The 108545-nt window shown below is 48.0% G+C and overlaps 4 protein-coding genes across 6 annotated transcripts; 1 reads left to right on the forward strand and 3 right to left on the reverse strand.

Annotated features, from left to right (window-relative positions):
* Nucleotides 1-3663: 3663 nt before the first annotated feature.
* On the reverse strand, nt 3664-11018 carry LOC140901167 (acidic mammalian chitinase). The gene is made up of 11 exons (XM_073319507.1): nt 10994-11018; nt 10738-10767; nt 9551-9755; nt 8640-8696; nt 7556-7721; nt 7077-7201; nt 6626-6749; nt 6344-6526; nt 5366-5482; nt 4901-5036; nt 3664-4079 (listed from the first exon to the last, which is right to left on the reverse strand). Exons 1-11 carry the CDS (start codon nt 11016-11018, stop codon nt 3811-3813), a joined length of 1437 nt encoding a protein of 478 aa, XP_073175608.1. The 3' UTR covers nt 3664-3810.
* Nucleotides 11019-15575: 4557 nt separating this feature from the next.
* On the reverse strand, nt 15576-28041 carry TAF8 (TATA-box binding protein associated factor 8). Of its 2 annotated transcripts, XM_073319730.2 has the most exons (8): nt 27984-28041; nt 26555-26711; nt 25515-25613; nt 25147-25209; nt 20386-20510; nt 19891-20038; nt 19412-19554; nt 15576-18949 (listed from the first exon to the last, which is right to left on the reverse strand). In XM_073319730.2, the coding sequence occupies exons 1-8, from the start codon at nt 28014-28016 to the stop codon at nt 18806-18808; spliced, it is 912 nt and encodes a 303-aa protein (XP_073175831.1). In that variant the 5' UTR covers nt 28017-28041; the 3' UTR covers nt 15576-18805. The 2 variants fall into 2 exon arrangements, with proteins under 2 accessions (XP_073175831.1, XP_078705917.1); XM_078849791.1 differs by lacking the exon at nt 25515-25613.
* A 1134-nt stretch (nt 28042-29175) lies between these two features.
* On the forward strand, nt 29176-89632 carry CCND3 (cyclin D3). Of its 2 annotated transcripts, none has more exons than XM_073320144.2 (5): nt 29176-29443; nt 72820-73035; nt 82613-82772; nt 83782-83924; nt 89150-89632. In XM_073320144.2, exons 2-5 carry the CDS (start codon nt 72865-72867, stop codon nt 89318-89320), a joined length of 645 nt encoding a protein of 214 aa, XP_073176245.1. In that variant the 5' UTR covers nt 29176-29443; nt 72820-72864; the 3' UTR covers nt 89321-89632. The 2 variants fall into 2 exon arrangements, with proteins under 2 accessions (XP_073176245.1, XP_073176244.1); XM_073320143.2 differs by lacking the exon at nt 29176-29443 and adding an exon at nt 70229-70611.
* A 3120-nt stretch (nt 89633-92752) lies between these two features.
* On the reverse strand, nt 92753-106822 carry BYSL (bystin like). The gene is made up of 7 exons (XM_073320142.2): nt 106482-106822; nt 104704-104869; nt 103950-104088; nt 102434-102567; nt 101293-101453; nt 100405-100507; nt 92753-99512 (listed from the first exon to the last, which is right to left on the reverse strand). The coding sequence occupies exons 1-7, from the start codon at nt 106759-106761 to the stop codon at nt 99164-99166; spliced, it is 1332 nt and encodes a 443-aa protein (XP_073176243.1). The 5' UTR covers nt 106762-106822; the 3' UTR covers nt 92753-99163.
* Nucleotides 106823-108545: the final 1723 nt, after the last annotated feature.

A 108545-nucleotide genomic window follows, 5' to 3' on the forward strand; every position in this document is an offset into this window, starting at 1 on the left:
GAGTTCCTCAAGGATCAGTTTTGGGACCAATCTTATTTAATCTTTTTATTACTGACCTGGGCACAAAAAGTGGGAGTGTGCTAATAAAGTTTGCAGATGATACAAAGCTGGGAGGTATTGCTAATTTAGAGAAGGACAGGGATACCCTACAGGAGGAACTGGATGACCTTGTAAACTGGAGTAATAGGAATAGGATGAAATTTAATAGTGAGAAGTGTAAGGTCATGCATTGAGGGATTAATAACAAAAATTTTAGTTATAAGCTAGGGACGCATCAACTAGAAGTAACGGAGGAGGAAAAGGACCTTGGAGTATTGGTTGATCATAGGATGACTATGAGCTGCCAATGTGATATGGCTGTGAAAAAAGCTAATGTCGTCTTGGGATGCATCAGGAGAGGTATTTCCAGTAGGGATAAGGAGGTTTTAGTACCGTTATATAAGGCACTGGTGAGACCTCACCTGGAATACTGTGTGCAGTTCTGGTCTCCCATGTTTAAGAAGGATGAATTCAAACTGGAACAGGTACAGAGAAGGGCTACTAGGATGATCCGAGGAATGGAAAACTTGTCTTATGAAAGGAGACTCAGGGAGCTTGGCTTGTTTAGCCTAACTAAAAGAAGGTTGAGGGGAGATATGATTGCTCTCTATAAATATATCAGAGGGATAAATACCAGAGAGGGAGAGGAATTATTTAAACTCAGTACCAATGTGGACACAAGAACAAATGGATATAAACTGGCCACTAGGAAATTTAGATTAGAAATTAGACGAAGGTTTCTAACCATCAGAGGAGTGAAGTTTTGGAATAGCCTTCCGAGGGAAGTAGTGGGGGCAAAAGATCTATCTTGCTTTAAGATTAAACTCGATAAGTTTATGGAGGAGATGGTATGATGGGATAACATGGTTTTGGTAATTAAATATTCATGGTAAATAGGCCCAATGGCCTGTGATGGGTTTTTAGATGGGGTAAGATCCAAGTTACCCGGGAAAGAATTTTTTGTAGTATCTGGCTGATGAATCTTGCCCATATGCTCAGGGTTTAGCTGATCGCCATATTTGGGGTCGGGAAGGAATTTTCCTCCAGGGCAGATTGGAAGGCCCTGGAGGTTTTTCGCCTTCCTCTGTAGCATGGGGCACGGGTCGCTTGCTGGAGGATTCTCTGCTCCTTGAGGTCTTCAAACTACAATTTGAGGACTTCAATAGCACAGATATAGGTGTGAGGTCTTTTTTAGGAGTGGTGGGTGAAATTCTGTGGCCTGCATTGTGCAGGAGGTCAGACTAGATGATCATAATGGTCCCTTCTGACCTAAATATCTATGGATCTATGAATCTATGAATCTTCCCTTTCTTCCACTGCTCCTAGCATAACCCACCGGGTATCGCACTAAATCATTCCGCTTCCTCCTTCAAGGTTTACACCTTTCATACGTTTGTAGGCTAGTATGCTCCTCCTTTTACTCACTGTGGAGCCAAACTGCAGTATAGGTTGTTTAGCTCGCTTCATCTTTTCTCATCTACCAATACCTCCAGCTCCCTGATCTTGTCCGAGATCCCTCTAACGTTGCCACTCTGTTCCATGTCATGTTCTAAGTGCACACCTTTGTCCAGTATGATTGTATCTCACCCTTCTCAACTTTTTCTTCCTCAGCTTCACCAAGACTAAAATTCATGGATGAGTAGAAGAATATGGCAAGATGTTAGAGACAAAGAAGGCTCCTGGTCAAGTTCTGACCCATTGGACCTAACTGAGCCTCGTTTATACTCATGAAACCTGAATGACATCTTGAGCCAGATCCTGAGCTGGTGTAAACTGACATAGCTCCACTGAAGTCAATGGAGCTGGGCCCATTTACACCCACATGGGATCTGGCCCAAATCTCTATTGAACAGGTTTATATAGTAGGTCATGATAAATCCCCCAGATTTTTTTTCCCTTTGCCACTCTCAGGAGAGAATATGGGAAGCAAACAATGCTTCCTCTGAGATATCTCGTCTGCAGCCTACACTGTGACTGTCCAGAGAGGCGAAAAATACCAAACGCCTACTCCCTGCTGCAACGATGGACCCGCAAGTGGAAATAACCACCCAGACAATGAACCCGCCATTCCTAAAACTCATGTGAAGTGACTGCCTGGTTCCTGTGTTCAGTTCCAGCCTCCAAGGGAAGACAGCAATGGGAGGTCTTAAAAGAAAATACGGAGATCACTTCTAAGTCAGTGGGCCAGATCCTAAGCTGTTGTAAAAGGTAAATGGTTCTGTTGATTTGAAGTGGTGTTACACCCATTTATACCAGCTGAGGATTTGGACCAATAGGATGATGTCTGATTTTTTCAGCCCCAGTTCCACCCTCAGTTACATGCATGACACAGTAGCCCCCTCAACCTGTGAGTTCCCTCGGTTTCATTAAAAACTTTGAACAGCAAGAGCAATGGGCTAGATGAGACGTTACTCCTTAGGAGGCTGGTATTTTTCAGGCAGCCAGCCAGCTGGCAGAAGCCAATGCAATCAAACCTGCAGCAGCAGGGTAATCTCCTGGCGATTACGTTCCATGAACTGGTCCGAAAAGCAGAGGTAGCAGGTGCAAAGATGTCTTCCTGTTAGGGTCCTTTCTGTGAATTAAAAATACCCTAAACTAGAGTCTATGGCATGAGGACACAGCATAAGAACTGAATAGAATAGAGCTTATCACCTTCTTTCTGAGGAGGCCTGTCAAGAACCCCTCTAGACCAGGGGCCTGAGTCTCTGCTCCTTTACACCAGTTTTACCACTGTGTCGCTCCTATTATCTTTATTATTTATATTTGGCCCAGTGAAGTTACTCTAGGATTTACACCAGCGTCAGTGAGAGGAGAAGTAGGGCCAAGCTGTGCTTTTTATGTCTGTTAGGTAGCTAGGGTCATTATGAAAGGTAAATGTACGCTTCAAGGTACCCACTTGAATTCAATGAGATTTGCTACTATGATTTGTCTTCCCAATATATGTTCCATTGTGACTTACGGCCGCAGGAACCTTCATGATCTTGAAGTCTTCTGATGCTTAAAGGTGCAACCCTGAGATAATTTAACATACATTAGGGGCTATAGCTTGTAGTAGACTGTGCCAGTGGGTGCAAGGCTGTGCTATACAACAACCGCAGCTATTCATTTCCCACATTTCTCCAAGCAGGCTCGACCACTGCGTGAAGATGTCTTGTGGAACCTCCCCTGCTGGTGAAGGTTCCACAAGACATCTTCACGCAGTGGTCGAGTAAATCCCAAAATAAGGACTTGGTCGGCCCAGGGGATAGGGAACTGTACTGGGTATCAGGAGATCTAGGTTGTGTTTTCAGCTTGGGCACTAATTTGCTACGTCACCTTGGGAAAATCACTTCCACTCTCTGTGCACGAGATTCTCCATCTGTAAAATGGGTATAAGGTTATTTACCTTCCTTTGAGATTGAGGGAAGAAAAGTGAGATAACTATTAATTATTATTATTAAAAATTACATGAGCTGAGATGGAGAAGGACACAAATCTGAACCACAGAAAGATGTCTTAGGAAATATCTGACTAAGCCACGCTCAGCCTGTGTTGAATATCTTGCCTATGTAGTTTTGCAATGCATTAACAGAGAAGACACTATATAAAAGAGATTATTATTTATTACTGTTAAAAGCAGGGTCACCAATCACACAGCAGACAGACCACACACATATTAGTGCCTTATTGCCACCACTTGGCTTTTTTTAATAGGGCAAGAGGGATTCTGCCGGGAATGATTCGAGTTACAGTATGTTACTCATCAGTGTTTGTTCTGAGCTGGGACTGGGGTTAATATTTTGGATAATTACAGCACTTGCAGCTCTCATCAAAGATGAGGCCATCTGCACAGGTAAAGTGGTGAGTCCTGCCTCCAGCACATACGTAGAATTTTGTATTATCTTTGGGGTCGGCATAGGTACCATCTTGTCTACCAGCACAAAATGAACCATCTCCCCCCTCAGTTGGGGGAATAACTGGAGAGGTAGTTGTACTGTCATCTGGAGAAGGCGTGGGGTCTGGTGGAGGGATGTCTGTCGGGCAGTTGGGCACAATCGGATCTAAAATGAATAATTAACAAGTCATTAAGATACATGGATTCAGCCAGATTTCATCTACACATGTATTCCTGTATGCCTGTCTATGTTTCTGGACGCTATGCTTCATAATTTGTAATGGCTGTTATCTTGTTTATCACCCAGGGCTCCTGGACTACGAGCACGATCCTGTATAACTTGAGCTAAAGGACTGGCCCCACCCCCACAGGTAAGAGCTGTAGCAGATTCACATCCTCTGCAGATCAGGCACAGAATGGGCATGGTTCACACACTGACAAGCATGTTTCAGAGACATGGTCTAGACGTCTAATCCTGCCTCTGGATTAACATGGCCTTGACGAAGTCACGTAACAATTCAGAGCCTCAATTTCCCCATCTGTAAAACAGGGCAAGTAATATTTATCTGCCTTATATATGTTGTGAGGATTAACTATCTTACAAAGCTCTTCCAAAATGTAAAGTGCTATATAATGGCTCAGTGTTAAGACACCACACATAGCAAAATGCTGAACTTTGCCTCATCAGTAGTTTTCTAAAGCTCATATTTACCACATGACAAGCACTTGCATGTTTATAGGCGTGCAAATGGAAACAGGAGCTCCAGCTACAAATATGTGTTTTTGGGGTGACACTCACCTCTGTGCAGAGGGCTAGCACAAAACCAAAAATTCAGGCAGTGCTTATGTTCTACTTAATACCTATATTGAGAACTAGTCCATGTTCTGGCCCTCTGCAGAGGAGGGAATTTCACCTTAGCAGTGTGACAAACATATACTGAACCTCCTAATTATATAGGCCTGAAATACTCATTAGCACCTTCTTACCTTTTGTTTCGAGGAGTCTCTTCAGCTCACTTATTAGAGGATACTTTCCTTCATTGCAGAAAGAGCCCTGGAAATCATCCAGGTCAATAGCCCACACCATGGCACCTCCAAAATGTTTCTCCTTCAAGTATTTGACCTATCAAAAAAATTCGTACAACTATCAATAAAATTTCCACAGCTGCTTAAGAATTCCTTTAAGAATTTCAACACACACACACAGTGAAACCAGTAATTGGCTAGACAGCCATAGATCACAGAACTTCTAGGCAGTAAAGCCCCAGCTCAAAAAAAATGCTTTGGGAAACATTCCCATCACATTCACAGTGCCTTAGTGCAATACGAACGAGGCTGAAAATATCTCCCTTTATCGAGAGACTCTGAAATGCACAGAATTTAAGCCAAGTGCTTCCTAATAGTAGGAGCAGAGCATAAGTAAAGCTCACTTTAAAATGTTAAAGGTCTTACTTTGTGTTTATAACTGCACATGTTGTCATATCCAACCCATTCATTCCCCTTAACGGCATAGGGGACTTTCTGGTCCTGAATCCATCGTACCTGAGCAGTCTTTAGGAATGTGCAGATCTGCCAAAACAGCAGGGAGTTAACACACAGTGGGCCTCGTTCAGGAGCCAAAAGGTGAAGTCAATGGGCTAGATCTTGTCCCCCCTTTTAGTCTGCAATCCAGCAGCCTAAGTGGTCAGCTAGGAGTTACTCTGGTGGTGTAGAATTGGTGTACCCTGCCTTACCACCTCCTTGCAGCCCCTAGGCCACACAGCTGACAGGAGAGAAGGTGATCACATCACAGCTATACTCCAATCCCCCAGAATAGCCCCTTAGGCTTTGCAGCAGCAAAGAGTAGCTTAGAGCAGCCTTACTTTAATTGGCATCAGGGACTGCATTGGCCTGGGGAATAGGGGAGAAGAAGTGGACACAAAGGGGGGTGGTACAGCCACGTTTGCCCCACCTCCCGTTTGGGACCAGAGCTGAATGGAACTCTTCCAGACCTGAAGATCTAGCCTGCTAGTGTCCCTGCAGTACAACACTAGTGTAAGTGGGAAGAGAATCTGTCCACTGTACAGGAAGAGAGAGAAGCTTAGACAAGAGATAGAAACTCAGCAACCAGCCTAAGCAAAAAAGAAATATGTCACCTATAAATCATAAAAGTACATGCCATAAAACACTAATTATGGGCCAGATTCTCAGCAGCTACAAACTGGCATAGCTCCATTGAAATCAATGGGTCTGATTCTCATTTACACTCAGGACCCTCTACCTCTCTAGTGGTGTAAAGGGGCCCTTAAAGTGAGCATACGGCCCCTTTGCACTGCCAGAGTGAAGTAAAGGCATCTTAGTTTCGCCTGAGAACCAGGACTAATGGAACTAGCTCAGTTTACATCAGCTCAGGATCTGGGCCACAAAATGTAATTTTCTCAAGCTTCTCACCTCATAATAAGCCCAGAAACCAGCTTCCCGGGTGTAAGGCCCAGAAGACCCAGCCCCAGAGGCTGGGGCACCAACAAATGTGTCACTGCTGCTAAGCCTAAAGGTACGCCCGTAGGTGGGGAATCCCATCAGGAGCTTCTCGGCTGGGACACCGTTATCGTTCCAGTATTCCATGGCATATTTCTGCAGAGATCCAAATGGAAAATCTTTTTACCACCAGTGCCCGTTATCTCAGCTCCCTCTTGGAGAAATAAAAAGGGAATTTGCTGTCTGTTCCCTTACACAGTTGAAGTACTTGAAGTCACCATAGTCGGCAGAGCCTTCATAGAGCGGGCTGTTGTGCCCTGTGAAGGAATCCCAGCCTCCATGGAAGTCATAGGACATCACGCTGATGAAATCGAGAAGCCTGGTTTAAATTAAATGAAACAAACAAACAAACAAAGAAAACACAGTTAGGAATATGATTTCCTGATGGACAAATGAGTCAGCAGACAATACATCATCCCACGTTGACCTAAAGGATGCACAAGACTTTGGGCCTGAATATCCATTGCCTAGAACCTTATGCTGTCACTTACGCCTGCCCAAAGGGAGTGTAAATGCTACCATGGGGATTTAGTAGCGTTTTGCACCCACCGATTTTGCATGGGTACTAATGATGAGGCAAGGGGCAAGGCAGCAGAGAACCAGGCCAATCGCATGTCAAGCACAATGCGGGAACCAGTCCACTCACTTCCCTATCTCAGCAATTTCATATCCAGCGTCAATAGTTCCTTTGCCAGCAGATACCGCTGCGGTAACCAACAGCCTTGGGAGTCCAGTGCTTGCAGCCTCAGCTTTAAAGGCTTCCAGCATTTCCTGAAAATGGAAATGAGAGCGTTGGCAGTGATTCTTGTAAAAATGTCATTCATGTCTAGCAGGAATATCTATCTAGAAACAGCCCCACAACCTGCCCTTTGCTATATATACACTCCTAAAGATCTTCACAAGATTCCTTCCATGTCTCATTGTCCCCAAAGCCCTTGCAAGATGGAACAGTATCTTAAACAAGGTCTGATACCATAGTCCACAATAGTTGGACTCAAGTTACTAAAGGTGAACTAAAATAATGCAGTGCCAATGTAAACACTGCTGATACACAGCTTGGTGGTTCAGATCTGACTCACTCCAGCTGATATACAGAATAACTGAGAGAGCGCACTGGTTACTCACCTGAATCAAGATGGTGAAGCGATGTTTGTCCTCGGGGGGGCTACCTCTAGAACCTGGGTATTCAAAATCCAGGTCGATCCCATCAAACCCAAACTTACGGAGGTATGCGATCACCGAGTCAATGAACGTTTTACGATTAACTGGTGAGGCAACCATTTCAGTGAATCTGGAAGAGGATAATTCTTAGACAACTTGGCCCCCTTTTTTTTCTCCACCAACACATGCAAAGCAGACTTGTTCAGTTCCTCTTTTATAAATGTAATTGTCTTAATACATAACAATCTAATTAAAACCCACTTCCATTAATCACCTCCCTTGCTGTCATTAGCAACGTGTACCCAATAATCCACAATTAATAAGTTCTGTTATCACCAAACTCCAGAGTCTGAAGACCTGCGTATTTATCTCAGTCTGCCCTCATCTTTATCCTCCTCCTTCTCCACCATGAAACTATCCTCACCAAAATTCATCCCAACCTGTTCTCTACCATTGTCGTGTGTCCACTAGTACCACCATCCCATTCTCTGCATGATCTGTTTACTCAGAGTACCCTTAATCACTTTCCTAGCCATTATCTTCACTATCAGCTTGATCCACCATTCAATGAAGTCAATGGAAAGACTCCCACTGGATCAGGACCCATCTTCATTATCTCATCATCGTTACACTACCATTTTCTGTTTAATGCTCCCATTTTCCGCTTGGGATTTCCAACCACTGCAATATCCAACCTAACTTTTCCCAGCCATCCCCTGCTTACCCATTCTCCACAATCACCTGCCATTCGTATCATGAATGTCTAATCACCATTAACTATCTATATTTTCATAATTCATCACCATTCTTCTCCTTATTTCTTCAACCATTGTCACCAGCAACCACAGTATCATCAATACCCAGTTCTTCAGCTACCCAGTCACTACCAGTTTACATCTGGTCATTCACATCATCATCGTGAGCCTAATCCTATCCCCCGTGAAGTCAATAGCAAAGCTCTCACTGACTCCAAAGGAGCAGCAGGAGGCTGTATGTTGCCAAGGTCTCAGCATCATCTTTGTCATTAAGTCAAGGGAAAAGTTCTCACTTCTGAGTGCCAAAGTTCCACCCTCCAATAGCCAGGCTGGTTACAAGTTTGTCGTTTCTGTGACATGAGAAAAGAAAAAGGAAGGTCAGTAAGCAGCAGTCACTTGGTTGCGTTTGAGACTTGGCTCAGTTGTGAACTTTTTGTTGTTGTTATTATTTTTAATTTGAGAAAACCTATTCAGTTCTTTTTGGTGATCATAATTCAGTATTGGTAACAGTGTTGCCTAGAGGCCCCAAGCCAGATTAGAACCCCATTGTGCTAGGTGCTGTACAAACACATAGCAACAGACCGACCCTGCCCTGAAGAGCCAACAGTCTAAACAGATAAGACACACAACGGGTGGGACAAAAAGAAATGTTAGCATCCCCATTTTACAGATGGGAAGAGCGAGGCACAGAGAGACCAACTCTGTCAGAGCTGGGATCTGAACCGAGAGCTCCTAAATTTCTGTGCAATGCCCAGCCACAGGGTTCCTCACCTCCTCTTTGGTTTAAAAACTGTGTTTTTGTAAAAAATAATAATAATAATAATTTACACTTGAACTGGACTCCTGTGTCAGACCACATTCCAGCCATGAGTAACCTAATGCATCCAAAATATACTAATCTGAAAACAGGGTTGAATACAATCGACCCTTAGGACTTGATCATGGAACCTTGACTCACACTGGTGCACACTTACACAGTTCCACCAAAATCAGCGGGACTACTTGTGTGAGTAAAGTCCCATGAAGGTTGTGGAACAGAGCCCTTAATGAAAGCATTGCTGCTAGATATCTATTAAACTATTCCTGTTCTCTAATAAAGAAATTCTTCATTGCTAATAGAAAAATCTCAGTTTTACCTGGCAACAAGTAGTATTTTTTAAAAGCAAAATTTGCTTTAAATCTTGTAAAATTGGAAAGTGCTGACCTTTTCTTTAGTGCTTGAAATTCTGGGAAGAGTCTATCTTCATCATTCCATTCATATGGGGCAATCTTATTTTGATTCATAGTTGCAAAGGCATAGACCAAGTGGGTGCATAGATTTGGGTCCACATTGTTTGGGAAGTACTTGGCAGGTTCTGGCCTGTACTGAGACCAATTAGTGAAGTAACACACAAGTTTGTAGGCAGAGCCTGGCAGGAGAAAAGCAAATTCCAGATATTAAGATGGAAACGTCGGTTTGTTTCTTGATGGAGACATCCGGTGTTATTGAGTGTGGAATCAGACGTGCGATTCTCCTTTCACCAATGTTGGTGCAGGAGTAAATCCACTGATGTCAATGGAACAACACTGAGGTAACAAGAGGAAATTCTAGCCTTTTCTTGCTCATCTTCTGATCATACAAATAGATGCACCGGTCCTGAGTGTGAATGGGGATTTCATTTAACAGTCACTTTCTACTCACAAATTCTGCCTACGCAATGCTACCCTGGTATGTATATTTTCTGCATCTACATCTAGGAGTCAGTCACATGTCCCATTCAAGCAACTTCCCAATGACATGTTCCCACATGTTCCCAATGACAAATACAGCAATAAACAGTGTTTTTGAGATATCACCAAGGTCGGGGCGTTCCCTTTCAACCAACCACAACGCAGAGATAAACATTTGGCCCAGAGCAGAACAATTATGTTATCGACAGGATAATCTTGCTTAGTTAGAAACCAAGGCCCAGGGTGAGTAGACTCAGCTATCAGTCAGCATTAGAGAAAACAAAGACTACTGGTTTTATTGCCCCTTGCTCCAGTTTAACACCGAGTTGCATGAAAGACACGTGCCCATTCTTGAAGTCAGAGAATGGTTGTTAGAAGGAGCAAAAATGGATGGAGCCAACAAAGGGAAACATTAAAGAATAACGAAGAGGGATCAGTGAGTCAGATCCTCAGCACGAAAGCTTATGCTCAAATAAATTGGTTAGTCTCTAAGATGCCACAAGTCCTCCTTTTCTTTTTGCGAATACAGACTAACACGGCTGTTACTCTGAAACCATAACTACACTGAAATTGAGCTACACCGATTGACACCAGCTGAAAGTCTGGCTAACTGTTCTTTCTAACTGTATTGCAGTTTCATCAGGACCCTGTGCACAAAAAGAAAGAATAAGATGCTCTTACCCAGCTGCAACTGCACCAGAATGGCCAAAGCTGCAAAAAGGAAGAATGCATTAAAAATAAACTTGACTAGAGCCTTTCAATGCTTAAATCAGTCCCAGAGCAAGTAAAACTATTCCATGTACATTGTTACCCAGACACCTGCTAGGACCAGTTCTAGAACACACTGTCCCTGGGCAAAAGGCTGTTGCCTCTGAGACCAGCCATCCAGGGAAGTTATATCCTGATGTAGTCAGCAAAGGCAGAGAGAGTTACTCACCGACCCACAGCAACACCTTTCCCATCTCTCCTTCCAAGGGAATGTCCCACCGAGGGAACTCAGAAGTGCTTTATGTGGCAGAGGCAAGTCCTTATCAGCGTGGAACCTGAACACCTGCATAAAAGACAGCAGAACCACAAACAAAATAAAACAAACAGATAGAAAAGCTCATTTATTCAAGGACATCAACACCTCCAGTGCCAAGGCTGGGGGTGGGAAGTTGGAACCAGATCCCCTTCCATTTATCTAAGGGAGTGGAGAGCACCAATTCCCTCTGGGCGAAATGCCGCCCGAGACAGAGGGCCAGCAGAATGCCAGGCACCGCTTATTCCCTCAAAATGGTTTTGAAGGAACCAAACTAAAATGTTAACAAAAAGTATTACTGCCTAGATCTTGTGCTGCAGGTGGGGACTCACACACACCACCCCAGGAGGGTTCGCCAACAGTGTCTCCATCCTTTGCACCTCCCCAATTCTGGGCTCCAGGCTGCCAACAGCTTCAGGTGGCCCTAGGCCAATATGGCAGCCGAGGCTCATCAGAGTGCAGGGAAGGCCTGGCCATACCCATTTCCCTCAGCCGGGCCCTCTGTGCCAGACACGGAGACCAGAGGATGCATAGGGATTGCTACACTGGCCTTCATACATTGGCAAATACCCCTACACTGGGATGATCCTGCCATGGCTAGCTACAGCAGCTTTTTGGCTCAAAGAAGCCCCAACACAGGGGAGAATCTGGACCTCTATAAGTCTAAACCTACGGCCACTGAAGTTAGTGGGAATGCTCCTGTTAAAGTCGATGAAAGTGCATTAGGTCACTGGATCTGGCCTAAGGTGCTTATCCCCCCCCCCGACCTCATGTAACTTGTTTATCCACTGCCCTCCTCAGAAACTTTAATCCCCTTGTCACCCAGGCTATATTGGCAACACATGAAAAGATAAGGACCGAGAGGGATAGACACAAGGGGGTGGGTACAAGGTTTGCCAAGAGAGGGGCCCTGATAAGACCCAAGCATGCCAGGTGCAAAAAACTCCAGTACAATTAACCTTCAGAGAGTGACAAATGGCCTGGAGATAGACTAATCGCTAAAGTAAGTCAAGGCTGTTGAGCAGCTATCCATCGCTACTTGCATAACTGGTTGGGAGAGCTAGATTATGCATATCTCTAATATACTCCCCCTTTTCCTGCACCTTAGCCTACTTCTGTGCTGAACCACCGGCCAGAGCTCAAGTCTTTTCAGGACCTTAAACAAAAAGAATTAAACTGCCATGACAGAGAGCGTGCTCCCCAGTACTAGATGTTCTGTCCAGTTCCTCCACCAGCCAAAGGCAAGCTTTATGAAAGGTGAGCATCTCTTCTATTTCTTGCCAACGTCTCCTCTTCTTCTCAGAGCATTCCAACCCAATAGATCTCACTTCATACAAGAGTTATGCACAGGAAATGTTTCTCTGTTGACGGTCAGGACGAATACCCTTGCTTCTGATTCTGATTGGAAGGGATTCATACCAACCATCTTGTAAAACCGTGTCATGCATGTCAGAATCAAATACTGTGTCTTTCTCTCCGCCAGCCTCAAGAATCCCTTGGGCCACCTTCTCAGTACACAGAGCGTCACTCTCTGGTATTTTGGTACATTTCAGAAAACTAAGCCTTAAGATCTGATGCACTCATTACACTTCCCTAGGCCTTTTCTAGAACCCTAAAGTCCTCAAATAGTCTCCAGCACTTGACTTGGGACCAGTTCCTAAGGCTACCCACACTGCTCCGTGATATAAATGATAACCAATTCATGCTAACGCTGCACTCATAGAAGTCTAAATGAAACCAATTGAAATGATGAAGTCACAATGAAATGTTTTTACCCTTATTGAAGCAAAACGAGAAAGTCGAAAGGATTCATCTCAAGGTCCTGGGGAATTACAGACCTGTCAGCCTAACTTTGATCCCTGGGAAGATACTGGAACCAATTATTAAACCATCAGTTTGTAAGTACCCAGAGGCTAATAGGGTTATAAGGAATAGTCAGCATGGGACTTCAGTAGGACTATTCTCCCCGTAGGAAAATCGTGATACTTACTTCCTTAATTCAGCTATTTCATATGCAGCATCAATAGTCTCTGACAGTCCACACAGCTGCTGTGATCAACGGCCTCCGGCATCCAGTGCTTGCAGCCTGAGCCGTAAAGGCTTCCAGCGTTTCCTAAGGGGGGGAATAAGGACCGCGGTCACTCTTGTGGGAAGGTCATTCGCTTTTTTGTGCTAGCTTGTATGAGCCACACATGCAGGCACCCGGTGCCTAGCATTCTCTCAGTAGTCTGCACAGACAGCTAGCCCAGGCCTTCACTTAGTCACAGAGCCGGGTTTGACAGACGCTGAGTCTCCACAGCTCTTAATGAGGTCAGTGGAGCGAATACATGCTGAAGGTTAAGCATGTGCTCAAATTCCTTTCTGGATGGGGGCACAGGATGGAGGTGTGGGATAGCACGTCGGTGGCTCACCTGAATCAAGATGGCGAAGCAATGCTTGTCCTCTGGCGGGCTGCCCCTGGGACCCAGGTATTCGAAGTCCAGGTCACTCCCATCGAACTCAGACTTATGGAGGTAGGCGATCCCCGAGTTGATGCTTTTATGGTTACCTGGTGGGGTAACCACGTCGGTGAACCTGGGAAGAAAAGGTGTCCTAACTGGACAATAGCACTATCACTCCTAATTCTTACGTGAGTGACACCCCCAGTTCTGATCCCACTGAGAACGGGATTTGGAGTCAGGGAGCCCATCACCAGGAACAGGACACCAGCTAGGTCTCTGCAGTATCTGCAGATTAATGCAGTGACCATAAACTCTGGGACAAAGGAAAGACAAGGGAGAATCAAATGGTTACATAAAAAGTTTAATCAGGTCTGATGGTGGTGGTACTTTATATCCCAACTGACAAGGCTCCAAGGACAAAATGCAATGAATCTTGCTAGAAAGAGTGACCGGTTATGGGGTGATTACACTCAAGGCTCTGCCTCTTCATCCCTTGTGACTCTTCATGACTACACAGATGCTGTGGGATAAAGCTGCCTGTTCCCCATTGCCTTCCTGGTATAGCCATCCAAAGGAGACAGTGTGGCCTCGCAGATAGGTCACTGCGGACTGGGACTGAGGAAATCTGGGGTTTTGTTCCTGGCTCTGCCACAAGCCTGCTGGGTGACTTTGTGCAAGTCACTTCCTCTCACTGTGCCTCAGTTTTCCCAGATGTAAAATGGGGATAATGACACTGATTTCCTTTGTAACGTGCTGTGAAATCTACACCTGGAAAGTGCTGTATAAGAGCTAGGTATTATTCAGATACAACGGGTCCCCAGTCCTGCAGTTCAAGAACTACTTCTTCTGGCAGGGATGGATGTAGTGATTCCAGATCAGGATGTGGGATGTGCTCATTTGTATCCTGATACCCAGAATGACCTCCCAGCTCACAACAATGGTAGTGGTTGGCCTTGGGAACAAACCAAACGTTGCATGCATATTTATGGATGAGGCAAATACTTCGTGTGCTTGGCAAATTAGAAAAGAGGAAGGGCTTTCCCATTCTCATACTCCCCCCATCCCTCCCTCAGGAGAGAGGAGAAATGAAACCCATCAGATTTCATGAAACTGAGCAGATTTCAGTCCAGACTAACAACAGCCCACTGCCTTGCGTTACATAAAGTAGGATTAATTTAGGGCCCGATGCTGCACCCAGTTCACGTGCATAGTGCCTCACGTTATGAACAGGACAGGGAGCACAGGGGACAGAAATTCTGCATTAATGACACATTGCTGTTTGGCCTTGGTTACTCTGCCTCATAGCGTAAGGGGGGGCCTAAGAGGGGAGTGTATAGCTAAGCACCATATTAACACTCTTGGTGATTGGGATCAGTCTTAACCTTCGGTCTGTGCAGACATGCCCATTTTCTCCTCAACCCTCATTTACCCTGTGCTGTTGTAGTGAAAGGAGCAATTGCACGCAGAGTCTATGGCTAGCTAACCATATACCTTTCTTCTCAGTGCAGAGGACTATGCCTAGCACTGAATCTCAGTTGCATTCACGTGCAGTCTTCCGCTCACACAGGAGCACAAGATCCTTTCAGGCTCTTCTGTGAGACACCCAAGGAGCTGCAGGGGCCAGGGCTTTTTTTTTTTTTTTTTTTTTGCAACTCCAATGAAAGCAACGGAGCTAGATCAGGGTAAAACTGGAATAATGCACTGGGGTACCAGACCCCAGATGCAGTCCATGCTAGTGCAGTGACAGCAGGGATAGTCTTCAGTACCAGGCATTGCTCTCCAGCTCAGAAATGTGGCAAAATTCCAGGGCTGGCCTCGATGGTGGAGTTCTTACTCCAGAACACGGAGGAAAAGGCTGAACACAAACAACCAAGGGAAGCTGTTAATCCTGGATAGACATTCAATCAATCCCTAAGTGCATCCAAGGTTCACACGTCAACAGTGACTCGCTGTTATTAGAGACAGAACTTCTTTTATTATGAACTTAAAAATAATTATTTTCACTCTACTTTTGTCCAACTCAGGTTTTTATCATCAAAAAAGCCTAATCCAAAATGTCCAAACAAAAATATAAATTTATAAATATACAATGTATGTACATACATTCTTCTATACAACAAATGCACTGGCAGGCTTGACAATGGCATGCGCAGGGCTCTTTCGCCAGGGATAACGTTTCAGAGCTTCTGGCTGGATTCTGAGCCTCCCACGATGGAACAATTCAACCTCAGGGAAAAAGGAATTTTACATGTTGGTCCTGGTGGCATTTAGGCCCCAATCCTGCTTCTGCTGAAGTCAATGGCAAATCTCCCACGGACTTGGATGGTACAGAATGAAACGCACACATGGCAGGCTCCGGCCTTTGCATTTAGAATCTCCCTTTAGCAACCAGTTTTTACCCTCATCCTATTAGACATGGGAGTGATGTGACATCACCATTAACTACAAACAGCCACTGCTTTGGCCAAGGTTGTCTTCTGAAGATAGGAGGATTCTAGCAGAAAAACAAGGCACGTCCAAGCATGGACACTTCTTTACTCCAACATCTCACCCACAGCACACAGAGCCCTTGCTTTCTGAAAGCAGGGTCTCAGCACAATAATTGGCTTGAGTGAAGAGGTTGTTGTGATTACTTCCCCCTAGCACCTCCCCATGCCACACTTTTCCTTCAGCTGGGAGGACAAGGAGACTTCTTCCAGTGGGTAAAGTATTGAAGCATAAGAGAGCAGCACCCTACCCTCTCCGCTGGGCAATGCTGCCAGCCTGCCAGGGGCATTGCTTCCTGATCACAGTCTCATGAGGCAGCATGGTGAATTGTTCCAGGAATCATCAAACCAGCTAGTACCGAGGGAAGAGACCGGAAGACAAAGGGATATATTTCTAGATAGCTGGAGAGTGATAGGTGAGAGGGCAACTATATAAACCACCGGGTACATGGACAGAGAAAGGGAGGTAGAGCACCAAGAGACTGATATTTCCCATAGATTTCTGGTTCCCTGCCCAAATGCACAGTAGGCTGGATGTTAGTGGAGTGACAGAAAGGGCTGAGCACGACCAATTTCATTGCAGAGATAGAGAGCTTAAAGAGCTGGCTTACTGAGGTGGAAAGGGAAGGAGATTTTGATACTTTTCATCTCAGGATCTTTTCCACATATGCCTTCTAAAAAAAAGGCCTGATCAATTTTGCTTTCAGTTTCAATAGCTCTAAAGTGTTTCGTTTCTATTTTTCCAAAATTTAATTTAAAAAATGCTTTAAAATCATCAACCTGCTGCCTACTTTTCTTCCTCGGGCAGCCCAATTTTGGGAGGGGTAGTGGTTTAGCTAAACCTGTATACATGTGCTTCAGAGCAAAACCTTCCCGCTTCCAACAATAATAGTGTTTAACAAGGCAGTCTGAAGCGGTCAAGCCATTTGCAATTGACACTCTGACCTCTGCAACCACTATGGGTGCAATGTTTTCGTCTGCCATGTAATCTCTGCCATTGCTGAATATTTTCACAGAGGCATCTTTTCATTTAGCACTAGCAGTCAGAGAAAGCTATTTGGTATTAGGGGCAAACCCTCGCTGGGTCCATGGATTTACAGCATGGAGTTTCTCTACTCAGGTTTTACTCATCCTTACTCAAGGAAAACTGTTGAAGCCAACCAGTGTTTTGTCTGAATAAAGGCTGAGTGAAAGTTAAGTAAGGGCCTCAGGATCCAGGCTTGAGTGAACACTTATACCATCCCTAGGTCACTGATCATGCTAGAAAGAGCAGTGTTTTTTGGCTGTTAAAGAAAAGGAGTCTTTCCAGTGAATAAAAGCCCTGTATTTCCGCAGGACAAAATGGACCATAAGGACAGACCGTCAATTGATTCTCATTTCGTATTCCAAATTTTCTAGCACAGTGGGTTTCAAACAGCTGGCAGACTCTCAGGGGACCTGTATTGCACTGAAACCAAACAGAATCGAAAGGGAGCCTGAAGCAGCTGTTAGATCTTGCCATTCAGACAGCTGGAAAACATTCTCTAACTGGAAAGGTATAAACAGCATGCTTACTGCTTTTAAGTGCAGCTGTAGTCAGAAAAGCATGGTATTCTGGACCTCTGTATTTATTCCCCTCCTCTTAAGTGACACACCAGATGCACTCAGTTTACCAGATTTAAAAACAAAAAACAAATCAACTTTTAACTGCCAACATTATAAACAAAGTTTGAGAACTGAAAACGCACCAGGGACTCTTCTGCCTCTTACTGGACACTCTCCTCACAAATAACGCCTCTGCACAGTGAATTTAGCGGATTCTGTGCAAAGCAGAGAGAAATCCAGCCCTATGGTTAACAGGCATAAAATCTTGGACTTTTGCCAGAAAAATGCACGAATAAGACAAAGACACACAAGAAGCTGATCTATTGATTAAGAGGGAACCATTCTGACAGATCTGTTGAGTAAGAAGGGGACCACAGTTAATTTTCTCACTATAAATGCACTTTAAAAAATAGTGTGAACATTTTCTGCAACTCCACATTTAAACACTAGAATAAGTGGCATACTTGGGCAGTCTCCCTCGTGACCCTGATACACATGCATAACCCTGCCCATTGCTCCTGAACAAGGGGATTTAGGCCAAACCAAAACACCAACAACTCTGAATATTCAGCAACTTTGGATCTGGGTCTAGATTTCATGGCAGGACCTCTAGCTCTGGACAACCTCAAACTCTAGGGAAGTTTAAGATATGGAGCTTTGTGCAGCAGCCCAAGCCAATCCCTGGTTCAAATAGAGATCACAGTCAACAAGGGACCATGGTGTGAATCCTGGGCACACCAATGCAGACAGGCAGAGTGGAATGGACAAGTCTTTCTTTGAGTCTAGATGAGGACTCCACCAGCCTGTGGAAGCACATCAATTCTTGCATTCTACACAGTCCACTGGGAAACGTTAAGCAGTGAAAACCCTTCTGCGTGCCTCCTCCTTACAGGACGAATCCATCCCATGAAGAGGGGGAATGTCACAGCTGCAGCTAGGTGTTCTCTGGAGTAGATGGGCTGATTCCAGTGTGAGGACTGGTGGCTTCCATGCCCCTTCCCTACTGACTGTGCCAAGCCAGTGGGAGATGGGGGGGGAGGAGGAAGATGGGGGAGGAGAAGTGTAGTTTGGTATGTACAGGAGGTCATTCTTCTGCTTCAGCCACTCGACCAGCAGCATCTCCCCTCATTGTCCTGTGCCACTCATAGCAGCAAAGGAAACCTCCGTGGGACAGCCAGCGGGCCTCCTCTTCCTCCATGCAGTCAGCTTGCTGCAGCTCACTTCTTCCTGCGGATCTTGGGTTTTTTCACTGGCCGGAGGTAGGGATTGTCTATTAGGCTCTCCTCTCCGTTGCGGCTGCCGGACAGGGATGCATTTTGCTGTAGCACTGAAGCATTCTCTTTCTCAGCTCCCGAATCATCCTGCCAAGTAAAAATAATAAATATTTGAAGTTAGGAACAGCTGAGCTGAGGGAGTCTGCAGACCAAAGAGATACACAACAACCAAGAGCAATAGGGATAACGAACAATGAGCAGCACTCAGGGAGATGATCCTTGTTTCCTACTGGGAGTAGATGCCTATGGGAACAGTACAGGATTCTAGGGAAATCCTCTTTCCTCTGAGGTTGCAGTGAAAGTTCCCTCATATAGTCAGGATCCAACATTAACAGCCACAAGGCTCTATTCTGTGAGCTGAAGCATGACAAAGATCTATGATATTTTGCATGTCATTTATACTGGTGCAAAGGGGACATAAAATGGTACCCAAATCAACGCTTGACACTCTGCCCAGGCATGTCAATGATGATTCAAAGGGCAAGACAGGATAATCAGACCCAAGGAGGATCACAATGGAGAGTTCCAAGTTTCTGATCCTGGGCATACCGTGCTCATGTGGAGGGGGAGGTTTTCCGTGTCCGTCTGATCATCTTGCTCGGATGAATCCGTTTCCTCCATCTGCTGCATCTCCAGCTCAGAGGGGAGAAGAGCAGTCAGGTACGGTATTGTGAAAGGTCTGGCAGCAATCACTAGGGACGGGGAAAGGAGGGCACGGTTAGCAACTTAGGAGACTTGCTTCTCAATTAAATGTGTGTTATTTCTAAGCCAACAACTATCAGGAAGCACTGAAGCAAACGTACTATTAAAAAAGCCCCAAAAGTGTTTAACCTCTCCTGAGACTCAGTCCCCTATCTGTAAAATGGGGCTAACAGTATTTCCTTACTCCACAGGGTTGTTGTGAGGATAAATACATGAAAGAGTCTGTAGTACTCCGATATTACATGGGGGCCATGCAAAAACCCAAGATAGATAAAAAAATCATTTATATTTAGTGTCTGGCATTGGGCATCTTAGATAGCTCTTACATGGGAACGTGCTGACATCATCCTTGAAGAGACTCTGCGTCTCTCCCGTCTTTGCCATGAAGCGAGTCAGAGCTCTTTCCACATCACGCCTCTGCGATGCTGCCTTTTCCCGTAGTATCTGGTAATCTGAAACTGGCTCCCGGTACGTCTGTTGGGCAGGAAGGGAGAGAACAAGGAGATGTGCAGACTTAGGACTTGCAGGTACTAGCTCTTTAATAGAGTTACCGGATGCAAGACAGCCAGCTCAAGTTAAAGACACTATTGGTGAGTGGATGACACAACAAAACATAGAGCTCTCAACTAACAACGCCTTGCAGCGAGCTGCAGAGCTCAGAAATACAGAAACCTGTGGCCCAGTAAATGAGATGATTCACAGTAAATGAGAAAGTATCCTAGATAAATGGGTACCAGGCTTACATTAACAGTGCTTATGTTGCTGCTGCTGCAGAGCCAAAGAGACGATGAATGACATTTTGTAAAGTCTTTTCCACTCACCGGAGTTTTGATGTAGGTGTGAGGATCCGGGAACTCAGGAAAATGGCCGGGGATGTGGGATGGATGGGGTTTGTTCTGTCCCGCCGTCAGGGCTTTGGGAGTCACTGGCTGATTTGTCACAGGCGCTGCAGTTAGAATCATAGAATCATAGAATATCAGGGTTGGAAGGGACCCCAGAAGGTCATCTAGTCCAACCCCCTGCTCAAAGAAGGACCAATTCCCAGTTAAATCATCCCAGCCAGGGCTTTGTCAAGCCTGACCTTAAAAACCTCTAAGGAAGGAGATTCTACCACCTCCCTAGGTAACGCATTCCAGTGTTTCACCACCCTCTTAGTGAAAAAGTTTTTCCTAATATCCAATCTAAACCTCCCCCACTGCAACTTGAGACCATTACTCCTCATTCTGTCATCTGCTACCATTGAGAACAGTCTAGAGCCATCCTCTTTGGAACCCCCTTTCAGGTAGTTGAAAGCAGCTATCAAATCCCCCCTCATTCTTCTCTTCTGCAGGCTAAACAATCCCAGCTCCCTCAGCCTCTCCTCATAAGTCATGTGTTCCAGTCCCCTAATCATTTTTGTTGCCCTTCGCTGGACTCTCTCCAATTTATCCACATCCTTCTTGAAGTGTGGGGCCCAAAACTGGACACAGTACTCCAGATGAGGCCTCACCAATGTCGAATAGAGGGGAACGATCACGTCCCTCGATCTGCTCGCTATGCCCCTACTTATACATCCCAAAATGCCATTGGCCTTCTTGGCAACAAGGGCACACTGCTGACTCATATCCAGCTTCTCGTCCACTGTCACCCCTAGGTCCTTTTCTGCAGAACTGCTGCCTAGCCATTCGGTCCCTAGTCTGTAGCTGTGCATTGGGTTCTTCCGTCCTAAGTGCAGGACCCTGCACTTATCCTTATTGAACCTCATCAGATTCCTTTTGGCCCAATCTTCCAATTGGTCTAGGTCCTTCTGTATCCTATCCCTCCCCTCCAGCGTATCTACCACTCCTCCCAGTTTAGTATCATCCGCAAATTTGCTGAGAGTGCAATCCACACCATCCTCCAGATCATTTATGAAGATATTGAATAAAACCGGCCCCAGGACCGACCCTTGGGGCACTCCACTTGATACCGGCTGCCAACTAGACATGGAGCCATTGATCACTACCCGTTGAGCCCGACAATTTAGCCAGCTTTCTACCCACCTTATAGTGCATTCATCCAGCCCATACTTCCTTAACTTGCTGACAAGAATACTATGGGAGACCGTGTCAAAAGCTTTGCTAAAGTCAAGAAACAATACATCCACTGCTTTCCCTTCATCCACAGAACCAGTAATCTCATCATAAAAGGCGATTAGATTAGTCAGGCATGACCTTCCCTTGGTGAATCCATGCTGGCTGTTCCTGATCACTTTCCTCTCATGCAAGTGCTTCAGGATTGATTCTTTGAGGACCTGCTCCATGATTTTTCCAGGGACTGAGGTGAGGCTGACTGGCCTGTAGTTCCCAGGATCTTCCTTCTTCCCTTTTTTAAAGATTGGCACTACATTAGCCTTTTTCCAGTCATCCGGGACTTCCCCGGTTCGCCACGAGTTTTCAAAGATAATGGCCAGTGGCTCTGCAATCACAGCCGCCAATTCCTTCAGCACTCTCGGATGCAACTCGTCCGGCCCCATGGACTTGTGCACGTCCAGCTTTTCTAAATAGTCCCTAACCGCCTCTATCTCCACAGAGGGCTGGCCATCTCTTCCGCATTTTGTGATGCCCAGCGCAGCAGTCTGGGAGCTGACCTTGTTAGTGAAAACAGAGGCAAAAAAAGCATTGAGTACATTAGCTTTTTCCACATCCTCTGTCACTAGGTTGCCTCCCTCATTCAGTAAGGGGCCCACACATTCCTTGGCTTTCTTCTTGTTGCCAACATACCTGAAGAAACCCTTCTTGTTACTCTTGACATCTCTGGCTAGCTGCAGCTCCAGGTGCGATTTGGCCCTCCTGATAACATTCCTACATGCCCGAGCAATATTTTTATACTCTTCCCTGGTCATATGTCCAACCTTCCACTTCTTGTAAGCTTCTTTTTTATGTTTAAGATCCGCTAGGATTTCACCATTAAGCCAAGTTGGTCGCCTGCCATATTTACTATTCTTTCGACTCATCGGGATGGTTTGTCCCTGTAACCTCAACAGGGATTCCTTGAAATACAGCCAGCTCTCCTGGACTCCTTTCCCCTTCAAGTTAGTCCCCCAGGGGATCCTGGCCATCCGTTCCCTGAGGGAGTCGAAGTCTGCTTTCCTGAAGTCCAGGGTCCGTATCCTGCTGCTTACCTTTGTTCCCTGCGTCAGGATCCTGAACTCAACCAACTCATGGTCACTGCCTCCCAGATTCCCATCCACTTTTGCTTCCCCCACTAATTCTACCCGGTTTGTGAGCAGCAGGTCAAGAAAAGCGCCCCCCCTAGTTGGCTCCTCTAGCACTTGCGCCAGGAAATTGTCCCCTACGCTTTCCAAAAACTTCCTGGATTGTCTATGCACCGCTGTATTGCTCCCCCAGCAGATATCAGGAAAATTAAAGTCACCCATGAGAATCAGGGCATGCGATCTAGTAGCTTCCGTGAGCTGCCGGAAGAAAGCCTCATCCACCTCATCCCCCTGGTCCGGTGGTCTATAGCAGACTCCCACCACTACATCACTCTTGTTGCACACACTTCTAAACTTAATCCAGAGACACTCAGGTTTTACTGCAGTTTCGTACCGGAGCTCTGAGCAGTCATACTGCTCCCTTACATACAGTGCTACTCCCCCACCTTTTCTGCCCTGCCTGTCCTTCCTGAACAGTTTATAACCATCCATGACAGTACTCCAGTCATATGAGTTATCCCACCAAGTCTCTGTTATTCCGATCACGTCATAGTTCCTTGACATCACCAGGACCTCCAGTTCTCCCTGCTTGTTTCCAAGGCTTTGTGCATTTGTATATAAGCACTTGAGATAACCTGTTGATCGCCCCTCATTGCCAGTATGAGGCAGGAGCCCTCCCCTCACAGACATTCCTGCCTGTTAAATAATAAAAACTTAGTCCTCATTTTTCAGCCCAATCCCCAGCATAAGAGGAGTGTAAGCAGAAATGGAGCTGATCTCTCTATCTATAGACCATCTATAGTATAACCAGGGACAGACCATTTCCCCTAGGCAACCGTTTCAGACTCCATTCTAGAGCACTCCAAGGAACAATGATTAGTTGAAATTGACAATGAACTGCACTCAGCCCACCACGTATGTGGACAGCAAACCCCATATAGAGAAGTTCAACGGGCAATGAGGTAACACTGGAACAGTACCAACTATTTTGACAAATGGGGCCCTATTCCTTCATTTATCATTTGTCAGTTACAGAAAATCTGAATACAAACTGCTCTTCCAGTAGGTAGTCATCTCCATCGTGCCTCAAAAGAACAGAAACTCTTTGGGTGCTGTGACGAAGCGGGAATGTTCTTAATGTTTTCTCTGAATACTGTGTGGGTGCCTCAGTTTCCCCTATGCAGTTCTTCAGTATCTAGGTGGTGGGATAAGGGGATGTGATTGTTGCAGAGCCCTAAAGGGGCTGCACAGAGACTGGCCGACACCCCGTCTCCTGGCAACTGATGGCCTGGGCCCCTCTCCTCTGCAAAGGTGCCAGCTGAAGGTGTTGGAGAACAGAGAGGTCAGCTGACCTCCTGGCCCGGGAAAGAGACAAAGGCTGGAGGAGGAGTTGGTGGGGTGGAGGAGGCTGGGGGAGACTGCTGGAGAGAGTTTCAGTTTTGGAGCTGGTGGGGGAAATGGAAGGAGGGCCAGATGGGCCTCTGGCCTTCCTGCCCCCCCATGGGGAAATGGAGTGGGGGCCAGATGGGGCTCCGGCCTCCCTGTCCCCCAAAGATGGACCTGACTGAGGGGTCCTGGTCTCTGTACCTACAAGCTCTGTTTTAGACAATGTTCCTGTCGTCTAATAAATCTTCTGTTTTACTGACTGGCTATAACGTCTGACTGTGGAATTGGGGTGCAAGACCCTCTGGCTTCCCCAGGAGCCCTGCCTGTGCGGACTCACTGTGGGGAGCACACGGTGTGGAAGGGGATGCTGAACGCTCCAAGGTCAGACCCAGAAAGGTGGAAGCTTTGTAAGCTTTTTGCCCCGGAGACAGTATGCTCACACAGAGGAGGCTCCCTCAGAGTCCTGACTGGCTTTGTAGGGAGTAGTTCCAGAGCATCGCCCACTGAAGTCGTGACAGGTGCATGCAGAGGGGCTGGTGGAGTGCGGAATACAAGTGCATTCACCCATTTGGTGGGCGTACCCCCAAGCTAAGATTTTACAGTCCACAAAATTTTAGAAATGGCCAAAAACATTTACAGGCACAGAATTACTTGTGGATTCACAGGTTAGTCAATTTCTCTTCCGTTTGTCATCAATTTCACCTTCTGGTTGTTGTGCACTAGCCAGACTCTGCAATGTTTAGGATACAAAACTTCAAGAGGGATTTTTATTTGTTAAAAATGTTACTTTAAACAAAATAAAGTCCCACGGAAACAGTCTGTTGGTCTCAGGATCCATAAAATCTGGGGTTTTTTTTACTATACGTAGGTTTTCAACCAAACATCACCTGACAAAATCCCTTTAACAACCATTTCAATCTATCTATATTACTTTGAATTATTTATCTACTATTGTTTTGCATGGCACCAATTTACTTGCTTAGTCCAAATTAATTCCCTTGCTAGATGATAACCCACGTACGTGCAGTGATGACCATCCGCTGGGAGCGCTTGGCATATGCAGGGAGAGTTTCTACATTGAACCCTGAAACACAAGAGATGGGGAAACAGAAATCACACGAGTATCAACAAAACAAGGACTAACGAACGGGGGTGCTTGCTCATATAGAAAACACTGCTTCTTGGCTCAATTCTGATCTCACTGAAGTCTATAGGAATTTTGCTATTTACTTCAATGGGAATAGGACAGAACTCCAAATGATCTCAATCTATATTTATACCTATCTGAGCATGAAAATACCAGCAGGAGCAAGCGTAGCAAAACAACCCTCCACCCGACCCTTCATGATGCAACCATTGGAGCTTGCTGTGAACCAGTCTGATCCTCACCCATTTCGACTAAGGTAACAACAATATCCGAAAGGGTCGGCTGAGTTCTTGCTGTATGCTCACAGTAGGACTTGGCGCTCCTTCCGATTTCTGACACATCTGGAAAGAAATGTCCAGCAGAACACGGACATTTGAAACAGACCATGGCTTACAGATTTATATCAGACTAATCCTGATTTCAGACACTTATACCTGATGAGAGCTTCAATGAGCCCTTTCATTGAGGTTAGAAAGGAAAGAAAAGGTCTTCTGGAATACAAAGTCTTATGCTGGATTTGTAATTCTTTTGTAAAAAAATGGCTTTGCATCATTTAATGGAGACATTAAGATCAAATAATCAGACAGCGTCTACCAAGTTTGCAGCACATTCATTTGCAAGCATGCAAAACCCCAGGTTTGTGAACTCAGAAAAACATGTGTGCTAAGCAGTGAGTGCACAAATCAGAAAGTTAGGTGCATAGTTGTCTATCTTAGGTACGTCTATGGTCCCCTTTACTAGAGCATCAGCACCTCACAAACTTTACTGTATTTATCTTCAAACCAACCCTGTGAAGCAGGGCAGAGCTATTTACCCCCATTTTACAGATGGGGAACAGAGGCAAAGAGACACTAAGTAACTTGCTCAAGGTTTCAAAGGGAGTCCGGGGCAGGGCAGGAAACTGAACTCAAGTCTCTTAAGTACTAGGCTAGTGCCTTAACCACTGGATCATCCTTTCATTCTCTAGTTACCTCATTTACACAAATGAATAAGTGCTTGCAAAATATATACATTTAAGATTGGAAGTCTGTTTGAAAATGTTGCCCTAAACTTTAGAAAGAGACCAATGTAAAGCTTCAGTAATTAAGAAGCAATTAACTACTGGTGATCTGTCAGGTCTGTTTACATTATAGCAATGTTGCTGTATCATGGGTGCTCATTTCTATTTCCAGTAGGAATACCTGATTTTAAGACCACTGTATTTTATTTCAGAAACTATGCTGGCCTCTCAAATCTCTGCTTTATTGGTTGAAATAGCTGCACCTGTGACACAGATACTTACAGCTCTGTAACATCTCCGTCAGGGTTTCCACCGCTGCCTTTTCGGCACTCTCAAACCCAGCCTCTGTCAGCAAGGAGCTGACCACAACCTGCAGAGTCCTTCTCCGAGCCAAGTAATAATTATCTGCGGGTGTTGTTGAGTGTTTGCCTCCTGATCTCTATAGAAACAGATCCCCCCCACACACACACAAAAACAGGAGATGTCAACAATGACTTCACCGAAGTGAAAAACACCACCACTTGATCACAGAGGAGTAGGGTACAGAAGGATATCATGCAAGAGTCTAATACCAGTTCCCCAAACCTCAACTCTGCCAATATCACCTCAGCCCTGACTTCAACACCCCCTCCTATTCCAGTCTGGCAAAAGAACTGATTGGAAACAAGCATTAGGAATCACACTGATTCTGTTGCATTGTCAGGCTAAGTCACCAGATGGGACAGGACTAGAATTAGACTCACAGCACTGGACCAATTTGGAGTGCTCGGGGGCAGAACTGTGAGCATGTTGCAAGTGGAACTTTAACAAAGCAGTGCCGTGTAGTGTTTACAGCAGGATACTAGGAGCCAGGCCTCCAGCTCTGCCTTGATTTAATAAACCACGAGTCTCTCCTTCAGTCTGCTTGTCTTCTCAGACTGTAGGCTCCTGGAGTTAGGGCCAGTGTCTTGTACATTAGGGTAGCACTTGGCTGCTACTGAAATCCAAATACATAACAGAAATAAATTAGAAGTAAGGAGCAACAGCACCTCCTATCTGATTCACTGGCAGTTGTGGGTGCGTAGCCCATTCATATCTCTGCACCTCAGTCACCCACTTGTAAAACAGCCCTGCCACCATACTGCCAGAACACTTCCTGTTTCTCTACACCTCCCTGCGGGAGGATCTCAAAGACAAGCGAGCCCCCCTTTTCCACAGGAGCATGTTACTCGCCCCCTCGTGCCCAGGGGCAAACAGCGGCCCAGGGAGGGGAAAGCAGGTCCGCAGCAAACCAGATGAGCTGGGCCCAGTCCTCCCGCCCCGGCACCCCACGTGCCCCCTCCTCTGCTCCCCGTGCCAGGCTCTGCCCGACCAACGGGACCCCACCCCTGGGCTAAGCCCTGCCAGGGCACTAGACGCTCTGGGGCTCGCCTCGCAGCCCCCCATGCACTGTCCCTTTAAGACCCGCCCACGCCAATCTTCATGTGATTGGCAGCGACCGCGGTCAAGCAGGCTACAGGCACTTCGGCCAATCGAAGGCCAGCTCCAAACCCCGCCTACTCCAGCAGGTCAGCCAATCAGAGCCTCCCTCTCTTCGGCCCAGCAGGCCCCGAAGCCGCCCACCCGAGCCGCAGCCGCTTCGACGCGCGTCGGATAAGCCGGTCCCCCGGCCACCTTGACCCGTGCGCTGGCCATTCCCCAAGAAACTTAACCCCCCGGTATCCGCCGTTACCGTGCCCGAGCCGCTGGACACCGTGTCCGCCATCTTGAATCCATGGGCGACGACGCGCCTGCGTGGCCGCGCGGGGCATTATGGGAGTTGTAGTCCTGACGAGAGGCTGGGGCTGCAGGGGGAAGCCAGTGGCATAGGGGCTGCGATGGGGAAGCTCGTGCTGAGTCTGGGCTGCAGAGGAGCCCTAGGGCTGGGGACCTGAGCGGGAGCTGTCTACCTGAGTCTGGATAGAGCCTGAAACAGCTCTAAGGAGTGTGAATTGCACAGACCCGTTGATTTAAAGGGTATCACTGTTCACTATTTCACTGCGGATCAAGGGACGACAGAGTCTGGCTTAGGGGTGGAATTTGCGAGGGCACCGTTCATTTATTTTTCCAGTTCACAGCCTGGGCCAGTCTCAGGAAGACAGGACTTTGTGTGGGACTGGTCCAGGGCGCTACTGAAAATCCTGGAAACCCTCTGCAGTAGCCCTTCTCTCCGTTGCTTCTCCCAAAATACTGTTCCCCAAATTGGTGTGACCCCAGGATCTACCCCCAAATGTGTTAAAGATCCACTCAATCTGTACCCTAGTCAGATGGTACAACGGCGCCAGAAAGCAGTGCAGTGCAAGAGATGCGGTACCTGTCTAGAAACTATCTATTCTCTCTAATTGCAGTACAAATGAAAGGACCCCCATAAGAAAGGAGCTCTCTGCCTTTCTGACATAAGGGATCAAGGAATAGTTGGGTTGTCCTTAAGGGAATCTGCTATTTATGTCGGACTGGAAAGAGCTGAAGTTGCTGTTAGCCCTGTTGATGCCATTTCAGTTATTTTATTTCAGTTTGGCTAATAGTTTCATTTCTTTACCACTTTTGCAACCACAATAAAACATCTGACATTTACGCAGAACCTTTCATCTCAAAGGATGCTGCTGAGTTTCAGTGTCCAACGGATGGAAAGTTTGAATCTACAAAAAAGGTCTTTTATTAAGCTCATATGAAGGGCCTAAATCACTTGGCCGGGTTGTTTGAAATATTAATCGGATTGTTTCTCAGTAAGCAGTGCTTTCTGAGCACAGCTTCAATTTCCCTTCTAGGGTGTTCAGATCTTGTGATCAAAACTTTGGTGAATGTCAGAAGTCGGTTGTGTGCTTCAGAAACTACAGAACAGGAAACCCCCCTTCTACAGCTCCCACCTCTTGCTTCCTGTTTAACTACATGTGTGGGGGAGAGAAGCATGTTAGGAACCAATAACTTTGTTGCAAAAAAGAAATGTAAACAACAGCTGCCACGCTGGAAATTAAAGGTCCTGATCTCGGTCAATTCAGATTGCAATGCAGCTTCCACGCAGCGCTTGTTTTTCAGAAGCGATGGTAGCGAAAACAGTAACCCATGGAAAAAGAAAGGGGTGGAGGAGAGGACAGACTGGATTGCTGAAAGGAAACATGTCCGGTGAAGCAAATTTCTTGATCGTCAAGAAAGGTAGGAGGCAATTTAGTTGCATTTTTACTGTAAAGTGTAGATTGAAAAGGAGAAAGAGAGAGATCTCATGTCATAAACAACAAAGGACCAGGAAAAAATTGGTGCCAAAGAGGTTGGCCGAACATAAGAACCTCGGAGACACTTCAAAGTGGTTGCTTGGCAGGGAGTGATTGTTTATTGGAGGTAGATCTCGGTGCAGGGTTGATTATGGATATATATCCCCTTGTTGTGCAGATGGTGTCAGAACCCAACAAACCAGTGACGCCGTAACTTCTGTAGCCCACGGCAGGTGTATGTGGCCTTGCCAGAAGTGCTGGAGTGGAGGCGTAGAAACTTTTCTGCCCATTGGTGAGCTGAGATGTCTGTGTCTTCTTGCAAAAGACACAGGGCATGATTTTCACAAGTGCTGAGCTCCTGCATCATGTAATTGGAGTTGCAGTGGCCCAGCACTTCTGCAAAGCAGGACCATCGTGAATAAACCAAGATTACAGGTGGACATGGGAGAAGCTATTTGTGAGAGGACTTAGCGCTGGTACCTTATGATGGAATCTGCTGGTTAACTGTTGACATGGGTCTGAACCAGTTTGGGGAGGGAGCGCTCTAGGTAGTCTGGATTGAAAACCTCAACTCACTGCAACCGCCTGGAGCTAAAGCACAGGGTCAGGCTTAGCCAGTAATGTTTATAAGAGTAATAGCTGACTATCAAACCAAGAGGTAGCATGTCATACCTAGTATCTGAATATCTGAATTCATACCCTACCTCCACCTTGGCTTATGAGGTACCTAGCATGGCATGTCTGAATCCATAGCTGTAGCTTGGCATACCTGATATCCATCCATAACATGGAACAGCTGGTACCTACCTGTAACATGGCACACCTGAATCCATAGCAAGAAAGTGACGCATCTCTGGGGTGCCAGGATGTTAATTCACTGTGTGTCATATATCTGTCAAGCATCATGTGAAACCCAGGTTAGGCATGGAAGTGAAATGCTAATATGGCGAGATGGGAGTGGTGATGGCTGAGAGAGCATATGAACATCAAGCACCACACCAGAGCATTGAGCAGTGGTGCATTTGCTCCGTGTAAATACATCAACTGTCTCTAAGTCCAAGAGAAATATCCCACAAAAAATAGCTCAGCTTCTCCTTATCCTTGGAGGATTAGGGCCAGAAACTCAGCCATTTCATGCAACAGGGAGCCCTTGTGAGGGATAAGTAGGTGGTGGTACAGTACAGAGTGAGGGAGTGTTATCTAGTGCTTAGAGCTTAGGACCTAGTCTCGGCTCTGTCACTAATTCACTCAGTGACCTTAGGCAAGACATTGTTGTGCCTGAGATTCCCCATTTATGCAACAGGAAGGATGTTAATATTATCTACCCACCTGTGTTATTTACACTGAGAACCTTGTGTGAAAGGTGTGATATAAATGCAAAGCATTATTAATTATTCTTGTTGTTATTGCTATTTGTTTTATTATCTCAGGCCTTAGAATTCCCTCTACTTGATTGGAACTTTTGCTGTCCTCAAGACTGGTAGCCTGCCTTCCCATAGTTTGAAATATCTAGTATTTCACAGTGCTATGATAAAGGGGAATTTTAGGAAAATGTAGGGCATCATCAGACCCTGTGACAAACAGGAAGACTACTCTGAGTCTTGTAAAACAAGCAGAGGGAAGGCTCTGTTTGGGTAGCTCATCACTGAAATCTGTTGTGAACACCTTTGTCCTCCCTTCTTAAGGCCTGGTTTTATTGTTTGTTTGAAGACATTTAGTCTCTTTGACACACAAAAGGGAAACCACTTCACCCCAGTTTGGTGTGGACCCCCCAACAAACTCTGTGTAACAAAACAAGAACAATCCCCTGCAACAACAACAACAAAGGGTGGGGGAGAGAAACTCCACTATAATATTTAAAAAATTCCATACCAATAACCAAGAGTGACACTTAATAATCATGTCCATTGCCTCTTTCACCAAAGAATCTCAAAGCACTTTACAAACATCCATAAATAAAGCCACTTGTCAACAATACTTCTCAAAACCAGGAATAGAACTCAGGATTCCAGATCCCCAGGGCTTAACCAATAGACCCACTTTCCTTAGAGCCTGGAATAGAACCCAGGAGTCCTGGCCCACTCCTTGCTCAGACCGCTAGACAGTACCACCTTCCTTACAGTAACCACAAGAGGCACAAATCTGCATAGAACGGGTCCGTCTGTATCAGGGAGCATTAGGGTGAATTGCATTTAAGAAAATACCCAGATGTTTTTGGTTTTGTTCAATATCTTCATAAATGATCTGGAGGATGGTGTGGATTGCACTCTCAGCAAATTTGCGGATGATACTAAACTGGGAGGAGTGGTAGATACGCTGGAGGGGAGGGATAGGATACAGAAGGACCTAGACAAATTGGAGGATTGGGCCAAAAGAAATCTGATGAGGTTCAATAAGGATAGTGCAGGGTCCTGCACTTAGGACGGAAGAACCCAATGCACAGCTACAGACTAGGGACTGAATGGCTAGGCAGCAGTTCTGCGGAAAAGGACCTAGGGGTGACAGTGGACGAGAAGCTGGATATGAGTCAGCAGTGTGCCCTTGTTGCCAAGAAGGCCAATGGCATTTTAGGATGTATAAGTAGGGGCATAGCGAGCAGATCGAGGGACGTGATCGTTCCCCTCTATTCGACATTGGTGAGGCCTCATCTGGAGTACTGTGTCCAGTTTTGGGCCCCACACTACAAGAAGGATGTGGATAAATTGGAGAGAGTCCAGTGAAGGGCAACAAAAATGATTAGGGGTCTGGAACACATGACTTATGAGGAGAGGCTGAGGGAGCTGGGATTGTTTAGCCTGCAGAAGAGAAGAATGAGGGGGGATTTGATAGCTGCTTTCAACTACCTGAAAGGGGGTTCCAAAGAGGATGGCTCTAGACTGTTCTCAATGGTAGCAGATGACAGAACGAGAAGTAATGGTCTCAAGTTGCAGTGGGGGAGGTTTAGATTGGATATTAGGAAAAACTTTTTCACTAAGAGGGTGGTGAAACACTGGAATGCGTTACCTAGGGAGGTGGTAGAATCTCCTTCCTTAGAGGTTTTTAAGGTCAGGCTTGACAAAGCCCTGGCTGGGATGATTTAACTGGGAATTGGTCCTGCTTCGAGCAGGGGGTTGGACTAGATGACCTTCCGGGGTCCCTTCCAACCCTGATATTCTATGATTCTATGATTCTATGTCCTTGAGTTCCTATCTGGCTCCCTAGGCTGCAGCCTTGGCCTAGACAGGTAGTGCCAGCTTTGCCCTGGTGATCATGGAGTGCCAAGTAAGCTGGTGACTCACACGGCATCTTGTCAGGTCAACAGTATTATTAGTGCTCTCCGCACAGTATCTGTAGAACCCAGAGCAGAGCTGCCTGCTGCTGGTTTGTTTGCCTTCCCTTGACATTTCTGGTGTTTTACAATTGGTGGCCTCTTCTATCTACCAAGAGAACAGGGCTCCCCCAGCCCACCCCACCCGAAGTTCTGACCAATAGCAGAGAACAGAAGGCTACGCAGAGTAGGCAGAGCCTTACCCAGGGACCTGGGCCATTGTTAACAGCTCAAGGTAGTATTTCTTCCAGACCCCACCTTCCTTTCTCAGCTGAGGACAGCAGCTGCAAGGACACTGGTAAAGCCATCACACGTGTACTGAGGTTCCCGCGCGCACACGCTGCTGCGTGAGTCTGCATGCACAGAGTGATGCCCATCACTTTTGCACATTCACACTAATACGTCGGTGCTCACAACTCTCACATGAATCCTTCCACATCCACAACTGTCACCCCACCCCCCAACACACACACAGCCTCCCTCTCTTGTGCTCACTCCACAGACTGAGGGCTGCTGTGATCACCACTATTTAAATTTCAGTTTAGGTGCAACCTCCCTGCTCCTGACATGCTGCCAGTATGACTCATCCTTTGGGTGCCCGTTTGATAGGTTTGACTCTCTGGAGCAACAGTTTGCACGCCTTGATCTGCACCTTTTCACTTCGCAAACCGCAATACCATATTGAATCACTGTGGGGAGCTGTTAGGCAAATAACAGGACTGTCTCAGTTAAGTCTCATCTGTGCGGTTTGCTGGCATTACTTTATTCTCTGTCCATGGGTAGGTATTCTTTTTCTTTCCTTCCCAAGTTACCTTCCAGACCCAACTCAGGAAACAAACCCCGCTCTGAAACGAAGCATGTAGATCATTATATTACAGTGGCTTTGTTTGGCACTAGTTCAGAGATGGGGGGAAAACCGTGGAAAAAAGTTGTGATTGGTTAAGACAGTGTTGTCTAGTGGGTAGAGCACTTGACTGGGACTTGGGAGAATATGTTCAATTCCTGGTTGTGCCACCAGCCTGCTGGGTGAACCTGGGCAAGTCACTTTCCCTTCCTTGTGCCTCAGTTTCCCCATCTGTAGAATGGCGATAATGACCTCCTTTTTAAAGTGCTTTGAGATCCACTTATAAAAAGCACTAGATAAGCACTGGGTATTTTATTCTTCAGCAAGACCACCTGGCGGGGGAAAGGGGCAATTTGCCTCATCCCCCGTTTGAGAGGGCTCCCAAACCGAGTGCTGTTGCAACCTGGCACACAGGGTTGCAGTGACACTCAGGTTTGTCCCAGCCACTCCTTCATCATGATACCCTTCGTCATGATACCCTTCGTCCCCTGCCCACAGGGAGCCAGGCCTAGCCCCATGGGCAGGAACCAGTGTTGCACGGTGAGTGGGGTGGGCTCACTCACCAGCACACACCGCTTGCTGCCAGAGCCTCCTCCACTTCTAATTGTTTTTGAATGAGGCCCCCCAAAAAACCTCCATGCAGCCCTGTTATTCAGCTTTGCGAGCAAGTTGATGGATAAGGAGCCCTGGAAAACTTTTCCCATGCAGTGTTTCATGGCCTCACTGCCCATGTCTTGCTCTGTGAAGAGCAAGTTATCGAATGACCCAACTGAAATCCAGAGCTATGAGCAAACAGTCCCAGTGTTATAGGTACAAGATCCATCCCCATGGTACAGTAAAAAACAAAGCTTATCCATGCTTTATGGCATAAACCCACCTCTAACTGATAAGGATTTAGAAAAAACTTCCGCTATAGGCAAGTTATTCCATAAATTCTCACTGCGGAGTTTCTTACCTCTGAAGCTGCTGGTACTGGCCAATCTTGGATTTGGGACTAGAAGAACCCCATGTCTGGTATAGAATGGCAGTTTGTATGTTCCTAATTAGAGCAAAGCAAGTACATAGCTTAAAATTCATATTACTTAGAGTCATGTGAAATTGTGAACTAAGTTTTCACTGGAAGCATTTGGCTGCTGTCATTTTTTCCATTTTCCCCAGAATCTTATGAAATTGGTAATCTAGCTGGAAGGGGGGAAAAGCAGGATTCTCACCTTTCACATGTTTTTCCGGTAAAATCTGTTTTTCTCAAAAACTTTTTATTTTCATCCCTAAGTGTTTTTCATTTTAGCAGGGAAATGTTATTAAAAAAGGAACCACTTTCTAATTTGTGGCAAAAGGAAAAAAAAAAACCTTGGTGTCAGATGTTTTGAATTGTGTTGGGAGTATTCTGCATGATTTAGTCAGACAGAGATAGGAGTGGGAGTCAAGATTCCTGGGTTGTGTTCATTGAACTGTTGTTTGACAGCACACAAACTCATATAACCTCCCTGTGCTTCAGCTGAACCGTTAACATGATGCTCACTGATCTCAAAGGAGGAGCGGTAAAGCTTCAATTCATATGTGTAAAGGATGACAGTGATTCCAGGCTCATTAGGTGTGACTAGATCATGACATTGTCAGTTTTACTCTCGGGAAGCACTCAGGTGTTATGATGAAGGAGGCCACATAGAAACATGGAAGGATAACTTTGATGTTTTCAGATCTAGACTGTATGGCTTTCTGGAAGATATGCTTTAGTCAGGCATAAATTGTTGGGCTTAATATAGGGGTAACTAAGTGAAATTCTGTGGCCTTTGATACACAGAAGGTCAGGCTAGATGATCTGTGGTCCTTTTTGGCTTCAAAATCTATGGCTAGATAGGCAGACTTTGAAAAGCATGCTTTGCTAGACTTGTGGTCCCAGCCGCTGAAAAGAGTTAATTTCCTTCCCTTTGTTTTTGTCTTTTGTCCAGTCCCAATCTGTATTCATCGAGTAAGATCTCCTACAAAACAAGCACCTTTATTTCCCAAGTACTAGGATATGGGGCAGGGTAGCCCCATCTCTGCCCCTCCTTCCTTACCTAGCTAATGAGGAACCCAACAAAACACAACTTTGATTACCTTTGCCACGAGAGGGCGGCGCGTTACCAGAATACTTTCAGGCTCCTTCTGGAGTTGTTGAAAGACATTGTTACCTTCCAGCCTTGCACAACCTAGGGGGAAAAAATCCTTTCTTCAGCCTTCTGCTGCTGAAAACCTTTTACAAACATAGGAATTGACAGATTGGATCAGATCGGGGTCCATCTAGTTATGTATCAATACCAGATGTTCAGAGTATGTTGCAAGTGGGCAAGTATGGAATAGCCTATCTACAGAGAAGAAAGAAAAGGAGGACTTGTGGCACCTTGGAGACTAACAAATTTATTTGAGCATAAGCTTTCGTGAGCTACAGCTCACTTCATCTGTAGCTCACGAAAGCTTATGCTCAAATAAATTTGTTAGTCTCTAAGGTGTCACAAGTCCTCCTTTTCTTTTTGCGGACAGACTAACACGGCTGCTACTCTGAAACCTGTCCACAGAGAAAGTTTCTTCCTAACCCTATCAATCAGTGGTTGGCTTATACCGTGGAGGAGAGAGAACCATAAAGCAGGGGACTTACCGTCATGCTGTCATTGTTATTTTTATTATATTAATCCTATCTATTGTAACTGAATGCTCTAATTGTTCATATCAATAGCTTTTTATTTAAACCTACTAAGCTTTTATTCTCACTGATATGTTGGCCACAGCTTTGTTATCCAGCTGTATATGAAATCCCGGTGTGGTGGAGGGGCAAAAAGGGCTAAAATGATCCTTGGATGTTTTAACAGGGGAATATTGAGCAAGAGTAGAGAGGTGATATTGACTCTCTAGGTAGCACTGGTGAGACTACTGTTGGACATTGTCTCCAGTTCTGGTGTTCACACTTAAAAAAAGTGTGTGGAAAAATTGTAGGGGATCCAGAGAGAAGTTAAAAGAATGATCTGTGGTCTGGAAAACACACCTTAAAATGAGAGAGTTAAGGAGTTTGGTCTTTTTAGATTGAAAGATTAAGATGTAATTAAATCACAATCTATAAATACCTACACAGAGGACTCTTTAATCTAGCAGACAAAGGCACAACAAGATCCGGTGGCTGGAAGTTTAGGCCAATAAAGTTAGAGCTGGACATAGAATCCACATTTTTAACTGGGAGCATAATTAACCACTGGACCAGCTTCCCATGGGAAGTGGTGAATTCTCCATCACTTAGAGTCTTTAAATCAAGATTGAATATCTTTCTAAAAGGTAATGCTCTAATTCAGCCACAAGTTATTGGGCTGCATGCAGGAATGCATGGCTGAAGTTTTATGGCTTGTATGATGCTGGAGGCTGGACTCGATATTCACAGTGAGGTAGGTATTGTACTTCCAATTTCACAGATGAAGAACCGAGAAGAGAAGTGATTTCCCCAAGGTCACAAAGGGGAGGCAATGTCAGGGCTGGGATTAGAAATCAGGTGTTCCTAGCTCCCAGTCCTGCACTCCCCCTCTCCTCCATTCTTGTTGAGGCATCAGAGATGATAAATCCAGGGTTTCTTAGCTGTCTCACTCTCCCAGGATGACCCTAGAGCACCCTGTAAAGACCCAGCAGCTGGCCAGATTGGAACCCCAGGGTGCATCTGTGAGTTAAAAGGGGTGCTGGGGATACTGCTGTTTGCTGGATCTTTTAGATGACTCCCACATTAAAAGCTGTGCATTTCTGGTCTATAAGCAGCACGTGGCTCTGCTTCTGAGTCACAGTGGCCTATCTAATCGGCCAGGCATGTAAACCCATACCTACAGGCTGTCCCAAGTCTCTACTGCCGAGAACTATTGCAGATCTCTGGTCAGCTGGCCCTGCCTAATCAGTGACTCACTGGGTTTTGTGCTCTGTTCTATTCTCTCTCTTCATTTGACTGAAGCTTTAGGGTTTGAAGGTTACAATGAGATCAGCTCAGCTGTACCGGGAAAAGAAGCTTTCAGTGGGTCTTATCACTGGTCAGATGCAAGATTTTCCTTCTTGGAAAGGCAAAGGAGTGGATGTGCTGGAACAACCAGCCTGCTCTGATCAGTTTGCACAATACACAGTGAAGGGAGCCGAGGAGTGGGGAGAGTCTCTCCATCACAGATGCTTAGCACCAGTTGGAGGGCATGTGGTCCCCACTCTGTGTCTTCCCTCTAATGGGAAAGATCTTTATAATCTCTGCCTCATCAAATAGAACTCCTCATCCTCAACATCACAGTCATGATTCTGCCTTCCCGCCCTGGCTCGGGAAAGCCTCCTCCAGCTCGCCTCACCAAAAGGTCTCTCTTGTCTCACAGCTGCAGAGCATTCCAGAGACACTGGCCCAAAGCAACCCTTCGGCTTGCTACCAGGTATGTTGTGAATTGCAGTAGCCCACTGGGATTGCAGGGGAGTGGAGGATTCAGCCCAGAAGCTGAAGCAGAGAACTGACAGTGAAACAGTCAACATGTCCATGGCCCAGCCTTTCTTTTGGCAGGGCCAGGCTTGGTGGAAAGCCCCATCAACTGGGACATTTAAAACAAGGCTGGAAAAAGATCTGGCCACTAGGCTCCCGGGGGGGAGCTATTGAGCTCTTTCATGGCAGGGACTGTGTGCATTTTGTGTCCTATACAGCACTGAGTGAGTTGCTGATGCTTAATAATTAATAACAGACTAGATGACCTAATAAAGGCCATTTCTGTCTCTAATGTCTGGGATTCTATGATCTTTTATCTGTTCTTCTCCACTTGCAAGGAATTGGACGCCATTCTGGTTCATTTATCAACATGTTCCAGCTAGAGGGGCTTAGCTTCCAATTGTCCCTAGTTCTCGTGGACATCAGGAAACACCAGTGGCTCAGCCATTATGTGTGGTATCACCATCAGATAACTGGGCCAACCACAGGCTTATTCTTCTTACAGTAACTCTGGAAGGAAATCTCAACAGCACTGTCCCACGTGCTACAATTTGGCCTTGAAAAGCATCATTGATTTCCGAGTGCCCCTGAGTACTCTTGTTTCTGTCAGAAGCAGTGATTGCTGTGGATTCGCTGTATTCACGTCATCTGGCTTTTGAGGTGAGCCTGAGAGCTGGGATATTAACTTATTTGTTGGTCCCATACAATACAATGTCCAACCCAACACCCAGGAACAGGAGAGGAGGAGAACCTCTGTTTTTTAAAAGGTAGGAGCAGTTGCTGTGCAGTCTTGGTTATACAAGGGATTGTATCCAGCTTCTTTGGTCTGCAGCATGGTGACCGTGCAGAGCTTGAGAAAGGACGAGAGATTGCAATCCCATAGCAGATCTATACAGCCCCTCTCAATGGCATGGAATCTTTTCCATGCAGCCATTCAGGAGCATGTCAGTGGATACCAACCTCTCTCACGTGACAAGGGTATTTAACTGTCAGTAAGTCTGACCTATGTCAGGTGACTTTGGCCAGGAAATAAAGTTCTGTCTCTTATCAACCCTCCTGTGTGTCACAACTTTATTACAAGGTGCACAGGTCCACACGTGGCCACTCGGGACACAACTCCACATCCCCCACTTGGGCAAAGATCCATACCTCTGTCTTCCTGCCATCTATCACAGACTTCAATTTCCTCCCAGGCTGATGTTAATAGAAGAGGAAGTTGAGCTCAAGGCCATGTTCTATTAACAGTTTCTGGTCCAAACATTAGGGGGCAGGGTAAGCAGGAGACATTTGGGGTCAGAAAATTCAGACTCAAACTCCTCTTCATTCCAGAAACTGGCTGCTGCAGTGCAGGATTCTTCCCCCCCCTTGCAACTTGGGTTGTGGGAATGAGCCCTCAGACAAAATGTCCATGTAACCAGATCTCTTCTCATGTATCATGACGAGAGATGGGCCTGAACTGCCGCCTTTAGACCCAGATCTGAACCCATCCAAAGTCTGAGGTTCCTCGGATCCAGGGTTTTGATGTAAACCACGATAGAGACTGGGGAGAGAGGCAGCCATACAATTTGCCTTTGGATCCAGCCCTCCTAAAGTTTTGGATCTGAGACTCTGGTCCAGGCCCATACCTGGTTGTGAAGTTATGAATGTGATGTCCTGTTGCCATGACACCAAGGAGGTGAACAGAATTAACCCCATGTCTACTGAACCAGACTCAAGATTGTCTGGGGTTAGCAGATTTGCAGCTGGGCTCAGCTTCCCCCATGCCTCACTTCAGCCGCATGCCCAGCCCTTAAACAGCCTTTAAAGTACCTTCAGACTGCAAGTGTGAGTAATGCGGAGTAAGATGGGCATCATCTCCCTGATAAACCTGGCGCTGGAGTGAAAGGGAGGACAGGACTATGTCTGCATCCTTTCATGTCTGAGCCACTTGTGCACCTCCCCCTGTGGCTGACAGCTTGCCAGAGGAAGCCCATCTCTGCTTCTGAGCCAGAGGTGCACCCAAGCCACGGTGCCGCATTGCATGTGCCTTTGATCGCTTTGCAAAGAGCAAGGTGTTGCCGGCCCTGTGCAGTGACAGCCTTGCTCCCAAGGCCCAGCGCCAACAGCTCTCTCACTCGAAAGGGGCCGCTTATCTCAGCACTTTACCACATTTGGGTTTCTTGCCAGTGCTTTTGACGAGCTGCCTATCGTCTTCAGGAAACCACATGGTGGGTGGTGCCCTTGCTGGGTGGGGCTGGGGGAGGGAATCCTACTCCTCCAGGTTGCATGGCTTCAGGAATTTAGCTGGGTTTGGGATCCCAGTGACCTGATCTAGGGAAAAGTGTTAATATTCTCTGCCTGAGCAGAGCAGAGGTGCCTGCCCTTCCCATGCAGGGGTAGTCAGGGTAGCAGAGCTGGGCCAGCATAAATAATTCCCTCAGCATACTACAGGGGGGTGTTGTGAGTGGTCCAGAGTGGCTGGTACGTGGAGTCATACCCTCCTTGACCAAAGGAGGAGCACGCTAGTTGGAAAAGCTCCCCGATTAAGTGCTTGAACTTTGGCGGCACAAAGCTATATATTTGATTTGGACTGAAGGAGCCTTTCTGAGCTCTTCCATAAGGCCCGGGCCATAGGAAGTTTTTTGTGTGTTTCAGTGGGGCTCTGAGCAGCCAAGGGATATCAGTAAACTGGACTTCAAGACCTTAGTATGTTGGTGCCCAGTGTAAGCATGGCTCACTGCCGGACCTGTCAGAGGTGGAATCCAGAGGCTTTATGAGCATTTGGAGACACTTCCAGGAGTGATGGGTGAACCTCTAAAGAGTCAGAAAAGTAACCCCAATACAGAACCTTATCTGCGCAATCTGAACCTCCTATGTCATATGGGGAAGTTTGGTCCAGCAGCTAGAGCACTGGGCTGGGACTGAGAGCTAGGTTCTCTTCCTGGCTCTGCCTCTTGTGTAACTTTGGGCAAGTTGCTTCACCTCTGTCTGCCTCTGTTTTCCTCATCTATAAAATGGGGATAATAATCCTGACCTTCCGTTGTAAAGCACGCTGAGATCTGTGGGTGAGAAGAGCTGGTATTATCAAATCTGCAAATCAGAACTGGGAATGTCCTAAGAGGGGTCTGTCTTTTTCCCGGCTGGATCCTGGAAATGCAGAGACAACAGCAACATATGACATATAATGACAAAAGTAAACTTATCAAAACTTCCAAACAGGTTCACTTGGAGTTTGGGGCTAAGGTTTGGGCCGATTCTTATTTGATCAAATCCAGCTCCCCCGCCCCCAACTTTCAGGTGGCATTTGAATTTTCACCATCAGCGGAAGAAAGATCCCACAAAGGACAAAGGCTGGGGTCTATTCACTGTAATCAGGAAAGGGGCCTCATGGAAAAGACGCTTGAGTAGGAAACCCTAAGGTGGAGAGGGTTTAAAAGTCCCTTGATCAGCACTGCTGTTTCTTCGTGGCCTGATTTGAAACAAGCTGAGCTCTTGCCACACTCGTTGACTTCAGCAGGCGCTCTGGTTGCTCAGCACCTCGAAAATAAATGTGCAGCTGTTTGTAAAGACCCCTCTGTGTTACAGCGAGTGAATAAAGCGTCTCCAAAGACCCTTCATCCCCAAGGCACACCTGCAAATGTTTGATTTCCCCATCGGGTTACTCAGTTAGATTTCATCCTAGCAATGAATAGAAGAAGCAAAGAATAAAAGCAAAGAATAAAATAACACCAGCTGATGAGCAAAATGCTTGGAACCCTGTATATAAACCTGGTGCTGACTTGGAACTCACAAGATTTCAATTTTACGGCACAAAAGGGTCCCTCTGCGAAGCTTAGAGTTAAGTTTCTGGCTAGTGGGAAGCAAGAAGTTTCCAAAGCTGCCGATGGACTTTGGCAAAGGTAATAGGTTGCTATAAGGGAAGCAGTAGCCCTGAGATAACGCTGGCAAGCACAGATGTAAGCAGCCAGCAACCGTGGGGGGTCTATATAAATGGGGCATTTTCATGGGCGTTTTTTCACACATCATATTTGCCGACAGGAAAAGTGGGTCTCGACCCTGGGCTGCCTCACTTTGCTTCAGAGAGAATCCACCTCTCTCCTGGAGTGAGATGACCATGCAGCCTCTGTAATCTGTCAGCCCTGACTTCCCCAACTGCCCTGCCTTTGTCCCCAGGGCAAGAAGGAAATCCAGGCTCCATCTCCATCCACTAGGTAGCCCCTTCACAGTGCTCCCTAATGAGACCTTGACCTTACCCGCCCCCTGTCTCCCACGCACCTCTCTTAGGAGGAAAGGAGGCTTCAGGCTCCAGGACATATGCCTAAGACCTGGGTCATCATCCCTTTGCCCCATGACTGCTCAGGGCCTTTACCCAATCATCTTTGTTAAGAGCCAGATCCAAAGCCCATTGACATCAATGGAAGTCTTGAGTCTTTGGGGACTAACGGGAACCGTGAATCCAAGCCCCTCTGAAATCCAGGATCATTTAGACACAGGGCTTAAGTTCATGCCTGAGGCCCATTTCCACTCGTTAACCAGGCAGTAGGAGTTTTGCTTCTCGTGGGGCATCATCAGCAGCAGTCAAAAGCTGGAGAGACACAGACAGGCAGAGATAGGGGCCGGTGGCTGGCAGCTGTTCAGGATACGCTGCTGATTCTGCGTAGCCCATCTCCCGCCTTTTTGGAAATGGACAGTAAGCGGGGGGAGAGAGAGAGAGAAATAGCTACTGATAAAGCCTCGCACAGACGAGCAGCCGTGCTCCGAGAGGGCTGCGACCTGCAGCCCGTCTCTGGGGATCTGCACCAGCTGGGAGACAATGATAGGGTTCACTGCTCGCTCTGTTTTTTCACGCTCCCAGCTCTGGGGATGGGGTCGGATATAATCTCCCTTCCTTCCTCCCTCCCTCCCTCCCCTCCTCCCTTATGTCTCCATCTCTTCCTCTTTAGGTCTAAAGTTGTCTCTTTAACCCCTGTTAACTCGCCTCAGCAGATTTACTGACTCTCCTCCCCTCTAGTCTGTTCATTCCCCTAACCAGCCCACCCCAAACAGACATCTGGCTTTGGTCCCCAGGGGGGCTGCACTCAGAGGGACCTCGCTGACCAGGCTGGCTGGCTGTGGCATTCTGGGAAATCCCACGGTGCTCTCTATCACATTAAAAGTGAATTTAAAAGAGTTCAAATAAGGTGAGAACATGCTTAGGCAAAGGAAGGCCAGTGAAAGCGGGATGGCTTGGGGCAGGGGGTGAGGTGGAGTGTCCCTGAAGACAGGCTCCCTCAGTGTGTGAGCTGGTGTCGGTTGAGGAGTTTGATTTTCCCAGGCTGGGGAGACAGGGTCTGTGCTGGGGTCAGAGGGGGAGAGAGCCCCCTGGGGTTTGGGGCAATGAAGCATATGCTTGACAGGGTCTAACAGAGAGAGGGCAGAGAATAATGACTGTGCTGGAGTCAGATGGGGAGAGGGCTCCCTGGGGCTGGGGATAATGGAGTCTGTGCTGGGGTCAGACGGGGATGGGGGCTCTCTGGGGCTGGGGTGATGAGGTCTGTGCTGGGGTCAGACAGGGATGTGCGCTCCCTGGGGCTGGGGTAATGGGATATGTGCTGGGGTCAGATGGAGATGGGGGCTCTCTGGGGCTGGGGTGATGAGGTCTGTGCCGGGGTCAGAAGGGGCAGAACTGTCCCTCAGTCTGGGGTGTAATGGGGTCTGCTTTTGGGTGAATATTGAGGATTGGGGGGTCTGTTCACGTTCTGGGGTACAGCTTTTATCCAAACCAACTCTCCTGCGCGTAGCCTGGCGTCTGTGCTTGGCGGCTAGCTCCTAACATGGCAACTGACTCCTAACTCGCTCAGTGGGCTCCCAGGCTCTCTCTGCAGTGAGTGTACAGAGTTCCCACGGCACCCGGCAGAGAGCCTGTGGCTTGGGGGTACGCGAAGGGCTGCAGGTCACACTTCACCTGCGAACAACTGTCACCACTTGCAATCTCGTTTTCTTTTCCTTTTCGTAACAAATGAGCAGGGTCCCCACATCTGGCTCGGCGGTTGAACAGGTTCGATTTAATCATAGTAAGATACAAGAGACAGAGCAGAGGGAAAGAGTGTGGGGGGGAGCACCGAACACCTGTTCACCTAGACACAATGGGCCAGGTTCAGGTTTGTGCTGCGCATGCGAGTGCTCCAGGAAAACCACAGCCAGCAGTGAGGGCACAGGGCGGAAGTTAGCTGACCAGAGTCTGCCTGGAATGGAAAGTCATACGGTAGGCACCTCTTGCAGAGGCCCACTGCAAATTACATCACAGGTGGAGGGGAGCCGGGGCCCGATCGGCATGCTGATGCATGTCTGCAGCCATGCTGAGCCAGCATTGGCCTCCGTGCACATTTCCCCACCCGAGGGCAAATGATTCCTGCTGGGAACAGCATGCACCAGGGGAGTATGGGGCAGGCAGGATCTGGGGACACATGAATGCTGTTTTTGGAGCACGATGGTGCAGACATTGTTAAAAGTGTGATAAACCCTCATGCTTCAGGCTCCAAACCAACCACTGACTGCCTGGACACAGGAACAATCTTCCCCGGGGCAGGTTATTCTGTAATTGCCCATTATGGGTTTCTTTGCACCTTCTTCTGAAGCAGCTGGCACCCGCCATTGGTATAGACAGGATAACAGACCGTGTGGATTTCTGGTCTTGCAAATCCTCTGCACAGCTGGCCCTAGGTGTTTTGCCATTTTTTGCCACTAGGGCCAGGTGGCACAGCAATTCGGTGCCCACAAAAGTTGACACCGAGGGCAGCTGCCCTGTTCCTATGTTCCAATGGCTGAGCCATTGTGTCTGTTCGCTGTGTCCCCACTGTCTCTCTGCACCAGCCCTATATCAGAGGTGCCAATCCCAGACCAGAAGGAAACGGCGGTAGGCACTGAGCTGATCAGAGAAGGGAGAAGGTGGTATCTCTCCTGGAAACATTTCACAAATACTGCTGAAAAGCCTATAAATATAAATTAGTCATAGTGATGAATTCACTGATACTGAATATCATTCAAGTTAGCACAACAATCCGAGCTGGGGCTTGCTTGCAGTCATCCTATTTGAAAAGCATTAGTCGCAAAAGGCTGCACTGATGTTTCTTTCATTGGTGATAAGGAGGGAGAGGAAAATGTGTACCAGATTCCCATGCTCACATGGAATCCTTCCCACCTGGGTGGGTTTTCTGTGCCCACCTGGAACAGACTTTAGAGTATATCACCTGGAACCAGTTGCAGTGTTATCATAACTCCATAGCACTGTCTAGCAAGAACAACCCAGACCATATTGTGAACCATGATCGAGCCGTTTATATCACACTGTCAATATAAGTGGGCTGGAACCTAGGCATGTCTCCCCCAATTCATAGATTATACAATCAGATCGGACTTTTGTAGTCATCTAGTTTTACCACCTGCATAAGACAGTCCATAGGACTTCCTTGCATTCATTCTTGTTTGAACTAGAACTTGTCTTTTAGAAAACCATAGTTTGCCAGAAGCTGGAAATGAGCGAAAGGGAGTGGATCACTTGATGATTCCCTGGTCTGTTCATTCCCTCTGGGGCACCTGGCATTGGCTACTGTCGGAAGACAGGATACTGGGCTAGATGGACCCTTGGTCTGACCCGGCATGGCCGTTTTGTGTTCTTATGTTATGTTCATCCAATCTTGAGGTAAAACTTGAGAGTGAAGGAGAATCCACCACGACCCTTGGTAAGTCGTTCTGATGGCTAAATATCCTCTCTTAAAAATTTGCGCCTTATTTTCTAGTCTGAATTTGTCTAGCTTCAACTTCAAGCCATTGGATCTTGTTATACCTTCGTCAGCTAGATTGAAAAACCCTCTATTATCAGATTCCCACAGTGAAGGGAAATTTTGCAGCATTAGTCTAGCATAAAAGCTCTATGTCGTGTCCTCTTGACAGTGCCAGGTGATAGAGGCATGTCGGGAGCTGGAGGGAATGTGGCCAGAGAGAACTACACTCTGACTATTCTCATCTGATGGAGCTATCCATAGGGAGATACTTACCGTAGGGTAAGTTAGAGAAGCCACTGGGGCTCCTCTAAATTATGCCAGCAGGTGGACAGGCCCAACGTATGGAAGGCTCAACGGCAGCTTAAAACCATTCCTTCCTGAGATGTGTGGCTCAGGACGTGCATCTCAGAATTGGGGTTTCGGGGTGGGGAGATAAATGCTGATAAAAACCAGGCTGCCCTACATGTTTGGGATCTACCTGCCAGGGGTCGAGCATGTCTAACTCAAAAGGTGACAAATTTTGCCATGCGATCGGTTACAGTGGCATCAGGTTTCTACTTTCTTGTTACTTTTGTGTGTGTGTGCATGCGTGTTAACTGAGACAGCAGTTTTTCCTCCCTCCCACCCCCAACCTGATTATTGATGAAAGCAGATTTGACATGCGATAGGCCCCGAGATAAAAGCAACGTTACGAGAGAAAATAAGCAACGGCTCGGAAAAAAAAAAAAGCCAAAGATCTGAGCAAGACAGCGCAGGGGTGTCGGATGTCACCCAGGCCCGGCCGCTCGCCAGCGCTCAGGTGCAGCTGGGAGGAGGTTGGCCTCATGAAAGGGTTAAGGAGAGGAAGGCTGGGAGGTTTGGAGCCCTTTTCAGAAAGGTTTTGAAATCTGATTTTCTTTTTGCAACTGAGTGAGGTTTATCAACTTCCTATTTGAGAGCAGAAGTGGGAGCTGGTGCAGGTCTGCCGCCTGGGCCCTTTGCAAGCTCTGTCATTCTTTATTACTAACATAGCACCCACATGGGAGTCTCAAAAACGTGAACTTAAATGGGAGCAAGAGCAGGCGGATGGGCGAGCACATGTTCCAGCACTCATTGCTACACCCTTTATTGGATCGTTGAATTCTGTCCCCGATGCACCTGCACATGACATAACCTAGCCTTTAGTTAGTAGCAGTATTGCCTATCTTCTAGCACTGTCTATACTTGGGATTTAGCCATCAATAACCAGCGACTGATGTAGCTGCACTGGTTCAAACTCTTAGTGCAGTCAGACAATGCCGCTATTTGCACCCGTAAGGCTCAACCAGACAGTAAGCTCAATTGGTACAAATTGCATCTTTCCTTGGCTACCCATAGGGTTTACATTAGTAGCAGGCTACTGGTGGCTGAATCAGGGCTAATCTCAGGAACAGACAAGAGCTAAATTATCTTTGTGGTGGGCTTGCAGGCCAGCATTATACATGCGAGTGGCGACATGCAATATGTCCACACCTTATGGGCTCCATCATGCAATGAATTGTGCAGCCACAGTTGCCATTGCCTTCAACTGGCACTTTGCAGGCATGGAAACATAAATGTGCACCTGCCCAGAGATTCAGTGACGTACGCATGCTTTGGATTGCTCCCTCACAGAGAAGCACTGCTGGGTCTTTGCTCTGGGAGAGTTTTTAATTAAAAAATGACTAATTAATCCTAAACTCAAATATGTGGACACACACACACTCTCACACTTACTTTAGGGAAGGAAGGGAATAAGCAAGCGCAGGTGGAGGGAAGGCTTGTGGAAAGTACCTTTCAAACCAACCCTGTTTAGATTTCACCAAGCCAGTGAAAGGATAAGATGAAAGCTCTGGCCTTTACTGGTCTGGTATATTTAATTTCATTAACCGCCAAGGCCGGGATCAACCACTTTCTTGGGAATAACCCCAGGAAAGCAGAAAACCCAGCTGGGGCCCCTTTGTGGACATTTCCCCAAATTATTCTGCCAGTGGCTGGCGCTTCAGGGCTTTGCCAGAATCCTCCTCAGCATGTCAGCTCTTCCATGTGGCTTCGAGGCAAGTGTGCATGTCACCTCCTGCAGTCCCAGTCCTGTTGGAGTCTGTGGTGCTACTGAGGCACCTGACCCCCTAATTTCCATGTGGGAAGGGTGGATCCATGCAGAGGGGGTACCCTGTAACCCCAATATTGGCCAGTCTGGCTCCCCAATAAATTAAACAATGCAAGTAGAACCAGGGAGGGGAATAGCACAGTGGATCCCTGATCCTGCCTGGGGTCTCTAGGTACCAGTGCTATATGTATTGATCACACTAGTACCAGAGACCTGCGTTTCATGGAACTTCCTTCTTCCCCCTCCCCTTTGCTGGTCATTTGCCAACGTTCCAAAAAATCAGTGAGTAGAACTCGGTGAAAGTTTTCATACTAAGCTTTTGTTCGGTGAACAATGGAGAGTCAGCAGCACCAACGCGGTTTGCAGATGCGTGTCGAATTCACCAAATAGTGAAAAAAACCTAAAGCAAAAATTCTGAAAAAATTCAAAACATTTTATTCTGACATTTTTGAAAGGAAATGTTTTGATATTTTGGGTTGAAATTTCCTTTTATTTTATTTTAATTTTTGATTAAAAACGCTCAAAACTGAAATGAAATGTGTTTGCTTGTTTTTACCCAGAATGGATTTTTTTTTTAAACTTTTTGATTGGCCAAAAATTTTGAAAAACAGTGGTTGTGGTTCAGCCTGAAATTTATTTTTCCTTTTCAAGTTTTTCAAATGGCCAGAAAACCAAAACTGTGTTATTTGCCCAGCGCTATTTGAGAACCTGACCATTATCTCTGCAAAATCTGTTGCAGAAAGATACAGGCATTATGTACAGCCAGTCACACTTACCTGATCCCTGCATGTCAGAAGCTGACGTGCCATAAGAAGGATTAGAAAGATCTTATACTCTACACTGATATGTGAGTTCATGTAGGCCTATATATTTATATGTTTTGCGCAACGTTTCATACTATTGTGTTTCGGTCACTTACCTCTCCTCCATTGCATTTGGTGTTTGCCTTTGCCAATATTGTTGAATCTCTTTAAAATTCTCTATGATCTGAGCACAGACTGAATTGCTAAAAAAGAATGCACCTCAGCCAGACCTAAATAAACCCCTTTGGTGGCTCAGGACAGCCAACGCAAACTCAATTTTCAAGATGCTGCATTTGCTTAGCACCTCCAAAGCAGTAGTCTGCAAACCTAGTTTAAAGAAGCATCAGTGTGTGCAGCCAGATACATCTTCCTCCAGCACGTAGCTGCTTGTGCAAGGTCTTGGGTGAGCCAGATTTGCACATGCAAAAAGTGATGGGAGAAGGGGAGTAGAAAGCTATTTGTGTGTAGGGCACCACAGCAGTTGTCAGCTGTGCACCCAACCATCAATCTGTGCAGGTGAACTGAGTTAATCGTTATTGAGCATTTATTTTCCATTTCTTCATTTACACCCTGCAGGAAGTAAACAAACAGTTATGTGTAGCTATAATATAATCACCGGCCCTGGGCTAAAGGGTGGTAAAAATAGGTTTGCATATTCTGGGGCCAAGTGAGTTGAATTCTTTTAAAAGTTATACACACCAGTTGAGATTAGTGGTGTTGCCTGGGTAGAACTGACAGCAGATTTTGGCCCAGGGTCTTCCTCTTCTGTGTCTTATTTGTATTGACTATCTGCTGCTAGCAAACAAAGGCACTCACAATTAGGAATGGGACACTGAAAAGCAAACTCAGCTCTTTGTGCTTGCTGGGATTCATTCACTGAAGCCCACATTTTCTGATTTGGGCTGGATTTTGAGACACGCTGGGCATTTGCTCCTGCTGAAGTCAACAAAGCCCCACAGATTTGCAGCAGATGAGGATCTGGTCCAAAAGCCACAGGCTAAAAAGAAATGACAAAATTGTATCAAGCAAAACCCATCTGAGAATCTGGTGGCCATTGGGTGCAAAAAAACCCAACAATGCATTAATATTTCTTCTTTTCTATATTGCCGGTAGCTCGCAAAAGCCTTAGTCAGGATCAGGGCCCTGCTGTGGTAGGTGCTATACAAACACATAGGAAGAGATCTTCCTGCCCTGGAGGGCTTATAAACTACTTATGAAGGAAGGTAGTTAACAAAGAGTATGCCTGAAAATGGAAATACACTGTCCATTGACATATCAAATTAGTATAATGATCTGAGTAAACCAGCGTGTCTAAACCGAATCATCTCTTGGTGGAATGACTTATTGGGGGTTTCCAAAACATGTGTTTGGTCTTTCTGGAGGTCTCTGACTTGATGAGTATGTGCTTATAGATGACATTTAGATGAGTATCTGTGTCCTACCTTTCAGACTTACTATTGCATCTGATGTAAGGCTGAAGCTGAAACAATTCAAGGATAATCAAACCTTGATTATCCAACTGTTGTCGGGGCCATTTTGTTTCCTAAGGGTACTGAAGAAGGTGGGGATTGGTTGCTCTGGCAAGAATATGCAAGAATCTAATCTCTGCAGAAAAGGCTTTCTGCTGTTGAGATTAGAAACTCCACAGGATTTCACCAGCCAAGCTTACAGACTGCAGACATCAAACTTTGAGAGATATGTTGTTATTAATTATTTAAATTGCAGTCACATCTAGAAGCCTCAGCCAAGATCTGGGTCTCATTGTCCAAAGTGCTGCACATACCCATAGTAAGAGAGAGTCCCCAGAAGAAATTCCAATCTAAACAGACAAAGGGCAGAAGAAATATATCAGATAGGATGATGTCTATTTTACAGATGGGTAATTGAGGCACAGAGAGATTATTTAATTTACACAGGGAGCCTGAGACAGAGTTGGGATTTGAACCCCAATTTCCTGAGTCCCAGTCTAGGCCACAGGACCATCCTTCCTCTCATATTATCTGCCTGTGGGTAACTGGCAGTGTCACTTGACTCAAAGGGTTGGGGTTCCAGTGTGCATTTAGCCCACTGTGTGGTATGATGATGGGGCTTTGTGTAGCAAGACTGTTTTCCTTTTATATATGCTGATTTCCCCTATTGTTTCTGCATTATTTTGTGTAATGTCCTTTTTAAGCTTATCACCACTATAACGAACAAAACCATATGAGTAATCTTCTCACTAAATAAAACATAACGTTTTGTAATTATCTGTCACCTTTGCACAATTCAATTTGTATCCCAAAGCACTCGAGCAGCTCAACACAATGAAGCACAAACTGTACACGGGGCTCACTTCGTCCACTGTGAAAACTGTAACGGGAATAAAAAGTGGCAGTTGTTGAAGAGTTCACGGCAATACAATATAAGAGGCTTTTCCAATGGAAACTACAGGAGGAATGTAGGGAGGAAGAGTGGATAAAGGATTCATAGACCAATGCTGGATGCCTTTGACTCTTTCCACTAAAGACGTAAGCAACTTGTATTTATACTGCAGTTGGAAATTAATAACCCACAAATGTAAATAATACTTAGCTCTTAAAAAAGCCAGGTATTATTGTATTTCCATCCACAGATCTCAAAATACTTTTCAGATAAGGAAACTGAGACAGAGAGCGAGGAAGGCCCACATCCTCCAAGGTATTTATGGGCCTAACTCCAACTGATTTCAGTGGGAATGAGGTGCCTAAATACTGCTGAGGATTTGAGCCTAACTGACTTGACCAAGGTAATGCAGCAGGTCAGTGGCAAAGTAAGGAAGTGATCTGATTGCAGACTGCCTCCCCCTTACCACTAAATTCTAATGATGTCTGAACACAAAGGGATGTAGCTGGTCTATTAATTCATGATCATCACTCCCATTAGCATCATTCCCACCCATGCTGAGACAAGAAAGGTCATACAAAAGAAATTATAGGGGCACCTCAGGCTTGTCTATCCTTCCAGCACTGCCGTGGTGCAGCTGTGTTACTGTAGCGTTTTGTAAAGACACTACCTATGCCCGTGGGAGAGCTTCTCCGGTTGGCGTAGGTATTCCACTTCCCCAAGAGGCGGTGGCTGTGTCGATGGGAGAAGCTCTCCCGTCGACATAGTGCTGTCTACACCGGGGGGGTAGGTCAGTATAACTGTATCGCTCAGGGCTGTCTATTTTCCACACCCACAAGCGACGTAGTTATAGTGACATAAGTTCCTAGTGTAAACCACACCTCAGGTTTGTTCCACTTCTCAAACTGTCTCTCAAATGTGAAGTTCATCCCAAACGTTCTCTGGTGCTGTCACCACATCATAATAATTGCACTACCTGGTGGATGGAGATCTACATTAACTAATTCATCTGCCTTCAACCACACGTGTGGGATTTGCAAGAGCACTCAGTGTTGGCGTGACTCTGAAGTCAATGGTCAAATTCCCAGTAACTGCTGTGAAAGCTTGGCTAGACCAAAAGTTGACCACTATTGAAAAATGCCTCTCCCCCATATCTCTGCAACTCAGTTAATGCAGATTTTGCTTCCTTACTGCTTACGTCCAATTAATTTGTAACTTGTCACCGATTAAAAATATCAGAGACATTAGCAAATGGACATTAATGCGTCCTGCCCGCCCTCCCAAACCCATAACTGGACATTTCCTGCTTGTTGTTATGTCAGAGAGAGAAAAAGCCACTAGCCATGTCACAGCCGTAGAAACCCGCGCCAGAAGTTACCTCTCTGAGCCATAACAATGTTCTAGATTGTTATGGACAGGGCAAGTGGGTTTCAAAATTAATCCAACAAAATGGATTGAGCAATTTGTATCATTGTACAAGATGTCCAGTGCTTAACATGCTGGGGTTGCTATCTAATTAATAATTAGCACTTGGTAATTATCTGCTGATTGTTAAGAGGCCAGCCACTTCCCAGGGCCTGAGGTCACTCTGCAGGTACCCTGCCTCATTTTCCCTCTTCTTCAGCTCAGAGCCCCTTAAATCAAACAGCTTTTCTCTGGCTCAGTCACACCCCTCCCAACAAAAAAGTATTCCCAAAATAAAGGTCTCAGATCTGCAGCATGTCCATACTACCCATCTTTCCCACCAGGGGCCTCCTGGGCCTTCCCTGCCTCCAGCCATCTCGCCGAAGACTTGGGTTTTCCTGCTTGAATCTGCTCGCCCCCAGCAGCCATTCCCTGCTTTGGTCGGCCTACTCTTCGAGCTGGGGGTGGGATACCCAGCTGGAGGAGACAACCCTGAGCTAGCTCAGTCAGAGGTAGCATGCTAAAAATAGAGTGCAGTGGCAGTGGTGTGAGTGTGCGTGCGTGTGCACACACACACACACACACACACACACCTACTATCCCCTCCAGCTGCTGCAGCTATACTCTGTTTTTAGAATGCTAGCAGAGCTATGTCTCCTCCAGGTGGGAATTACAGCTCCAAGTGTAGACATATCCTAACTCCCTGAGCATCCCCTTCTCTGGTTGCTTTCTGCTGCTCTTTATAGGGGAATCAGCACCTCCAGACTCAGCTGGTTCTATCATACACACACCCCATTGCATCTGTAGTGGACAGGCCTAATAGGATCAGGTTGGCTGGCAAAGGGGCAGGTCACTCCATTACACTGATAATTTAATCTTAATCACAAGTTTATTCGTCACACAATACATGTCGGGAGCACCTCTCACCAAAGGCATTCCATGTTATGAAACTTCTTTGGCTAACTGACTGTGGGGTGAGTGCAAAGGGCCAGCTCACAGCCTACATACCGCTTAAGCTCTATTTGGAGGACTGAAGGGATGCTTTGGCGGTGCATAGGCGTTGTGATGGCTCCTTGCAGGGGTGTGTTTCACACTCTCTGAAGCCTCGTTTGTTAATATACTCTCCTGCAGACGTGCAACATACGTAGCACATTTGTGTGGGCTACTGCATTACATTTCAGCTCTGCAGTGCTAGGGGCGTAGTTCCAGGGCACAAGCCATCTTGTGAACGTGCAAATTTTCACAGACAAGCCAGTCACCTAGTTCACATGCAACTTTGATTGCTCGACCACCTTTGAAGATGCAGCCAGCCACAAGGGCCTCTTGCCCTTTGCATTGAGAATAAAGCCATCCTTACAGACAGGGCCCTGCCTGCGCTTCGCAGGCGAGGCTCCCAGGGCGTTATGAAGCAGAGCGCCAGATGCCGATTGAAGCACTATCTGTCGCTGTCAACATGAAGTTGTTTTTTTTTCTTTCAAAAGGAGAGAGATTCTAAGAAACCCGGACAACAAACTGCAGGCGGGGAAGCTGGAGCACAAAAGGACCTTTTACTTATCTCTGACCTTTCTGGCATGGACGTGTGTCGCAGGGCGTCCTCTGAGAGCTCCGATAATGCAGAAGCTGGGATGCATTGATTAGGCTTTGAAACTTCAGGCCACCATCTGCAAACATCTCCTAAAGACCCACACAGGAGTAATAAAATAAAGAACGGGAGAGGGAAAGAGAAGGCCAAATGCAAAGCTCTAGTAAAAGGACATTGCACAGGGGAGGTATACATTGGCTGTGGGCGGAATCCAGGGCATGGGGCACAGACATGGCTTTTCTGTCGCTGCTACTATAGGGTCATAGCAGCATCTGCAGCCCCTGCAAGTCTCTCATGTAAGTATCTGTGTAATTTGTTGAGCTATGGAAAAAGCGGTTGCAGATCTGACAGTGTGCGGGGGGCGTCGGGGGTTGTCTCTCTGAGCAGCCTGTAGCATCTTGCCTTCTTCCATATGTACACACCAGAATTGTGCCTCCCAGTTCATCTGCATTTCAGCCCTTGTGCATATGCAGGTGCCGTGTAGTTAACAGCCCATTCCCTGGCCAGTGTATCCATGCTATGACTTAGGGAAACCTGATGTCAGGGAGCTAGAGACAGAGAAGGTATGTTTGTGTCCAGCAGCCTCAATACAAAATCCCCTTTATATTCATCCCAGCCAAATCCTGTCTCTTCTGTACCACAAGGGACAGTATGTGGCACAGAGATAAACAAAGAGAGAGAGAGCAACAGATGGAATGTTTCTACTTTATTTTTAGGTAGAAAAATAAAACCCCTTCCCAGGGTCTTTGGAGAAAAACATCCTCTCTGAAGTTTTCTTGTTTTGCTGTGGGGTTTTTTGCACATGCTGTTTCCAGCTGTTGTTGAGGGATGGGCGGAGTCAGTGAAGGATCCTCTTTACAGATGTGAAGTTTGCTTAGAGCCCCACCCTGCCAGTTTGTCAAGTTGCAGTTTCAGTAGCCATGCAATGAGAGTGAGCTGAGGTCAGCCGAGGTGTGGCACTCGATTGTTATCTTTGTGGGGGTTGCAGGATTTTTTCCGCCCCTGGCTTGTTTTTTCTTCCCTTTAGGCTCCAGTGACCCAGCTCTGATTTCCTTTTATACTCGTTAATTGCAGTAACCCTCAGTCCCACACCTCACATGGTAATGAGCTTTTTCTTTATCACTGATATCAATCTCTTAGGGTGTGTCTCAGAACACATAGGCCTGGTCTAAAAAAGTTTTACTGGATAACTATGTTGATGAAGGGTGTGGGTTTTTTTGCTGACATAGTTATGCTGGTAAAAGCCCTAGTGTGGATGCAGTTGTACTGGTACAAGGTGCTTTATACTGGGATATCTTCACTGAATCATGCATAAGGTGTACCACTATAAACCCTTGCATAATGGTATAACTGCATACATACTAGGGAAGTTTTGCCACGTTAACTATGCCTGCAAAACTTTTAAGTGTAGACAAGGTCAAAGGTTCTGTTCCCAGTTCTACCACTGACCTGCTGTGTGACCTTAGCCAAGTCACTTCCCCTCTCTGTGCTTCAGTCTCTCCTCTGATCCTCCTCTGTGTTGTCTGTTTAGACTGTCAGTTCTTCAGGGCAGGGACTATGTCTTACTATGCCTGTGTACAGCATGTAACACAATGGGGCCAAGAGCGTGGTTGGGGCCTCCAGGCACCACTGTAATACAAATAATAATAATAACTTATACTGATTATTTGTTAATTACTAGTTTACTTTCCACAAGCCTTATCTGAGCCATTCCATAGCAGAATATCGTTTTCATGGATAATTATTAGATCCTTTTGTCCACAAGATTGATATGGTTTGATGAGATGAGAATCAATAATACTTTGGATTTTGGCTTTTATCTGAGGATTTTAAAACACTTGTAGCATCTTAGAGTGTTTTAACATATTAATTAATGCACACATAACCCTCCTGTGAGGTATGTACATATTAATCAGACAGATGGGGTAAGTAACTGCAATATGATTGGCTGGAATGCCATTGAGTTACACAAACTCACCCTGGTACAAGTGAGAGCAACTCATTGACTTCAGTGGAGATGTGTCTGCTTCCCGAGAGCTGAATTTTCACCATTACTGCCATTTTACATATGGTAAACTGAGGCATGCAGCAGTTACGTGACCTGCCCTAGGCTACAGAACAAGTCACCAGCAGAACTGGGAAAAGAACCCAGGAGTCCTGACTCCTAGTTTCTTGCTCTAACCACTAACCAACACTTCTTTCTTCTTCTATTGTGGACATAGATAGTTCCACTCTTGGAAATATTATTTATCAGGCACTCTCAGTGCTTCTTGTGCTCCCACTAGGAGGTTTGCTAAAGGAATTAGGAGTGTAGGAGGTGGGTCAGACCCAAAGTCCATCTAGTCCAATATCCTGTATCTGGCAGTGTCCAATAACAGGTGCTTCAGAGGAATGTGTAAGAATCCCACAATAAGCACCATGCTATAATCAGTCCCCACATGAGCACTCTCCCTAATTTTCTAATAGTTAGCGATTGGGTGAGCCCTGAAGCATGAGGTTTAATATCCCTTCTATCAAGCTTATAATTCATTATGATAACTCTGGAAATTCTTGGTATCCATATAAAAATGACCTGTGTCTCTTTATTAATCTTGCTTAGAAATTTCATCATTTGGCCTCATAGGCTTGGAAGGAATCAGGGCTGGCTTTTCACTGTCAAATACACAGCGTAGTTGTAGCCATGTTAGCCACAGACATAATCTGTTGTTCTTTTGGGAAAGGACATCCAGGATCTCCTTATGAGACCCCGTGGAAGCTGCCATCAGAATTTGGGCAATAAAATTCTTTTATTGGACCACTCTATGTTGAATGATCTCTTAGAATATGTGCTAACTACTTACACTAAATAATCTGTCCCACCCTGCCTTTAGCTGTGATGCTCGGAGTACCATTCCCAGATCAGAGGAAGAGCTCGGTGTAAGCTGGAAAGCTTGTCTTTCTCACCAACAGAAGTTGGCCCAATAGAAGACATTAACTCACCCACTGTGTCTCTCCACTGTCAGATATGTAAAGGTCATGTTTAGGCTCATGCACAGAGAACGGCTAGGTGGGAATATTATTGCAATTGAATAAGAAATGGAAAACATTGCCCAGTTACTGCGTTTGTTCTCACTGGGAAGCCTTTATGACCTGCCCAGACCAAGCAGTTTGCTAATAATGCCCAGATCTACCTTTCTTTTCCTACAGACTCCAGCAAAGTGGGGATTCTGTGGAACAGAATGTCACTTGAGGGCCCAATCCTGCTTCCACTGAAGCTCGTTAGGAGTTTTGCTCCAATGGAAGCAAGATCAAGGCCTCGTGTCTTTAACTCTGCTTGGCCCATTAGCTTGTTAGCTTGATCCTTGCTTCTATATTAGGAAGTGCTCGCGGGCGCTGTACGTACCAGAGGGGATTGATTGACTGACCCCCTCTTCCCCCAAGTAACGAACCATCTGTGTTTTGAACCAGGCACCAAGTGGTTACTGCACACATGTGTGTGGCTCCTCGGCCACGGAGCGTGACCACAGGAAAAAGGCTCTGTCCAAAATAGCAAGTGAAGCATTGATGCCCTTCAGCAGAGCCAAGTGAGCCAACGGATTTCACCGGGGAGGCCCAGGCCTTGAGGCGGGGGGGTGGGTTTTCTAGACTCAGTTTATTGCACAGCAATTTGCTACTGATGCAGAAAGAGTGTTTCCCTACCCGAGTGCAGTGGGAGGGCCTAATTCTCCTCTCGCTTACCCCAGGGCATCTCCATTGTCTTCAGTGGAGCTGCTCCTGATTTACACTGTTGTAGGTGAGAGGAGAGTCAAGCCCAAAGAGCTGAGTTCTGAAAAGCAACAGACTTGAACAACAGACTCCTCAGGAGCCCCCTATCTGGGGGTCACGCCTGCTCCCCTTGTCCGTCTGTATGCAACGGCCCCTAATCTCCAAAGCAGGGGCGCAAGATATTGAAGAAGTGATATGGGTTCGTTGAATGGCTTCTCTATCCATCTTCAAACTGTTTATATTCTCCTTTCCTCTCCTGTCTTTCCTTCCTCTCTGCAACAATCCATAATGCATCTTCCCTTGGCTAGAAAAGCAAGAAAGGGCCTTGGGTCACTCCATAACTCCAGAGTAGCTGCCTGAGATGAGGCATGATAACCCTGTAACCCAACCAGTCTCCCCCAATCCAACTGAGATCGGTCAGAGACTTGAATTTACCCCTGCTATTGGCAGCAGATAATGCGACTGCCATTTCATATATTAGATTGGATCACTCAGACTCGTATTCAGAGACTGTCCCCACCTTCTGCATGAGTAGGTTTAAAACCCAGACAGAGGGCAACGCCACTCTTGCCCATACCAGAGAGGCTAGGTTGCTCAGTCTGGAAATCATTCTAGAATGTTTTGAGGCTAGTGCTGGTCACTTGGGGGCTAGTCTCTTCTGCTAAGACTGAAATCTTTCTTACACCTTTGTCCTTCCAAGGATCTGGTCAGGAATCTGGACGAGCTTTTCCCTAGATATCACATCCATTACTAAATGATTAGCGCCTCAATTGTTCAGAAGTGTCATAAATAAACATAAAATAAAATTTTGAACCCACTTCTTCCCCCCTTTGAGAACAATGGGAGTTGCTGGATGTTGAGTTCCTTTAAAAACTCTAGCCCTTGGCCTAGCTTCTCTGTTCTACCTTCCCCCTTTTATCTCTCTTCCTCTTTTTACGAGTGTGTGCGTTTGTCTCTCCAATTTTTTGTTATCTGGCCGGGGTTTGGAAGTTAAAATCCTTTGTGCTGCTCCCTGGCTTGACATTTGCACCCAGATCCTTAGTATGAAAGACCCCAGTGCCTCTGACATGCTGTTGGAACCTGGGTGTGGGAAACAAAAATCTGTATTTCTGCTGTCCATCTTGTGGGCCATTCAGACTTCAGCCTGGGAAATGAAAGCTCCCTGCCGGGCCTGATGGGGCCATTTCCTCATGTAACCTCGCCAGCTGAGCCTCACACATTGGTTACCGAATGAGCAGAGCAATGCAATTCATCTCAGCAATATGCTGAGTACTCTGCACGCTTTTTCTTTCACTCACTACCCATTGCATCTACCCACCCACTCAGTTTCTATCATTTGCCATAATGCACTGGATAATGTTCTATTCTTTCTCTCCCGTGAGCCATGCCCATGGCTTTGAATTGCTCTGGAGATCTTGGTACTGATTCAGAATCTGTCGTGGCTGATCCATTCAGCTCAGTGGGCATCTTTCTGTTGACTTCAGTGGGCTTTGGATCAAGCCTGTTGGGAGGGAGGGGACACTTTTATTCTAACATAAAGCTCTTGGTAGGCCTGAAAAGCACCGTCCCTGTTGCCTGCGCTGAGGCTGTGTAGATAACCAGCAGCTCTGATGCTTGTTAAGGGTGGGAGTTCTGCGCTTATCACTGATTCAGGTCTGGACTCGGGCTGGCAAAGAGGACACAGGGCTGAGAGGCTTCCTTACCAGAGCAGCAGAGTGGGGGGCCAACAACCGTACTTTCCTTTTCAAAATGGTCCCCTTGGCTGAGCTGTCATTTGCCCCGTAATGGGAAATTACCTGTATGGATCTAGAGTGACAGCTCAGCAGCTTTACAGCCGCAAATCAGAGCAGTGGAAAACATATGCAAACGATCGTTGCCCGGAGTAGGGCATGGGGCAGAGATCTGTGGTACAAACCCTGCATGAGGACTGAGCCCATGAGAACACATCTGAGCGGGACCCTCCAGTATGATGCTGCCCCTGCCCTGCTTCCTCAGAGCACTGAGCTGTGATTCAGCTGCAATCTCACCTGTTCACTGTTGCCTAGTGGTTAGAGCACTGGAGTGGGCTTCAAGAGACCTGGCTTCTAGTCTGGGTTCTGCTGCTGGGTGGTGTTAGCCTCGGTTTCCCCTTCTGTAAAATGGGGATAATCATACTGACCTCCTTTGGAAAGCGCTATCTAGGCGCGAGGTGCGGTTATTACACTATGCTTTCTCCCCTAATACTTCTCACAGCTTCAGTAGCTGCAGCAATGGTGGGAACCCCACCGAAGACCAGTTGCCACTGGATGCCCATGTTTTAACACCTGTGTTGCCTGGATTTGCTGTGGGTGACGGGCGAGCACTAGCCGACACTAGTGTAGGGCTCCCACCACTGCTCCCAGGTGGAGTTGCATGGGTAGTAACAACAGAGACTTTTACTGGGAAAAAGCTAATGTACAGCATGAAGTTCCCTAGATCATAGAATATCAGGGTTGGAAGGGACCTCAGGAGGTCATCTGGTCCCACCCCCTGCTCAAAGCAGGACCAATCCCCAATTTTTGCCCCAAATCCCTAAATGGCCCCCTCAAGGATTGAATTCACAACCCTAGGTTAACAGGCCAATGTTCAAACCACTGAGCTATCCCTCCCCGCCCAGAATATCAGGGTTGGAAGGGACCTCAAGAGGTCGTTTAATCCAACCCTCTGCTCAAAGCAGGACCAATCCCCAATTTCTGCCTCAGATCCCTAAATGGCCCCCTGAAGGATTGAACTCACAACCCTGGGTTTAGCCGGCCAATGCTCAAACCACTGAGCTATACTTCCCCCCTCCCCCCAGCTATACTTCCCCCCTCGCCCCTTATAAAACAAAGCACATCTTTGATTATCCTATTGGAGCGATCTGGTCAGCTGAGCCAAGGAGCCAGCCTGCCCAGCATGGTGCTCACTACTGCAGATGTTAGCACTTGTTTTGGGGACATGGTCTGTCAGTTCATCTTACAAATAAATATACTCTGCTACAAAAATAAATCAAGATGCACTCATGCCTATTCACAGGCACCTATGGGTTTGTCAGTTTACAGTGGGAAGGAAACTTGCCACTTAATTGCTACAGACAATATCCTGCTAGCAGCCCAACCTGCACGTCACAGTTCAGTGGATCCGATTCTCCATTGCCCCGGGGTAGTGTGGTCACATCAGAACGGTAGCATTTTACATCTTCTTTGCACTGGTGTAAATGACTAAAGAAGGTGTAGGGCAATGGAGAATCAGGCTCCCTGTGTGAAGCTCATTGCTGGGGGATGTAACAGGCAATCTTATGGGACATGGAAACTCAGAACAAGTATGCAGTGGTATGCTCCATACTAGATGAAATGGCTAATGTATAAGGCCGAATTATGGTGTCATTTGCACCGGTGTAAATCTGGAGTCTCTTCACTGAAGCTCTGCACAGATGTAAGTGAGATGTGTGTATACATTCAGGGAGCTTATTTCATTAGTATGTTAATTAATGTAACAGCAGATTTATTTATAGGATTATATGTAATGACAAGAAATTTGCTAGTAGAGATGCATATATATTGTCTTTTATTGTGGATATCTTGGAAATTATAATGGAAAGTGATACAATGAAGTCTGCATTTGTAGGGAAGGGCATTCGTCTTATGGAATGTGGTCTAGGGTTTAGCGGAGGGGATTAGCATCAGAAGAGTCTAAGCTTCTATTCCCACCTATGCCGCTGACTCCTTGTGTGGCCTTGGACAAGTTACGTTGCTTCTCTGTGCCTCAGTTTCTCCATCTGTAAAATGGGGATATAATATCTACTTTGCAAAGGGTGTAGTGAGACTTAATTCACTAGTGTTTGTAAATCTTTGGATGGAAGGCATTAGAGAAGGGCCCAGTGATATTCCTCTCCCTTTGATCTGTGACAGGGGCTGTGTTTGAGCAGGGAGAGTTGGATGTGTCCCCTCACTTCACAGGGTCAGGATGGACGGGGAAGTACACAATGAGTAGTGGTTGGCATCCTGCTGCAGAACGGCAGGGTGACAGCAAAGCTATTCGGTGATCCTTGGGACAGTCCCTTAGGTTTCAGACCTGCAAGTCTGCAGTGCACAGCACTTCCATGTATGCAAAGGTGGAGCAGTCACTAACCTTCATTCTGCTAGAGGAACTCAGATCTCCTCCGCTCCCAGGAAGAAGCTGACGTGGGGCTAAATATTGCATTGATTGATACCCTGTGAAACCTCACTGAAATCGGTGGGGTGTAAATCAGAGCTAAATCTGGACCCTCCAGTTCACACTCTTCCACTCTAGGAAGCCATTCCAGGGTCAACACAAGATTTTCCCTGTCAGTTACTCCACGGGTGCACTGAGTATAGCTAGCAAGCTTAGTGTAAAGGTTTATTGGCTGGAGGGTGTGGGATTTGCCTTTAGTCCAGATCGCCTGTAGTTGTTCTGTCCAGCCCCTGTTAACAAGGGATTAGCAGTCCCGGTGCTGTGCAGCTGGGAGAAAGGAGTAGGGCTCTTTCTTCCTGCCCTGCCCCCATCGCCTTGCAGCCACTGCACACCTACACAGATACACACACACAGAGCCACATCCACACCGCTCCCCTCCATGAATAGTGTCCACACTAAAAGGCATGGAACCAAATCCAGACCAGATTCTTGGCTTCCTCTGAGTCCCACCCACTGACACCAGCTCTGAAGCTGGCCTGCAGTGCTCTGCTTAGTGTCAGGCTCTGAGTCCATTGGGACAGTGAGCAGCAGGGTAGGTTTAAATACAAGCTTTAATTTAAAAATATCATAATGTGTGGGTCTCGCAGTGTGGATATTTGCTTGTTTATTTGCCCTTTTCTCTCTTCAACTATTCTTCGCCATGGTTTATTACTATGGTACCGTAAGTCCGTGATCCTGGTTCTTAGCACATGAGCCTTGGGAAAGGGGACATCCCTCCATCCACTGTCCAGCCCTGCTTTCCTTAGGGTAAAGGGATACATTCCTTGCACACCCTGACTCCTACATGCAGATATTTTTGTGGCAGAAGTTTGGATCTGAATCTGGGTCAGAACTTTTTGGCTGCTCCCCACCAGTGTCTATAATGGATCAAAACTAAACACTATGACTAACACCTCCAAATCTGAGGAAGGTTCAGATCTAGATCTGGACTCTATGGCTTGGGCCCATCATTGAAATAAACACTTGGGGGCCAGTCCTGCCTTCTCCCCCGCAGCCTCAGAGTGTCCCCTAGCAGTTGAACCAATGAGGTTCTGTCACACAACTTTGGGGAGGCAGGATTCCTGTGTTCTGCACTGCGGGAGGGGTCGAGCTCAGCTCTGGGGGGGTCCCGGTTACACTAATTCCAAAGGGACAGCTTGGGGCAGCGCTGGAGGATCCGTAGTTATGTGTATACTTGCATAGAGGAGGCACGTTGGGTTGTAGAGTGCCCACTATCTCCTTAGGCTCTTGTAGAGCAGAACAGCACACAGCCTTGTAATGAGGCAGGGTAGTATTGCCTTAGACTGTAAACTGTTTGGGGTAGGGATGAATATGAATAAATATTTCAGTAATAATTCAGACTCCAGTCATTTCTGTCACTTACAGTAGCTCTTTTCATTGGAGGATCTCAAAGCACTTTACAAAGGCAGGTAAGTGTCGTTACCCCCATTTTACAGATGGGGAAATCAAGGCACAAAGAAGGGAAGTGATTTGTCCATGATCACACAGCAGAGCCAGGAACAGAACCCAGGCATCCTAACCACCAGTTTATTGCCCTATTGACTGGGCCATGCCATTTTGTCAATGGCTGGATTGGCGAGTCAAGAGGCATTTTGCTGGCTTTGCCATGTAAACAAAAATAACATGTAGCCAAAAGTCATTTAAAAAAAAAAAGATTTAAAACATCCTGGACACAAAACATTGTGTGCAAATCTTGCGTAATGTGATCTACTGGGGTGGGGGAAGGGGAGAAGAAGGAGTGACAAGGGAAGGGCGTGTTAAAAAATATATTTTATATGTAAAATTTACAAGCTCTTTTTTTTAATTTGCATGAACTGTAACCACAGATAATCCCCTAAAATTAACTAAATATAATCTCAATTTGGGGGCTTTCCAAGCCTCAGTTTGATTTCTGAAATTGGTTAGTTTCACTCAACTATCTTTCTTTCTTTCCCACTTGAATTTGGTTAGTTTCTAAAAGGCCTGGTTCAGAGACAAAAGCAACCATTCACCAGGTGATGCCTGAGTTTGGTACATTTTTGAGTCAATGAAAATGCAATTTAATTTTAGATCGTGTTAGGAAAAGGGAAACAAAAGCACAAAAACAGCTGCTAAAAGTGACAGATGGACAGCTAAAGGCAATAGGTACTGATGCTTTTTGTAAAGTCAGGTGAAGTGCTCATTGGACCAGATCCTCAACGGCGTCCATCAGCACCATTTCTGCTGAAGTCACGGACTTCACTTGGAGTTACAAGGGCTCAACGTTTCTGAAAATCAGGCCCAACGTACCCCACAACTGAGACCCCCAAAATCAGTAGCCACTTTTGGAAATTTTGACCCAAGTGATTTGTACAAGGTCCTACAGCCAGTCGGTTGCAAAACCCCATTATAGGGTAAAAATACAAGACATATGATTTCCCTCTTCGTAAGAGTGGTCACTTCCTATCGCTATTTAGGTCTGTTCTGCAAGCATCCCAAGGTATGTGTTTGTGTACAGACAGCTTTTGTACTGCTTTAACTATATTGGTTTAGAAACCGATATCGCTTGTGTGGACACAGCTATACCAGTATAAAGGTGTTATACCGGTATAGATTATTCCCAGGCTATTATGGTATTAGCACTCGTATACTGATATAATTACATCCACACTGGAATCTGTACCAATATAATTATAATGGGTGTAAAATCACATCTCTGACAGAAGTAGTTAAATCAGCTGTGTGTCGACCAGACCAAAGAGAGAGCTGTCTTCTTCAGAGGGCTTGTTCTACAACATGATGCAGTTAAGGATTACTGACATTCGGTGTTCTGCTGCTCATTCTGATGAAAACACCATGAAATAGTTACTTGTGCTCAAAAGTTTGACAAGGTCTGAGGAAATGGAGCATAATAGTTGCCATTATTAGGAAATAGCATTAGGACATACATCCCATGGGTCAAATCCTGCAATACTAGGCCAAACTCTCCTTGAAGTCTGTGGGAGTTTTTAATGAGAATGATTAAATTATGAGAAAGGACATCAAGGACCCCTTTAAGGGTTGTGTTTAAAGCATGGGACCAGGAGCCAGGACTTCTGGTTTGTACTTCCCACTGTACCAATGAATTGCTGTGTAACCTTAACCTTAACCTCTCTGTACCTTTAATTTTCCCCTCTGTAGAATGGGCATCATATGCGCCTGCCGCAAGGGGTGAAGTGGGTCATGAAGTTTAGCTAATTAAGATTTGTAAAGTGCCTTGAGATTCTAAGATGAAAAGTATGCAGTATTATTATTAAACTCTCACATGAAATCTGTCTGTTTTTTAGTCTCATTTTGGGTATTTCCTACAGTAAATTTTATAGTTATTTGCTCATTCATGTGGGTTTGGTTTTCGGGACCTTCATGTACATTAAGCAGTTTCACTATGACATCATTGACAATGCTTTAGTCAGGTCTGACAGAGAAGAAAGAGGATAGTCTCGTCCTGAGCAGTTCAAAGTTGAATGAATAGTGGCTGCAAAAGGCAAAGAGAGAAGGATGGAAGAGGTACCCCCTCCTGTCTATGAACGAACATCGTGGTGGTGCAAATCAGTGTAGCGCCATCAAGGTCAATGGCACCAAAGTCAACTGACAATCTGACCCAAACTGGATCGGTTTATTTAACGAACAGCCTGACACATTTCTCCAGCCTTCTTCCTAATGGTGGTCAGAATGTGAATTTGGTACCTGCTGCCCCCTTCACAGAGATTCTGGCCCTGTAGCTTCAGTGCCTCTTTAAAAGCTCCTAGTGCTGGTGACTGTTCATACATCATCTGCATACCAAAAAAATGATCCCCCATGTGATTCAGCAAAGGAAAACATTGCTGGTTTGAGATCCAGGAGGTCTAGAAACCCTCAATTTTTTTTTCTCTTAAGGAATTTCCTTTTTTTAACATTTCTGACTTCTCTACCACTGAAGCCAGGAAGTTGTCTATCCATGATCAACAGTGACCAGAATTTGGTTTTCCGGGAATGTACTCCCTTCCCTCCACACAAACTCTTGAAGTCTGTAATTTGCCTTTCTAGCCTGATAATGTGGCTGGCAGATGCATCAGTTTTGCCAAGTCATCATCTGGAAGGAACACTTTCTCTCTTATGCAACAGCCTTCATTTCCCCACTGCTCCCCCCACCCCACCCCAACTGCATTGACTTCAGCTTCAACATATTTCTAACAATCAGGCTGAGTTAAACCCACCCATGGGACACTAAGCAAACATGAGTGAGACCATTATGTCTGGTATATGACCTGAAACTTTCAATTTCAAAGGACATAGTCCAGAAAATGTAGGGACCAAGAACCCAGCACTGTGGTTTCCCTTTGCTTGGCTAAAGAAAATAGCTGCTGTCTATTTTTACTGAAAATGTGGGATTTGAGGCCCTCCTCACGCTGTGTACAAAACAAAAAATGCCGCCAACAATAAAGGAATGGGGCGGGGGTCACCCTGGTTTGAATCCATCTGACTGGTCTACAGAAATGCTCTCAGGGATCCTTCAAATATTTCATGCCCACACAGCAGGAAGTGAAGGAAGGTGGAAGAAAGTTGTAATGGGAGGTATATTTTTGGAATGTCATATCACCTACTGTATGCAGTGTAGTTGTAGCCGGGTCCGTCCCAGGATAGAGCTCTGTGTGGCTTGAAAGCTCGTCTCTCACACCAGCAGAAGTTGGTCCAATAAAAGATATTACCTCACCCACCTTGTCTCTCTAATATCACCTACTGAAATTCCCCTTTTTCATTTTAGGACTGGGATAGAATCAATATAATTCCACATACTCTCGCCACTTTACTCCTCATCTGTGCTATGTTGCTGTAAGATTTTGTGTGAGCATTGTGTAACACACCATACAACCAGTACCAAGATACTATGATAGTTATGATGATGGGATCATTAGAAATGGCATAGATAGATAGATAGATAGATCAGTCTAATGCTTGGTCCCATATTCCTTGAAGTAAATGGACATTTTAAGTACTAGGGTGTGATTTATATCAAATCTGGCATGTACATGACCTTCATGTTTATGGAGATGTAAAATGAGCAGTATTTTGAACTCTGAAGCCTCAGATCAAAAAAGATTTTTTTCTCTTCAGGGTCAATGTTCCTGAACAGGGCAGATAAAGACTTTTGTCTTGTTCTGCTTATGCTCAAAAATCAACAAGTTTATAAAATGTGTTCGTTCTTGGTTACTGGTTTTTTATAATGATTGAACATAGATTTTTAGAAGGTCAAGCAAAAGTATTAGATGCCTCAAAGTGGTAGTGAATACAACTTGGGAAGAGAGAAAGAATAAACTCAAAGATCTGGTTGGTCATTCAATCTTTAACTTCTTTGATCCTCCATTCTTTTAAGATGAAATGTTATACAAACATATTTCCAGGAGAATGGTCCTGGAATGCCTTATACTAATCTAGTGCTTGTACTACTGATCACAATCTCCATCTTAGATCCATGACACTTCATCCAACATGTCCATGATATCGGTGTATTCAGTTTCTCCTGAACATGGTGATTTACACAGCCTTTTTCCAAGCCTCCTAGTAGGGATTGCTTCAGATAAACTGAACTTTGGCCACCCCAGTGTAAATCCATGGGTCAGCTACCGCTCCTCAGCACCCCTAATGTGGTTTTAGCAGAGTAACACTGCAGCATAAATTGCTACATGTGGCCCTTTGCAAAGCGCCTTCTTTTGAGACATTTAACCCCAGGCTGGATAAAGCACTAGAAAATAGAGTCAGGAACAAATGAATGGAGTAGATGATCTAGAAAGTATTTTCCACCACTAACCTCTATGATTATATGATTAATCATCCAGCTTCCAACTGTTCCTACAGTTGCCATATTACAGCACTGTGATAGTTTCAAAGTTCATATGAGCTGGTCATTTCATTTTAATCCTTTCCCTTTCATATTCAGAACTTTCTCAAAATTTGACCTTTTGGGCTGAAATTTCTCATGCTCACTCTCAATCTGATGAAGATTTTAATTTTTTAATTCGAAAGCTTGAAGAAATTCCATTCAGCTCTTTTTCTAATTCTTTATGTGTGAAGGGAACATGTTTTTCATTTTAAATGATGTATTTTGACTTTCTTTTGAGCTCGGATAACTCAAAAACAGTTAAATCTTCACACTTGACATATAGGTAATCTGGAAAACGAGCTAATCTGTGTTAAATTTGAAAAAAAAAAGGTTTTAAAAGAAGAAGTTATGAACTTTTGAAAACCGTGTGTGAAAACCATGTGCTGAGCATATGCAGGGCTTTGATTTGAGTATGCAGAGACACGTAATAAAAGCTTTAAAAAAAAATCTCCCATCATTGCTAACACTAGTGCAGCTCCAACAGTGTTAGCAACATCAGGAACACTAATGTAGATAAGCCTGGTATTAATTATTATTATTTATTATTTGTATTATAGTAGCGTCTAGAGGTCCCAACAGAGATCAGGGGAGGACCCCATTGTGCTAGGCACTTTTACAAACACAGTGAGAGATAGCCCATGCCCTAAAGAGTCTCTAGTCTAAATAGGCAAGAGCTCAGGATAGTTTTCAAAAGTTCAGAATGTTATTTCAAAACCATTATTACATGCTGTTAAAAACACCAGTAGCTGCGGAAGCCTCGTCTACAGAAGCTCCCAGTGTTGCTATCTCCAGGGAAGCTGCACTAATATTAGTAATACTGGGATAGGTTTTGGAGGAAAAAAGCCCAGTGCAGACATCCTTTCAACAGACTCACATCTGATTATTCTCAGGGCTTCCAGGAGTCCTAGATAAAAATAGCTGCAGAATTAAACATTGAAGAGACTGAAATAATCGATTAACAGAGCTGGCAATTGTTCTGCGAGTTCCAGATTGTCCTGTTTTGAACCAGGGGAACCCATGCCCCATGAGGAATACTCATAATGTGCTCACGGATCTTGAAACTTGATGTGGTTTTAACACAACTGGATAACATTGGTGGTTGAACTGATGATAGACAGATACTGTAGTAAAGTATTACTAATGCTAATAATAAATAACAACAACAAACAACCCCCCCTCATCTGGGTTTCCCCAGTCCAATCTTTCTTCTTTCTTTCTGTTATTTGGACTGTAAGCTCTTTGACTCAGGGCAATATTCAGTTGTGCCTTATGTACAGCACCCAGCACGTTATCTGAGGCAGCGTGACACTGATGGATTCCGTGCGATGTTTTGTCGCCTAGCATCACTGCAGCATGATGAGGTATCGAAGCGATTGATGTCTTGATGCAGGATCTTCGTAGAGTGACCAGATGTCCCGATTTTATAGGGACAGTCCCGATATCCGAGGCTTTGTCTTATATATATTAGTCTACAGAAGAGAAGAATGAGGGGGGGATTTGATGGCTGCTTTCAACTAGCTGAAAGGGGGTTCCAAAGAGGATGGCTCTAGACTGTTCTCAGTGGTGGCAGATGACAGAACAAGGAGTAATGGTCTCAAGTTGCAGTGGGGGAGGTTTAGGTTGGATATCAGGGACAACTTTTTCACTAGAAGGGTGGTGAAACACTGGAATGGGTTACCTAGGGTGGTGGTGGAATCTCCTTCCTTAGAGTTTTTTAAGGTCAGGCTTAACAAAGCCCTGGCTGGGATGATTTAGTTGGCGTTGGTCATGCTTTGAGCTGGGGGTTGGACTAGATGACCTCCTGAGGTCCCTTCCAACCCTGATATTCTATCATATAGGCGCCTATTACCCCACACCGAACCTGATTTTTCACACTTGCTATCTAGTCACCCTAGGTCTTTGGAAGGCTGCCATGGGTGAGCTTGTGTCCAGTGGGTGGAGTGAAAAGTCAGTGCCCCTTTCCACTGGCTGGGGAGTAGCTGCAGTAAGTAGCAAGAGACCATGAAATCAGAGGGGAGGAGGGGATTTGGGGGGTTGGGAGGGGGGGGACGTGGCTTTCCAGTGCAGTGGTTGCAAAAAGGAAAATTGTGGGAGGGGGAATCTCACTGTTTTTTTTCCAGTCTAGAGCGTATGGGCGGGGACACAGCCCCCTCTCCTGCAGCAGGGCAGCCGCCTAGCCCACCATGGGAGCCAGGGGGCTTCCACTCCGGGCCCCTCTCCTTTCCCCCCCCCTCCGGCGGGGCGGGGCCCGCCGGCGGCCCCGCCCCTTCACTTCCCGACATTCTAAAAACTGTTACCCGGGGCCCAGGCGCTGTCAGTGCGGCCGGGAGCGCGGGGCAAAGCGGCCGCTGGCTGGGGTCGGTGCTGCGTGCTCGCCCCGCTCCCCGGCTGGGAGCGCCCCCGCCTTGCCGCCGGCTCCCGCCCCTGCGAGCCGTGTCCCGGCTGCACCCCCCCCCCCCAGTTCTCCCACCGCCCCCCCGGGATCCAGGCCCATGGAGCTGCTGTGCGCGGAGGGCCCCCCGCGTGTGCCCAGGGCGGAGCGGGACCTCCAGCTGCTGCGGGACCGGCGGGTGCTGCAGAACCTGCTGAGCCAGGAGGAGCGCTATAGCCCCCGGGTCTCCTACTTCCACTGCGTGCAGAAGGAGATCAAGCCGTACATGCGGAAGATGCTGGCTTTTTGGATGCTGGAGGTACGGGACCCCCGGCCCCCCCCCCCCCCCCAACCCGGGTCCTACCTCCCCCGCCCACCACCACCACACTCCCTCCAAATCCAGCCAACACCTCCTTTGTCCCCACCGCAGACACCGGCTGCCCGGCTCCGGCAGGCGAGAGGGGCTGGGTGTGGGGGAGAGAGAGCCCCACCCCGATCTCACTGGAGTGTGAATGCAGGAGAGGATGTAGTGGGGTCACCTAGTGGTGGGGGCAATTGGGGGGGGGAAGATTTTTTTTTTTTTTTTTTTGGTGGGGAGGTCATTCGGTTTGGGGGATCTGTGTCAGTTGGGAGGGGTGCTTGGGGGGGGGGGTCGCTTGCTGCAGGATGAGTTCCAAAGGAGAGAGTCTGATGGGGCAGGGAGAGAGGCCTGTGGTTTGTGGGGGTTCAGTCTGTGGTGGGAGGAGTCTGGTGCTCAATCTTTGGTGGAGGGGGGGATGGTTAGGCAGGGGGAATAGTGGGATAAGAGGGCATTTGAAAGAGGCCTCCCTCCCCCTGGGTTTTTGTAGTGGTGATAGCCCTGGGGTGCTTGGGAGCATGATTTCCCCCCTCTGCATATGGGGAATTGCAGCATTTCCTTCTGCACCGAGAGGGTCACCCCCACCCAGACAGCATGCTCTCTTCCATGCCCTGGCAGTGTGTGCTTTTTCCTCTAGGGTTCCCATCTGTCTTACCCCAGTCCCCAAAACTGTCAGTCCAGAGAGCTGGGGTTCCAATGCAGCTGTAAGAGAGAGCCTGGTTAGAAAAACATCACAACCTCCCACTCCACTGAATTAAAAGGAATGCAATCTTCAGCATTAAACAACTTAATGAGGACAATATCTGAGATGTCTCCGTCTCTTTTCATAAATGATCAAGCAGTGAATAGTCTAGACTCAGAGGAAAATGAAATTACACGAGGAAGAAACAGAATCTGGATTGAATTCAGTCTGTCGATCTCTCCACCCCACCGGCTGTCGCAACAAACTGCCCGTTTCCATTTTTAAGCACATGCCGATTCCAACTTTTTAAATTATCCTCTGTCTTAAATGTGCTTTCTGAGATAAAAGCTGCTCTGGGGCCTGATCCTGCAAGACCCTGAACTCAGTAGGAGTTGAAGGAGTCCAAAGTAACGTTAGAAGCTGTATCACTGGGATTTCCTAGGGGTGCGGTTTAATAGGATTTGAGTTAAGACCAAATGTAGGTCGTATTGCAGTCGGTGGCACAACTTCCATTGACTTCAGTGGCAGCCGGATTTAGTTCTAAATGCTAATCTTTCATTTTTTGTTTTAAATGAGGGTGAGGGGGAATGCAGCCAAAATTAAATCTGTGAAATGAGAAGTGAGTCTATTTTTTTTTTTTTAAAGGAGAAAGTCTCTGGCATGTGGTTTTATGTGGGTAGAGAGTACATAGGGAGGCAAAGTTACAGTTTGAAAGAGAAGGGTGATCTTTGCTATAGCACAAGGGGAAACCTCAATATTTTTGTAGTTCTGTTAAAACAAGGAAATAAATATGGCCGGTGTATTAATAGCATACTTGAGGGACTAGAACAAGGGACTGAAATTCAGGACTCCTGGATTCTGTGTATGCCTGTCATAAGTGTGGTGTAGATAGAGGAGAGGAGCCAGGAGTTTGAACTCGGGTTCTATCCCTGGCCCTGCTGGTGACTCTTTTTGTGATGTTGGGCAAGTCACTTAGCCCAGAGTGTTCAAAAGTGGCACTGATTCTTGGTGCCTTAGTTTTTGGGTGGCCAGCTGTAGCCACAATGGGACTGATTTTTTTCAGAGGTGCTGAGCACCCCCATTCAAGGAGAGCAGAAAGTGATCAGCACATCTGGTCATTAAGACCTAGATGCTTGAAGTTGGGGAATCAGAAACAGAGGCACTCAAAATCAGTGGACATTTTAGAAGATTTTGGTCTTTAACCTCTCTGTGCTCCATTATACCCATTTTACTATTTTCCCTACCTCCCAGGGGAAGGTGAGGCAAGTTGTAGGACATTGGGCCAAAGTCTCTGCTGGTGACATGGTGGAGTTACACCAGCAGAGAATTTGGCTCTTAAGGCCAATAGTGCTTTGAGAGCACCAGACGAAAGGCTCCACAGAAGTGCCAAACTCCGCAATAACTAGTAGTTTTGAAGTCCTGATATGGACAAGAAGTGAGGAGTCCTGCATTTAAAACACTTCGTTTCTTCTGTTGGCTTTCATCAGGTGTGTGAGGAGCAGAAGTGCGAAGAGGAGGTCTTCCCCTTGGCCATGAACTACGTGGATCGCTACCTGTCTTCGGTCCCTACTCGAAAAAGTCACTTGCAGCTTCTGGGGGCTGTCTGCATGCTCCTGGCTTCCAAGCTGCGAGAGACCATGCCCCTGACTGTGGAGAAACTCTGCATTTACACAGACAATTCCATCACACCACAGCAACTCTTGGTAACCTCCCCACGCTGCCTAATAGAGCCTTTCACCCCACTACCCAGCTCTCTCATCCTCTACATGCTGCTGCTGCTGCTTGGTGACATACCTGCCCTGTGGCTCCTTCTGTCTTCCTTCCCCTGTTTCCCCAAGTGCCTTCCCCCATGTTCCGCAAATAGCCTCTCTGCTTCCTTGCCCAAGTGAACACACTACGTTTTGGAGAAGTAGAACTGCACCCCTCACTTAGACCCGCCACCTCTGCCTTGGCCGCATGCAGCCCTGGTATTACTCCCCATTGATTACTCTGATCAGCACAATCATGACACTGAGGTTATACAAAACATTACCTGTGTTAAATACACATCCCCATCATTGAAATTCACTGTGTCCCATGTTGGGGCTTTAATAGCTCTGGATCAACAGCCCTGGAGAGATCAAAGGCCCTTATTCACAGAACAGGTACTGTAAAAGGCAGTGGATGGGGAAGGTCCTATCAATATGCCTATCTGCCCAAACCAGGAGGCATTTCATCTCTGGGGATGAGAGGGGAGTTTAGTTTCCATGTCCTCTCACCCTTGGTCTTTCTTCTGAGACTGCCCACAGGGGGGCCGGTTGTGATGGGGGGGCTTTTGTGACCTAGATGCCTGCCCACCGGGAGACCACAGTCCTTGGAGCTCAGAGACCAAGGTGGTAGGTGCTGTAGAGGGGGCTGGGAATGATTTAGGGAAGTGTCATGGACTTGCTGCCGTTTGGGATCGTGTGTGGGAGGACAGGATAGTGCAATGGGAACGAAGTGAAGCCATTTTTACAAGGTCTCAAGTGACACTAGGACTTATTCACTTAACTCCATTGCTGCCTGGGTGTCCCATGGGGTGGAGTCTTCTTGGTGGAGCTCAGTCAATGGGGGAGGAATGTGAAAGGGCTTCAGCCATGTTGGAACATGTGACCTTCAAGAGGGAACCACCACCTGACTTCAGTGTAACAAACATCCCTTTGGACGGTTTGTCAAACAGAATTTCCTAGGGTTAGTCATCTGCTGGTTAGGTTATTTTTGAGGAGTGGGGGTGGTGAGATGATGTAATAATGATTCGTCCCCGGGGTGGGGAGTGGACCCACTAAACTTTCAGGGGGGAGCTGATAGACATTTCTCGTTATTGGAGAACTTTTTTTATTATCATGCAAATGAGGATTGGGGGAAGTTCCCTTCACCTCCATGCGACTTCCCCTGAGATATATGGAGGATTGCTATTGCTTCGGTAACATGGGTGGAGGATGCTCGCAACCAGAGTAGGTGGATTCTGCCATATGTGATGGCCAGGTACGGCTGTCCACAGGAGTTGCAGGTGCACATTGTGACTGTGGAGTTGGCCCCATGGTTGGAATGCAGCTCTTTGCCTGTGCTGCTGTAGAGGAGGGTCATGCTGGGCATGAAAACTCTACTGTAAATAAATCTTCACCCCTTGCAGCACTTCCTGATTCTTGAATATATTCCATGTGTGTAAATCCCATGGATTATAGAGGGAGGTATGTGCCTAGAGTTCATTTCTGGATCAGCTTCCAAATTAGAGGCTTGTGTGTGTGTGTGTGTGGGCCTGTGGTAATGATGGGGATTGCCATCTGGCAGAGAGACAGATTCAGTTTCCATTCACACCTGGGCCTGCAAAGGTTGGGGCAGCTGCAGGGGCAGCAGGCCGAGCACCTGAGCAGGAGCGGGGGCATGAGTTATCTTCTGGGAGGGTGGGGTGCATTTAAAAGAAGAGCTGGGAAGGATGTTTTCCCCCATGCCCACAGGAGAGAATGGGATGGATAGGTCAAAATGCTCTGATTCCATGGCCTGTTTGCGTGTCTGGATTTAATGCTGGGGAAAGATGCCCAATTGCCAGTCCTGGAGACCGAAGGTGCTTCGGCTGCAGCAAGGCAAGCTTTCTCCCACATGTTGCTTCATCTCCATTTCTGACCTGAGCGCTGGAGCGGAGGTGGGGATTTAGTCTTCATGGCCCAGGCAGTCCTTCGTCTCTCTTCTGAGCCCACCAAGCAGTGGAAGCTAGGTAGTGTCCATTGCAGTTATTTCTGTGATCGCTGAAAAATTTGGACTGATTGCCACCAGACACCAGTCTTGAACAATGTTCAGGTTGGTTCAGCTGCCTTGAAGTGCAAAATAAAATCATTTTGATTTTTGGCTGTGGGTTTGGGTTTTTTTAAATGAAATTGTTCAGGCTTCGTGTGTAACTGGCATTACTCTTTGAAAGCTCAGTTAGGGAGGGCCAAAATGGCAGGTAGTTCTGGGCGTGCTTGGGCTGTGAAAGAGGCACCAAGCTTGAAGTTTTCCTTTCTTTTTAAACCAAAATGCTCAGGGCTCCACACTTGGAGCCATTTCAAGGGTTTGTAAGCAAGGAATCTTGGGTAAGATGTGTCTAAATACACACACACTCTCTCTCTCTCTTTTACACACACACACACACACGGTTATATTGTCGGGGGAGAATAAGTAGTGGTACTCTGCCAGGTGCCTCCCACAACCCAAGCTCCACCTATTTGTGACACCAAAATGAGACACCGCGCTCAGTGGATCGTGTGGCTCTTCATACGACTGTACCTCTCCTTTCTGTCTGTCATCTAAGTTCTTGTATTACCACTCATCACCATAATATCAGAGTACTTCCTTTTGTGAAATAGTGAAGAGTGCTGACATTTACATTTTCACCAATAGGCTTCAGCGTCAGTGCCCAGCTGAGATGAGCAAGAACGGTTTCACCCTTGGCGCCAAGCATCCTGCCTTATGGTGCTAAAGATGGGCTTCTCATTCATGTGTCCATGGCCAAAAGAGTGGAGCCTCCCACACACTAGCGTGGAGCTCCAGGGGCAGTTGTCTCTCTAGTAATTGGGGTTAACTTGTTTGTTTTCGAGGAGATTGAGCAGAAGGTGAGTTGCACTGTGGTTAGGGGCAGCAGGTAGACCAGAGCAGTTGCGGGCCTGGAGAAGGGCTTTATCTTTGAAGGTTATTGGGAAAGAAGACACCTATAAGGCTGTGATCTGAAAGTCACACCAGTCCTGCTCTTGGTAAACTCTCTGTAGCCCAGCTGGGAACAGACAGTAGTATGACTTACCACTCTAATCCCCTCTTACTGGGTCATAGGCTCCACGACCTAAGAAGGATTACAAACTCCCCAGGATAACCTTGGATGGAACTAGTGAGGTTTGCATTTGTGTTGGGATGTGACAGAGTTAATGCTCTGCTTACAAAACCAGAGAAAGCTGCTGCTTTCCTCCTGTGTGCTAATAATGTTATCGACTTCTCTTCTTTCACAACATTGCAGTGAGAGTGGGTAGGGAGGGGAAGGAGAGCTTCTTCATCACGGTTCGGACAATGGATACATCCTGGCCTCTTAGCACAAATCTGTGCTTCCGGCGCACTCTCCTGGGCTCTTGTAAGGGAAGCTGGCTCACTTTCCCAGCGGGTTCACTTCCTCCTCTTGGAGAGGATGCCTGGCTCAAGCTTGGAGTTCTAAAAAGGATAAATTAAAACAAAATCTTGATTAAGTTATTCTTGGCAGAAGGAAATGATGCAAATGAAGGACTTGTCCACTTGGAGGAAGTTGGGTTTCCGTCAAAGGGCGTTATCTAACCATCTTTCTTTTTTTCATTAAACCACAAGGCTAGAGGCTTTTCTTGCATGTGCAGGATGGTACTTAGCCACAAGATGGTTGGAGGGAGCAGCTATTGTCAGCAAGTCATACCGTCCATTGGCTTGGTAGGACCTGGTTCATTTATTAGCTGTCCTGTTATCTCGTCCTCTAAGAAACCCCCAATCCCTAGGTATTGGAGACCATGGTAATAAAGAGATTATAGTTTTGGCTTCCAATATAGTAATGGTGCTTCCTGGCATCTTGGTTGCCCTGAGGTTTCAGAGGTGTTAACGGTTTGTGCATAACCCATGTGCTCTTTGCAGGGCAGCAGAAGGGAGGTGAGAATGAAGATGACTTGTGCTGTTGCAGCCCAAGGCAGTTTCACTTGGGCTGTTAGCCTGAAGCGCATGGTGTGGGAGGGAAGAAATTGCCAATGGGTTGCCAATGTCTTTGCCGTAAAGCTGGAGTCTTGCTTTTGTCCTGGCCATCCCAGCTCCTGCTGCTCCAGCCTTGCAAAATCAATGCAAGTGTCTCAAGCAAAAGACCTTACCGGCATCTCTGCTGATTCTCCAACGTAGGTGGCAGCATTGACTTTTCTTCCTCCTTCCCTCTTCCCAGAGTCCCATTCACTGATGCTTTTCTCCAGCTGCCATCTTCAAAGACCACTCAGGACCTGCTATCTGGTACGGCACACTCCTGGGCTTTGACCTTTAGTATGTCTGACTTCCTGACGGCAAGGCAGTTGTGGTCAGAATTCAAACGGGCTCAGTACCCATTTAGGCATCAAAATAAGTGGCCAGATTTTCAGAAGAGCCCAGCACATTGGGTGCAGAGCTCTTCTAAAAATCTGTCCCCAGTTCTCCAGGCTAAGCCCTTGAAAATACGGCCATTGCTGGGGGAGAGTTATTCTGTATAGCTCGAGTGCTCTAGAGACCTATGGAAAGGCAGGTTCCTCTCTTAGAGGAGCTTAGATTGAAGGGTCCAGTCCTGCAGGGTGCCAAGCATCCTCCACTTAAGCTCCCAAGCAGGAGGGTGCCCTTAGACAGATAACACAATGAATTGTGCCAGCAGCCCATGGTAGGTAGAGATAGGGAAAGAGAGACAGCAGTAGACTGTGGGAAGTGATGACTGCTCTTGGCAGAGCATTTCCAAGGAAAGCAGATCAGGCAAGTTTTGCTTAATTCTTGGGTGCAACTGATGTGACCGTTCTGTTGGGGAGTTGGAAGGGGGCAGAAATTGTTCCAGCCTTTACTATACACTGGAGCCTGAGCTCCGATCCTTCACAGGAGACAGACACAAAGAGTTAACCAGAGTTTCCTATTTGCAAATGGACTTTCACGTGCTGCTCATTTCAGTAATTCTGCATCTGTTGCTAAGTAGGCTAGGTGACCAACTGCAGCTTTGGAGTCTCTTCCCACTCACTTCTTGAGTCAGCCGAACGAACGTAGAGGAAGGAGGTCGGAGCTGCTCAAATCGGCTGTTTCTAATGTAAAGTGCCGGTCTGCTGTGAAAAGTGAATTTACAGTGGCACCTTGCTGCTCATCAGCTCTGCTGACTGTAGTGACAAAAATTAGCATGAACTTCATCTCCCATTACTCCTGCAGAGCCAGCAGAGTGACAGGAAAGTGAGCCGGCTTCCATTCCTCCTTGGGTGTCTTGAACAGAATTGCTTCCTAAAGTCCAGTCATTTAAACTAATGCAAACTCATCGAAGGCAGTGAGGTTGCACAGGTATTTCTGAGGGTAAAATTTGACCTGCAGCATCTTTATTGAGAATGAAGATCTACAAGAAGGAAAGGACCCAGCTTGACTCTCAGATCCAGGTTGAGTTTGCAGGGCTGCAAAACAGTAAAAACATCTTTATACACGTAAGCACTTGAGCTAGAAATCACTGAGACATGTTAAACACAGGGTCCCTTGAGGCTATGTTTCAGAGTAGAACCACATTTTGGTGTCATCTTGACAGGAGAAGGGGAGGTAACGCACAGTGGAAGCTGCATTACTAAAACCAGTCCTGGATGCAGTGGGGAGAGATCAAGAGAGCAGATTTGCTGGTGAAGAACCTGATTGTGTGTGCTCTCCATGCATAGAAATCCCAGCCAAGTGGAGGGGTGTTCTGCACACTGAGTATCCTGCAGGACTGGGACCTGACTTTCTCCCAGTACAGAGAAAATGCCGAGCTAGCTGGGAAGTGTTGATGGCTCTCCAGAGCGATGATAAACGCTGCAGTCTAAAGAAACAAAGGATAATTTCCTATTTTTAATTTTTTTTTAACCATTCGGAGCAAGCCAATTAGATGCCAAGGAAACTCCAGGAAAAGGATGTTTGTGATCTTGAGAACACTGTCGCTTTGGTGTGCTGCTCTCCTCTCTGGTACAGCCTTTTGTTGTGCTTCTTCTAGTGATTAAGAAATTCTGACACGCAGTTCAAAGCTGGAAGCCAGGGAGGGAGGGTGGGGGGCAGAGAGAGTAGCGAGAAGTTTTTATTGGACAGGGTGGTGCAAAGCTTCCATGAGAATGATCCTTTGAGGTGCTGAGAATCTGTAGCTCCAAGACTGTTTTGAGCCTCCCTGCATACCCTGGGAAGAGCTGCTGCTTTGTCTTTCGTGAAAGGACAGATTGAGTCACCCAGACAGGTAATAAAACCAGATCAGTGTCAGTGCTGCAGGGGGGAAATAACCCTCCACACACTCTAAGCCTGGCCTGGTGTGTCCAGGGGGAGCTCCCATGGGCCGCCAGCTTTCTCAGCTGGGCTTCAGTTTTTCCTTGTAGGTGAAAAGGGATGATCTTCTGCCAAACATTTCCTGCAGTTGGGACAGGCTCCCTCTGTCTCTTGTTTGTGGTTGGTATGTCTTGTGTCTCTTCGGTGCTGGGTGGGAGGTCCCAGACTGACCACCTTTGAGGCTTCAGTCTCCTGTTAGTAGAGTCATAGAGTTTATGGCCAGAGGGGACCATTAGATCATCTAGTCTGACCTCCTGGGTAACACAGGCCAGAGAATTTCATCCAGTAACTCTTGTGGTAAGCCCAATAACTTGTTTGACTAAAGCTTATCTTATTAGCCACAGAGCAAATCTGAGCAGTAGCCATGCTTGCTTTCCCATCAGTGCCCCAACCCCACAAAGAGGCCTTTGGGCCTGACCTGGACAGTCTACATATCGGGGCAAAAGGGAGTGTTCGCTTCAGTATGTCAGCCTTCCCGGTGACATTGGCAACAAAGGGATTCGAACCCCGATTCCCAAAGACTTGGATTGAGCCTCGGCAATCTCATTTCACACAGGCAGGCAGCCATCAGGTGGTAACAACTTTCAGTCAGGACTGCCCGAGGCTGTGTCCTAATTAGGAAGAGCTCTGTATCCCATTCCCGATCCCTGGGCTCTCCAGCAGAGGTCTGTTTCTGGGTCCTCTTGCTAGTCTTCAGCAGCTCAGACTCCCCTGTCTGTAGCCAAGCCTGATGTCTGTTCTATATTCTCCTGTAATATGGTGCATCCCAAATGACCTTTTCCTGTGATCTTCAAGACCTGTGGTTTACAATCAGTCTTCTACTTGCTCCTTGCTTTTCCTCACTGCATTTAATTGAAGAGTGTATAGGTTGTTGGGTAGATGCTGTTCTTATGTGCTGCGAAGGTGGAAAGTAAGCTGGTCAGTATAAAAGACCAGGAAACCCATCTGGGGCCAGGAGGGATGGGGACCCAACACCCTAAAACAACCCTGATTCTAGCAAAATGCCATCCACTGGCAGGAAATGGCCTTGTAGCCACACAGTGATGATACCATGCGTTCTGCCCAGTGGGCAATTCAAAACAGGTTGAGCAATGATGTTGTTTAACAACTCAGAACTGGTACTGTTGTGTAAGGAGGAAAGGTGGGGTTTTTGGTTTTTGTTTTTTTTTTTTGCTTTTAAATAAGCTAAGCCAGATCCTTCTGAAAAATCAATCTCACTTCTTCAAAACTGCTTATCCTGGCAGAATTGGCTGCCCTGTCAGTTTCTCTGGGGGGGCAAAATCAACTCCGTAATCTATTTCCATTTAAAGATAATGGGACTTCTGGTAATGGGAACTACACTCTGAAATCAAGTGACCTAGTTAAGGCCAAGTGATGTCAAGAGGTAGAGACACCACTTTATTTGTTGCACTTACATGGCTTCCATCCCGGTAATATCGGAGCGCTTCACACAAGCTTTAGTATACCTGTCTTCACAACTCCCCTGTGGGGCTGGGCAGTGCTATTCTCCCCATTGTATAGGTCATCTTTCCTGTTGAGGTGGCCATGAAATGAAAGGGCTAGTTTTGTTTTGTTTTTTATTTTGTTTTTTAACAAAAGGAGGAAGTGACACCTATTGGCTACAGGAGATCCTGGATTCTATTCCTGGCTCTGCCACAGACTTGCTGTGTGATCTCGAGCAAGCCGCTTGACCTCTTTGTGCCTCGCTTTCCCCCTCTGAAGTGGGAATAAGGCTCAGGGGGCTCTTTGGAAGCTCCATTGGCATGATTCTGAAAGAGGGCGAGCAGCTGCCACTCCAGCTGAAATCAACGGGCGTGCTAGGGCACGGCACCTCTAGGGATCAAGCCCAGAGTCCGTAAAGTGCTTTGAGCTCACCTTGTGGAAGGAGCTATAGAAATGCTGCAGGCTCATGTTCGAAAGGGTCCCTGTCATTCTGTCTGTTTTCTAGTCCTTCCATGTTTAAAAGTTGCTCTTGCAGCAGACCTGTCATACCGCCTCACGCTGGGGTCTCACCAGGTCTTTTGAGCCAAGTTTTGAGCCAAGTTTGAGCCAAGTTTGTTGGACAAGAGACCCTTCTGGAAAGGTGTTGAAGGAAGTGGGGTGGTGACTGGGTTATGCTCTTCTTTACGAGTTGGTAGTGAGCCAGTGACCCAGCCTGGTGCTAGGGGGCATGGTACTGTTGGAGGTGCTGTAAGTAGGCATCCTGACCGTTTGTTGTCACTAAAGAACCCAGTGCCCTGTTCCCCAGTAATACTGGATACTAAGCTTGGCATTGTAGCCAAATTCTAACGTAATCCCCCAGTTAAACATCCCTGTAGATGCCGTTGGAAAAGTTACTCTTCCTTTTCTAAAACAAGAAATGCATCACAAAGTGTCCCGGTTATAGAATGGCTTCAGTGCTCCAACCTAGAGGTGGCTGCATTTCATTAGTCTGTGAAGCAGTCAGTATATACGGTCCAACCGTAAAGTGGTTATAGATGGAGGGTATTAAGGTTCATGCTCCAGGGTGAATTCTGTGATTTTTTTACTCTGGCAGACACCTATTACCATCAATGGGAGGTTAGGTTGAGTGAGGACTGTGCAATTTGGCCCGTAGGTTGGCTTGGTTTAGCTGCACACTCATTCTGTGCCTCGCTGTTGTAAGCATGTAAACTGCATCCACTGCTGGAATATTCAGGGCCGTCCCTTGTAAACTGCTGTGACCTTTCTTAGGTGCAGAACTCATCCGTGCCCGATAGCCCCTTCAGGCTGCACAGTCATAAGCCAGGGGCGTCTCCAGCAAGCACAGAGGAGGTGTACCCATCTCTGTTCCCCTACTTCAGGGAGACATTTTGGGAGCGGAGAGTGGGAGTGGCCAGGGGGTGCCTACACCCTGCTTATTCTGCACTGTCCCAGAGGGGTTATTGCAGCAGGCTTGCAAGTTAAGGAAGCCTTTAGTGCTAGTTAAATAGAGGAGAGGCCTGTTGCTTCCTCTCTTGATCCCTGCGCAAGGCTGTGCATCAGTGCAGGCATGGATTTGTCCCCCAGTCAGACTGGGGGGAGATGAGTCCCCCTGGCAGGAACTTTGCTTCCCCTCTTTCTGTCCTGCCTCATAGCACTGCAGCATGGATGGTGTGCCGCGGGGCTGGCTCCTGCCTAAGCACCGTGCTCTCACGCTCTTGGCTCTCGCTAACTCTCTCTGTAGCAAAGCACTTTCTGTACAGAAAAGTCTGACCTGTTTGTGTAACACTCGCTCTGTCCCCTGCTCAGGACTGTGAGGTTCTCGTCCTTGAGAAGCTAAAGTGGGACCTGGTGTCGGTAATAGCGAATGACTTCTTGGTTCACATCCTCCATCGGCTCCCGCTGCCCATGGAAAAGGTAGAGCTGGTGAAGAAGCATGCACAGACCTTCATCGCCTTGTGTGCCACAGGTACGGGGCTGCTTGTTGTGCTGGGGGCAGCAGAGCTGTCTCATTGGGGCCGGCCAGGCTAGAGCAAGCAACAAGGGCGGGCTGGTGGTTACATCACAGGACTGGGAGCCAGGTAACCTGGTTCTGATTCCTGCGTCTGCCATTCTGACTTGCTGAGCAAGTCACTTGGGGCCTGATGTCCAGAGAGGCTCAGCACCCACATCTGCTGGGGAAATCAAGGCCCTTAACCTCTCAGTGAGTTCATCTCCCGGTCTGAAAAACTGGGGATGATAATACATGGGGTTGCAAGGCTGAGCGCACTAATGTTTGTAAATTGCCTCGAGACCCTCGGCTGAAAGCTGCCACAGAAGGGCAAAGCCCCAATGTGAATATTATTACAATGGCTAAAGCCTGGCATGGTGCAGTCAGCTGTCTGCTAAAGTTACCATTTTGCCTGTGGTCAGCGTCTGCTCTTACCACCCCGCCGGGCCTCTCAAGTGGCGAGAACGGCACAAACACACCACTCCTGAGCGTCCCCCACCACCTGGCCCCTTGGCTCTAGGCCAGAGTTTTAATGTCAGATTCCAAAAGTTAGAGATGGCAAAGGCTTGTTGGGGTTTCCCAGGCCAGTGCAGCATCACTCCCTTCTGGGTGCTCTCCAGTCTAGATCTAACCACCCAAGCAATGCGGTTTCCAGTACTTCCCCTGCGGAGCTGAGATCTCAGTGCATTCCTGACATTCAGGCTACGCTTTCCTTTGCTTAGGGCTTGTCTACACGGAGTCTTACTCCAGAATAGCTATAGCACTTTAATTCACACCCAACCTTATTGTGGAATAACTTCCCTGTGTAGACAAGCCCTTAGTTTTACCCCTTGTTTCCTAGTCCTATCTACTGCACCACTGTAAGCCATGCCTCTTCCTGTCTTGGACTGCGCCACTTGTTAGTTTGACAAGGTTGCTGGAGGACGCAGCCACATTCACGAGGATCCTTGCTAACACTCCTTACTCCTTTCCCTGCCTGGGTTTGTAGATTACACCTTTGCTATGTACCCTCCGTCCATGATTGCAACGGGCAGCATTGGCGCAGCGATTCACGGCCTGTCTGTCTCGGCTAACTCTTTCTCCGGCGAGGCACTCACGGAGCTGCTGGCCAGCATTACTGGCACAGAGGTGGTAAGTACTGGTTTGGGGGAAGTGCAGCACAGAGGTCTGGGAGTCAGGGGACTGAGGATTCGGTTACTGGATTCACTGCGTGTCCTTGGGCATTTCAGTTCCCCTCTCTGTGCCTGAGTTTCCTCATCTGTAAAATGGACACCAGAATGCTGCTCGCCCACCTATGTAAAGGGCCTGGGGATTATTAGCTGGAAGGTGTTTTATAATGCAAAATAGTATTTATTATCTCTGCCCAGGCACTGCCAAGCTGATCAGACCACTGGATGTTGCTGTTCTGGGATGGGGAGACCACCAGGAATCTGTTTGGGGGTAAAGAGTTGGAATCTAAGTGAGAAGGCAGCACAGGGGCTAAGCGATTATGCTAAGGAAAGTCTGTCACCTTCACCCTGTTGGGTAGTTGGATTAAGCTAGATCTAGAAGGTCCCAAGGCATTTGTGCTTATTCCTAGCCTCCCAGCAGAGGTGCATGGGCTGGGGCTTAAGGCAGAGGAGAGGCTGCATACATACGTTGGGGAGAGAAACCTGTGTCATCAGGAATGGCCAGGCAGGGATGGGAGAAGTAGCTGCTCAAGCCAAGAAGTGTTACAGGGCTTCAGTGCCCAGGCCTGAAGTCTCATTCTGCAGGGAGGGAGGGATAGTTCTCTTTCTCACAGTCAGGTTTGGGGTCTAGGTCTCCTTTGTTCTCCAGCTTCAGATATAGGGGTTGCTGCCCGCCCCCCATAAGTGACCCTCAAAGTAGAGAAGGGACAGGGCTTGGCTGTAATGGAACGAAATGGGATTCTTCACTGAGGCTGCTGGACACAGGCAGACCCTGTGGTTCTCTCTAGCTCCCAGACTAACTTGGTCTATGCTGCTTAGTGTCCTCACGCCAGGTCTCCCTTCGTCCTGGCCTGGACTAAGCAGTCATGGAAGGGATGCTCACTACACTATACCACCCAAATGTCCAGACTGTGGTAACCCTTTGAGTGTTTTTGTTATTGGAGTCCCCAGTCTCTCCCCGAGCATCTGGTTTCCCCTCCTTCAGGGCTGCTTCAGCCTCCCACCGTCTGCTCCTTCTCTCCTTGCTTCCGGAATTACAATGCTGGGAGGGACAGCAGTGTGGCCTCCTGCAGACTGCTGTATATGGCTGCCATCTCGTCAGCCCCATCCTCTCCTCCCCAGCTGCTGTCCTTAGACTGAACGTATCTTCTCCACGCACCGTGTTGGCTCAGAAAGCTGTGGCTGAAGCTAGGCAGAGACTGGCTTTTTGGGCTGAGTCTGTACAACGCCTAGCACAGTGGGGGCCAGGGCCGTGACCGGGGCACCAAGATGCTACCATAATACAAATAATTAGTAATACAAATAGTGCTGGCCCTTGCCACGGCTAGGTAGGCGCAAGGGGCTGTGAATCTTCACTGGCCAGCAGTCACTGGCAGGGATGCCCTGGAAGGAAGCGTTAAAGATGCCGCTCTTCTCCTGCCTTTTCCAGAGCATAACTACGCTAGCCCGAGGTACTACTCCAGTTCATAGCATGCAGCGGGGTGCGTGGCTGCTACGTGCCGAGGTCTGTTCCCCCACTGCCCGGTCGTACGATGGCCCGGATCGCTTTCCCCTTTTGTCCCGCATGATGGGAGGCGTGCAGGAAGCCTTTGAAAAGCAGGCACAAAGGGAGGCACCCCCTCACCTGAGTGGACAGGTGTTAACGGGATTGGGTTGACGGTGCTGGGGGAAAACAGGCTCGGCAGCTGCTAACCTTGCCCAGTGTCCGATTGCTGCTGCTCTAAGCGTGGGCGGGTAGGGAGCCAGAATCCGGGACTCATGATCAAAGGTGGATGCGCAAGGAGCCGTAAGGCAGGAGTGAGGGGAACTCGACCCTCAGCACCTTTTGGGGAGCAGGTGGGGGGCTTGAACTAGGATGGTTCAGTTCCCTGTCTTCAGTCATCCCTTGCTCTGAGCACTGGACCTCAGGAGCCCCTTTGATCTCGGCGTCTGCCCAGGCACAGAATGCTTGAACTCTGGCGCGGAGTTCGTTACCCTCCCCCAATAGCCGCTCTGGGGAATTGGGAGGTTTGGGGCTGTACTGGAGCCGGGAGAGGGATAATCACAGCCTAGCATTGTCAGAGGAGGGCTGGGGGGGGGCTCACTTTATTTGCTCAGCGGTTTTTGTTTGAGCCTTTAAAAAGTAACTTTGAATTGCCTGCAGCCAGCTGCTCGCAAGCTGCTTCAGTGAATGGGGCAGCGGCTGAATGCTGCCCTGGGAGCAGAGTTAATTGGAGCTGGCGGAGGAGAACAGGTGGGAAGCAGGGAAGATTTCAAAGGCCTGCGAGGGGGAACACAAAGGAAAGATTAGAGGGCACTGGAGTCACCGAGACCCAGAGCTGTTACTAGGCTGCCTCCCCTTATGTAACCTCATCGGCGTGTGCGCTCAGTGCAGTCTTTTCTCCCAACCCCCTCCCCGTTTCCTTCGGCTTCACTCCAACTTCTCCATGCCAGTCCTGTCTTCAGGGCCCATCTCCTGAGCTTCGGCTGTTGTTATTTATTCTTTGTATTACTGCAGTACCTAGAAGCCCCCTTCCTGGACTAAGACCCCATTGTGCTAGGTGCTGTACAGACAAAGAGCAAAAAGTCGGTCTCTATCCCAAGAGACAGCCATGTCCTCTCTAGCTGCAGTAACCTTTCTTTGGGCTACTTCCACTGGAGTTCTAGTGGGTGGAGCATGGGGGAAGGATTCCAAGCTTGGGTTCCTGGGCCCTGACTCCGCCATTGATTCAGTCCCTGAGCTTGGCCAGGTCTCTTCCCCTTCCTGTGACTCAGCGTCTCCACTGCTTAAATAGAGGATGATGATAACCTCCTTCCCTGAACCCTTAAGGCTTAATTCATGAATGCTGGCGGTGGTGCAGAGGCATTAAGGACATGCAAGGACTTAGTGTTCTGCAGGCTGCACTGCATTGCTCTGTTCTGCCTCTGCTACCAGGCTGATAAATTCCTGCCAGGGGTATCTGGGCCGTAAGGACTCAGGGCCTCAAGCATCGAATAGGTTTGTTAATCCTTAATGATTTTAAGCGTATGATCACCGAGGGATCCCGTTTGCTACTTAACAAGTCTTTGCTCTCTGATAAACGTGCCCCATCCAAGGTTTGAATAGGAGGGTGCAGCATTAACCTGCCTGTCTCCCTGGGGATAGAGTCCTCCTCCCCCTTTCCTGTAAGGCATGGGACCATACCTCATTTTTTAAAGAGGCATCTGGTGAAAGGTGACAGCCCTAGATTCTGGGCTCCTTTACACAACAGGTATTGCAGGGGCAAGGGGCAGGGCAAGCGTCCCACAGCATACTCTGCCAGCGTGCAAGGCCCCTCCAGAGAGCCAGAGGAGAGCTCCCTCTCGATGCCTAGACAGTCCATAGCATCTCTGCCGAAATCACCCGCAACGGGGCAGGTTGCAGTGGTGGCTTTTATGAGACACAGACCTCTGTCTCGGTTCCTAGTAGACCTAGCCGCTGAATTCAGAGAGGCCATCCAACAGTGGCAGCTTCTGGTTACTGCCGACCTGGGCTGAACTCAAACCAGGGTCTCCTTGTCTATCCCCTGCCCCTGCAGCCCATAGACGTGGCCTGCTGGCTGTCCCCTCTCCTTCTCCTGCCCTGGGTCTAACACAGCAGGGAACTGGCCAAGAGGGGGTTTAGAATGGCTGTTGCTGGGGCCCCGTGTACAGCTCTTTTCGCCTCGTTGCTGCGGGTAGAAGGCTAGAGGCTATGCTTACTGGAAATGACTTGGGGAAGGGGAGGTGGGTGTTGCTATTTTTGCTTGCCACATCCTCTGTCAGTTTCTAAGAACCAGTTGTGGATTCCTGGTAAGAGGTTCTATGTATGACACAATCCTGTGAACAGAGACGGCCCAGAGTCCAGCCGGGCTCTGGCCAGAACCCCAGCTCTCGCATGTGCAAAATGCCACCATCCCTCCTCAGAAACTGGGGGCAGAGGGCAACCTCTGCCCTTTATAGATGCAGGAGGTCCCAGACTCCGCTGCATCTTGTGCAGCACTCTGGTGAGTCACTTGCAATCTAGTGTCAAACTGGAGGAGTTTCCTCACCCTGCAGAGGCTCTAGGGGGATTGTCTTCCATACTTGCCGGGCTCTGCTAATTAAAATCATTCTTGCTTCAATGTTTCTCTGAGGCTGGGCATTTCCCTTGCACCAAGCAATGCACTGGACCTAGGATCCTGGACAGTGTTGCTAGGAGACGCAGTATTGGGCTCCCAGTGCATGAAGAATCTAGGGAAAATGAGATGAAGCTCTCTGATGGTATAGAAAGTGTAAGAGCCTAGTGAGGAGCATACTTCATCATGTAGATGTACCTGCATCCTAAACGTGTTAATGTCCTCTGCAAAAACTGAGAGCTTTGCATGAGACCCTTGGATTGGGATAGCTGACTGGAGTCTGAGAAGTCTGGGTCTAGCTTTCACAGAAAGAAGGCGTGGAGTTAAGTTGAAAACTGTTCCCCAATGTTCCTCACTTTACTAATTTCCCCCACACAGCACAGCTTGGTCCTCTGTCCGAAATGAAGGACCAAAAACTGGGGGTTTAATTTAACTCCCCAGAAGGTGCCAGATACCGTGGTGATTTGGGGCTCTACAAGAACTTAGGCAGCCCCGTCAGAGACTGAGAGCTCTGAAGGAGGACAAATGGGAGAGAGAGCGAGTATGTGTGCACTTGCTGGAAGGCCCAGGTGACTAAAGAAACAAGCTTCTCTTGGAAGTATTGAAAAACTTCTCTGTGCGTTTAGGCTAATGTGTGTGCAGTCTGACACAGGTCCTTGCTCCGTGTTATTAATATAGGTAAATAACAGTGCAGAAGCTGTTTACTTCCAATAAGAGAGGAAACAAAAGTAGGAAAAGCCATGATATTGTGGAGTTGAAGAAGGGATCATGTCTAGGGAAATTGCCTTTCCAACCTCTCCCAATGCTCCAGAACAACCTGCACCCCTCCGTAGGGACCTTCATGAGAATCCAGTAGAGTGGGGAGAAGAGGTGGAGTCATTGCAGAGCATTGTCTTAGAAGGGGCTTAAAGAATAAACTCAGATAAAAAAAATTGGAGACGCTGTGTCTAGGACTAAGCCTCGTCCAGCCATTTAGATGCTCGGGCGTGAAATATAGCCCCGCACCTGTTTAGAGACATCAGCAGGGCTCTCTGATTTCCGAGAGGCAGAGTGGAATTGAAGCCTCTGGTCTTGTTTCTTTCCTCTCTCGCAGGATTGCCTGAAAGCGTGTCAGGAGCAGATTGAGGCAGCCTTAGCCGAGAGCCTGAAACAGGCTTCCCAACCCCAGCAGGAATACAGCTCCAGCAAGACTCCAGACTACCCGGCCAACCAGGACGTCAGCATGACCAGCACGCCTACAGACGTCACAGACATCAACCTGTGATGAACCCCCCTTCCCCATAGTCACCCAGCCCCATGAGAACAGGACCTCACAGTGGAAGGGGAGAGACCTTGTGGAACCTGCTGCCCACTAATTCTGTCCGTCTGAAACACACCAGGGACTCGGTCCACTCACCTGAGAGGCAGCAAGGACCCATCAGCTGTCCACCCATCAGCCCAGTAACATCAGAGGGGGGGTGAGAGGATAGGTGGTGATGACCTCTCAAGAGGAGGCTCAAGCAGGTCGGCATCTGGCAGTAGTTTGCTGTCCACACTGTTAACCTGCCTCACCAGATGGGGGGGGGGGACTTTTTGTGGGGGGCAGGGATTAAAATATATCTGGGGAGGGGGTGAAAGAGCCTAACTTCAGTTTTAAAGAGTTTTTCAGTTTGTTTGTCTGAAACATAGTTGGTGCACCATTGCCGTTTGCTGTCTCCTAGGGAACCTTGGCCTCAACCACAGCTAACCCTTCCGTGTGCGCACTTTACGCACGTTAAGGGCTAGCTCTTTTATTACCTTGGCTTCTGTGGTGAAGAAACATTTACCCAATGCCTCCTGCCGTGGAGCAGCCCTCAGTCCCTAGTACAACATGGTGGCTTGGTTTTGGGCTGAGAAGATGGGTTGAGGGGGAGCCACATGGAGGAAAAGAAGAGGAGTGGGTGAATCCATCTCCTCACTGCTCAACACCAGGCTGGTTGGGTTTCTCCTCCTGGCAGGGAATAGCAGGGTTGCTTCTGTCATTGTTAACAGGGAGAACAAGGGTCTGGCTTTTTGTTTTTTGTGCTTGCTTTGTGCAAGTGCTCCCTGATTTGGGGATAAGTCTTAAGAGCTAGTACCTGGGAAGAAGGAGACCTTTAGTGTGAGGCTCACTGGGTGCAGGATTGGAATTGTACTCACTGCACGTGAACTACCTTAAACCACCTTTGCACTGTGCCATTCTCCCAAGAGGCGTTAACCAATTGCTTAGACAAAGGAAGAAGAAATGGAAGATGATTTGCAACTTCCTGGCAGGAAACTGAGGTGTATTCCCCCCCCCCCCCGTTCCCAAACAGTGCCTTTAGCATCCTTCCACATACCTCCATCAATTCGCTGTGCCACCAGGGCTCCCACGGGGAGATGAGTTAGTTCAGACACCACTCTTATTTTTAAGTATATACTGAATGTGCTGCTATAGTCCTAAATTTCTATGAACTCCTCCAAAAGGTCTCAAATCCAACTGGAAAAATAAAAAGCAGGAGGGTGAGGGCAAGAGAGGGGGCAAATAAATATAGAGTGTTTTTATAGATCACACACACACACCACACACACAAAATAGGCCATCAATACTTCCAAGCACTTATGGACGGAGAAAAGATTTTTGTTGTTGTTGTTGTTCCTGTTTTAGTTTTTTAAAAAGTTTAAAAAAAATGCTGCTTTGATCAGAGAGACTTTTACAGATTACTATTTTATTAAAGGGCAGAAGCCAGCTGGACTCTTGTCTGCTAGGATGGGAGGTAGACATTGCTGCTTACGTTGATTTCTGGGCACTGATGGTGTGTTACTCTGTGACTATGTCGCCCTCCAGGGAGGAGAGGGGGGAAAAACTCCCTCCTAGGCTGCCACTGGAAACAGTCTTGTTTATCAGGCTGCTTTTTCCTTCCACCCGTCCTCCCATCGTGCTTAGCCTGATTTGCCAAAAAGGAAAGCTGTCTGCCACTGACTTCTGCTAGCTATTAAAGTTAGGAGGGGATAGAAATTACATGATGGTTGGGGGCTGTTTGTATAAAAGGAAAAATATATATATATATATTAATGAGTTAATTTAAAAATAAAATTGTTTGAACTATCCATCTGCAGCAATCCCAGTGCTGGGAAAACCAGATGAGAGCATATGATGTTGCAATAAAATAATTTTTAAAAAAAGTTGAAGCATCTGAATTTTCCCCTGAGTCAGATTATGTCTCTCTTTTTTGAGTGCCTGAGCAGGGCATGGCCCTGTATACAAAGAGATCTCTTTAGCCAGGTTCTTATACTCTGAACAGCAACAAAAACAATAACTGTCTCTTCCTTTCTAATCCCTAGCCCAGAATTTACAGCCCAACCCAATGCAGGTGACGTTGTTCAGACATGGTTCACAGGTGAGGGATCCAGAGTTTGACTGATTCCTCAGCTGTGGGCTAATTTGCCATGTCATTGTCCATGAAGTGCATTGTTCCTGAAGGACACTGGGGAGGAAGCGAGTTTGAAGGAGGGAGCGCAAAGTATCAGTAGGGCTCACATGGGAGAAGGTATAAAGAAGAGATGGGGAGGAGCCAAAGAGGATGGTGAAGGGAAAAGCATACACTGGATTAAGAGAAAAACTGGAGGATGGGGTGGAAATGGGCAAGGCCTTGAGGCTGAGAATCTACTTCAGGTAAGAGGAAAGCTGGGTTAGGAGGAGGATTTCAGTGGGGTGTCCTGGACAGTAACAGCTTGGTTGGTGGCAAGGTGAAAAAAAATCAACCGGCCTTAAACTCACTTGAGAAGTGGCTCAACTAAACCAGAAATGTATATTAGAGAAAGACACTCCCCTACCCCATAATCAGAACCCCAGCAATAGGCCCTAGCGGGAGTACCTGAGTAAACCCAGGACTTGGGCACTCCAGTAACTGGGGTCTTTAATAACATGCAGGCTTCCACCCTTCTACAGCCTGGGGCAAATTTTGTGTAGTACCTTATTACTTGCTTTGTTGATGCACCTGTCAGAGGCTAGGTTATGGTGTGGAGGTGGTTGGATGAACACAGTGCTCCAGCTTGAAAGTGGGACAGAGCTCGAGGTAGAAATATATATTTAAAAGCTTTTTTTGGGGGGGGGGGGAGGAGGATACCTGGATCAGGACAACAAGGCCTGGGGTGGGGGGGGCACACCGTAGAAGATAGTGACTTTACAACCATCTACTGACTCTCTGAAGTATCTGTGCCAAATGGTTCAGTACAGCAGATACAACTTAGCATTCACTAAGGAGAGTCTAGAGTCTTCATCTTATCTACTTATGACTTTAAAGGGAGAACATCAGGGAGTGTAGGAAAAGGGGCAGTCCCAGGTGGACAGGCTCCAGGCAAATTACCTAATTTCAACATGATTCAAAAATGGCACTTCCGTCCTCAACAGCTCTGCTCCTTCTGTAGAGCAGAGGCGAGCTGCAGGTGTTAGAAACCTTTACGCTGTCAATACTGCAGAGCCCCAGGAGAGTGAGCTGGAGTCTGCACCTCTGTCCATCACAGGCAGAATATTCTGTTACCTTTCAGTGATGGGGCCAATCCCTCATGCCTGTGTGAAGGGTTGCACAGATGTCACTGAGAGCCTAAGTGATAGATAAGGAAGGTATCCATGCCTGAGGGCAGGATGTGGTGTGCAGACCCTCTGACTGGTGGCAACACATACGGAGGAAACCCAGCTTGACTCTCAGCTCCCAGGCTGTTTACAAGTTGTCATGTTTTATTACAGAGGGAGGGAAAGGAGCTTTTTACACGTAAATGGTGAATTCTTGATCAGGACAAACATGGAACCCCATGATGGCAGTGTCACTTTTCAGAGCTTAGAGAGCTCCCTGAGGGTTGAAAACAAGGCAGCTGGGGGGGTCATGACCACCCTGCCGTTCCCCTTTTGATAATGTTAGTGGGGGAAACCCAGCTGCATGGGAATGGGGCCCCCCTGAGAATCACTGGTAGAGAGCAATGCTAGCAGGGAGCATTTTGCAAGAGTAGGATCATCCTGCTATGCTAGCATGACTGAGCAGCTCCAAAGGAAGGAGTAAAGCTCATAGAGGCCCAGCTTTAAGTGGAGCGACGGCCATGTGAAATCCAGGTACAAGGGGGAAGCCTTTGGGTTAGAAAGCCAAGCAGAACACGAATGCACATGGCTTGGGTGACCCGGGGAAGGTGAGCTGACTAGCGGCTCTGAAAAGCTTGTGCTTGAATTAATCAGGGCGACTGTGAAGTAACTGCATCGAAGCATGCACTAGAGAGCGCTGGCTAGGAGGGGTAGTTGGAGTGGCAGGGAAGGACTACGCTGTAGTGTGGTATGGGCACATACCAGAGAATGGGGGTGCAGAGTAAGAGCACGAGGGAGCTGGGACTGGCCCACCGCAGGGAGGGCCCCGCCAGGCACCCAGCTGCTCCCAGGAGTGACTGTTTAGCAGTGGGTACCACAAGCTGACAACTGGAGGTTTCCCCCTTTCTCAGCTCTTTGCATTTGGGGATTCCCCCCTTCAAAGCCGCCACGTTGCTTTCTCACACTCCCCTCCTCGGCTCTGCCTGAGGCTGTTGCGTGTACTTTCCACAGAGCGCTGTGGGGATACGGTGACAGCGGGAGGGTTTGGGCTCCGGCTGCCTGAGCGGAGGATGATGTAGGGCTGATGTGAAAGCCGGCTTCGCGCCTTGCTTCCTCCCTGCCATTCTGCCTGGTAACAGCCAAGCCTGCAGCACATCCTCCAGCATCAAGAGAAACTTTTTTTTTTTTAAACCTCTTTAGGGTATTAAAAACATCTGGGCCACCACGCTCTTCCCCTAAGGTCATGGCATCTGCTCTGCGAGGGCCTCCCCTTCCCCCTCGTGCCAGCTCCTGGCAGCCTGCTGAGTAAGCACAGAAGCCCTGGTCCCGGTAGGGGGTCCTCACAGCAGGTGATTCCACCAGGACAAGCCATGCCTGGCAGCACAGCGGCTGCCACCCCCAACACCGCAGTCTCCAGGGCTTTAGCCTGGAGCACTAAGCACTTGTATGCCTTCCTGCTCCCTCTAGGGTAGATCTTATCCCTGCCTGCCACAAGTGAGCACGGCTCCTGCTTCTTCTACACCCTGGAGAAAAAGAGGGGGGCTAAGAAGCATGTCACCTGCCTCCTAGCAGAGGACGGCACCCCCCTCACGGATCCGGCGGATATTGCGGAAGGGCCAGGGCCTTCTATGCAGGCCTTTTCTCCCCGGATCCGACCGATCCTAACGCTTGCAGAGTGCTCTGGGACGAACTCCCGACAGTCAGCGTGGGTGACCGAGACTGGTTAGAGCTGCCTCTCACTCTGGCCGAGCTCTCGGAAGCCCTCCGCCGCATGCCCACCAATAAATCTCCGAGCATGGACGGGCTGACCGTGGAGTTCTACCGCGTGTTCTGAGACATCCTCGGCCCAGACCTAGTCACCGTCTGGGCCGAGTCTTTGCAGAGCGGGGTCCTCCCTCTTTCGTGCAGGCGAGCTGTGCTCACCTTATTGCCGAAGGGGGACAGCCACGATATACAAAATTGGCGTCCCGTCTCGCTCCTCAGCACGGACTACAAGGTCGTAGCGAAAGCCATCTTGCTGCGGCTGGGGTCCGTGCTGACGGACGTGATCCCCTACACCGTCCCGGGCCGCACCATCTTCGACAACCTCTATCTGATCCAGGACCTCGTCTGTCGTTCGCCCTCCTGTCCCTGGATCAGGAGAAGGCGTTGAACAGGGTGGATCACGGGTATCTCCTGAGCACTCTGCGAGCGTTTGGCTTCGGACCCCACTTTGTGGGTTTTCTTCAGGTGCTGTACATCTTCGCAGAGTGTCTGGTCAGGCTCAGCTGGACCCTGACCAAACCAGTCAGCTTCAGGTGAGGAGTACGGCAGGGCTGCCCCCTCTCAGGACAGCTGTACGCTCTGGCAATCGAGCCCTTCCTGTCTCCTCCGTAGGAGGTTGACAGGGTTGGCGCTGCGGGAGCCAGAGCTGCAGCTGGTCCTGTCGGCGTACGCCAACAATGTGCTCCTCGTAGTGCAGGACCCGGGTGACTTGATGTGGGTGGAGGCTTGCCAGCCTCCTCCGCCCGGGTCAACTGGGTCAAGAGCTCTGGCTTGGTGGTAGGGGACTGGTGGCAGGCGAGATCCCTCCCACCCTCGCTTCAGGCCATCCGGTAGAGCGCGGGTCCGCTGCTCTATCTCAGCATTTACCTTTCTGCCACGCATCCGTCCCCGCCGGAGAACTGGCATGGTTTAGAGGGCAGGGTGGCAGAGCGGCTCCGGAGATGGACAGGACTACTCCAGTGCCTCTCCCTTCGAGGGAGGGCACTGGTGCTTAATCAACTAGTCCTGTCCATGCTCTGGTCCCGGCTCAACACCCTGGTCCCGGCCCCGGGTTTCCTGGCCAACCTCCAAACATTGATTCTGGAGTTCTTCTGGTCAGGACTGCACTGGGTCTCTGCAGGGGTTCTCCATCTACCCCTGGAGGAGGGAGGGCAGGGCCTGAAGTGTCTCCGCACTCAGGTCCATGTCTTCCACCTCCAAGCCCTGCTGAGGCTCCTTTATGGTGCAGGTAGTCTGGTGTGGAGCGTACTGGCGTATGCCTTCCTGCGCCGCTTCCGAGGGCTCCGATATGACTGACAGCTCTTTTATCTCCATCCGAGAGGTCTTCTGTGAGTCCTCTCCGGGCTGCCGGTCTTCCACCAGGACCTCCTCCGGACCTGGAAACTGTTCACGGTGACCAGGTCCATGGCGGCCTCTGTGAGGGAAGATCTCCTTGCGGAGCCCCTGCTACGCAACCCCCAGCTCCGTGTGCAGGTGGCAGAGTCCCCCTTGGTGTGCCAGAGGTTGGTCTTGGCAGAAGTCACCAGAGTCGGAGACTGCCTGGACTACGACCGGGGAAACTGGCTGGATCCCCTGATGCTCGCTCAGCGCATGGGGCTCTCCAGACCAGGTACTCCCCTGCGCGTACTTCAGGAGGTGAGGGCTGCTTTGCTGCCCGCTGCTCAGATTTACCTCGACTGGGTCCTAAGGGAGGGCGTGCCCCACCCACCCTCCACCCCAGGCCCTCCGCCCCTTTTCATTGGGCCCCCGCCCCTTCACCGTGAGCCGGCTACACGAGCTGCAGCAAGTCCGTTTCCAGACCACACCAAGGAAACATCCATACACGCTTGAGCTACACACCCTTCACGTCCTCACCCTCGTGTCCCGCCCTGACACAAAGTGGCGGGACCTCCTGCCACCTCTAGAGGGTGAGGAGCCCCGGTGGGCTGGCCTATATTCCACTCTGGTCCCAAGGCCCACCAGGGATATCAGTTGGCGGCTCCTGCATGGTTGTGTACTTGGCGCGGTTCACCCCAATCCCGGATACCTGCCCCTTTTGTGGCATGAGGGAAACCCTGGCACACGTCTACCTGGAGTGCGCCAGGCTGCAGCCCCTATTCCAGCTCCTCACAAATATTTTGTTAAGATTTTGGTTGTACTTTTCCCCTCACCTCCTTATCTATGCACTCCCTGTCCGTGGCCCCACTAAGTCATGGGACCTCCTGGTCAACCTCCTCCTGGCCCTGGCTAAAGTGGCCATCTATAAAACCAGGGTGAGGAGGTGGGCCGATGGAGTCTCCTGTGACTGTGGGGCCTATTTCCGATGCGCCGTCAGTTCACGCCTCCAGGCAGAGTTCCTCTGGGTGGCATCCACTGACTCTCTTGATGGCTTCGAGAAGCAGTGGGCGCTGTCCGTGGTTCTCTGCTCGGTGTCCCCATCTGGTTCCCTTTGTTTGACCCTTTGACTACACTCCTGTCCCTGTTGTTCATTAGTTGTCCCCTGTAATTATTTGGTTTTCCAGGTCCTGTGGACCCACCCTCAGGCTGGGGGGGGGGGGGGGATCCTTTAGAAGTAGGCAGACTTTGCCCACCCACTTCCTAGATCCCAATAGGACAAGTGAGGCTCAGCGTGCTTGCAGGGTGAGCGGGAGTTAGTAATCAAACCCAGGCGTCCTGATGATTTTGCATCCTGCTCTCTTGAAGTCAGGAGCAGCAGTGGGAGGATTTCTCCTCTCCCCACAGGGAAGGAACTGCCCTTTGCCCTGTCTAGAGCAGGGGTTACATAAGGCCTCCTCTGACGGCCACTGTGCCCGCCCCTTTGCCTGCTGTGTTCTGCCACCTCGTGGGGGACTGAGATAGATCAACCCCAACTTCCTTTAGCTCAACGCAGCGTGAAAGCCTGTGAGCAGAGAGATAACTAGACAAGGAGCTGGCTTAGCAGGCTAGGGCACAGACCCTCAGCCTCCTGTGTTGCTGGGGGAACAATTGCCATAAAGGCCATGGAAGGACTAAGGCCTCCACTGATTTCAAGCCCTCAGCTGTACAGACCCTGACAAAGGCAGTCACCAAGCCCAAACTTCCTGTCTCCTTCCACCTCCTCTCTCAGCTGCCTCCGGCAGCCCCAGTAAATACTGAGATGGAAGGAGCTGACTGCAGTAAAAGAGAATAGGGCCCTCCTCTAAAGGAGTAACCATGGAGCAGGAGCCAATTGAAATCAATGGGGGGGGAGGGGTGGTCAGTGCACATCACAATTGAGCCCTGAATGGCTGGGTAGGATCAGTTATGGGCCTCTTCTTTAGCCTTGGAGTGAATAGCACACGTATCATTTTAACAGGCATGGGTGGTGGGGAGGGAAGTAACTTCCCGTTGGCCAGATGGAGAGGAAAAGTTCAACCAGGCTTTCTGGGCTCTCCTGCATCAGCACATCTACTCGAAGGGACACAGCCAAGGCATGGTTTGTGCTTAATTAGGGTGGGGATCCAAGGACATGGGGAGATACTCGCTCCCCCTTCGTTACACCCTGTGGGGCTAAGTGATATCCCCGAGGTGGCAACTAGAGACAGTACCCCCGAGTGCTGGCTCTGTCACCTCCTGCCTGTGGATTCTTCCCAGCTGCCTCCTCCACAATGTACAGAACTGATACCAACACCCAGCCTTGCTTTTGGCTTCCCTTTCTGTCCCCAACCCCTCCTGGCTTGCAGGCGGCTATCAATCACTTACTCCGAGAGAGCTCCTTTCAAGGCGAAGCTAGGTAATTACAGAGTAGCTGCCTTCCCCCATGACCGTTCCTGCTAAACGCTACGGAGCAGATTGATGGGAGCTCTGCAAATTGTTCAGTAATCTCCGTGCTAGTGAGTGGCTGTCCTGAGGGAGCCAGCTCTCTACAAACAAACCCACTGCTCCATCCGTCTCCCCTGGAGCTAACCCCCCCGTCGCATGCATTACTCTTCCCGTGCCTGCCAAAGCAGCATGGTGCCGACCACCCCTCAGGCAGGGGAATGACGGATTCGGCTCACTGAACTGAAACGTCCGCAGCTGCCAACCCAGGCACCCGGGGCATCGCCCGCCAGCAGCCAAGATGTATGTAGGAGCGCACCATCTCGTTCCCTGCTGTGCAGGGGAACCCGGGGCTGCCTTTCAAATGTATCCTCAGTGAAACGAGGGACAAGACAGAAGGCAGGCTTGGTGCATCGAGAGGAAGGGAAGAGTTCTTCAGCGTGCAACAAGGGGACAGCGGTGCTGACGGAGCAGGGACTGGAGTAGACTGCACGTGCCCTCAGTGACCGCTGCTGAATGCGCCACCTCTTCCAGAAGAAGGAAGGAGCCGGCTCCCTGCCACCTGACTGTCCCTTTAAACTGGCTGCAACTAAATCCTTTCAATTCCACCAGACATTAGTGCACGCTCTGAATGTCCCGGGGAAAGGTTTTATTCTCAGACACAGGAGCAGCCCAGAGCTCTTTCACCCTCCCCGAGACACCTGTTGGTGTCAGGCCAGTAAGCACATCTTCAGATCTGAGCCAGGCAGGCAGGCAGCTTCCACCACTGCAGAGTTTAACTCCCAGGGCAGGTCCAGGTGAAGAGCACGGCCTGCTTCCACCCCCCCCGGGCTACGGGGAAGGAGTCTAGGGGGATCTCAGTGACGGACACCCGCTTGCTTGTTCCAGCCGAAGATCTAGTTCGCCAGCTGAGCCCCTCGTCCCGTGAAGAAGGCAGCCATGGGACAGCGTCCCCAGCAAGCCATGAGCAATCAGACAAATTCTGGGCTGCCACTTCTCCCTGACAGAAAGAGGCCCCACCTCCCTCCCCCGGCCTCACTCCATCGCCACCGGCTGCAGCCCCTCCACGTCCCGAGACTTGGAGTTCACCAGCTCCCTCCTGATCTCTGCCGAGATCTGCGGGTGGCAGTGGACCTTGAGCAGCTCCAGCAGGGACTCCTTCTGCTCCGAGGAGAGGTCCTCCTTGTAGCGCTGGGCGAAGGTCAGGAGGGACTGGTGCCACAGCACGGGCAAGGTGCGCCGGTCCGTCTGGAAGGCTAGGAAGTGGAAGACCAGGGCGTCCACCACGCGGAAGGGCAGGGCATATTTCTTGTCGATGAGCAGGCGCAGGAAGATACTGTTGGCACCGCTGTACTCCATCTCGGCGAGCTTCAGCATGGCAGCACTATGGGGGGGGGAGAGCAAGGTCGAAGCGTGCGCGAGGGTGGTGAGGACTTGGGGTAGGTGCTTGTCGGTCACACTCCGAACACAGTGCGGAGCTCCACTCGTGAGTGGGTCTGGGCACCTTCCAACATGAACAGGCACCCTGCCCCATGGCATCTTCAAGGACAGGCTTTGCCAAGGCCTCCCCTTCTCCCACTTCAGAGCACATTTGTTTCTGGAGTCTGTGACCGCCGCTCTTCCCCCTGGCGGCCTGTAAACTTCCCCACCGTCTAGGGCCAGGGATTGAAGGCTGGCGCGCCCAGGGCCTATCAGCTACCAGAGTGGGCCACACCCTCCTCCCACCTGTCCCTGCAGGTGTAAATCTGTTCCCACTGAGCCGGAAGGGCGTGAAGTCCCCACCCCAAGACTGCGCTGTGGCATCTGACCATCTTGCTCCGCGCCCAGGCATGACCCCAGCACTCGCTCCGCTTCTCTACCCCGGAGAGACAGAATCAAGAGTGGCAGTAAGGGTCTGGTCCCGCACAGCGCCAAGTCCCCTCCATTGCCACTGGAACAGGTGGGATAACCCAGCAGGGACATGATCTCCGGGCTCTTACTGTGCTGCTGAGCTAGGAAACTCCCAGCTACCAGCACCGTGGAGCTGTGGCTAAACTGGTGGCTCTTGGCTCAGGAGCTTGCCAAGGGGGAGAGCCATGAGAATGGGGAACAGTCTGCCCGTGGAAGTGATGGAAGCCCGTTGCTTGGGCTGGAGTAGGTGGGACCTTTCCTAGCTCTGTGAAACGCCAGAGAGGTTTTCTGGCAGAGCCGGGACATTGCTGTGGGACTCCCTGAGGAAATGGGAGAACCAGCGCCTCCCAATCCTCCCCCTGGGGCCCCAGCCCTCCCCACGTTACCTGGAGTGAAGGACGGGGATCGAACACTTAGCAAGAATGCTCCCTATGATGATGGCTTCCCGTAGCGTGCAGGTCCCCAGCTCACACAGGGGGATCAGGATCCCTGGAAGGGAGGGAGGGAGGGAGACAAGAGTCGGACAACAGTGCTCTTAACACAAGACGGCTGGACCTGCGGGGCTCAGAGCCTGAAGCCTACCCCAGCCGACTGACCCCTGCCCCAAGCATTCCAATCCCCATGCATGTCCAGCCTGGGAGAATGAACTCTCCAGAGGGGCATCGATGCCGCATCCCTGGGACCCGAGCACAGAGTGTTGCGGGAGGCACAGGATGGGCTGCACTCTTTGCCCCTGCCAGCCTCATCAACCGACAATACAAATGGACACAGGAGATCAATTCCCAGCTATGGGTCGCCTGCCGCGAATGGATCTCACCCACCTCTGACAGGTACCAAAGGGGGCTGTCTGTTTTTGGCACTTATACAGCTGATGGTGCCAAGAGCGTTTTAGTGAACTGAATATTCTGATCTAGCCACTGCTGGTTCAACAGGCTTCTTGCCTGCAGCTGAAGGACCAAGCACATTTCTGCACCTCACTTGCTTTTGCTCTCATGGTTTCAGCCTGCCTCCCTCCCTCCCTTTGCTGCTGCTGTTCAACTCTGGAGAGCATTTCGGGGTTGCTGCATACACGAAAAGTTCACTGTGCAAAAGAAAAGGTTAAACATGCCGCTACTGGACAGCCAAAGAGAGCAAGTAGGTATCTAAGTCCTCCACCGCCCAGAGAACAACTCCTAACCTAGCTATGACACCAGGAACGCTTACACAACCCAGCCAGGTCACTGCACTGCAAGCCGGACCCACCCTACTCTTCCTGCCACCTGGTTTCTTTTCACCTTTGAACCAGGCTCCCGGCTTGAACAAAGCCTTCTTCAAAGCCATGTAGAGGTGGAAATTGAGGCGCTTGTACTCGGCGATGTCATCCCTCACTCGTGGAAGCAGCACCAAGTTATAGAAGCGCTGGGCCATCCTCTCCTTCAGGTTGGAGGAAAAGATCCTGGCAGGAACGAGGGAGTGGGAAGTTAAACTGAAGTCTCAGCCCCCATCCCAGCGGCCCCAATGAAACCAAGCAGGAAGCAGTGCCTAGTACTCCCATCTGAGGATCTCCCTTTCCCACCACGCACATCCTAGTTTGCTGGTGGCGGTTTTGTTACCCCATGTTTGAAGCTTCTGTAGGAGAAGCCCAACACGCGTCCTGCTGAAATCCAGGCTGGGCTGGGGTGGCCTAATAGAGGATGAGGACTCCTGGGGTTCTGCCACTGACTCGAGGGTGAACTGATCCTCTGTGCCTTATTTATAAAGCAGGAACAATATGCCCTACCCTCCGAAGAGGGGGAAGGCCCTGAGGCCCAGCGAAGGGGCTTGGAGAGCTGGGCTAAGAAGTGCTTAGAAGCGTATAACACTCTGCGTTACCTGCCGGGCTTAGTACCAGAGTGCAGGGGAATCAATGAAGTGACTAAACAGCTTCTTTTTAAAGACTGGTACTCCGGCTACTCAATTAGACTCCAGCTACAGCTTCAGAGACTGTGGTCCTGTACTCTGCTGCCTGATTGTGCAGAGCCCAGAGTAAAACAACCAGTGTTACGCAACGTTTTATAGTTTGGGATCTGAACCTGTAATATCTAAATCAGACACGCTTCCAGCGTCACAGGCTGCAGTTCTCACCCCAACTGCAGGCAGGACGAGCACCAAGCTAAAGGGCAGGTTACTTAGGAGTGGTTACAGCTATGGAGAACACACCGAAGGGAACTGTGCACTGGATCAGGATGGAGTCAATCTCCACTCTCTCTAGCATCCATGAAATGCCAGATCCACAGCACTAGCATGGGTTTCCGGAGGTGGCAAGCAGCTTGCTTCCTCGGTCTTTCGGCTAAGCTGAGAGCCAGAGGTTGGTTAGGATTTCAGCGACATGGCAGGAGTCCATAGAAAGCTCCCGTAAAACCCACAATCAGTAAAACCACGGCAATTATATCATACCTGGTTGCTTGATACATGGCAGCTGCAGTCCATGTTTCTGGCTCTGTGATGTAAAGGATCTGCTCCCAGTTTGACAGCGCTGGGATGATTTTAAATGCTTTGGGGAGTTTGCCACTCCTGTATTTGGATAGCACCTTTAAAACAAAAAGTATGTGGAATGTGGCCTAGTGGTCAGAACAGGGACCTGAGAGCCAGGACCGTGGAGTACCGTTACTAACTCAATGTGTAATTAACAGGGTCAGCTACCTCCTGAGCACCTCCTCATGACCGGAAGTCATTCTGCGGCACCCTGCCTCTGTTCCCCTCTTCAAGGTCCCTTAATACCTCGCTCAAAGCAGCTTGAAACATTCACCTCCCATAGTCCAATTTATCCCAGGCCCCAATTCAGTGTCTCTCTCCCCTAAGGTAGGAAATACCCAACCATTTTCCCTATAGCTGGGTCCCAATTCAAAGCCTCTCTCTCGTCAAGCAGGAATTTGGCCCTCTAGGCCCCAATTCCCAGGGTCTCTTCCCCTTAAGTAGGAAGTCCCCATCCCTCCTTCCCAGGGCTGGGTTCTAATTCAACAGTCACTCCCAGGTTTACCTAGCTAAACTTCAGCCTTCTAGTTCTCACTTCTCAACTCCCCTGGTGTCAGGGTCTTCTCTGCAGGAGCCTCTCTCATTTACTGTAGTTTCCCAATCCCGCCCCCCTCTCTGCAGCCTCCTGCTGCTCTTTATACGGGAACCAGCTGTCCTCCATCAGGCCCCATCAAAGCTGCTAACATGGATCGAGTGGTCTGGGGCAGTTATTTCAGTCATCAATGGCGCCAGGCCTCCAGCCCTTAAGGGGAAAGCCACCCTGTTACAATGACCTTAAGAAAGTCACTGGATCCACTTTCTCCATCCACAGGATAGATATACTAACGCACCTTCCTCAAAACGCTGGTGTTTGGGAGGCATCATTATTTGTAAAGCGCTTGAGATCCTTGAGTGAAAGACTCAGTGTAAACAGCAGCTAAATCATTTAGAAGCCTGCGGAGAAGGAGTCTATGCCTAGTGAACACTAACGAATCATCCTGAAATTCCTCTCTGTTCACAGGCGCACACGCTTCTCAGGGCTCCTGGACCAAAGAGAATTTTAAAGCCAGCTCTCGAATGCACTCTCACTGCCAGCTGAGCAGTAAAAAGTCTCTCAGCGTAAGAGTATAAATTAACAGCCCACATCTTTTTGCCTGCTGCAGATATAACGATAGCATGGAAACCTCAGACCCTGCCGAGTTTGCAATCTCCTTAATTACCCTGAAGAGCTACACAGCATTGCTGTACAGTGACAGCTGTCACGTTCTGCCCTGGAGATGGGCACAGGCCAGCTGCAGGAGAAGATATTTTTCAGCACAGGCCATGAGGATAAAGACACAAGCCACAACGATTACGAATACTGGCTGCTGGAGCCGCTGGGCTCGATTCGACCTGGCTCCTCACAGAGGGACGGCATTTTGAAAGTGGAGGCTGCTACATTACATGCTATTGCTCTTACTTCTCGGACACCCTTGTAGACCTCCAGTACGCGGGGGTCCAGCTGAGGCATGGGGTGGCCGGATATTTCCGACATCATTGTCTCCACCTCTGTCTGCTTCTCCGTGATCTTCTCCATGATGATATCGGCGAGCGTGAGCCTGGCAGACACAGGGGAAGGAAACTATGTAGAGCTGGTCTCTGGCCTAGAAGAGCATCAGCCTGTTCCTTGGCGAACCAGGCAGCAGGGCCTAGGGGACTGAACACTGCAACAGGAATCAGAGGACTTGCTGATCAGGGGCCTGCTGGGTGACACTTCCCCTTTTTGTGCCTCTGTTTCCACTCCCACCCTTGATCTCTCCTGTCTTTGGGGTAGAGACTGTCTTACTGAGCGTGGGTACAGTGCCAAGCACAAAGGGAACCCTGATCTCAGCTGGGCCTCTCTCTAGGCACTACAGTAATAGGAGTTACTACGTATGGCCCCGTGCATGCGTGATCTGAGAGGAAATGAAGCATTATCTACTGTTTGGAACACAGGGGGTCCTAGGTTCTATTCTTAGTTCTGCCACAGACTTGCCTTATGAGCTTGAGCAAGACAATTCTCTCCTATGCTTCAGTCTCCCCAGCTAAAGAAGAGTGACAGAGCTTTAACCAAACCCACCTCCCAGGGGTCAGTTAACCTCTTCAAAGTGCTGTTCTGAACTTGAACCCTATTTGAATACTGCGAGGCTGCAGGGAAACACTTCTATCCCATGGCTCAGGGATTTGTTTCCTACCTTAGCGGCGGATTCTTGTTCATGAACATTTCAATGGCTCTCTCGTCCTCAGGGTCCACTGTCACCTCCTCACAGTACTCCCCCTTTCCCATGGATGCAGCAGCCTTCTCCAGCGTGGGCCACTCATCATCCTCTGCGTCAGAATCCCCATCGTGTGATCCAGACCCTGGAATAAACCAGGCACAGTTAAGGTTGGACAAGTCAGGGAGCAGAGTTGCTTGCCTGCAAAGATACAGTTCCACAAGAACATTCCACTCAGCTCTCCACACTCTGATCTCCAACCCTCTCATGTGGCTAGTGAGGTGAATTTGCAGAAGCCCTTTCTAACAGCAGTCAAACACCCGCTATGGGAAGGGGCACCAGAGATTTCCAGAGGCAGTCCATCTGAAGGGACAGTCAGAATTAACATCCAGGCCCAAGATTTGCTTATCTTCTGCCAATCGCCTAATTAACTAATTAACGGGATCAACCAATAAGGTTGGAGAACAGCCGTGCAATTAAAAATTACCCTGCCAACTTGAAGCTTCATCAACTAAAGAGTTAAAAGCAGCTTCAGGTCCTACACATGTGCCTAAGTCCCCCCTGCTCGTTTTTGTGGGATTCTAACCATGGTTTGTTTGTTTAATTTTTCTCTCTCCTGTTGCCATGGGAAGAAATCGCTCAAGCCCACAGAAAGCTGACTTGAGGCCCTGATCCTGCAAACACATACTGAACTTCATACTCACACTTTAATGCAACTAATCACATGTGTACGTATTTGAAGGATCACCGACTAAGGCTCACATTGTAAAAGGTATTTAGGTGCCCAACTCCAACACCTTTAAAAAGCTGGCCTTAAATGACCATTAAACTGACTCAACACCATGTGCTGTCAAACGTACCGTAAAAAACAATATATGATTTGGGACAGCAAATAAGGAAGAACCTCATACCCAAGTGAAAGGATGGTCTGTTGAACAGATCACTGGACTAGAACTCAAGAAACCTGGGTTCAGTTCCTGAGTCAGCCACAGATTTCTTGTGTGACTTTGGGCAAGTCCCTAGATCTCTCTGTGTCGCTGCTGAACGGGAAGGATACTTCCCTTTGTCTGAGAGGTGCTGAAAGGATCAGGTACTAGAGCGATGAGGGCTGTGTAAGTATACAGACAGGTGGATAAAAGTGGAGGAGGAGGAATGAAGGGAGACAGAACGCCTTCCCGGGACACAACTCAGCCAAGGCACCCAAGTGAACACACCTATAACTTTCGCTGCATGATCAGGAGCCAGAAACTCTGTTTTACATCTCATCTGAAAGGCAGCAGCCAAGGCAGCCCAACGCCCCCTTCCACTATGCTGGGACTCTCGTTGCAAACGGATTTAAGGTGAGCACTGCCACCTACTGAACTGCCAACACCACTTCCTGAAGCCTTCTGGGGCGTCCTGGGGAAACCTGGGAAAGACCATAGTATGTCTATCCAGGCCTAGCTTTTAATACTCTTCGGGCCTGGGAGGGGGGAGAGAGATCTCCCATGAGAATTCAGCAGGGGGTTCGTCTCTTCCCCATCAAACCTGCTATGTCAAAGGGAAACAGATGGGGGGTGGCTGGGTTGTGCCCACCCGGCCGAAACTGAGAAGCAGAGATCAGGCTCGTTAATAAGGGACGGAGCCCACCCCCGTGCTCGCTTCGCGGGTGTGCTTACAGCCAGCTCCGCGCTTCCATAAGGAGCGGCGTCCACCCGGAGCAGACCCAGCCCCGCTCACCCCACCCCACCCCTCTGGCGTGCTCGGTGCCCGCTCACCCAGCACCGTGGTCTTCTCCTTCTTCGGCCCGGTTCCTCTGCCGGGACAGTGCTCGGCCTCCAGCTCCTCCTGCTGGATCCGCGCCTGCTCCAGGATCCTGCGCGACAGCTTCTCATCCACGTACTGGTCCTCCTGTTCCCCACCGCCATGCTGCCCGCCTCTGCCCCGCCTCTTCACCCGCGTGGTGGGCTTCACCGCGTCCCCTTGTACGATCTGCTCGGCCAGGGGCACGTTCCCGGCCGCCTCCCCTGCGGCCCTCCGCCGCTTGGCCTTAGGCATGTTGATCCAGCCCCGCGGCCCGCGAGAAAGCCCACGTGTGCCAGGGAAGGGGAGGGGCGGCACCAAAGCGCATGCGCTCCTGGAACGTTGCGGCGCCTTCCGTTCCAAAACGGGCAACAGCCCTGTCGCAAGGCTCGGCTCTTAAAGGCGCAGCCGTCCTATTTTACAAGTGCCTTCTGGGAACCTCTCCTCAGGTGGAGTCCTTCATCCTACAGGGTGGCAATTCTGCAACAGAAGAGCTTCAAAACCAGACTCCAAGGAGAAACTGCTGAGCTTGAATTAATATGCAAACTAGATACCATTAACTTGGGTTTGAATAGAGGCTGGGAGTGGCTGGGTCATTACACATATTGCATCTATTTCCCCATGTTAAGTATCCTCACACCTTCTTGTCAACTGTCTAAATGGGCGGTCTTGATTATCACTACAAAAGTTTTTTTTTTCTCCTGCTGCTAATAGCTCATCTTAAATAATTAGCCTCTTAGTTTGTATGGCAACTTCCACCTTCTCTGTATGTATATATATAGCTTCTTACTATATGTTCCATTCTATGCATCCAATGAAGTGGGCTGTAGCCCACGAAAGCCTATGCTCCAATAAATTTGGTAGTTTCTCAGGTGCTATAAGTACTCTTGTTCTTCATCTGACAGAGTCCATCATCCAGAGAGAGTTCAGCTTTCAAAGCAGCAAAGAGAGAAGGTGGATTTATTGAGACAAGGGCTGGACCCACCTATTAACTCCATTGAGATACATTAGGCTGGAAGAAATTGATGGAGGGCTAGGGAATATTGATTACTTGGCTAAATAATTCTTAGGACCTTTCATTTTTGGTTTTTATTTTATTTTTCTCAGGAATTTATTGGTGTTTATTGCAACAAAAACAGGTGAAAATCAGTGGAAAAAACAATCATTTTTCTAGGTAAATATCTGGGTTTATTTTGGTGTATGGAAGGATGAGGGAAAGATATTCAGTAGATCAGGGGTAGGCACCCTGCAGCACGTGAGCTGATTTTCAGGGGCACTCACACTGCCCGGGTCTTGGCCACCAGTCCAGGGGGCTCTGCATTTTAATTTAATTTTAAATGAAGCTTCTTAAACATTTTAAAACCCTTATTTACTTTACATACAACAATAGTTTAGTTATATATTATAGACCTATAGAAAGAGACCTTCTAAAAACGTTAAAATGTATTACTGGCATTACTAGAGTGAATAAATGAAGTGAAGAGTGAATAAATGAAGACTCGGCACCCCACTTCTGAAAGGTTGCCAACACCTGCAGTAGATTAATGCTTTGATGAATGGACTTCAAAGTGGTTTGCTGCAGAACTAAAACAGAACTCAAAACACAACGCCACCTCTGAGTTTATGAAAACAATACCTCTCTCTAATCCCCAAATAAAACTTTTCATTTGAATAAACAGTTTACTGTTGTAGACGTAGAACCAGTAGCCTATAAATATTTACGTTTAATACTGAGGCCATACCATCCTTTTCACCTTTTGTTTTATTAAAACTTTTGTATACTTACTTGTGTTCTGAAACATATTCTAAGACAGATTTTCGTTTTCTTAGCATTTTAGTTTGATGTGTGTCAGATCTTTAATCCGTTATCTGCTAACAGCTTGAAATGTGTACTTGGGTGGGCGTAAGATTCATCAGTACATTCAGATGTGCACACACTTCAGAGCTTGCGTGCCTGTTTGTTTATTGTGTGTATCTTCTAAACGAATACATAGCCTTACCTCGGCAGGCAGCTTTGCTTACACACACAGACTAATGTA

Source organism: Lepidochelys kempii, chromosome 21 (assembly GCF_965140285.1).
Source record: "Lepidochelys kempii isolate rLepKem1 chromosome 21, rLepKem1.hap1, whole genome shotgun sequence".
Classification (NCBI taxonomy): Eukaryota; Metazoa; Chordata; order Testudines; family Cheloniidae; genus Lepidochelys; species Lepidochelys kempii.

What these genes read in the sequence shown, in the direction of transcription:
- LOC140901167 (XM_073319507.1), bottom strand. Translation starts at nt 11,018, where the DNA reads ATGGGAAAGGTGTTGCTGTGGGTCG. An exon ending in TGGAACTTTGGCACTCAGAA is followed by an intron (nt 7,722 to 8,639) that starts GTGAGAACTTTT and finishes ATCCTCTTCCAG; the next exon opens with ATTCACTGAAATGGTTGCCT. An exon ending in GCTTCACCATCTTGATTCAG is followed by an intron (nt 7,202 to 7,555) that starts GTGAGTAACCAG and finishes TTCCATTTTCAG; the next exon opens with GAAATGCTGGAAGCCTTTAA.
- TAF8 (XM_073319730.2), bottom strand. Translation starts at nt 28,016, where the DNA reads ATGGCGGACACGGTGTCCAGCGGCTCGGGCACG. An exon ending in TGATGTCAGCACGTTCCCAT is followed by an intron (nt 19,555 to 19,890) that starts GTAAGAGCTATC and finishes CCCCGTCCCTAG; the next exon opens with TGATTGCTGCCAGACCTTTC. An exon ending in TCCCCCTCCACATGAGCACG is followed by an intron (nt 18,950 to 19,411) that starts GTATGCCCAGGA and finishes TTTACTTGGCAG; the next exon opens with GATGATTCGGGAGCTGAGAA.
- CCND3 (XM_073320143.2), top strand. Translation starts at nt 70,414, where the DNA reads ATGGAGCTGCTGTGCGCGGAGGGCCCCCCGCGTGTGCCCAGGGCGGAG. An exon ending in TGGCTTTTTGGATGCTGGAG is followed by an intron (nt 70,612 to 72,819) that starts GTACGGGACCCC and finishes GGCTTTCATCAG; the next exon opens with GTGTGTGAGGAGCAGAAGTG. An exon ending in CATCGCCTTGTGTGCCACAG is followed by an intron (nt 82,773 to 83,781) that starts GTACGGGGCTGC and finishes CTGGGTTTGTAG; the next exon opens with ATTACACCTTTGCTATGTAC.
- BYSL (XM_073320142.2), bottom strand. Translation starts at nt 106,761, where the DNA reads ATGCCTAAGGCCAAGCGGCGGAGGGCCGCAGGGGAGGCGGCCGGGAAC. An exon ending in GGAGAAGACCACGGTGCTGG is followed by an intron (nt 104,870 to 106,481) that starts GTGAGCGGGCAC and finishes GGTTTATTCCAG; the next exon opens with GGTCTGGATCACACGATGGG. An exon ending in AACAAGAATCCGCCGCTAAG is followed by an intron (nt 104,089 to 104,703) that starts GTAGGAAACAAA and finishes TGTGTCTGCCAG; the next exon opens with GCTCACGCTCGCCGATATCA.